At 30.5% G+C, this 114,438-nt stretch overlaps 14 protein-coding genes across 23 annotated transcripts; 5 read left to right on the top strand and 9 right to left on the bottom strand.

The window, feature by feature from the left end:
- Window positions 1–12,297: 12,297 nt before the first annotated feature.
- On the bottom strand, window positions 12,298–21,102 carry LOC126676883 (uncharacterized). The gene is made up of 13 exons (XM_050371204.2): window positions 20,834–21,102; window positions 20,574–20,732; window positions 20,221–20,472; window positions 20,018–20,137; window positions 19,267–19,347; window positions 18,375–18,470; window positions 17,629–17,724; window positions 17,206–17,259; window positions 16,914–17,117; window positions 15,224–15,349; window positions 14,885–14,950; window positions 13,752–14,051; window positions 12,298–13,094 (listed from the first exon to the last, which is right to left on the bottom strand). Exons 1-13 carry the CDS (start codon window positions 20,894–20,896, stop codon window positions 12,618–12,620), a joined length of 2,094 nt encoding a protein of 697 aa, XP_050227161.1. The 5' UTR covers window positions 20,897–21,102; the 3' UTR covers window positions 12,298–12,617.
- A 2,899-nt stretch (window positions 21,103–24,001) lies between these two features.
- Window positions 24,002–29,242, bottom strand: LOC126676884 (aldehyde dehydrogenase family 3 member F1-like). Its single transcript, XM_050371206.2, has 10 exons — window positions 28,950–29,242; window positions 28,801–28,869; window positions 27,381–27,477; window positions 26,792–26,998; window positions 26,581–26,705; window positions 26,128–26,232; window positions 25,860–26,032; window positions 25,249–25,339; window positions 25,011–25,160; window positions 24,002–24,343 (listed from the first exon to the last, which is right to left on the bottom strand). Exons 1-10 carry the CDS (start codon window positions 29,136–29,138, stop codon window positions 24,107–24,109), a joined length of 1,443 nt encoding a protein of 480 aa, XP_050227163.1. The 5' UTR covers window positions 29,139–29,242; the 3' UTR covers window positions 24,002–24,106.
- Window positions 29,243–33,866: 4,624 nt separating this feature from the next.
- On the bottom strand, window positions 33,867–36,745 carry LOC126676352 (agamous-like MADS-box protein TM6). Its single transcript, XM_050370537.2, has 7 exons — window positions 36,384–36,745; window positions 36,223–36,289; window positions 36,063–36,124; window positions 35,737–35,836; window positions 35,268–35,309; window positions 34,626–34,670; window positions 33,867–34,284 (listed from the first exon to the last, which is right to left on the bottom strand). Exons 1-7 carry the CDS (start codon window positions 36,569–36,571, stop codon window positions 34,111–34,113), a joined length of 678 nt encoding a protein of 225 aa, XP_050226494.1. The 5' UTR covers window positions 36,572–36,745; the 3' UTR covers window positions 33,867–34,110.
- Window positions 36,746–41,615: 4,870 nt separating this feature from the next.
- On the bottom strand, window positions 41,616–45,179 carry LOC126676204 (stress response protein NST1). The gene is made up of 7 exons (XM_050370358.2): window positions 44,992–45,179; window positions 44,568–44,893; window positions 44,435–44,487; window positions 44,281–44,318; window positions 43,262–43,706; window positions 42,812–43,108; window positions 41,616–42,157 (listed from the first exon to the last, which is right to left on the bottom strand). Exons 1-6 carry the CDS (start codon window positions 45,069–45,071, stop codon window positions 42,869–42,871), a joined length of 1,182 nt encoding a protein of 393 aa, XP_050226315.1. The 5' UTR covers window positions 45,072–45,179; the 3' UTR covers window positions 41,616–42,157; window positions 42,812–42,868.
- Window positions 45,180–45,636: 457 nt separating this feature from the next.
- On the top strand, window positions 45,637–49,675 carry LOC126678776 (uncharacterized). Its single transcript, XM_050373679.1, has 7 exons — window positions 45,637–45,973; window positions 46,110–47,687; window positions 47,790–47,844; window positions 48,175–48,323; window positions 48,519–48,605; window positions 49,087–49,215; window positions 49,368–49,675. The coding sequence occupies exons 1-7, from the start codon at window positions 45,899–45,901 to the stop codon at window positions 49,482–49,484; spliced, it is 2,190 nt and encodes a 729-aa protein (XP_050229636.1). The 5' UTR covers window positions 45,637–45,898; the 3' UTR covers window positions 49,485–49,675.
- A 3,750-nt stretch (window positions 49,676–53,425) lies between these two features.
- Window positions 53,426–54,874, top strand: LOC126679404 (receptor-like protein 35). Its single transcript, XM_050374423.2, has one exon. The coding sequence runs from the start codon at window positions 53,474–53,476 to the stop codon at window positions 54,776–54,778; it is 1,305 nt and encodes a 434-aa protein (XP_050230380.1). The 5' UTR covers window positions 53,426–53,473; the 3' UTR covers window positions 54,779–54,874.
- A 7,879-nt stretch (window positions 54,875–62,753) lies between these two features.
- Window positions 62,754–64,674, bottom strand: LOC126676922 (GDP-mannose 4,6 dehydratase 1-like). The gene has a single exon (XM_050371257.2). The coding sequence runs from the start codon at window positions 64,059–64,061 to the stop codon at window positions 62,946–62,948; it is 1,116 nt and encodes a 371-aa protein (XP_050227214.1). The 5' UTR covers window positions 64,062–64,674; the 3' UTR covers window positions 62,754–62,945.
- A 1,836-nt stretch (window positions 64,675–66,510) lies between these two features.
- On the bottom strand, window positions 66,511–69,947 carry LOC126676921 (GDP-mannose 4,6 dehydratase 1). Its single transcript, XM_050371255.2, has 3 exons — window positions 68,616–69,947; window positions 67,241–67,329; window positions 66,511–66,528 (listed from the first exon to the last, which is right to left on the bottom strand). The coding sequence occupies exon 1, from the start codon at window positions 69,769–69,771 to the stop codon at window positions 68,656–68,658; it is 1,116 nt and encodes a 371-aa protein (XP_050227212.1). The 5' UTR covers window positions 69,772–69,947; the 3' UTR covers window positions 66,511–66,528; window positions 67,241–67,329; window positions 68,616–68,655.
- A 2,039-nt stretch (window positions 69,948–71,986) lies between these two features.
- Window positions 71,987–76,899, bottom strand: LOC126676923 (uncharacterized). Of its 5 annotated transcripts, none has more exons than XM_050371258.2 (6): window positions 76,636–76,892; window positions 76,452–76,535; window positions 76,283–76,370; window positions 74,324–74,412; window positions 73,456–73,567; window positions 71,987–72,397 (listed from the first exon to the last, which is right to left on the bottom strand). In XM_050371258.2, exons 1-6 carry the CDS (start codon window positions 76,669–76,671, stop codon window positions 72,183–72,185), a joined length of 624 nt encoding a protein of 207 aa, XP_050227215.1. In that variant the 5' UTR covers window positions 76,672–76,892; the 3' UTR covers window positions 71,987–72,182. The 5 variants fall into 5 exon arrangements, with proteins under 5 accessions (XP_050227215.1, XP_050227216.1, XP_050227217.1 ...); XM_050371264.2 differs by having other exon boundaries at window positions 72,273–72,383; window positions 76,636–76,899; XM_050371259.2 differs by lacking the exon at window positions 76,636–76,892 and having other exon boundaries at window positions 76,448–76,531.
- Window positions 76,900–78,240: 1,341 nt separating this feature from the next.
- LOC126677521 (6,7-dimethyl-8-ribityllumazine synthase, chloroplastic) lies at window positions 78,241–81,305 on the bottom strand. Its single transcript, XM_050372184.2, has 8 exons — window positions 81,131–81,305; window positions 80,908–81,044; window positions 80,659–80,754; window positions 80,455–80,550; window positions 80,251–80,329; window positions 79,427–79,473; window positions 79,274–79,333; window positions 78,241–78,554 (listed from the first exon to the last, which is right to left on the bottom strand). The coding sequence occupies exons 1-8, from the start codon at window positions 81,270–81,272 to the stop codon at window positions 78,516–78,518; spliced, it is 696 nt and encodes a 231-aa protein (XP_050228141.1). The 5' UTR covers window positions 81,273–81,305; the 3' UTR covers window positions 78,241–78,515.
- Window positions 81,306–81,407: 102 nt separating this feature from the next.
- Window positions 81,408–86,330, top strand: LOC126677519 (uncharacterized). Of its 4 annotated transcripts, none has more exons than XM_050372182.2 (11): window positions 81,408–81,748; window positions 81,905–82,854; window positions 82,923–83,012; window positions 83,098–83,562; window positions 84,311–84,425; window positions 84,512–84,655; window positions 84,749–85,005; window positions 85,131–85,224; window positions 85,326–85,378; window positions 85,460–85,552; window positions 85,644–86,330. In XM_050372182.2, exons 1-10 carry the CDS (start codon window positions 81,502–81,504, stop codon window positions 85,535–85,537), a joined length of 2,493 nt encoding a protein of 830 aa, XP_050228139.1. In that variant the 5' UTR covers window positions 81,408–81,501; the 3' UTR covers window positions 85,538–85,552; window positions 85,644–86,330. The 4 variants fall into 4 exon arrangements, with proteins under 4 accessions (XP_050228139.1, XP_050228138.1, XP_050228137.1 ...); XM_050372181.2 differs by having other exon boundaries at window positions 84,512–84,676; window positions 85,650–86,330; XM_050372180.2 differs by having other exon boundaries at window positions 84,512–84,676.
- A 5,417-nt stretch (window positions 86,331–91,747) lies between these two features.
- On the top strand, window positions 91,748–92,651 carry LOC126677522 (histone H1). Its single transcript, XM_050372185.1, has 2 exons — window positions 91,748–91,952; window positions 92,029–92,651. Exons 1-2 carry the CDS (start codon window positions 91,788–91,790, stop codon window positions 92,467–92,469), a joined length of 606 nt encoding a protein of 201 aa, XP_050228142.1. The 5' UTR covers window positions 91,748–91,787; the 3' UTR covers window positions 92,470–92,651.
- A 1,687-nt stretch (window positions 92,652–94,338) lies between these two features.
- LOC126677864 (histone H3.3) lies at window positions 94,339–95,988 on the top strand. Its single transcript, XM_050372678.2, has 5 exons — window positions 94,339–94,446; window positions 94,615–94,701; window positions 95,254–95,330; window positions 95,419–95,509; window positions 95,603–95,988. The coding sequence occupies exons 2-5, from the start codon at window positions 94,630–94,632 to the stop codon at window positions 95,771–95,773; spliced, it is 411 nt and encodes a 136-aa protein (XP_050228635.1). The 5' UTR covers window positions 94,339–94,446; window positions 94,615–94,629; the 3' UTR covers window positions 95,774–95,988.
- Window positions 95,989–105,152: 9,164 nt separating this feature from the next.
- Window positions 105,153–109,587, bottom strand: LOC126676470 (NAC domain-containing protein 37-like). 3 transcript variants are annotated; one of them, XM_050370685.1, is made up of 4 exons: window positions 109,408–109,587; window positions 107,777–107,947; window positions 107,365–107,636; window positions 105,153–105,883 (listed from the first exon to the last, which is right to left on the bottom strand). In XM_050370685.1, exons 2-4 carry the CDS (start codon window positions 107,940–107,942, stop codon window positions 105,266–105,268), a joined length of 1,056 nt encoding a protein of 351 aa, XP_050226642.1. In that variant the 5' UTR covers window positions 107,943–107,947; window positions 109,408–109,587; the 3' UTR covers window positions 105,153–105,265. The 3 variants fall into 3 exon arrangements, with proteins under 3 accessions (XP_050226642.1, XP_050226641.1, XP_050226643.1); XM_050370684.2 differs by lacking the exon at window positions 109,408–109,587 and adding an exon at window positions 108,724–109,296; XM_050370686.2 differs by lacking the exon at window positions 109,408–109,587 and adding an exon at window positions 108,225–108,684.
- Between the last annotated feature and the right edge of the window lie 4,851 nt (window positions 109,588–114,438).

Below are 114,438 nucleotides of genomic sequence, written 5' to 3'. Positions count from 1 at the left end.
GTGTCGTATTATGTAAGCGTGTCGTGTTTAAAATTAATTGTATGATCTATTGTTTTCATTGATGATAAAAAAATTACTATGATAAAAAAAATAGAAAGAACAAGGAAATAAATAAGATGTCGGTTAGTAATCAAACAGAAAGAATTAAAAGAAAAGTAAAGAGTGACGCCAATAATTGTAGAGTGAGCATGTTTCGATGTGTCTGTCTCATATTCTCGAGCCGTGTGTTTGTTCTCATCATAATTCATTCATCAACTACCCTTCTACTCACTCTACACTCTATATAATAAGTCAAATTCAACTCACAATTCCTCATTGTTTTTTTTGAAAAAAAAAAAAAAAAGCTGTTTAGACAAATACAAAAATTAAAAAAATTATAGTTAAATTAGTTAAAATTAATTTATTTATATATTTTTTTATTTTTATCCTTTAATACTCCCTCCGTTTTAATAGAGTTGTCCACTTTGAAAAAAAAATTTGTCCCAAAATTCTTATCAACTTTCAAAAAGTAACTAAGTTTTACACTCAATTTTCCTTTATTATCCTTATTTAAAATCCACTAATGAGTGAATTGAAAGTAAATTGTAAGTGGGCTTAATATTAAATAAGAATATGACAAGAAAAGTAAGTAAAATTTTACAAAACCTATAAGCAATAATTACTTTTCTTAAACTGTGTGATAAAGATAAAGTGGACAACTCTATTGGGACGGAGGGAGTAATTTTTTAAATAAATAAATAATATATTAATAGCTAATTTTTATATTTGTGTATTTTGTATTGATATTGAAAATGGGTATTTATTCCATATTGGAATATGGAGCAATTAATTAAATTGAAGATAATAATGTATATTTATTAGGAGTAATTAATACTTTTAGTTTTAAAATTATAAACCAAAAATAGAAGGTGGCCTATAATTTGGGACGCCGAAAATAGAAAGATGATCTATCTTTGTGGAACGAAGGGAGTACTATTTAATTGAATGAAAACACAAATGTAATCTTTTTAATTAAAAATTAAATTCATCCATAAATTATGATAAACTAAAAATTAATTGAAAAAATTAATTAAATTTTATTTTAAAAAGGCAAAAAATTCACTTTAACCTTCAAAAGCAATAAAAAGAAATTAATAAAATTCTAAGGTCGAAATCTACTCAATTACTTCCTCCGGTCCATAATATTTCTTGCATTTGGCTTTGGCACAAGAATTAAGAAAACAATTAATATGTCTTAATTTGTAAACACTTTACTAAGTTAACCCTATATTGAAACTTGTTTATATTTATGACTACAATTTTCATTTGTTTATTGTATTCTTTCAATAAATTAATAGAGGGCAAACATGGAAAAATAGCAATTAATGCTCTCTTAATATTATAACATGATAAATATTATGGACCAAAATAATTTCTCAAATGCGACAAATATTATGAACCGGAGGGAGTACCACTTTAAAGCTGTCCAAAGTGGTTCACATCACACTGAAATTTTCATTCCGTTATTTTTTATATCTAATGATGAAATGACACATGAAAAATAGTTCAAAAATATTCTTAATGTTTAAAATATTTACTAATTTTATATTTATAATTTTTAACCATTTTTTTATATTTTATATCAATAATTAAGTAATATATAAAATTAAAATATTTATTAAAACAATCGAAACTCAATTAAACACTTCGAAACCTAATTAAACACTTCAAAATTCAACTAAACAAATCGAAATTCAATTAAATCAATCAACATTTAATTAAACCAATTGAAATTAAATTTATTTCTAATTAAATCAACTAAAATTAAAATTAAATATTTTTAAATCACCGCCGATTTTTTTCCCAAATCTATTCCTAAATTTAATTAAGAAAATCTATTTTTTGCATTAGAGAAGACGAACGAGAAGAATAAACCAAGACTCTCTGTTCTTCATTGGAGTGCTTGAGATTCTATTCATTAAAAAAAGTGCTTGAATTCGATCCAAAATGGCAATCGATTCTAGCTTTCATCTTTTTAGACCATTTTTTTAATGGAACCAACTATCTAAATTAGAAACATGTATGGATACTATCTTGAAAGTGATTCAAACAGTAGACTCATTTGATGAAATATGTGTATGATATTAAATTCCCTTTGGAAAGGGATTAATGGTTCATCAAACAAAAGGAAGCTAAAGAAAAGGATCACAAGGCTGTCAGCGTTTATTATAAATATTAGTAGGAGTAGAATATATAAGTGAGATTGTGACAGCTCTAAATACTTATGAGAGTGTTTAGTTTCAACCATAACCTAATAACTAAAACTAGTTAATTGATAGTTGAACCTTCACACTTATAAACTCATCTATATTTGTTTTCCTAACTAATGTGAGATTATCTTTTGACAGCGTTCTCCTATCTTGAGTCGGTGCCTAGATAAAAGATGGCCGGGCAGGGTGAAGTATTAATGCACTAGTGCCAACGAATGTGTGTAGAACTACTATGAGAGTACTATCAAAATGAAGAGCAACAACGTGCAAATGCTACTGCATGGTTATGAACTATTCAAGTTCACGGTTAATGAGAATATATCGGAAATCCTATCGCCTTCTTGCAATTGTTACAATTGCAAAGTCATACTCTCAACAGTGGCGTGGCTAGGAATTAAAAATAAAAAGAAAAAATATAATATTTTTTTATTTAATATATAAAAAGTAAAATATATTAAAATTAAGAGGGTCAATATATAATATTTTCTAAATAACTTGTACCTATTAAAATAAAGTTTACTTGAAAAATTGTAACTTTTGCCAAATTAAGGGGGAGAAATGACTCCATGTAGCTACGCCTCCGACTCTCAAGCTCAAGGTTAATGAGAATATATCGGAAAACCAAAAACCCTTATGGTTGTCTTTTTGCCAAAATTAAATGATTTAACAAAAAAAACTCAATTTAAATTTATAGAAACATTTTAAATTCACCCTAAATCATTTCTACTAATAAACTTCCTAAGGTTTTTAATTAATTTTTGGGTTTTTATAAGACTTCCAAATTTTCATTTTTTTCTTTAAAAACTTCAAATTCATCATGTCTTTATCTCGTTAAGCGCAGGAAGAAAATAATTTCCAACGAGTAAGCACTTCCTCTCAAACCTCGTCACATTGATCCTACCGCAAGCTAAGACTTCGAAACCTTTTTAAGCGTGCATTTGAAGTAATATATCATTTATGACTATTTCTTGTGGTGGATGGTTTGCCAATACATTGATCATAAATAATTAATACAAGGGTTAATTACATATAAAATCACCACCTTTACACGAATTTTTAAAAATAACACGACCTTTAAAACGTGTCAATTCAGGGCATCACCTTTCATTTCTTTTCAAAAACAACAGAGACACCTTTTTTGATAAAATTTTGCTGACTTGGACACCCGATGAGAGTGCCACGTGTCACGCCACGTCAGCAAAAATGCCATTAAAAATGTGCCCGTGTTATTTTTGAAAAGAAATGAAAGGTGGTGCCCTGAATTGCCACGTTTTAAAGGTCGTGTTATTTTTGCAATTTCGTGTAAAGGTGGTGATTTTATACGTAATTAACCCTTAATACAATGCAACGGTTGTGACACGCCATTTGTATAACTAATCAATAAGGTGTTTGCCACATTGGAAGTTTAATAATAATAAAAATAAACAATAATTAAAAAATATTTGTTGCAAATGCTTATATACTTATTGTAAAATAACGTGGTACAACCGTTGTATGAGATAACTACTCACTAATTATTTAACCAAAAAAAATTCATAAAATTATTTTAAGAGATATTAATTAAATTTTTAGCTTATTTAGTGAGATATAACAATTTTGAATGAGAAGTGGTGGTGGTAGTTGTCTTCTTAATCTATGAACTACTTTTTCTTAGTCTCTAAATATTTTTACTATCAAATGTTCAACCATGGTTGACAATTTGTTAAATTCCGATTTGATTAATTTTTTTTAGGGATAATATTAAAAAAAATTCACGAACTTTACATGTTTTTTTATTTTAATCACGCATTTTGAATTTTGTCATTTTCATACACGAACTATCACTTTTTCCCAAATTCATACACGGTGCTGAGGTGTCACGGCTCCATTGATATAATTTGCCGAGGGAGGTCATTTTACACCAATGAATGAGTGTCACCTCAGCACCGTGTATGAATTTGGGAAAAAGTTATTGTTCGTGCATGAAAATAATAAAATTTAAACTGCGTGATTAAAATAAAAAAATATGTAAAGTTCGTAAATGTCTTTAACATTAACCCTTTTTTTTTTATAATAATCCAACAATGTGAAAGCCAAAGTTAGATAAGCAAGACAGAGGTAACAATCCATCCCCCCTAGGATCTCATGTAATTTTCAACTTCCAAATTTGGGCAGGTTCACATTTAAAGCTCATATACTTATAAAGAAAAACAGGTGTCACATCTTAATTGGCCATTTTTAATTTAAAAAACTTTTGAAGATGCATGCAGAAGACTTAAATAATATTTGGTACAAGTCATTGTTTTGCATTCTAGAATTTTTAAGATTTAGAGAATAAAGAAAAGAGGAATTTTAAGATAGTGAAGTATGGTTTGAATTCCTTTAAGAAAGTCATTTTCATAGCAATAAATAAAAGGGCATGCAGCTGATGGCAACAACTCTAAAATATGCATCCAATATTTTGGTTGCCTCTCTTCTAAGCCAAACCCCTAATTATGGGCATCTAGGGTTCTTCAATTTATGCCTACTCCAATTAATTTATTTTCAAAAATTAATTTAATTTAGATGGAACTACACTATATATACCGTACTTTAGTAAAATGTTTTCAGAAATAATAAAGTAAATAATTTTTATAAAATACCCAAGATTGCTTGTAAAATTATCCTTTTTATATTTTCACCTTTTCTGATATATATTGACCCTAATTTTTTTAATGATATTAACCTTAAATTTTATTTTCAATCATGGTTTGCACTACAGTCCTGGAGTCAATGCCACAGCCATGGTCTAATCCGAGGAATCTTCAGTTCACCATGTTTTGCATCAAGATCGTAGTGAAAATGTATTTTTATAATAAAAAGTTTTTTTTTTAATTTTTAGTATACATAGTATTTTTGCCAACTATGAAATCAAATTGGTATTTTCAAAATTATTTTCATAAAATATGAATTATTTTCAAAAAGATAAAATAGATAATCAAACCTCATTCGAACAATTAGAACTTACTTTTTAGAGTAAATTACTCTGAAGATCCAATATATCATAATTTGCAGTTTAATAGCTTTTATTTGATAATCAAACGATTCGATAGCTCATTTTAAATTCCGTTAACAATTAGCGGTTTCTGTTAATTTCTTTAACAATTTCATATTCATTTTCAAGCGATTTGGATTCTCATTTTTAATTCCGTTAGAAATTCGGTATCCCATTTTCAACCGATTTGGTACCTCTTTTTCAATTTCGTTAACGATTTGGTACAAAAAGCTAAAAAAAAATTGTAATCGTTTGTATGTAATTAAAAATGAGATATCAAATTATTTAATTTTAAGGCTTAATTACTTAAAAACCACCCACCTTGTAACTTTTTTTCATTTATACCATGACCTAGGAAAATTTTCAATTGTACCCTATTTTTAATTTTTATGTTTCATATCTACCCTAATGAGTTGAATTGATCTATTTTCTTTTGAAAAAAAGTTTAAATTAATCCTTCATTTTTAACTTATATTCTAATAAAACGTTAATGTTAATCATTTATGTATCTTGTTTTTAATATTTTCATCTTCAAATTAATTAAATTATCAAAAAAATTACTCTTGTGGTACAAACGAAACATAAAAATAAAAAATAAGGTACAATTGAAAATTTTCCTAGATCGTGGTATAAATGAAAAAAAGTTACAAGGTGAGTGGTTTTTAAGTAATTAGGCCTAATTTTAAATAGAAATCATTTAAAGTATGAATTCTGATATATACTAGAGTTTATATATAGTAATTTTCTCTACTTTTTACTTTCTTTTTCCAAGTTCCACTGTTTTCGCACACAAAGGAGATCAGGCTATCAGCAGTGAGAAATTCTTAGGTAGACTCAGTCCACCACGTCATCCGTGGACTAAGCCTATCACATAACGACACGTCATTAAAATGATGGCAATTTTGTAATATTACTATTCAAATGTGTAAATAAGTAATAAACGAATTTACAAGATTGCCATTATTTTAATGATGTGTCATTATGTGATAGGCTTAGTTCACGGATGACGTGGTGGACTGAGTCTACCTAAGAATCTCTCATCAGCAGTATATTTTGTTTGATATGAAGATTCTTGTTTTGTGATAAAGGGTCGAAGCTTATATGCCTTCATGTCTTGGTCCAGCATCCCACGTTCAATTAAGGCTTTGGCTTTGGCTAACTAATTTGTTGTAAGGATAATTATAAATTGGGGCGATGACAAAAGTACCTAAAATTTTAAAAATATTTACAAAAGTACCAGTAAACTTTTTTTATTTACAAAAATACGACTGATTTAAAATTAATTACAAAAGTACCAAAAAATGAAAATTAATTACAAAAGTACGATTTGTATAATGTCGGTATAATTATGGTATAATTTTGGAATACTAAAACTATAAATCAGATAATTTAAAAATAATGTTTGGTTTATTATTGGTATAATTTCAGTATATTTTTGATATATCGATTATAAATTTTTATATATTTTTTCTAGTTGCTAACATGTATATTTTTTTTTATATGTACTTTTCACTATAGTTGGTAATAAACTAGAGAATTTGTATATTGTTGGTATAATTTTAGTACACTGTTAGGGTAATATTTAGTATGCGATGTGGTGTAATGTTGATATAATAATAAAATTTCAGTATATTTTGATGTGTACACTTTTGGTATACTGTTAGTATAATTTTGGTATATTATTAATTTAATTTTTAGTATACGATTTGATGTAATTTTGGTAAATTTCCATTTAATATTAATAAAATCTCAGTATGTATAATGTCGGTATAATTTTGGTATAATGTTGATATAATGTTAGTTTATTAGTATACTGACATTATACCCACAGTATACACCGTATGTTTGATATTATTTTTTATTTTTTTGTACTTTTGTAAATATTATTAATATTTTTGTAAATGAAAAAAGTCAACATGTAGTTTTGTAATTATTTTCATTTTTTTTGGTAAATGGTGTAATTTCCTCTTATAAATTTGCAGTTGAACTTGTTTGAAAATGATAATTTAATGTTTAAACAAATATTTATATTAATTTGGTATTTGAACCGGTTAAAACATAACAAATCAGTGTGTTTAGCTTGTCATTTTAGAAAAATGGTGACATAATGTTGGTCCAGAATGAATGCAATGTATGAAAAAAATACATTCATAAGGTCTAATATGATCGTAAACACATTAAACTCGAAATTCTAAGACAATAGGTTAGGTAGTTCATTACATTTATATTTTCCATATTTTATTTATATCTTTTTAATGTGAGATTTCCATCACATTTAGTATTATTAATCTTCCCCTTAAATGTAATATCCTATCACATTGAACCGCTTAACTTTCTTTGGAACTTGGTTCCAGCTCGTGGGTACCCTGGAATAGCTAATAATACTCTCCGAGTTTTATTTCCAGACTCAACTTGTTTTGTTCCACCTAGCCGAACCGGGCTCTAACACCAATTGTTGGTCCAGAAGAAGGGTAATGTATGGAAAAGTACATTAATGAGATCCGAAATAAAAATCATACAACTGCGGGCCGGACACCACATTAAACCCAAAACTCTAAAACAATGACTTAGGAAGTATTTTCACTTATAAACTCGAATTTTAAATTTAAATAATTATATACATGAGTACGGAATTGTTTAACATATGTATATGGGACATAATTGTTAAACAATTTATACTGTTTTAACATTATTTCATATACGCAAATGATCATTAGAATTTTTACTCAGAAAGCTGAAGTATTGTCTTCAAAAAATTGTATCTTTAGCAATCTTGCCTCTCTGATTATAAAGTTATGAATGAAAATCAAACTATTTGATACTTTTATATTATGTGGAAGTTGTATAGATTTTAACAGTGTTAAGATCAAATAATAAATTGTAAAATTGGAATTTATTTTGACAAAATAATTTAAAATTATCAATTTTTGTTGTGTTTATTAATTCTAATCAAACCTTTCAATTCTATTTGCTAGTCTGATAGAGCAGTTAAGTCTTTCTATGTTCAATAAATTAAACATTATTGTACTCATATGTGATGGTAATTAAATTGTAGCATGTTAAAGTAATATGTGGAAAAAAGGCTTTTTAGTACCGTTTATAACATTAAGGACCTATTTACAGTATATGGCGAACATAAAGATTTTTTTTGAATTTTTTTTCAAATGAATAAGAGTTAATTAATAAAATTGGATACGATTAAAATTTGAAAGTGGTGATTTGAGTAAAATTGATAATTTTAAAAAGTTAGAATATAATTAAAATAGACACAAAAGTGATATATTTTTGAGATAGCCCTATTAAAATTAGTACTTCAATAATTATTCCAACATGGATAGTTTGAATATGCAAGTTGGGTTTGAGAAGTGAAAATGATAAATTTATAAACCCAAAAGTGTAGTGTATATAATACATTAGGACCACCAATATTTTTAATCTTTAAAACCTAATTTTTTTTTACTTAATGCCCTATAATTGTCTAGTGTGGGGAAGCAAAATGTTGCATTATTTATGCATTAAGCTTGGTCATTAGTCAATGAAACGCGTCTGAAAAATAATGCCTAGCTCAAGTGAAACCCGTGATCATATATCTTGTTGGGGTGAAGCTGTTCCGTTACAAATTCTGTTTTTTCAATGGTTTTGTTCGATGACATTGTTAGAGTTAGGGCACCATTTGTATCAATAATTTTTAACATTTATAGATTTTAAATTAATTAAATATGAAATTTTTAAATTTATAATTTATCATTTGGATTGAAAATAAAATAAATACATTAATAAATATAATTTAAAATAGTAATATATTAAGGCATGCATCACTCATAAAAGCGATGAATTTTTACTTTTTTATTTAGAAAATAAAATTTTAGGCAAGCGATTCAAATGGTAATATATTAGTGAAACCATGAATTGATAGCCACACCGATCTAGTTACGGGTTTTTTATACACATCGTTGGAGAATTTTCATAACATATTTGAAAAGTTCTTGATATTTTACCATGTTTTTTGGAAAATCAAATTTCACATTGTCAATTGTCATTTCAACAAGCTAGTTACCACCCTGCAAAGCGAAAGGAAAAGTATTTGTAGTTGTATTAGAAATGACCCAGTTAAGTATTTTCTGACTAGTTATGGTCTTCTAATGCATCATTCCCCACTCTACTAACTAATCAAACCCCCAAATATTAATTAGGGCCATTGACTTAATTAATAACTTGGTGCCTAACTCACATTTTGTGTCTTTAGATTGAAAAGTATACTACTTTTCGTATAACTAATTCGTTTGCCATGAGGACTAAACTATGCATCATTTCCCAATAGAAAATTGGTTAACCTTCATCGCGCCATTGATAGTTACTAAAAATTAAAAAAAGATGAACGTCAAAGTATTTAAAAAAAATTAAGATAGAGTGAATTCAGTAATAGACATATGTTAGCATCTCGATTTTCCTTCTCTTTGTAGGGTTTATTCGGAGTAAAAGTGAGAGTGTTCTATTTCGACATAAAACTCACATGAAATGGTTAATTTACATCAATTTTATATGTTTTGAAGTTAGAATTTAAGAATAAAAATATTTTTCATCAGAAGTTTAAAAACATATCTACAACTTTTGCCTTTATTAAATATTAGGGATCGCAAATTTACCTAGGAAAGTCAGCAAAGATCCTAATGCTTTTATCGAGTTGTTGTTTGATATTAATTTTGAAGTCACCAAACGAGGTTATCTCTTAATCGGAAGCAACCTGTTTCATCACCAAAAATTAAAATTAAAATTAAGAAACGTAGAATATCAATTGTTTAAGATATACTGAGTAGCCATATATAGTTCGGTAGTATTGCGACATGAATAGTGGACTTATTCTAGAGTGGGTCAGTCTTTACTGATATCCATTTTAAAACCGGAATAAAGACCCTCAGTAATGTAATATACCAGAAGCTAAAATACCATTTGATAAGGTTAGGTAAATAAAGTGATCCTTAACATGACTACAATATACTTTTTTTTTTAAATATAATGTCTGGCAACACTAGTATTTCTAAGGCTTAATTCCCTAAAAAAACCCCACCTTGCACTTTTTCTTCGTTTATACCCTAACCTTGTAAAAACACCATTTGTACCCAATTTTGGGTTTTTATGTTTCATCTCTACCCAAAAGCATTAAATTGTACTTTTTTCATTTGGAAAAGAGTTTAAAACATACTTTTTTCTATTTTAAAATATACAAATAAATCCTTAAACTTAAAAAATAATCAAATACATCCAAATAATTAATTAATTTTTTTAATTTGATAAAATAATAAAAAATTAAAAAAAATTATTATTGTTTTTAATTTTTTTTGTCGGAAATATTTTTAAAAAAGTTGAAAGAATTAAAAAAAATTCGAAATATTTTTTAAAAAAACTAAAAAAAAATTATTATTATTTTTAATTTTTTTTGTCGGAAATATTTTTAAAAAAGTTGAAAAAATTAAAAAAAATTCGAAATATTTTTTAAAAAAACTAAAAAAAATTATTATTATTTTTAATTTTTTGAAAAAGATGGTATTTTTGTACTATTAATAACATTAATATCTAATTCGTATATAAGTTAAAAATGAAGGATTGTTTTAAACTTTTTTTCAAATGAAAAGAGTACAATTTAATGCTTTTGGGTAGAGATGAAACATAAAAACTCAAAATTGGGTACAAATGGTGTTTTTACAAGGTCAGGGTATAAACGAAAAAAAAATGCAAGGTGAGGGTTTTTTAAGAAATTAAGCCTATTTCTAATAATATAGATCTTTAATTTTTTCATGAAAGATTTTTTGTAAGAGGGGACTCATAAGCGGCCCCTCAAATGCTCGCCTTTCGGCGTCATTTGGTAGATCCCCTCAACTATCAGGTAAGTTTAAATTGGATTTTTTATCTGTTTTTTTGGCTAAATTTTGCAGGTGGCCTATATTGGTGAATTTGTTTTCTGAATGATTCTGATAGCTTTAATCATGCGTTTCTACAAAATCAAGGTGATATTTATATTATGTCATTATATGTCAATAATAAGTTGGTTTTCCTATAAATAATTTATCTACTTTTGTTGCTATCGTTCGTTTATCAAATTATGCAAATTTTGCTTTTTAATTTGTTAAACGAACGTGTATTTGGATGGCTCAATTAGTAGGCGCGAAGTCCACTTTATTTTTTGGTGTTTAAAAATGGTTCATCATCTTCATGAGGTGGTCATTCTTCTCATATTGTTATCTTTGGCAAAAAAAAAAACCAACATATTTAACTAAACTAAATCTAAGGGCACAACTGGTTTAAGTTTAGCAACTTGTCAATAGAATAACTGCTATAGTTGACCTAGATATTTATAAAAGACTCAAACCTGACCGAGTATGACTTAGCAGCTGATTGAATGTGGGAGACACCCATTTTTGGTTGAACAAAATAGAATAAAAAATTACAATATACATTTTTTTTTTGATGCAGAATTACTATATACATAAATAATAAAGAAATGTGCATGTTATATAATATATATGACATCAAGAATTGGTATTCGTACCATTAAAAATGGACCCAAAATGATAGGTTTTTGTTGTGATTATTAGCCAATTTGGGTCACTCACCTCTTCATCACGAGACCCTTTCTTTATTCTATTTAAATGGTCCTGCTTTTATCCCTTAGTACAAATTTAATTGGCTTAATGCACAGTTTTCTCAATAAAACAAGCACCAAGAAAATGTCGTATCTAGCAAGAATCCAGCACTGATTTTCTGTTAGCAGGGTTAAGATAAAAGAAAAATATCTTCTATCAAAAACTTGACTTGTCCCTTAGAAAGGAGTAAAACCGAAAATCAGACCATATCAAAATTGATCAAATCAGTTCACTTATTATAATTTTTTTCTAAAAAGAAATTCAATTTTTAATTTTGTAAGGCAAAAAATAACAAAATATTACATTATTATAATTTGATCATTCCTAATTCCAATATTTTTTATTTATCTTGAACATTATTAAGAAAGGGAATAATTACTATTGTGTTCCGATAAAATCAAACTAAATCAATTTTACCTGTAATTTTAGTTCAATTTCTATTTTCCACAAAACAAAAATCAGTCTGTTTCGACATTTCCACTACAGAACCAAAATGTAGAATGCATATGCTCTTCTATAACAACAGATGACATTTCCATCATAATCTAATGAAATATTTCTAACTCAGGCCCAGAGTCCTATACAGAGTAGTCCCGCAAATTTTACAGTAAGACACATGATCTGATCTGATCGTTACCTATCAAGGTGAGGTAATAAAATATTTCGTATGCAAGGTCTTGAAATCATCAACGCCTAATCTGCAACTTCTGTTTGTTACTGAGAACCGAAAGAAGCACGTGGTTTTCCCTTGACGGAATTCAAATGTTGGGTAACAAATATGACTCCCATCACTATTAGAAGGCAACCCACTAGTGTACTGAAAAAGAGAGCACCAGGTGTCCTCGTCTGTACAAAGCCGTACACCCCATTAGATGTCACAACAATAAGGTCAGTAAGCCCATCATTCGAGAAATCTTCGCATATCAGCGCATGAGTGGGCGGTGCAGGAAGATCAATTGAAGTTTGTATGCTTCCTCCGGGAGATATCACGACAGCCTCTTGATCTCCAGCTGCAAGAATCATATGTTGAATGTCATGCGAACGCAAAGAGAACGCCTTTAGCGTGGGGACCACCATGCCTCCTTCCATCATTCCTGACGGGGAAGGGAGGTTTGACCATGTCACGTCTGTCAAGAGTTGCCATTGCCAGATGGCATCATGGCCATGCAATCCAGGAGTGTATGATGTCACCTGCAAAAATAAAAAATCATTGAGTATTACTTACGCATAATAACAATTACATGTACTAGGCAGCTACAACTAAATACTATGTCCATAGTCCATACTATATAATAACAACTAATGAGAGTATTGCTTCTAGATCTTATTATGATCACGGATGTGCAACATGAGGATAGTTTATCCATGGTTCAATAGGCACATTTAAAGTCCCCAAACTAAATCGACAAACATATTCCACGAACGTTGACCCAAATGAAAAAGGAGAATCCATATAGTAACTCCAATTGACTTGGGATTGAAGCTTAATTTGAGTTTCAGAGAACCCATAATCACCCAATAGAGTGCCCATTTGGAGAACAAGTTCTTCACAGGGAATGATCAATCTGAAGACTTCATATTTTTTTCCTTCTGAAAAATGACTTTGTTCAGATGGTGTAATAAAAGGCAAAGTTAGTGCAGGAGTGTGCTCCCAGTGCAAACGAATGTGTTGGACCCATAAGTGTAGCCTACCTAATTGTTTCTAGTAGAATCATGGGTTTGCATCCTAACTGAAACCAGGCCATGAAAATGCACCAACTCATCAAAATAAATACATAGAGATAATGGATTAAAAAACTTTAACTTGATTACTTCTAACGTGCCTACAAGAAGAAGCTAAATGCGTACCTCCCCACGGTTTGTCAAGAAGACAACATCGCCATGACTCCCCTTGCGATGCTTATGTCCATCACTTCTTGGGACGAGAATAGGTGTTGCTACCTCCAAGGAAGATACATCAGAACTTCGGCCAAAATTTCTGGAGAATTCTCCATGTTGGAACAAGTTAAATGGAGAATGATGACATATGGAAGCATTGAAGAGTTGCTCTTTCACCGGTACACCAGAGGTTGCCACAGCCCAACAGGGTCGCAGCACTTCCATTGATCCACTAACAACAGTCTGCTCAGCTCCATTTCCTCCAACAGCCTGAGGAGAATGATTTATGATTCTATTCCAAGTTAACACCCATTTATAATACAAAGAGTGCCAAAGCATACACCATAAAGTACATTAGTTTATAATACTAATCCACAACTTTAAGCCATCAATCTGCACTGACATCGTTTAAAAAAATGGATGAAATAGGAAAACTCAAATATCTATTGTTTGACTATTGATGTCAAATTCAAGGAGAGGTTCTAGTTGGCATTCTCATACTTGTTACATTTATGAATCATAGAAAAACAACACCACTGCAGCACTAGGTCAAATAAGTAATTAGCAACAGAGATAACTATATAAACCACCCGAAAAGTGGAGAGGTGGCGATATTATCATTTTCAGTGGCACCTTATTTACTACCGATATAACAAATTTACTATTACTTAAATATAACAACGTACTGAAAAGTTGACTTTGATGAGTAGTTGATAATTATCATTATTTTTTTAAAATATATTGTATTTTCTACTCTCTTTTTTATATACTTTGAGTAGTTCATAACTTCTACTTGATGACTAATATCCCTTAAATTGCACAAATAAAGACTATGCTTAAAGTACAATTAATTGTTTTCTTCTAAATAATTCAAACACTTTTAGGCTTAGGCTCAGGCATAAATAGTTTTTAGAAAATATGTTCATGGAAATCTTTTGCGGAATTATTAAGTACAAGAAAAGCAGATGGCAAAATTTCAATCAAAACAACCATATGGACTCATAAATAACATGTGAAATACTAGTTCCAACACCCACTGATCTGGCCTCAATACTAAATTGACATAAGCATCAAATTAGAGAGACAAGAAAACAAGCACGCACCTGGACATGATCTAGGACTCCGTCCCCATTAATATCAGCATGAAGGCCACCTTCTTGGAGATGAAGCTAATAAGATAAATGTGTTCGGATTGGAAAAGTTAGAAACAAAACAAAATTAATGATACTATGTGACAGATAGATCAAGGGCGCCCTGATAGACATGTATGCATATGTGCAAGGCGGGAACATACCAAATAGATAAAATGAAATTTAAGATGAAAAAGAAAAGGATGGCTAGTGAGTCTTGATCTATGAGTGATCAGGCATTACCACATTAGGACTGAGACAGCTTGGATTATTTTTCAAACTGTACTGTAATGTAACGGGCTCAATATTTACCTTACAAACAGTACGACCAGAGGCCAAATGAACAGCTTCTATTCCTTCTTTTTGATGAGCCACGACTACGTTAGGAATCCACCAAAGCTGAGTGTAGTTTGTTATAGTAGGAATATATGGCAATGGCTGCATCAGCAAATAGTATGATATTTGTTAGAAAATTGTCTTAGAACAGCAACTTTTTGTGATCTATTTATGCAAGTACGGAATGCGAAATCATAAGGCAACATAAGGCAAAAGTAAACAAGCCAGTATTGTTTATAAACATCTAATGCGCTTTTCTTTTCCCTAACAAGTAATGTATAGAATGATAACACATGTAAATAAACAGGCTTTCCTAGGGTTTATGACTAGCAGGTATATAATTTGCAGTTTAACAAGAGTTGATGTATTCTCAATTTACAATCATGTTTCTAAAGACTGGAAACGTACCAGAAAAGGTTAATTTTATTTGTTAAGTAAACTTGTAGATGCTTAAAAAGTTTAAAGCATCCAAAGTACAGTGAAATTGTGTTCGAAGGTAAATGAGACTGTAACCAATGTGAAAATACTTAATTATGAAAGGATACACAGGAAAGAAGCAAGAATAAAAATTTCATCTGCTTTGTCCCATTTCTTAGATTATTTGAACTACCAAAACAAGGTTATCACATTCGGGCCCACATCGATTGGCTTAATCAAATGGTTATAGATCAGACGTTCAAACCAAGTGCAAATCCAATATAACATTACATATTACATACATATATATATATATATATATGGAGAGAGAGAGAGAGATAAAAACCAAAATATCTAGAATTGATATTTATTTTACTTACAATCATATAAATGAGTTAAAAGATACTTAAATGGAATAGGTTATACTATATGTTTGAAACAAAATAGATTTTCTAGTGAAAAATTGTATAAATACTAAACAATTAATCTGCCTTCAGATACAACAATTTCCAAAAATAAGAAAATAATATTTGATAAGAACAAAGTTTATTCTTATTGAATAAGTTTCCATGTCAAAAAAAGAATATGGTAACATAACCTGATATTATTAATTTGTTTTAGAAAAAAAAAAGTCAACAATCATGTAATTGTAAGGCATAACTCAAATGATTGGCACACATTGCAAAAGTCTAAATTGCAACCTTGATTCTTGCCAAGCACAGAAGAGGAAATTAAGTTTTTATTTTTTACTAATTACTATCAGCAAATCATCCACCCAGATAAATCGCGAACCAGTTCAGAATTCACCGGTTACCCACCCAATTCATCTGACTTAGGATGAGTTTGATAAAAGAAGGGTGCACGTACAAATCCAGACCGACACTGGTCCAGTTGCCATCTAAAACCCGGTCTATAGCAATCAGTAACCTTGTTGCAAAATTTTACATAAGTGAGGACAAAGTTCAGTTATAGCATTTTATTCTGCAGCTCGTGATTTTACTTTGACAAGAAAAACAGCTTAGATAATTTGCCAGATATACAAGTAAAAAAAACAGAGCAGATAGAGAAGTGAAATGAGAAAAGAAAGTTGCAACATAAGAGTACAATAAGACTATGCTCCTCATTAATACAATAATTCCTAAATCATTTCCAAGAATAGGTCCAAATTCAAATGGATTCTTGGACATGATACTGCATAATGTTCAAGATAATCCATTACATACAGACAATGATCAACAGTAAATCTCACCTTCTTAGCTTTCGCAGAGCCAGCATAATTAGCAGCTTTTCCGATGATCTTTGAAATTTTTTTTGTCGAGTCCTTACCTGGAGGATGATTTTCCTCAGGCTTGTTAAAAGGATAATTTATTGTCTTTCCCCCAACTTTTTTCAAAGTTTTCCTTTTATGGCGCCTGAAGTGTGCCAACTTCAACCGAGTATCTTCTCTCCTATCCTGATATGAAATATATACACAATTTGAACCATATAAACCACACCGCAGAACAAATGCATGATGAAGAAAGCACATTTAATATACTCACCCAGTGATGTGGCATAACTCCTAAGATTGATTCCCGAAATTCCCTGCATTCAAACTAATGTCCAATATGCCTCAATATATGTACTATTAATAAAGATAAACAGAAAAAATAAGGGAAGCAACAGTTGCATTCTGAATAACAAAATGATGCAAAAGTAGACAAAAACCTCCTTTCAGACTATATCATTTTAGCGAACTATCTGATTGGGGCTTCACTTATATTGATAAAAGCAAATTAGAACAGGTTCAACTTGAAACTATGACACCAATTGATGGATGCAAGTAATAATCAAATTTCTGAAGACTCATCAGCTACATTTTTTCAGGACACTAAACTATATAAGTGTAACTTTTTTAATAAATAAGGAATTATGGATTATAGTAGTACTGAGTAATTAGTTTCAAAATGGATTCGATAAACTACCTCTCCAGGATGGCGGGTATTTAGAGCATGCGCATCAAGCTTGTAGTTATGTTGTGGAATTAGTTGGGACGCATCTGAAGGTTGTGCTTCAATATTCTAAATCACAAAGAAAACAATTGATAATTGTCAAAAAGGAGAGGACACTCAGTACAACAACAATACCAATGATATTTATATGGTGCTAGCATGATGATAATGTGACTGCCTAGCTATGCTATAAATTTGAGTTCGAACTCATTGATGATTTTTCCTGCATATGACTATAACCTAAAATGTTAATTCAAATCATAAACCATTAGCCCTAGGCATAAAATCATGTACAAGTACTCGGATAACTGAATTTAATTTATAGTTATGTTTAAGATGCACGTGAATCTTCAACAAGCCTTATTTTTCAAAACAATCTTCAATAAATGTTCATGTTAAATGTTAGTTCGTAAACTATAAGTGGAATTTGTAAACTATAAATGGAACAAAGAGCATTTTAATGCATAATTACGTTTGTATAGCAGATGCATATGCATTGAACAGTGCAACAATTATGAAATTTAATGTCTTTGAAAATTTAGATGCCAAATGCCAAGAGTGTTTTCAGAAGAAAATAAAAAATGAGAATTTTTAACCAGCATGAGACTCCCATTAAACAAAGCAATTTGATACTCCAAAACTAGAAAAAATGGCACACCTGATGAGATGATGCAACAAATAACTAAACAATAAGTTACTAAAATTGACATAGAGGTCACCTCATTCTTTCTGCTCCATCTGAGGACACCAGTTCGACCAGCAAAAGCATAAAAGGCAAAATGTCGTAAATTCACAGTTGCAGAGTTCTCTGATGCCTGTAAAGGAAATGAAGGAAAAAAAGGAATTTTCAAGAGTGCCACCATAAATAATGAGTTGTGAATGGAGCTGAGAGATAGAAGATTAAGTATCTTAACAAAGAAAGAAAATCACAATTATCAATTAGCATATTCCAAGAAGCAGTAGTGCATTGCGCTTTAAATCTAAGAGAAAGAGAAAAACCTTTCGTCATATATGACAGGCATAAAATAAAAGCTTACATATGCTAAAAAAACTTACATAAAGAATTACTACATTATTCATGCAATAGCATCAATTAGAAAGAAAAAATGTACATTATAACAATAGAAGGTAGGAGAACCATTTTATTCTTGGGCAAACATCTTCAAGTTTCTTTTGGAGATATTATCCAATTCAAAATGAGAGGACCAGTCTAGATTGATATAACCCGCAATCCCTCAGTATATAGTTATTTATGCAAGAAGAACTAGACAAGTTCATAGCATATAGACTGACTACATTAAACTGAAGATCATGATTTGAATTTTGAGTTTAGTTTGCAACTAAACTGGCTCATCCATGTGGGGACTAAAAGACATGCCTCTACCAATTCATTCTTCAACAAAAATTGAAAGCTTAAGCCTTGAAATCACCATACTAACTAGAAATTATAATACAATGTGTCATCAAATATCATATATAAGGATATTGTCAATATGCAAGTCTAAATAAATGCTAGTATGCTTAGTAATAGTCACCAAAAATCTAGATAGCAAAATTTGTAAACCATCACAAAGTATAACATTGTAGTATCACATATTAGACAATCCATACCTCCTTCTCACTAGCACTTCTTCTGTGCTGCTCAGCATTTTTCTCAGCTATTCCAATTTCTTCAAATGGATCTAAGTTTATCTGAAAAAAATAATCAAACAGAGACAAGTATGTTAAATTAAAGTTAATAATCAATTCATTTTGTTATATCCTTTCCATGAGAACAGCACAATGGTAAAATAGAGAGGGAGTTTGTCTCAATTACAAGAGTTATGAACCCACAAACTACAAAGGAAAATTATCGTTTGATTGCAAGGGATGCATCAGATAATGCACAGAAACTTGAAAACTAAAAGTCTGAAACACCTATAAGTTTAAGACACATGAACAGACTCGGGGAACATGGCAAAGAAAATTACCAAGTAAGCTATACAACCAACCAATTTTCCAATCACACATCAACATAAAGGTACAAGAAGTAAAACCACAGAAAAAAATACTTTCAGGATATGCTTCTTGAGCACCGACTTCCCAGACCCAACATTCTTTATTACTCCAGAATCTGAAATATATATATTCAAACTAGTATAGCAACTCGGCAATCATGCTCATAATTTATACCAGATAGTGGCGTTCATAGTAATCTTTGAGAATGCATGCAGTAATTGCCTACGTTAAAAGTTCAATGCTTCAAAAAGTAGACCCCTTTATCCCATACCAACTATTAAATCCTAATCTACTAGAAAACAAAGTAAGAAGTTGACTGATCATAGAACATACTGCAGTGATATTTTTTTTAGAAAAAACATACATGTGGCTGAACTTCCATCCTCCCACTGACAAGAACAAGTCCAGTATCACCATGCCGCACTGTGTAATTACTTATTGATATTGCAATCTCCCTGTGGTGAGCATTGTGTGGAAAATCCTCCTATACAACAACAAACAAAAACTTAATAAACTAACATCATAGTAAACACAAACACAACCAATAAACACAATAAAGTAGAAAACCTGAAGATTAGCTTCCCACAACTTTTTAAGATTATGATCGAAGCACATCACAGACCAACCGGAAGTAACCACAACCAACACCTGCTTGAGCGGTTGACCTTGCTTATATGTTCTATCGATAGCACCAGTAGCCATAGCCACTGCGCGCCTACCAGAAGCAACACGAATTTTATCAGGCAATAAGGAAACCTCAGCCAGCACTCTAGCTTCACTAAACCCTTCATCTACTCTCCTAGAATGAGGCTCCAATACCTATCACATAGGTCCACAATTACAGAAACAAAATTACACCCACAGATTGTCATTTCATACTGCCACAAAAAAAAACCCGAAAAATTGGAGAAATTAGGGACCTGAATTTTGGCATCATGAGTTGCAACGAGCACTTCTTTCTTCCCGTCGCCGTTAAGATCAGCCACAATCGGCGGCGGAAGACGATCGGCTTCGTATTTAATTGGATATTCATCAGATAAATGAAACCACGACTCTCTAAATGAGAAATCACCCTCATGCTATACAAACACACCAATTCACACATGACAATGAGTTAGATTGAAAAAAAGGGGGTTTAGGGTTTTTGTGAGATTTAATAATAATTAAACTTTATGATTACCTGAAGAGAGAAGAAGATAGCGAAAGCAGAGAGCATGAGAATAGCTAAATCGCGTTTCCTCATTATGGGTTTTGGGTGAAATTCTCAGTGGATCACTCCGATCAGCATTCACAATTCAATTCCGGTCAGTAAAACACAGAACAGAGCTTGTTTTTAATTTCCACTCTATTTTATTTGTAAACATTACTCTATAATCCCTGAGGTTTACTCGAAAAATCTTGAGTCCTAAAATGAACAAATCATTCGATTCCTGCCCAATCAAATCTCCTTTAACTAAAATATTTGTTTTGAATTATCTATACTATATATAAAAGCACGGATGGAGGGGACAGACAAATTTACTAAATAACCCTTCTACTTGATTAGTTAATTTAAGGTTTTATAGTCATTAACCATTATCTCTTTATAATTATAGTTTTATTAGGACAATAAGAGTTATCTCTTGCAATTATAGTTTTATTATGTTTTACAATCATTTATCAACTTTACTACTTCTAATAAACTACCACCTACTATTTAGAATGCCATTTAACGTAGATTATTGTCAATGAAGTATTTTATTATTGGATAATTTCTGTATTGTAATAATAATGTCCAATACGCTACTTTACCAGGTCATAAACATGTCACTTTGAGCTTATTACACTAATTGAATCTTTCATAAAATTGCACTATCTAATTTTATATGCAACTCTAGATTGTATTTGTAGATAATAGCAAAAATTCAATTAAATTAAATTATTGCACTGATTAATGAAAGGACACTAATATATATAAGTATTTAGAAATTATATTATAAAAATTAAAATTAAATTGTTGATAAGCGATATAATAACAGAACATCAAAATAACAAAAAAAAATATATCTATCTATACTATATATAAAAGCACGGATGGGGGGGACAGACAAATTTACTGAATAATCCTTTTCAGTTTACTATTAAATAAAGGTTTTATAGTCATTAACTAATTAGTTATTTAATTAATCACTATTGTGATTAAAGTCATAATTAGAATAGGTAGCTAAATTATCTCCAATTAAATCTTTAGTATGTAAAAAATAACTAAATTATCTCCAAATTAGTAGGAATACCTATCTTTTAGTTTGATTGAACTACAAAATTAAAATACTGTATTTGGTCAATATATTATTATTTAAATTTCTATCTTATTATTTTTAAAGATATTATTAATAAAATTAATAATTATTTAATTATGGTTATTATAAAAATAAAAGAAGATTAAATTCAGTGTGAAAAAAAAATTAATAACCGAATATATTATATTTACTTTTACAAATTTTTTAACTAATTTAATATTAATTATAAATAAAAAATTGATATAATTATAATAAATTTACTAATATGTTCATTGAGGAGTTACGTTACGAGCCACATGCATAGCACGTAATGCGAAACTAGTATTATATAAAAGCCTTATTAAAAAATGCATACGTATTAAATATTTTGTAATATGTCTTAAAAGACTTAAGTAGCAATTTGCCCCTTTAACTTTTAAGCAATGAACGATTAACACATAAATTAATTTTGTTGGCAAATCAATACAAGAACTTGGTGATTATGGGCAATTAGTCCATTTTAACAAATTAACTTACAAGTTTAGATGGCAAATTGTCAATTTAAATTAACTTACAAATTAAAGGGTAAATTGTTAAAATGGGATAAATTGTCTATAATCACCAAGTTCGTGTACTGATTTGCCCACCAAGTTAATTTATGTGTTGATTGCACATTGCTTATAAGTTTAGGGGGCATATTGCCACTTAACTCTGTCTTAAAAGCACCTACTTTTTTCCCTTTTCAATTATATTTTTACCTTGTAAAACCGTCAATTTTGTCAAAATCTCCAGTTTTCACTTTCAGGTGTTTTTCATTTTATAAATTGAAATCTTTTTTATTCGGAAATTTAAAAAAAAAAAGACTTACTAATAGTTTATTTGAACTCTTTTCCATTCGAAAAATTCAAAATAAATGACTTATTTAAATTTTTTTTGAATGTAAAAAAGGTTAATTTAGTAATTGTGGCACAATTGAAAGTGAAAGGTGGACAAAATTGGCGATCTCATAAATTTGTGATATAATTAAAAATGGGCTAATAGGTGGGTGTTTTTTTAAGATACTTTGCCTAAAATTGAGATAGAAAAAATAAAATAAAGTGTAGTATTTTTACATAATTGACCCTGGAAGTATCCAAATTATCAGTTTATAGCATTTTGACCAAATTTTTAATTTGCTTCATTTTGGTTATTGAATAGAGGTTTTCCTGACAAAATGATGATATTGTCTTGTATTTTTCTAAAAACGTGCTACTTATATATAATTTCAACTCGACGGGAAGTTTTTAGGCCAAAAATAAAATTTGGCCGCCACGTGTATAATTTGTTAGAAAACCACTGATTGAAATAAAATTAAAATTTAATAATAAAATTAAAAAGAAATTAAAATTTATTAATTAAATTGAAACGAATCAAAATATGGTCATTGAAATGCAAATTTGTGATTATTTGGGCACTCCAAAACCTGTGTAATTTTCTCTCCCTCGTTAAACTGTAGTTAATTTTCCACATCTTTTATAGATGTTGCATTCCAATATTGTGAACATATTTAATTAGAAAGTGATGTAAGGAATGCCTTATTGTAGAGGTAATTTGAATTGTCATTTGATCGAATATATATACATTGTCAATTTTTAAATTCTTTTTAAGTTTTTGTGTGCATGAAAATGACTTTTGAGGTAAATGTTTAATTCTCTCACCTTCGACGTACGATTCCTTAATTGATGCATTACATGTAAATATCATTGGTACTCCGATATTAATTTTGTTGTCACGAACACATGAGTGTTACCAAGTCATATACCACGCAATAGCGTGGAATCACTAATAGGTGTTTTGTTTATCAATTTTAAATTAGAAGTTATTCGTATTGTACCAATTTTAATTATTTTTTAGCTCTATATCAGCAAATTTAGAGTTTATTCTTGGCTTTATTAGTGGTTTGATGACTAAAAAAAATGACTAAAATGACTTGTTTATTACCTTTTAAAAAGTTCAAAATACTAATTTAAAAGAAATAAGGATTCAAAAACTAAAATCAAATATTTATAAAAAGTTCAGACACTAATTAATACTATAATTCTTCTCATAACTTACATGTAACTGCTTATTTCGTGTATTAATGCTTCGTTTAAAGTATAATTGTTACATAATTTCATGAAGTACGTAGCTTAATTACATGATCCATACACATTTGCCTACTTCTTAAGTCCAAGCAGAAGTAATATCAGCTTAAAATAATCAAATCTGTAAGCTGTTCTAATGAACTCAACCTTGAAATCAGTCCATGGAGGATACCTTGGCTCAATCTCAATTAAGAAGCTCCTTTGCAAAACCGCCTTTTCGTGGCTGAAAGTATCAAACGAATATTTTCCGTGATACCTTCCGAATCCACTATTACCGACACCCCCGAATGGCAAATCATCACAAACAAACTGAAAAAAGGAGTGTTGGAAACAAAATTGAATAAGTAAACTGTAATGTACTCTTCTTTTTATTGTTCGATTAATGTGGAAAGTTATACGTTATACATCAACAGAAAGAGTGAAATGGAAAATGTTAAAATAGAAAATAATAAAGTATATTTTTTTTACAAAAATCAAATATAATGTTTTTACATAAGAGTAACCAAATTTTAAATTTTTTATTTCGGTGATTAAACATTTATTTTCCAACAAAAGGGGATGATTAAATGATTTCCGCGGATATATTACTTATGTGGACTATGGAATAATAAGTATCTTCGGAACTTCCCAATTTTGGAACATTTTAAAATAAATTATATAGTTCGATTTGATAACCTTAAGCTAAATAAAATATTAAGAAAATTCCATCTTCGTGGTCCATATAAGCAGAAGAATTCATTTAGTTTTTCATTATTGGGAGAATAGATGTTTAGCTACTGAAATGAAAAATTTGAATTTCAGTTCACTATAAGTTGATTTTAAAAAAGACTTAATCCCATAAATAGGTTATAAATAGAAATCTATGAAGTTTCATAAGTGTTTCTGAATATTGAAAAGACACTGCCAAACATAGAACTCGATAATTTTTCGTGCAAAATAGGCAGAAAGTATACGAAAGAAAGAATTAGTGTATTACTTGAATCATGGTATCGTTGAAGACGAGACCTCCTGATGATGTTTGCGTTACAAGTTGTTGCTTGAATGATTCATCCTTTGTGAATGCGTAAATAACCAGAGGTTTCGGTTTCGAGTTGATGATTTCGATGCTTTCTTGAATGTTTTTCACCTTCACAATATAAAAACTAGTTAGTTTTATGAATATCTCGAGTACTTCATCCTGAAATAAGAGAAAGAAAAATCAGAGTGATTCATACTGTGATTACTGGAAGCAAAGGACCAAAGATTTCCTCTGTCATAATTTCTGAATCAAGTGGGGGATTTAACAAGATTGTTGGTTCAATGGACCTGCAATATATTTCTTACGATTAAGCTCGTTTGGTTCCAAATTTGAATATCATCTCTTGAAAAATGATTGGTTACGGAATATGCATAATCATTCATTTGATATAACTCTACGTTGTACGGAAATTTATCGCATTCTATGATTCATACTTTCAAAAATACTTTATAAATTCTGAAACTTTATATTTAGGGTTAAATGCAAATTGAACCATGAACTTTAGCATATTTTGCAATTCCAACTTGAACTTTAAAATTTGATAAAATCAGTTATCAACTGTCATTTTTTTAGTAAACCGGAACACCGAGCTATTTTTCGTTGAAAAATGTTGATGCAGACACCAGAATATATACAGCGTTTTGGAGGCCACATCATCAAATTTTAAAATCTACGTTATAAATGCAATACAAGCAAAAACTTTTTTTGCAACTAACCCTTATATTTATAACATATACTTCTTTTTGTAAAACATGGCGTTTTGTTGTTTCCGTGCAACATAGAGTATTATGTATTGAGAAAACTTACATGCTTTCTTCATCTATAGAACCACCATGAACAATAGAAGCTTCAACAAGAGGATCTTTAAGAAGATTGCAGAGCCTGTCGAAGTTTCTTTTGTTAACAATTTTGCTAATGCTTGTTGACTCCTTAGGATTTTCACCATAAAATTTCTTGACAATCCTTTTCAATGAGTCTATCTGAAAGATGACAGCAATTTATACTCAATTAATTAGAGACTGAAACAAGCAAATATTTATGTGGAATAAATGGTGCAAGAAGATGTAAATCTTACCAGATAAGCAGAAGATTTCTCATCTACAAGCAAATAATCTACACTAATACATGCCTGTCCACAGCAAGGTCCCCATTTTCCTCCTACAATTCTTTTGGCTACTACCTTTTGAACCCAATTTGTAGCCATTAGAAAGGAAAAATGATCATTTATAAGTATAGAGTCTTAGATACTAAATATGATGTAAAAAATTTAAATAAATACGATATTTATCTTTACTGGTGAACAAAAAACTGCTCATTTGATGCATTCTAAAAAAGTTCAAACATTTATATACAAGAAATAAAAGTTTTGACATCAAAATAGCATATATTCATAAAAGTTAAATGTAATTTTATTCTTCAAAAATTGGTTTCGCCCTTTTCCGTTTATGTGTTTTTTTTTTCAGGATTCCATCTTCGTGCTATATAACTCAAAGCCTTTAGCAATTTTACTATAGTAAATCGAAGTAACCTTCATATCGGAGGAAACGGAATCACCATCGATAATAGTAGGACTTTTTCCGCCCAACTCGAGCACAACAGGAGTTAAATGCTTTGCAGCTGCAGTCATTACTATGCGTCCGACATGTTGACTTCCTGAAAAACATGATTTTCTTGAGAAACAAACAAGAATACCGAATATATATTAGATATGTAATTGAAAATGTCGATGATAATGATACCGGTAAAGAATATTTTGTCCCATTTCTGCTGCAGAATTTTTTCAGAAACATCAATGCCGCCCTCTATGACTTTAACAGCTTCGGAATCCAAGTATTTAGGGATGGTTTGAGCAAGAAATGAAGAACACTTTGGTGAAAGTTCTGCAGCTTTCAGGATCACACAGTTTCCTGCAGATATTGCTCCTATTAATGGGTCTAAACCCAATGCTGCAACCAACAACATCATTTTATTAGTATTGAATCTACATTGATTAAATATTTTTATGGTTACTCAGCTTACCGACATATAATTAATTGCACTTCAATAATCATTCATTTTTCAAATAACGGAAGGTTTATCCGATCAATTTAGAATTTATTTTACCTATGTGGCAATCTATCGGTTAAGTGATACTATGACAACAAATCATCGGCCACATAAGTAAAAGTTCGGATAAATTGATCGGATAATTTCTTAATTTTTTTTAAAATGATAGTATAAATTAAATATTGACAACTGTTTTATAAAAATAGTACAGTATTAAAAATAACCGTAAAAATATTTAACCCCGTCTACAAACAATGATTTAAAGGAATTGGGTGGACTCACAGAAGGGGAAATTCCAAGAACCGAAAACGAGGACTACACCGAATGGTTCAGGGATCACTTGCGCACTTGCAGGGAATAAGAGCAGAGGCACGTGGCCCTGTACAAAATTCAATTTTAATTTATATCATCATCTTTTAAAATGCCAATGTGGGCCTAGCTTGAATGGCTAAGGCACCTCTAAGTGCATCAAGAGGTTGTGGGTTCGAACCACGCCTCGGTAACTAACAACTAACAAATGAGACTCGAAAGAGTCGATTCCCACCTTTGATAAAAAAAAATCATCTTTTAAAATATCTAATTTAATTATATTTATCATTATATATACATAATTTTTTAACGATTAAATTCGAAATATTTATTTTATTTTATTTTATTTTATATCTAATAAATAAATAAAATATATACTAAAAAGCTATACATTAAATGTAATCTATAATATTTAATGTACTTTTTTATTACTTATAATCTTTAAATATAATATGTAACATTTAGTTATAATCTTTTTTACTTTAGTATTAAATGGTGTTATGTAATTAATAATTATTAATTTAATATTATTTGAGCAATGTCAAAATATATTATTAGAGAATGTGATTATTAAAAAACTATAAATATAACTGTAAAGTAATAAATAGTCAAATATACTAATTGGTGTAATGAGTTGGAGTAAAATTACTCAACAAACTCCATTTTACTGTAATTTAAAATCATTTTAATGTTGAGGGTCGAAAATGCCCTTAAATAATTGCCTGATTTTGCATTATAGTGAAAAAAGCTAATTTGTTATTTTGAATTTTTGTAAATTTATTCAAAAAATTTGAAAAATTTATCCCCTATTTATAACTTTGTTGAAATTTTATTCAATTTAATTGCTTCAAATTTCAGTTGAATTTCTATACAAACTCTTTACTTTTATTTTTTAGAGTTGTAAAATTTAATTCCTAATTCAAAAAAAAAATCAAAAATAACATCAAAATCGGATTCTAAATTTTCTAAATTTTGATGGTTGAAACAAATAAGAAAATTTTGAAGCCAAAAATAAACATAGTAAATGTGACGAATATGTATGTGAACGATTGACACAATTAAATAATTGAAAAGGAATGGATAGAATTGCAACGGAATCGTCAAAATAGGATAGATTTGTAAATTTTAAATTTTTTAAATAAATTTGTAAAAAAAACAAAAAGAATTGGCATAATTAGATCTTTCTTATTTCAATAGTTTTATAGTATTAGTTTAAAGTTTAGGTGTCAATGTAATTTTAGTATATTTTAATTATGTCCCAATAATTTTACATATGATTTAGCCATTCTAAAACTAGTTCTTGTTGATCTCATTTTCTGGGTTTTTCTTTTCTTCCATCATCCTATCCATCACACCTCTAATAAAAAAAATTAACAAAAAGACATTTATTTACCTTTTTAGGAGCCACCCATTTGTCTATACAGCTCAAAGCATATTTAGCAGATTTGGACACAACCCCAATCTACAGCACATAATTACAAATTACATCGTTTAAGTTTCAAAATGTGCAAATTAATCCATCAAAAAATATTATAAACTAACCTCATCGCGGTACGATTCGGCAGGATGCTTCCCCAAATCTTGATAAAGAACATCAAACATTGCTGCTTCATTTTCAGTAATGAGATTAATCAAAGCTTTAAGCTGTGATTTTCTCCATGCAATACTTTTTGTTTTTCCACTTCGAAACGTTTCTCTAACTTCCCTCAAATTTTCTTCTACTTTTTCCATTTTTTCTTCCTTTTAGCTTTAAAATTATGGCACTTGTACTGCTTTAAATATTGAAGTTATAAGTTAGTTTCTAAAAATAAATAATTTAGTTTTAAATGAGCTTAGCCTCTTTTGTAACCCTACACACAATTAAAATTGGTAGGTGATGATCATTAAATGCAATCACATTCAAGAGTCTGATATTGTTAGTAAGTTACATAATGCATTTTGCATTAATTCAAACTTTCTCAACTAATTTCATGTCTGTTTCAATTGTTTTCTTAATTTCTCAATCTTTTTCGCCATCTTTCAAGTGATTATAGTTTTGTTGTTTTTGTAATAAAGTGATTAGTTATTATTTTCAAAAAGAAAAAAAAATAGTTATTCAACATATTACTAACAGAAATTCTTAAGTTATTATTTTCAAAAAGAAAAAAAATAGTTATTCAACATGTTACTAACAGAAATTCTTACTTAGACTAGGAATCCGACCAATCAAATATTAAAAATGAAAAATTATACTCCTTAAAATTTATTGTTTTGTTTTAGATAATAGTAAAATTTATTGTTTTGTTTTAGATAATAAATTATGTGTTCAGTAAAATAATTACTCTTTGTTTTTTTAGGCACCGTTTGGATTAGAGGCTTTTAAAATCAATGGTATTTTGCTACATACATGGATTTTAAATGGGTTAATTGCATAAAAAGTCATGACCTTTACACGAATTTTTATTTTAATCATGACTTTTAAAAATTGTCATATAAAATCAAAACCTTTCATTTTTTTTAAATCTAACATCAAATCAATTTTTTGGTGTATTTTTGATGACGTAGCCACCATAATCCGGCAGATTTGAAAAAAAATGAAAGCTAAAATTCACCAGAAAAATAGTCAGTGATAGATTTAAAAAAAATGAAAGGTCATGGTTTTATATGTCAATTTTTAAAAGTCGTGATTAAAATAAAAATTTGTGTAAAGGTCTTTTTTATGAAATTAACTCATTTTAAATCAACGGAATGTAGAATATATGGATTTATAGATTCTATCGTTTAGAATATATGTAAAATCTATGGATTTATAGGGATATATATAATAATATTTTGTTCACACAATCCATCATTCATAAAAAAAAATGGATTTTAACTGTTCATAGATTCTATCGTTCAGAATATATGTAAAATCTATGGATTTATAGGGATATATATAAAATAATTAAATGTTCACACAATCCATCATTCATGAAAAAAATGGATTTTAACTGTTCCACCTCCTAGGTAGGAAATTAAATGAGGGATTCTAGAGTATGAAGGAATTTGGAAATCCATGGATTGCCATGTCATATTTTCCATATCAAACAATGGATTTCAGTGAAATTCATGGATTGTAAATCCATGGATTTTTTCTTTCTTTCAAAATTCCTTAATCCAGACGGATTTATAGTCTTTTTTTTATGTCTTTGGTTCTTTAAAGTTAATAAATTAGTCACCATTCTATAATTGCCCAAGCTTGCTTAAGTAAAGTCTTTTTTTTCATTTGCTGAAGTTGTTTCTGTCGTTGTTGATTTAGCTGTTCTTATACTGATGGTGTTGCTGTTTCAGTTTTGTTGCTGCTGTTGCTGCAGTTTTGGTGTTTATGTTGTTGCAGTTTTGTTGTTGGGTTTGCTTCAGTTTTGGTGTTTTTCTCTTCCAAAAAGGATTACAAACTACTTAGGAGAGAAGCTAAGTAATTAAAGGAATAGCAGCAGAACGACGACGAAATTTGCTACATTTTTGATGTTGCTGCAATTGAAGTTTTGAAGTTGCTGCGTGCTGCATTTTAATGTTGTTGTGTATTGTAGTTTTGATGTCGCCGCGTGCTGTAGTTTTGTCGCTACTACTGCTACAGTTTTAGGTTTTTATTTATTTCTGTTGTTTTTGTATTTGAATTCTCTTTTTTCATTTAATATTATTGTTGGTAGTGAGAAAAATGATGCATATGCTAAGAAAGTGTCAACCTAGTTGAGATGCTTGGGTGCGTTTTCTGATTTCTCGACTTTAAATTTTACTTAAAAAAAAGTATGACTTTGAATGTCCAATTTTTAAAAAACTTGAATAACCAAATAAATGTAAGGACTAAGATGTATAGGTTTTCACTTTTCAAAGTTGCAATTCAACTTATCCTCAAAACAAGAGGGTTGCAATTTACATTTTGTCAAATATTTTTGATACGTGTATCAATTTGTTGTTACTTCTGTATTATCAAAATTACAATGAAAGAATAATGAATTTTCGCACTCTTGCAATCCCATCGTGACATGTGAGCAACTTTTGCCGGATTTTTAGACGGTATATTAATTTGAAAAAAATTAGTAGTTGTTATATGAAAATGATGATTTTTAAATGGAAGATAAAAAAAGACCAAATGATAAGAAAAAGTCAAACCTTTCATGAAAATTTCACAAAATGCCAAATTTTTCAATTGTATTCAATTTGTCCTGAAACGCATGATTTCGTTTCAATTTTGTCCAATTATACAATTTTACTCATGTGGTGTCTACGTGGCGCTTATGTGGCACATGCCCCATCAACGCCACATAAGTAAAATTGTGTAGTTGGACAAAATTGAAACGAAATCATGTGTTTTAAGATAAATTGGATAAAATTAGAAGATTTAAACTTTTGTGGAACTTTTATGCAAGTTTGGCCTTTTTTAGTCATTTGGCCATAAAAAAACGTATAAAATGGGAGAATTTTTATAACATTATCCCTTTATTTAAAATAATTATTGGGTACAACCGTTCCGCCATATCATTCGTGAAACAAAAATTATGCGCTAGCCATGTGGAAAAATTAATGATAAAAAAATAAGTGAAAATTAAAAGATTTCCTATCGCAAATTTTCATTATCTTGTTATAAAAATGTCGTGGCGCAATGGGGATAAACACTCATTTATTTAATATTGTCACGTTTATTACAATGGCGAATTCATGCCCATTACTCCATTAATTGTCGCACCACCCGTAACTACCTCGTCTTTTGTGGGAGGTCATCTTTGCCTACTCTACTCATGTCAGCAGTACTAACGACAGTTCATCAAGCAGCCACCGTCGATTTAAAGCATTTGAGTTCATACGCCACATTCTCACTCCAGTATTGCCCTGCCCTCGATTTAAAGTTTGGAGTCCTATATCATAAGCACGTTCTCAATTTGATATTTGGAGTTTTGACTAGTACTTTAAAATTAAATGGATGGCTGAACTAGCAAGGCATTGCTTCAATTCAACCATCGGTTTAACCGGTTAGATCGATAAATCATACATAAAAAGTAAATTTTAAACATAGTTTATAGTTTAGTAATTTGTTGAATCGCGGGTTCAATTGTCGATTAATTTCAAATCAACCGGTTCAATCATGTTAATATGGTGGGGTTGAATTTCAATTTCTAGGATCAATTAAATACTGCAGCTGATTAATTTTGGGTTCAATCGGATTGGCCGTGTCAACACATGGTAAACGATGAACACCATAACTTGCATTAATCGCCCACCTACTAATTGGAGTTGTTGGACGTTCTTGTCTCCATAGATGTTCAACTTGCATAATTTTTGTTTTCAGTTTGTGCCCACATGAATTAAAATTATGATAAGGATAACTACAAATTTGGTGTTCTAACTTTATCAAAAATGACAATTTAGTGTTTGAATAGAAATTTATATTAATAACAAACAAGTGTTTTTATAACTTCATATTTAGATTGCAGGAAACAAATATGATAAACTTAAAATAAAAGGTGATTTTACCCCCCTTAATTTTATGCAAATTACCTAAAAAATACAAACTTACAATATTTTGATAAAAAGTTAAATATTTATTTAACTTTATATTCTATGTTGAGACGATAAAGACCATTTTGTCCATATAAATACGTCGTTATATTGAATTAATTTAAAATAATAATTATTGATCTTTAACTTAAACATAACAATATGAAAACAAAAGTAATGATAGAGGCAGCAGAAGAGATTATGGATGGATGGAGATGGGTGATGAAATATAGGACGCGTATCTATTAATAACTATAATTACATTTAAATTTAATTTATTAATTATATTATTTTTATTTAAAATAATTAAATTATTATTATTAATTAATGTTGATTTAAATAGTATTTTAATCTAATTAATTACAATGCAAATTGTTAAAAGTTTTGGTAAAAATCATGTAAGTTTGCTTTTTTGATATTTGATGTTAAGTTAAGGAGTAGAATGATCCTTTAACCAATAAACTGCAAATTTCACGCCATCATTTTTAAAAGGGACAATGTTGAAAACATTTATTTGTAATATTATAGTAGGTTTAACACCAAATTGATATAAAAGAATATAATGCAAACACTAAATTATCATTTTCGAACAAGTTCATACATCAAATTTATAATTATCTGTTATGATAAAATAAGCACAAAATAATAATAATTGCAAGTCGTAATTATATTAATAAAAATATACCCCTTATTTTATATCTTTTATTCAAGCATCCCAAAATACTTAAACCAATTAAAGAATTTATTTTAGATTTTCTAATTTGATAAAAAAAATGTGAATTTAAATTATAGATATATGAATTATTATATAGAAACATTAAAATTTGAAAATAAATAAATATCATTTTTATGTGGTTATGTCTAATTTTCAACTTAGTCAATAATTTAACTAATGATCGTTTTCAATGTAAGTCTAAAATAATTATGCTATTTAGCCATAATAAATAAATGCAATTATTCTTCACTTTGATAGTCAAATATCACTTACCATCTGGATGTTTTTTTTTTAAATAATAAGCATGAAAGCAAATTTATAATTTGTGCAGGCCAAGCATAAGTCATATGTAGAGTACTAGAACTAAGTAGAATGGTACGTCTTATTACATTAGAGAACACAGTTTTATGTAGGCATCTCGATTAGATAATTAGACAGATGTTTAAGGTAGAAGATCAAATGTTGTAATTCGGGTTAAGCGAGGTGCAGCCCGTGGGATCCAAATCCTGCGGCGTGATGAATGGTAGGAGGCGGAGGGTGGAGGCGGAAAGCGTAAAGGTTGGATGCTCCATTTGCAAGTGCAATTGCAGATTCATAGTCTCCCTCATTGTCTACTAAGCCATAATGTGGATCGTCACATTTTGCTTCCTTCATTTTCAAATAAGGAAAAAAAAATTAGTTATGTTGCAGCCTTGCTATACATGTTTTTAAGGGGTACTTGAAAAATACAACACACTTTAAACACCATGTTTTAAAATTGTCAAATTAGCTCCACATTTTTTTTGGCAATTTCTGGCATTTTATATAGAATGAGAGAACTACTTTTTGGACAAAAGTTGTCGACAAAATAAAAGATGGGCTGTTTTGATAATTTTTAAATATGATATTTGAAGATTTTAAAAGGTAAAAGGTGGTTTTTTTTATTTACAAATAACTCTTTTATTAATGTTCTTGTGCATTAACAATAATTTAAAGGAATAGGTTCTTACAAATTCTAGCATGAGGTCTCCATGCCTTTCTTCCAAATTTCTTACCTGAAATCACAACAACAACAATAATAATAGTCCCTGAAATTTTCAAATTTCGGAGTTTTTATAATAAAAATAATACTATTAATGAACACATATATAAGTTAGGAAGTTAATTGATAATAAAAGGTACAAAAAAATTCTTATAGTTTTCACAAAAGTACAAATCAGTCTTTTTATTTTTTTTGGGTATAATTAAACTCTCATTGTTTTCAAATAGAACAAATAATCTCTTTCATCCAGTATCATTAAAAACACTCGTTAATGGCTGACATGTCTCTTATAATCATATAGGATAAAAGTTTTAAAATAATTTTAATGTTGAAAATATTTACCAAAAATTTGAGGGGGTAAGTGTCCCAAAAATAAATTAAAAAGGTTTATTTATTCGATTTTAAAACAACAAGGATTTAATTGTTCAATTTTAAAAACATAAGGGTTTAATTGTGCCCAAAAAAATAAAAGGATTGATATGTACTTTTGAGAAAAAGTCGAGGATTTTTTTTGTATCTTGTGCCTTAAATTAAAAGTTAAATATTTTTGAATAATAATAATAAAAAAAGCAGGTATTTTACTATTTTAGATATCAACTTGATCACTTACCTTTTTTCTATAGGTTTCGGTCTGTGTTTTGATCACATGGTACTGAAAACAAAATGAAAATTGAAATTGTTAACTGATTAATTAGTTTAAAGCATTCATAATCCATAAATAATCATATGTGGGATCTTTACTTTAATTATTATTTTGAATTGCACAACTTTAATTAATTGAAGTCTTACACAAAGGAAGATTTCTAGAATGACTTAAAAGAACCAACACTGAATAAATGAGTTGTAAGTATAAGCGATTTACGGCAATTTGCTAGATTGTGGGTTTATTTTCCCGCACAAACACTCTCCAGTCTCCATCCCAAATTATTAAAATATAATAAAAACTGGCGTTTTAAATTAAGTATCTTATTTTTAATTTCTTGTATTATAATTAAATATAAACGCATTAGAACTTTTTAAAAAAATCAGATAACACGACTGATGGCGATGAATATAATAAAGTAATTAAAAAATCTAACCTTCCTTTCACGTATAATCTCCAAGGCAGAAGTCATTTTTTGCTCAAGACTACGCAGATCATCAATCCCAACTTCATTCAAATCCTCGCCCATCCTTTGCCTTTCAACACACATCACAAATTGTTAATTAATTCAAACTTGTAAATATTAACATATTAAAAAAATAGTAAGTAAATATTTATTAACCTGTAAATATTTTGAAAATTGGTAAATATTGAAAAAATAAAAAAATAGTAAGTAAACAAAGAAAAAAAAAACTTATAATTAATTTATATATTTACAAGTTATTCATCAAAAAAAATTTACAAGTTAATAAATTAAACTACCTGATGTCTCTTCTCAGTTTATTGTTTATATCTCTCAGCTTCCTCAAATGATCTTGCATTCTCTGCACACCTCATAATCAACTCATAATACTAACATTAATAACAATAATTAATTAGATCAAACAATAATTAGTTAAAATAAAAAAGATAAAAAAAAAACCTCATAATGAGTAATCCACAGATCTATCCCAGAAGTCTTCTGGTACTGATCAAATATCTTCTTCGTCCTGCATCTCATCAACAAAAACAAAACTATATTATAAAATTTATTCTCCTCATCATAATATATCTAAAAAATCTAGGGTTTAGTATGAACTTTACGTTGTTGCAGGGCTAATGTACTCATGAAATTTGCCAGTGTTAGAGAACATAATCAGAGAAACTTTAGCATCACAAAGAACAGTGAGTTCTTGAGCTTTCTTGAAAATTCCATTTCTTCTCTTGGAATAAGTAACCTGCCTGTTTGTAGGGTTTTCTATCCTCTTGATTTCAATTTTTCCTCGGCCCATTTCTTGATTTTGTGGATGATTTTGATTGCAAGAAGAATCTGTTAGACAAAATGATGAGATCTGTGAGAGTTCTTATGATCAGTAGTGTAATAGTTTTGAGTTAAAGAGATGAAAAAAGAGAAGTTTCTATATCGGGACTTGAAGAGGAAAAGTGAGTTGTTGTTTAACTAAGAATAGTTGCTAAATTTTGTGTGTCAAAGAAGTTCGTGAGTGGGGGTATAAAATTGTTGAGATCACTAAACTTTAGTCTAGTTACAGTTTGTGTTTTAAACTTATTTTTTCTGTTTTTACTAAACTTTAATTGTTTGTATCGTAATGAAAATATTCAAAAAAAAGTTGCTGACATGGCCGCTTGAGGTTGAATATTCAGAGAGTTTTTGCTACGTTGATAATCTCGTCAAATGACACATCATTGGAAGTTTGGAAGTGATATTATATTTTGATAAAGTTTTAGAACGAATAATCAAATTTATTGTTGTGTGAAATTAAAAAAAACTTAATAAAGCTTTAATTCTGAAACATTGAAAAAAATCTGAAATAATTAATTGATAGTATTAGATATTAAAAATTAAATACTAATAAAATTCTAACAAATTAATTGACAATGCCGCATTGTACTAATTTATAATAATTTTAGTTACATTTTTATTTACTTAATTTTTTAAATATTTATTTAATTATTTTAAAAAATTAATATAAAATAATATGATTTTTAATCAAAGATCACCAAATATTACATTTTTCTTTAGAATTAGTAATGATTTTTAAATGATGTGACGTTTGACTGTATTGATGATGTGGCAAAGATTCTTTCAATATTCTAGCTCGGGCAGCCATATAAATTAATCGGAATTTTCATTTTGAAATAAAAAATTAATATTTAGCTACCAAAAAATGAAACAAAAGTTTAGTAGTTAAATTGTAATTAAACAAAAGTTTAGTAGTTAAATTGTAATTAAACAAAAGTTTAGTGACCTAATAAATTTAGTACCAAAATAGAGATGCATTAAGTTATAGTGGTAACGTGTCATGTTGGGAACTGCATTGAGTATGACAAGATATTAGAACTATTTAAATGTATGATAGAGAATTAATTCTTCTCCTTAAACCTATTTTTAGTTAGAATGTTTAGGTTTGAGAATGGATAATGTAGTAAACTTGTTAGAGAATAAGTATATGATAATGAGTTTAATGTTCTATGTTAACACTAGAATTTCTTTAATTGGATAAAGTTTAAGATTACTATGTATAGTCAAAAACTAATGATAAGCAAGAATCTAATTAGTGCAAAATTTGAATTGGAATGCTATTGTTCTTTTTGTTTTTGTCTCTATTTTGTTCAATAAGTATATAACATTGTTAAATGAGCCAAAGATAATACAAAAGTAAATATTTGAGCCCTTAAATTTTTTATTTTAGCCCCTCCTTAACTCAAAATCAATGGAATGGAGTCTAATTCCTTAAAACCTATTTTTTATACAAACAATTTTTTAAATTTAAATTGTTACGTCTTTTATCAATTATGATTAAATTTTTTAATTATATTAAATTTAAAAAGTTTTTTTTATAATTATGTCCAAAAGCTTTAAATTTTATTTTTAGAAATTCAAACTTTTACTTATTTTTTCGTATAACTCATTTTAAAAGTTAGATTATCTATGTCTATACTATATATAAAAGCACGGATGGGAGGGGGGGGACAGGTAAATTTACTGAATAATCCTTTTCAGTTTACTACTAAATAAAGGTTTTATAGTCATTAACTAATTAGTGATTTAATTCATCACTATTGTAATTAAAGTCCTAATTAGAATAGGTAGCTAAATTATCTCCCAATTTAGTATGTAAGAAATAACTAAATTGTCTCCAAATTAGTAGGAATACCTATCTTTTAGTTTGATTGAACTACAAAATTAAAATACTGTATTTGGTCAATATAATATTATTTAAATTTCTATCTTACTTTTATAAAAATTCTTAATCAATTTATATCTACTTTTATAAAAATTCTTAACTAATTTGATATTAATTATAAAAAAATTGATATAATTATAAAAAAATTATTAATATGTTCATTGACGAGTTACGTTACGAGTCACGTGCAGAGCACGTAATGCGAAACTAGTATTCTAAAATATGGTTGTAATTGATAAAGAATGCAGAAATTCAAAAATGAAATTCAAAATTTTAAGCACAGCTGTAAAAAAACCTTTTAAATTGGACATTACAGTAAAAATTAAAAAACATTTTAGTAACTTTTTAAAAAACATAAAATTTTAGATTTAAAAAATAACTAGACCTTTTTATATACTTTTTTTTTCATTTATATCAATTACCGCCATTTGTTTCACCACTAAAATAGTTCCAGTATAAATGAAGAGCGCATGCCATTGGAGGTGTAAATGAACCAAGTCGAGCCGGGTTTTGAAGTGTTCATGTCCAGCTCGTTTAGCGAATAAGGTATTCATATTCATGTTCGGTTCATGTTCGTTCGAGTTTTGAATAGGGAGTTCATGTTCGATTCACACTTTATAGTGTTCATGTTCGGCTTGTGTTCGTTCGTTTAGCTGTTAAATGAACAAGCTCGTGAACAAGCTCGATAAGTATCAAGCGAGCTCATTCGCGAGCCCGTTTATTTAACAGTTAAAACATATAAAATTTGCGAGTACAAAACTATGCTAGTATACATTGCATCAAAATTGTTATATTGTTAAACCTATGTATATAATTTTAGTATCATATACAATATTTATATAAATTAATTTGGATATGAGTCAGTTCCCGAACACCTAATCGAGTTTCCAATCGAGCTTGTTCACAAACTCTAATTAGAGCTCTTTCACTAACTTGTTCACAAGCTTATTCACGAACCACTAATCGATCTGTTCGTGAACCTAAATAAGCCGAACAACAATATTTTCATGTTTGGCTTTTTTAAATTAATGAACATAAAACCAAGACCGAGTTTGGTTTGTTTAAATTAAGAACGAATATGAACCAAGCTTTTATCGAGCTGAACACCTAGTTACTCATGAGCAACTCCGTTCATTTATGCCCATGAAGCCACCAAAATGTAGAATCGAAGGTTTAAATCTTCGAATTTGAGTTTAGAGGACTAAAAAATAAAATAAAAAGAAATGAAAAGCTCAAATATGCATGTTTTGAAGGTGATATACAACAAAACTTAGCCATATTCTAAACTCTTGCATGGTGGGAGGTGGTTTTTAGCCTATTTTTGACTAAAAATCACCTCCTCGCCTCAAAATTCTTTTATTCTTATAAGAAATAAATGGGGTTTACATTATATTTTTAGTTTTAGTATTGTTTTTCAACTAATTTTTTTAATTTATCTACCCTATACGGATTTTGTTATTTTTAAAATAAAAAAAATTGGCAAGATATTTTGAGTTGTACATCGCTTGATGGTATTGTTAGATTCCATCTTAAAACCAATTGGTGTTAAGTGGAGGTGCCCAACCAATATTTAAACACATGTCCATTCACACACACAATCAATGTGGGATTCCCACTTCAACACTCCCCCTCACGCGTAGCGTGTCCGGGCCGAGTAACCAATCCCCCCTCACGCATCTTACGTGGGCCGGGCCAAATTCAAATTGTGTGAATGGACAAGGCTCCGATACCATGTTAGATTCCATCTTAAAACCAATTGGTGTTAAGTGGAGGTGCCCAACCAATATTTAAACACATGTCCATTCACACACACAATCAATGTGGGATTCCCACTTCAACAGGTATAACAACATGGATAATAAGAAAGAATAATTCAGCTCTCTCATAAATAAAACGGTAGATCATCTTAATAAGAATTGTAGCTATATAGAATTAGCATATATTTCAAACTCTGCCTCTATATAGTTTTACTAATCATATTCAGTAAAATTACTCTTTAACTCACGTTCAATAATCATAGCAAATGATATATCACATATGTTAAATTTTTTCTTGACATCATTTTCACACAATATCAACAATTTTAAAAATTTGAAATTAAATCAGAATAACTATCATTTATGGCGTGAATTTAGCTTTTGCTGAAAGCCAAGATTTGGTTGGTCATTCTATTGGAGAAACATTAGAACCAACTTCAGAAACAACAAATTCAATTTTGAAATTAAAATCATAACAAATATGTATTTTCTGTCACAAGAAATTCATTTTTTTTATTTGCTCTCGAGTTATTTTGTTTTTATTATTGTTGTTGGATCACCAGATTGGCTAGCGTGACAGAAAATACATATTTTTTGTCAAACAAAACATATAGTTAAGAAAAACTATATTAACTCTTTAAAAAAAAAACTATATTAACTATAGTAGAGCATCCCCATTGCAATGTAAAATTAACATCTCAATGTTTAAATTTAACATTTATGATGAAAAACACATCTCCATTGTAATGCTATATTCTATGCTAATATTAGAATATGTTAAATTTTGTGCCAAATTTGATACTAAATTATCTATTAAAAATGTGTATTTTAATATAATCATTTAAATAATAAATTAAAGACAAATTAATAATTAATAATTTAAGTCTAATGCATATAAAATCAAAATCAATTAAAATTTTAAAATTTATCATTTAATAAATCATTTTACATTGGAGAATAAATTTTAAAAATGTGTTATATTTAGTATTTTGCTATTTTTATACTAAAAATACCATACAATAGAGATGCTAAGGCCCACAAATAGCCTTACTTATTGTTTTGGATTATATATCGATCCATGTCCGAACTTGCCTTGGATTATATATTGATCCATATCCGAACTTGCCTATTATGAAAGTTAGGACATAACTCACTTCGCCTTCTAATGAAAATTAAGACATGAATTTTGTATATGAATTAAAATAAAAAAGGACAAACTTTGTACAAAATAATTTTTTTTATTTTTTTTATTTAATAAACTAAATCACTCCAATAAAAAAATTTCTTTTAGTTCAATTTATATCTTACGGATTAGATTTTTCTTGTTTTTAAATCTAAAAATATTTTAGGAAAAGTTTATCCTCAAACTTAAATTGATCGATAAAATTAAGAGGTTATACTGTAAAAATTCATAAACTATACCCGTTTTCTCAATTTAATCACGAACTTTAAAACGTCCCAATTGTATGCATGGAGTTCTACTCTTTTTTTTTCAATTCGATACACGATGTCTTAATATGATGATGTGCCTTAAAAATGACATTCACCTAGAATGAGTGACATGTCAACATATGCATCGAATTAAGAAAAATAAAAATTTATACATACAATTGAGACAATTAAAGTTCGTGATGAAATTAAAAAAACATATACAGTTTATGAATTTAACATTACCCCTAAAATTAATAATGAAATGCAATTCATTACTTCATTATCCACATATAAACTTAGCATGATAGGAATTCTGCAAAAGTGCTATGTACCTCAAAACTAACTCAAATATCATACATACTCGGCACAGAATAATCTGTATCATTCTTCAATTTCTTTGTCCCCGATAGTTAATGAACTCTGTCCTCAATTTGAATATGTGCACATGATAGATCAAAAAGTTTCAGACCGACCTTTGTTTTGCCTGCAATTTTTACGAGAAAATAGTTACATCAACTTATTATTTGCTAACATTTGACAAACAATAAAAATGAGATTATGAGAAGTGATGCAAACGTCTGCGAAATTGAGCTATTAAATCAATTGATGGATAATCTACACTTAGCTAAGTATTAAAAACTAAAAACTAATGAAATGGAATGCAAAATGTGTAGACAAAAAAAAAATTACTTCAATAAGTCATTCTAAATTAATACCTACTCAGCATAACTATAAACATATAGGAGTAGATAGAAAATTAAGCTGGTGCTGTAAGACAGACTGCAACTAGTGGCTACAGTCACCTCTTCATTTCTGCCTGCTGCATCCAATAGTCTTCGATTGTAATGTTTTCGTATTAATCTTTTCTAAATCTGATTTACTCTAGCAGCCTTTGAAATGTATCAAATTTTTTTTTTTGAAACGGTCATCAATTGCATATATGCTAAATTCTCAAGTTTGGAGAACTCACAAATGAGCATTTATCAAACCAACATATTTTACTTATCTACACAGGGAGATTGTATTACACCAAGCTTAACACATGATTAGCTCTGGAAAAAGTAACTATGGCAGAGTCCATAATTTCATCCATTTCAACTGCATAGGGGATGATATTGACATAGCAAGTAATTCATACCTTTTCCTCGATGATTGCAACGTTTACTGCTGGCATGCACATAATGTAACTTATGGCTTAAACCATTGACCTCCCCACAAAAACATTATCACTAGAAGGTTCTGCCAAAACTTTCCTTCCAACAGATTCTAATCTTCTGTTTTTGGCAGCTTCAATCTGATCTGCAAATGAGACTTCCCTTTGAACTTTTTCTTTCTTCATAAGCTCAGCATCCAATTTCTTCCAAGCTGGATTGTGGGATATCAATGCTTCTTGTTGAGTAGTTGCATGATTTTTCATGGACTTCTTTAGGCGAATCTAAACAAAATATATTTTGTCATTCATATAATAAACGAATTGGCAATGCATCAAGGAAGGACTTCTGCATCAAAACATGCTATAAATACAGATAAAAATCTGCTGAACCATTGAAACTTATGGGGAATATCTTCGCGTTATCGTTTTAGCTACCTTTGTTAACCTTTGTCCAAGAGACAGCTCTTGGATAACCGACCCATCTTCTGAACTTTCCTTTAATTTTTTGCTCGACTTTCTCTTTGCTGCTAATCTAGCCTTTGCTTTCTCTTCCCGTTCTTTTCTCTTTTCAGCGAGCCTAGCCATTTTTTCTTCTTTTGCTTTGGTTGCTCTCTCAGCCTTTCTCTTAGCATTTATCCCCGCTAGTTCCTTTTGCATTGCCTTGTCCATTTCTGTCTGGAGCTCTTGTAGAGTTATGTCTTCTTTTATCGCTTCATAACTATCCCAATCTAGCTCTTGTTGACCGATACCTCCTTTCCTAGCTGCTTCTGCGACACTTCTAGTCCAAGACAGAAAGAATTTCTCTCTTAGCCTTTTCCATTTCAAACGCTTGTCCCAAAGTTGTCTAAGTGCAAAGCCTATTTTTCTCTTGATCTCATCACTGCAATTGAGCAGATTTTGATTAATAATTTTCAAGCCCAAGTAACCTGCTTGACGCATATTATCAATGTACAACTCCAAGATCCATTCTAAAGACCTAAGAACATCGTGACTTGTTCTAAGTTTTGAAATGTTTAGCTCCATTGGCAAAAGAAAATTATTGTCGACTTCAAGACCAGTTCAAATAATAATTACAAGGACAAAATCAGAGTTCAAGACAGCAGTCGGATAAAATGATCTACTAAAAATTGTAATCTGTTGGAGTTATACTCAAACAAGCCATTGTCTACCTATCAACTTCCATTCATGCAATTGAAGCAGTCTTTTAAGGATACACAATTTTCCCTCTTCAAAAGCAGTTGTATCAAGCATCCATATTGTTATCCCTTTAACATTTTAGTATATGCTTACAAGAAATTAGTCATAATATACTAGCTTATAAATACGCATCGTTGAAAGTTGAACGGAAACAATGTGCACTCACATCATATTACCAGTTTGCCTCTAAATATGTTAACAGATATCTATCAGGTAATATAACTTCGAAGATAGTGACTCAATCAAATGAATATTACCTGTGAGAACGAGGATGTTCCGCCATTTTCTTTCTAATCTGAATGCAAAAAGGTTTTAGGGAAGTAAATAAAGAAGTTAAAAGGCAGAACGCAAAACAACACAATGCAGATCTCTCATCATTACTAAAACATATCAGTGCTTACATGACTTCACCTGAGGGTCTCTCAATGCCTCTAATGTTCTCTGCCTGATAAGCACACGAGTCTCTATACGAACAAAATATACACAATTAATCAGCAATAACAGTATAAAAAAGTTACATGGATTAGTTAATCAATTAATTTACCTGGAGAATGTGATTTGCCCTTATTCCATGGCACTTTTCCCTTATTACCATGTGCTTTTCTTCTTCTTCTTCTTCTTCGCCTTTGCGGAGGATTGTCATTATCATTATCGTTCAATGTTTCAACAACAGAATCCACCGAATCCTGATGACACTGTGGTAACCGAAAATACGGTTGTTGTCGTTTAATTTGAAGTCTTGGTCGAAAAGAGCCCAAAATTGGCAATTGACAATGAAAACGACAATTCGAATTTGTACATTGTAAAACATAATTAAGAGTGGGCAATAACACAGTGTTGTTGTTTGATGGATATGCAGCAGAAAATCTCCTGATAAATCATAAAATAAACTTTAATCATATCATGAATCTGTTAATAACATTATTAATTCACGAAAAACATCATAATTCAAAGAAATGTCAGCTCACCAGAATGTTGAGTGAGGAAAGTCTTTGAAACAATTTTGTAAGAGAAGTGAACAAATTGCAGGATACGCCATCGTTTTCATTTGAATACTACTAATAATTGCAATAATATATCCAGGAAGGATAAGGAAAGGAAATGGAGGGAGATTAGAAGTGAGGAGGAGTTCAATGTTAGAACCGGCTCTGTTGGGGGTGGGTTTGTAAACAAAAAATAACTAGTGTAAATTTTACATTTATATTATATAATTCACATTTTAATTTTAATAATTTTTTAATTTTTGATTCTGTTAATAATTTAATTTTTTTATTCACTTTTTATTTTAATCAACCGAGTTAAATAATTTAATATAAAAGAATAAATTTTGAAATACTTAAAAGAAAATCAAACATATGAATTTTAAAAAATTGAGATGTATTTACAATAAAAAAATAAAAAAGATTTTTTTTTATTTTATATAAGTGTTTTTGAAAAATTGAGAATGTATTTGAAATAAAATTTTAATTTTTTTATATAAATGTTAGAGGTATATTTGTATATTTCTTTTAACAGAAAACTAAAGAATAATGTAAATATCTATAAAAAAAAGGCAAAAATAAAATAAAAATAACAATAAAAACTGAATTTTCTTGTAAGAAAGAATAATTACAGAATCAGTACAAAGATTCTCAAAAAAAGAACAATCTGAGCAAAAGAAGATAAGAGAAGTAATTAACCATATTTACATGGTCATTTACAATCATAAGAAAGATTGTGATTGGCGAAAACAAATGAATTTCCGACAACCAGACACTCAATTTGCAATGCATTTTCATTTTTTATAAACTAATCTAATTATCACTTTCACAAACTTCAAATCCCATGCCAATTCCATAGATTTCAAATTCTCAAATTTTCTTGATCAAATTGGAAATGGCAGCTTTTGCTGCTTCAGTTGCCCCTCAATGGATCCCTGAAGATGATCTCTTATTAAAGAACGCTATTGAGGTAACTCTAAACTAACCCTTTTCTTAATTCTTGGTAATTTTTAAAGAACAATTTTACTTTCTCAATTCCCATTTTTAAGCTGTTTAAGAAACCCTAATTTTCTGTAATTCTGATACTATTTTGTTTGTTAATGAAGGGAGGTGCTTCTTTAGAAGCACTGGCTAAAGGAGCAGTAAGGTTCTCAAGAAAGTTTACACTGACAGAATTGCGGGATAGATGGTATGCTCTTCTTTATGATCCTGTTATTTCTAAAGAAGCTTCCACCAAAATGTTTGAACTTGAACTCTCTGATACTAATACTAATAGTAAAGTGAGTTCTGCTGATGTTTCTGCTAAAAGAAAGGTTGATAGTGTTAGGAGATTGTATTACGTGATGCGAAAAAAGAGTAGGAGTCATGCCGGAAGTTTTATCGGTCAATTGGGTTCTAGTTGTCGAGATAGTGTGGGGTTTGGTGATCATGATCGAACCCATTTTGGATTTGTTGGGGAAAAATGTTGTGGTGAAGTTAATGTTGGGGTTCCTTCTTTTGAACATGATAGCTTGGGAGGAATTGTTTCGGATAATGTTGTAGATGGAATAGTTGATTATCAGAGATGTGGTTCGTTGCCGGAAAGTAGTAATTTGTTTCCTGCGGAAGAGGAACTTTTGTGTCCGTTGGCTATGTGGGAAATGGTTGGGGACATTTCGGTATCTGCATTGCCGATTGGTGTAAGCAAGGAAGATAAAGGTCAGGAACAAGAAGTGATGCACTGTAATGATGTGGGATTGGATAGTAATGAAAGAATGCATGCTATTAATCCAGAGGCATTATTGCAGGACAAACATGATCTTGATGTACTTCATAATTCAACTGCAATCTCAGAATGTGATTATGCAGATATTTCGGAGTTGCTTCTAGTAGCTGCAGATACGGAGGAGGCAATAGATAAATCTTGTAATGATGGCATTTTGGCGACTTCTCCTAATGATTGTCATGGCACTTCACCAAATGTTAAAGATTCACATGCCTTAGTTTCAAATAAAAGCCTTGAAACCCCGGCCAGTCCATGTCCATTGGTGGCTATGGCAGAGGGTTTAGTCTCTGGTGATGTTGAGCAGCATGTTGACTTTAATTCAGAAATTAGTTTAGCATCATTTACACCAGCAGCGAATATAGATAATTGTGATGTAGAAATGGAATGTATTTTAAATACCGAGGATGCTGAGATTCCATGCAATGACGATGTCCTCTTACGTAAAGAATTTACTTCTGCTATTGGAAGAACCTCAAAGATAAGTGGTTGTCTGTCCTCATCAGGCACTAATCTGAAGGTTCACAAACACGAGCAAAGCTTGGGGAAGAAAGAAGAAAATCCTGCACAATCTATTATTATTTCCCAAACGAAGGAACTGGCAATGTTGCCAGTAACCATCCCAGGTCACCAATCAGTTGGCTGTGGAGCCAAATGCCAATCTCCTGAAGATGTTGCCTTCAGACTGGCTAGCAATGGTCATAGAGACTCAAATCAATGCAGAACAGCTCAGGCCTCTCTAGGTGTTGCCAAGGTTGGGATGTCATTACATGCTGGTAATGCCACTGACTTGCCATTATATGGACAAGCATGTTCCCCTAAACAAATAACATCAATACCCGAAGAAGACCCCTCAATGTCAAGTGACGAGGAATCGGAGAGTGATGATGGTGTGCCATCGTATTCTGAAATTGAGGCCATGGTAAACCTGACAAAATCTGTTCAATAGAAACCAGTCTACATTTTTCTGATTGATTTTATTCTGAGCCATTTCTGTGTGTAACTTATTGTTTTTTCATTTTAGATACTTCAAATGGACCTATGCCCAGATGATACAGATTATTATAATTATAGAGAAGGTAATTCTATCAATGTGTCTCCTTCAGAACATTTTCCATCATATATTCGATCTAATCTCATAACTATGTGTTGGAAATCATGGTGCTCTAACCTCTAAGCCATAAATTTAGTTATTGCATACGCTGTTACTTATTTGCGGATTTATGCAAACCTGCCCTTTTAATAATGTTAATCATGTACCTGTGGTTACCCTAGAGCCAATTAAGTAATTAAAATTGAAATATTAAGGTTCTTATTGAATCTTCATTCTCGCCAAAAAGTCGAAATAAGATCATTCTTGTCTTAGAATAAGTGTTTTTGATCATTTCTTTGGTTTATCTAATTTGTAGTCTCAAGGTATCAAAATGAGGATACTAGAAGGACAATTATAAGGCTGGAACAGTGTGCTCAATCATCCATGCAAAGAAGCATTGCATCACGAGGTGCACTTGCTGTATTTTATGGGCACCGTATAAAGCATTATATAAGGGAAACTGAGGTATATCAAACTAATGTCCAGTAGTTGTATTTTCGTCAATTTTATTTATTGGGCTTACTGTATTTGCAAGTTCTTTTTATTGATATTGTGCTTATTGGCTGAGGTTGATCTCTCCGTTTGTGTTGACTGTTGATTATAAGTCGTCATATTAGGTTGCCTTCTTCCTTGTATGTGACGGCCTCCGCTACTTTACAGGTCATACTCGGCAGAGCGACGGATGATATGGAAGTTGATATTGACTTAGGAAGAGAAGGGCCTGCCAATAAAATATCAAGACGGCAGGTGGGACTCTCTGAGTATTTCATGATGCTATTTTTATTTAGTTTGCCATGCAGATTTCCTATTGTTTAAATGAAATCATCTCTATGAATTATGAACAAAGACTTTAGGTGTTACACTTTCTGATACTTGTTTTAGTCCATGATTTATCCACTATAAAACTGAAGTGAGCATAAGGAATTAGATAATTAGAAGAAAGAAAAAAAGATTTTGAAAGGAATGGAGAAGCAGAAAGGAGAAAGAACAAGTTAGAGAATTTAGTATGAGGAATAAGTTAGATATGTTGGCATTCTTGAGTCAACCCATGGTGCTTGTTGCTTTACCTCAAATCAGCAATTCTGCAGTTTGGAGCAAACTGTTATATGTAGATGTTACTATAGAAGCTGATACTAAGCTGTCATTATATACTTTTTTTAGCTTTTTGGCATCCTATTGTGTCTCTAAATGATATGGAAGTATGACCGGTGCTCACTCCTTTTGTTAGGCGCTCATAAAGCTGGAAGCAGATGGTTCCTTCTTGTTGAGAAATCTTGGTAAGGTTCCAGTATATCTGAATGGCCAAGAAATTGTCACCCGACAGAGTTCATTTCTTGGTTCGAGTAGTTTGATTGAGGTATATCAGCTTCCTGGTTAATTTCCTGTTTAATAATTAGCTTTAAACTGTTCTGGAATTTTTCTGCCTTTTAAAATTTCACTATCATTGCATTCATACGAATTTGCTCAACTTTTACGAGACAACCTAATAATACTAGCTTGAATCCGCAGATTGGAGAAATGGCATTCATGTTTGAAATCAATAGCAAATGTGTGACACAATATCTGGCAAATGCCATGAAAAACCGGCAAGGTATGAAATTTGAATGGAAAGAAGGGGATCCGTGAACTGGTTCCGTATTGCTTGAGATGGAAGCACATACATTGTACATATATGTACAGCAGAAAATTATGCATCTTAGGTAGTAAATATGTTTATTGAACACAGATCTTTGTATATTATGAATAAAATTGATTTATCAGCTGATGCAGATATTAAGAGAAAAGGTAATATTGAGGAAAGTGATGATTAATCTGTAGTTGTATCTAATCATAATTGTGAAAGTTTTTTTTACTTATCACAATTGGAGTCTTACGTTTCGTCATTTCATTCCAATTTCTGGAAATATTTCTAAAACTCGGAAATTTTATATTTATAAGCGATTTTTAGAATAAAATAATATTGTTTTGTTGTTTTCCATTTCAGCATTTCTTTTAAGCGTTTCCATTTCCGTATCAGCTTGGAATGAACCATGGTATGTACCTATAATGTGCATGCACAACTAGGAAGTATAAGTGTGGGAAATTGCAGTTTCTTTTCACCATGATTATTGTGCAGAAATCTATTTCAAGATGGATGATGACAATCATGCTGGATTTATAACACTGAGATTTGCGAGGTAATGAAAATTTATTGCGAGGTAATGAAAATTTACCTAGAAGTGTACTTATTTGCCCTATGCAATTGACTGGATAGTATATCTGGCTGCTTGCTTATATCTAAATACTTTAGGTCAAGTGATCCTAAAAGTTTAAATGTTTTGCAAAAATTACCATCATGTTTAATGTAGGGTAATTTGCATATAACAAACAACTCAACTTTTCGGGTTTGTATTGATTTAAACACAACTTTAAAATGTGGCAGAAAAAAGTTCAATCTTTTATTTTTTTGGTATTTTCTAGCACCAAGGCATATTTTCATTCACTAAATGATGTTGTTTCGGTGGTTTTTAATGATTGAAACGACATCGGGTAATAACTCTGTAATGTAAATGTCAAATAATAAAGGTTAGACTTTTTTGTACCAAAAATAAAATTAGGTTTTTTTTATTAAATTTTAAATGTTGTGTTTAGATCGCTATAAAATATAAACACAAAAAAATTGAGATTTTATATGCAAATAATTCTTTAAAATATATTTGCTATAATATGAATCACGTTAGTATTTTGTTTCAAAAATGTCCAGATTTGAAAAGGCGCGTGTTTCTGGTAATGTGGTTCACCATTTGAAGTATATATATTCATTATATTTTTAATTATATTATTTTATTTAAAAATGTTCAGATCTTAAAGTGTGTCTCTGCTGATATGGCCAGCCATCCACGAAAAAAATAAAAATGAGCAGTAAGTTTTTGGATTCTTTTTTCTAAAATAATTTACACCCCTGAATCTAATCGTTAAATTTAAAAAAGGAAAATAACAATAATTTTTTAATTTGTTATTTCATAATTAAAAAAGTTATACAAATTTATAATTATCATTAAATTGATTTTAATCAACCTTGTAAATTGTTTTTATTAATAAATTTTTAACTAAAATTGAAATGCAGTTGCCAACTAAAGCTGACCATTTTACAACCACCATCCTTTTAAGATGGGGACCAGATACCCACCAACTTTGCATCATATGCTGGCTTTTGATTCCGATACCCAATAACTAACTGCATGAGTAATATTCGCAAGCTTTCTCATTATGATATTAATTCACAATAACAATTCAATTCATTGTATGTCCAAATTATATCACACATCTCTCTATATCTTCTGTTAAGATCGTAAATATGACGTTCTCAAGTTCAAAATCAATTTGAAGGAATCTTAATCTTTATAAAAATTAAAAGCAAATTACAGTGACACCTCTCATATTTGACATAATTTACACTTTAATCTCTCTTATTTGAGAATCAAACGATATAGCCCCACTTTTATTTTTGTCAACCATAGTCCTTCCATCCATTTTGGGTGTTAGTCAACGAAACTATATAATCCCTCACTTTTGTTTTTCTCAACGATTTCATCCTTCACTTTTGTTTTTGTCAACGATTTCGTCCCTCAGATTTGAAAATCAATTTACTCCTAAATCCTTTAATTTCGTTGACTAACATCAAAAATGGGCGGAGAAATTAAGCTGTTGACGGAAATAAAAGTGAGGGGCCATATAATTTAGTTTTTAAATAGGAGGGATTAAACGTGAATTATGTTAAATATAAGGGGTTTTATAGTAATTAAGTCAATAAGTTGAAAAAATAAAAGGCAAAATTTAGTGGATGGATCACATTAATCGGTTAAATCGGTAACTCATAAGATTCTTGCGATTGATTTGATTTTAAAAACAGTGTGTGTGTCTATCCTCACGTAAAAGTGATCCCCAATATGTTTCTGATTTTGAGCATACAAATATGACAGACAGCCCGTGAAGCCACTCAACCCAAACGCTACAAAACACATCGCTCGCCCCAAAGTTGCTAAACATAACTATTCCAGCAACAAACAAATTGGGAAAAAAATAGACGGATGGTCCTTCCAATTTTTTATTTCTCCATCAAATTAAATGTATTTATTTATAACTATTTCTCTTTTTAGAGTTTTAAGATAATTTTGATTATTATCTTTTGGACTTTTAGGCCATGTTTGGTTCATGCAATAGGTGCGGAATGGAATAGCTATTCCGTAAAGAATGACAATTTTTTGCTTTGGTTCATAGAATAGGTATTCCAAAGAATTGCTATTTCATGATTTTGTGGAATAAACACTCCTTTCAAAAACTAAAAAATGACTATTTCATTCCTTATGAAATAACTATTCTATTCCATGCTATTCTATTCCATGAACCAAACATGGCCTTAGTTGTACTCATTTCTGATGAACGGCTCTATAGTCTATATCAATTTCAAAGGTTTCAAAAGCTGTAAGAGCATGTTAATAAAATCAAGTCTAATTTTATTTGGATGACCCATTTGATGGTCGGTAAAATTTTAGTCGATCATTGTATTTTTACAGTTCTCATCATCTCTTTTAGAATAGTTTATTTAATGTGTTTGAGAAATCGTTTATCTTTGTAATTTTTTATTATTATTAATTGAAGTTTTTAACCTTTGAAAAAAATATATATGTATATAATTTTTATAAAATGAACAAATAAAAAAACAGAATGAATATCTATTAGAATTAGTTGTAAAATATAGGCAGAAGGAGTACATACATCCCTCAATTTTTGATAAAATAAGGTATTTATATTCTTAAGTTTTAATGTAGTTCACTCTGATTTTTAAATTTACAAAAGTGGTACAAGTGAATTGTTTGTCTAACATAAAGGTAAGCATAGTTAGTCTGAAGAGCTTATTTTCACTGATTTTATAGTTTAAGATTGAATTGCACAAAATTTAAGTTTAAGAATATAATATACTTCCATTAAAATATAAGAGCATATAATATAATTATTAATTAATTTGATTGTTGAAATACAATTAGTTATTTATTATTTTAAATATATTGAATAATTTTAATTTTAAAAATAAATTTTTAGTCACTGATTTGATCGGTTATTGGACTAGCTTATTTGGCAACGAAATGTCTATTTTAAATATGATTTATGTATAAAAAAACGTATTGCCAAAATAATCTAAATATTTTTAAAATGTGATATTTAAGATACATATAAAATTAGAAGTTAATAAATCCTGATTAAAGTTAAAATTATTTTAAATATAATAAGAAATATGGTTTTAAAGTGAAAATATATATTTTCAATCATTTAAAGATAAAAACAAAAACTATTGTGTTGCATTAAAATAATAGAATCTATATAAAGTTCATAAAGGCTAAGCTGTGTCTCATTATAAACAGTAAACACCATATGGTTATAATTGACTTTTTCCCATTTATAAAGTTAAAGTGTTTAAATAGCTTACACGCTAAACGTTAGGGGCATAAGTTAATATTTCACCAAACTAATTAAACTCGTTTCTTTTTCTCTTGCACTACTCATCGTCTTCCTTATCTTCTTTTCCTATCTTCAAAATACAAATTGTTCTTCACTTCCTTACTCAAATCCTCCAAATGGGAACCCTAAAAAATTCGCCATATTTTCTGATTCTGTTTGTAGTTACGTCACTGACAAGCTTGTCATTGGTTAATGTAGAAGCAAAAACACATTGGCAAGACGTAGAAGTTCTTCAGCAGCTTAAAAACAAGGTCGAACCAAACTCAGTGAGTCCAGGTTCTTGCTTGAGTTCATGGGATTTCTCAGTTGATCCATGTGATAGTTTATTCAGTGAGAAATTCTCATGTGGGTTCAGGTGTGATCTCGTCGTTTCAGACATGACCCGAGTCACCGAACTCGCTCTTGATCAGCCTGGTTACACTGCTTCACTCGCTTCCATCAACTGGAACTTACCTTACCTACAAATTCTTGATCTTTCAAGTAATAACTTCTACGGTGATATCCCCGAGTCATTCTCAAACCTAACTCGTGTAACCCGACTCAGTCTGTCAAGAAACTGGTTTGCTGGTCAGATACCCTCATCGATTGGCTCACTGAGTAGCCTGGAAGAGCTTTTTCTCGATAACAACATACTTCAAGGCACAATCCCATCAAGTTTCAATGGTTTAATTAGTTTAAAAAGGCTCGAAATTCAATCCAACAAGCTTTACGGTGAGTTTCCCGAGTTGAGTTCTTTAAAGAATCTCTACTTTTTAGATGCTAGTGATAATGCCATATCAGGAACACTCTCACCATCCTCATTCCCACCATCTTTAATTCAAATCTCCATTAGAAACAACTCTCTACAAGGAACCATACCAGAAAATCTCAAAAATTTAGGGTTTCTTCAAGTTTTAGATCTAACCCACAATAAACTAACCGGGGCTGTTCCTTCATTTCTCTTCACACACCCCTCACTTCAACAGCTGACTCTCTCGTTCAATTCCTTCACGTCCGTACAATCTCCATGGCCGTTTTTTTCATTAGCTTCGACGAACACTATCCAAAGCGAGTTAATTGCTATGGATTTGAGTAACAACCAAATTCAAGGCTTTTTACCGGCATTTCTTGCATTAATGCCGAAGCTGTCTGCTTTATCACTGGAAAACAATAAATTTACGGGAATGATACCGACCCAGTTTGCCATTAAAGCGGCTCTTGGGTCGTCAGGATTGGTGTTGCCGTTTGAGAGATTGTTGTTGGGTGGTAATTATTTGTTTGGGGCTATTCCAGTGGCATTAATGGAGCTTAAAGCAGGGTCTGTTGACGTTAGGTTGAATGATAATTGCTTGTTTAGATGTCCTACCAGTTTGTTTTTCTGTCAAGGTGGTGACCAAAAATCTTTAGGGGAGTGTAAGAGCTTTAGCCCTTTTATTCCTTAATTTAGATAAAAAAGACAAATGACTTCATGTGATTATGTATTATTATTAGTGTATTTTTTGTTTGTTAATAATCATGAGTATGTGTTTTCCCTTTTACTCCTAGTACTATGATTTTCTAAAGAATTTCTTAAACCCTATGTACCCTCAATCCTAAATGTTATTCAAACAATAATTATTCACTCCGTTTTTAAATAGTAATTGTCGCTTTTTACTTTTCTTAATTTATAATATATTATTTCAAAATATTAAAAAAATATTTATGCTATTTTTTCATATATATCCATATTAAATCATGGGTTATTATAACTATTTATTGTCATCTTTTCTGTTTTTTATTTAAACACAATCTAAAAAACATATCATCATATATACCAAGTTTTCATTTTGTAGCATATATAGACTAAATATCTTACGCGGCGTTGTTTTGGCCATTCACACGGCCAAAATCGACTTCATTGTTATAGAAATAACATATACCAATGGGAGTTGGTCCAAGTGGTAAGCGGCTTGGTATCGCTTAAGCAAGGTCTCGGGTTCGAGTCCTTGTGAATACAAAAAATTTCCACTGGCAGACTCACCCACCATGTCAGGTGCGCGATGCGGGTCGGATCCGGATTAGTCAGGGCGTAGCCTTGGAAACCGGATGGGCTTACCAAAAAAAAAAAAACATATAACACACAAATAATGTAATAGAATGAAAAAATTGAAAACGTTGGATGCGAGGTGAGAAATTTTCAGATTATGCTTAAATATTAGAAAAAAGCCAAAAATGGGGATATATAGTAACAATAATTTTTCTGGAAAAATCTTACCTAAATCTGGTACATGAATTTTTCATGAACCTATCAAATCACATTCTAAATAATGAAAAGAGAGAAAAATGTATAAAAAAAATTTGTTTGATTTTTTAATTCATTAAAAGAAAATATAAAAATACAAATATAAAATTATAATTATAAATATCAACAAATTTAAAAAAGAAAATCAATTCAGTGAAACTATTATAAATTTAAATATATTTAATTTGTATGGAAATGCTAAAACCACAACTAGTATTTTAAAATAAAAGGAGTGTAAATTATTTTTTAATTCAAAGGCTGTCTAAATATTTTGTTTTTATGAAATCAACTGTCTAAATATTTAGTTAGTAATTTTGGGGCAAAAGGCTCACATTAGCCCTCAAGGTCAAACCAAAAAAATTTATAAGACCCTAAGGTGGAAGCGGGCTCACTTTAGTCCCAGAGGTTGTCTAAAATGGTTCATATTGAACCGGACGCTGACTCCGTCAGTTTTTTTTCGGTTATGGCATATATGAAAAAAGCTCAAAAACATCCTTAATATTTAAAATACTTACTATTTTTATATTTATAATTTTTTTTGACCATTTTCACCCTCTTTTATATTTAAATATCAATAATTAACTAATATTTAAAATTAAAATGTTCATTAAAATAATCAAAACTCCATTAAACACTTTAAAGCCTAATTAAACAAATTGAAATTCAATTAAACAAATCAAAATTCAATGAACCAATCGAAATTCAATTAAACATCATAATACAAAATTAATTTAAAAATTTAATTAAATTAGAACTTAAAACTTAATTTTTATTCCAAATATAATAATAAAAAAAAATAGTTCTGCTACCGCCGCTTTTTTTTCGGACACTAATAAAGAAGCACCTAGGAGGAGACGAGGTGCTGGTCTCCTCCATCAATGGAGGAGACGACCAGCTCGTCTCCCCCATTAATGGGGGAGACCAGCAGATCTGGTCTCCCCTGTTAATGGGGGAGACGAGCTTCTGGTCTCCCCCATTAACAGGGGAGACCAGATCTGCTGGTCTTCCTCATTAATGGGGGAGACGAAGATGTGCTGCTGGTCTCCACTGTTCAGCATATCTGATCTCCTCCATTACGGGGGGAGACGAGTTGGTCGTCTCCTCCATTGATGGAGGAGATGAGGTGCTCCTTTGTTGGTGTTCGGCCGGAGCGGATGTGGAAGAAGACGGCGGTAGGCGGCAGTGAAATTTTTTTTATTTTTTATTCTAGAATAAAAATTAAGTTTCAAGATAAATTGAATTCTATTTTAAGTTAATTTTTAAAAAATTATTTGATTTAAATTATGTTAATTATAATTTTTCAGTCAATTTTAATTAGAGTTTAGGATTTTGTACTATGGCGTTTAATTGGATTTCATACTATAGTGTTTAATTGAATTTTGTTTGATTTCATTGAATTTTGATTTGTATAATTGAATTTTGATTTTTTAATTAGATTTCGAAGTGTTTAATAGAGTTTCGGTTATTTTAATAAACATTTTAATATTAGTTAATTATTGATATTTAAATGTAAAAGAGGGTGAAAGTAGTTAAAAAATTATAAATATAAAAATAGTAAGTATTTTAAATATTAAGGATGTTTTTGAGCTTTTTTCATATGTGCCATAACAGAAAAAAACTGACGGAGTCAGCGTCTGGTTCAATATGAACCATTTTGAACAACCTCTGGGACTAAAGTGAGCCCGCTTTCACCTTAGGGTTATATAAATTCTTTTGGTTTGACTTTAGGGGCTAATGTGAGCCTTTTGCCTAATTTTGGAGATAATATGTGGAGTAATGATGAGGAGAATGGGTGGTTTTGTGACAGAAGTCAGAAGTAATCCAAAGACTAGATTTTTTGTCTATGCTCTGACCCAAACAATGTTGCTGTCCACGTGAATCTATGGGACGTGGGGTAGACGCGCATGAAGTTTCCCCTACGAGGTTCCACATGCTTTTCTGATATGGGACAGACACAACACAAGGTCCGCTTGGTGAACAAATAATCATTTCGCCCCCTTAATTTGACTCTCAAGGTCAGAATTTTAAATTTTTGATTATTTATAACAAAATCACCCGCAGTTTATATATCATAGGCCAAATGATGCTAAAAATCAAAGTTTTTCAACTTTTTAAAAATTAATCAATTTTTTGTTTAAAATTTATATGTTTATCTCAATTTAACTAATTTAAAAAAAATTATTAATTTTTTAAAATTAATTTATTGTGTTTATGTCGTAATTGAATATTTAAATAAAAAAAGAGTTGTCAATTAAAATATTATGTTGTTCAGATAAATTAATTTAAAAAAATTAACAAAAAGAATTTGAAAATTAGGTAAGTCTCAATAATAATAATAATAATGTTATAATCTAAAAAAATGTTATTTGATTTTTTTTATTAGCGATGAATTCTATTTAGTATAATGTGAGATATATACAGATAAATGACTCCTCGACACATATGAGTGAGCCAATGTATAGCAGAATGATGAGAGCTGTTGAAGCAGTTATCGATAAGAGCTTTTCTAGCCACCATATGGTTATCCAATCATGTTTACGGTTTACATATTTAAATCTAATTTATGAGAATTGGGAAAGTATATTAAGAGTATCTTCTAAAACTACTCCGGCATTTTTGTCGCCACTATAGGAGGAAGTAGCAACATTAATCAAACTCTGATGTCTCCTTTAAAGACAAGATCTATATAACCTGTTAGTATTACCTCCTCCATCGATGTTGAAACGCCAATATATCTATTTCAATTAGTACCACTATGCCCGAAAAGTGGCTAGCCCCAGCCAAGATAATGCAACATGCAGAATCACATACTACAAAGCCATTCACACCTATCCTAAATTTATCAATAACACCATCAAAATTAACTTTGTAAAATCCTATTGACGAGGGTAACCATAAAGATGGAGCAGCTTGTGCAGCCACTGAATTACTTGACATGACTTCTAAGATATGTCTTTTCTTTTAAGTGTAACAATCTTCGATGCCGATAAGTGAATTTGATTGAACACCACATCGTGTCATGCTTTCCAAATATTCCATAGCATAAAAACACAAAAAGCTAAGTCTTCAGTAGACTTATCCAACCATTGTAAATCCCTAATTAAAGCATTCCACCAATCAGCTAGCGAATTTTGGCCCAGTAATTATGATGGTGGCCAAAACTAGATTGAAACCTCACAAAATGAATGATAATTAGCCCCAAATGACGAGGGCCTGTGATCTTTAAGTAAAGGGGCACTAAAAGTGGACTGGATAGGCCTGAACCAGTGAGTTTGAGGAGAAATTTACTAATTTACCTAAAATATAAAAAAAATAGGACTATATACATCAACGCGTAAAAGTTATAACAATTACCTCACGCTTTTCTTGATTTTGTGTTATTACTCTACGTGTTCAAAAGTTAGTGATTCTACTCCAGTATATAAAACACATGACCTGACATTTCTTTCTTCTTTTGTCTCTTCCATGTTTCTTTCTTTTTTTTATTCTTCCTCTTTATCTTTCTATTTCTTTTATTTTTTTCTTTCTTTCTTCTATTTTTTTTCCAGTTTGTCTTCTCTTTCATTATTTTTCAAACAATATCATGTTCAACCTCCTAAATTAATTTTAAAAATTTACATTCAATCTTGAATTTATCGATTTTTTATCTCACAAATTAATCATTTTTTCTATGTCAGATCTGAATCTAAAAAGACAATAATAAAAAAAACATATCAAAAAATAGTTTTTCTCCAAACTACAACTAATTATAAAATAATTAGTTTAGTTTCAGATAAAAATCAACAAAAAAACGATCTGCAAAAAATATTTTTTTCATAACCTTATCATAATATTATAATAGCCTTATTATGCATAATTATTTTACCTATTTTATCATAATATTATCATTATCATAACTATATCATAATATTATTATAATTTTATCAACCTTATGATAATTTTTGCATAAACTTATATTATGCAGTTTATGCATAATTAGATTACAGTTTTATAATAGTATCATAATATTATCACTTTATCATATGATTATCACAGCTTCACCTTAGCATGTGATTATCAATGTATCATATTGCATTGTCATTTTATTATCATGTCATTATCAGTATCATATGCAGCAGATTAATATATGATAATGTGATGATACTGCTGGATAATATTAGACAAAATCACAGTATCACATTATCATATGATTATCACAGTATTACATTATCATATGCTTATCACAGTTTCACCTTATCATGTGATTATCTCATATTGCATTGTCATCTTATTATCATGTTATTATTTGTACCGTATGTAGCAGATTATTATATGATAATATTGTGATAACCTTATCATACTATTATAATAACGCTAGCATGATATTATCACAACGTTATCATAATATACTTTATTATAACAATATCATAAAATATTATCATGACGTACTTTATATATCATAATCTTATCATACTATTATCATAACCTTATCAAAATATACTTTATCATAACAGTATCATAAAATATTATCATAACATTATCATGACGTACTTTATCATAACTATATCTTAACCTTTTATCATAAACTTATCATACTATTATCATAACATTATCACAATTTACTTTATCATAACAATATCAAAAAAAATTATCATAACATTATCATGACGTATTTTAACATAACTATATCATAATCTTATCATATTATTATCATAACCGTATAATATTATGGTATCGATATGATAACGTTACGATACAGTTATGTTAACGTTAATGATACCGAAATGATAATCAAGCATTTTTCTTGACAGAAAATCGGTTTTCTCTGCAGTGTTATGATATTGATATGATAACGTCATAGTGATAACAATATGATAATCAGGCGCTGTTTTCTGCAGAAAATTGTTTTTCTGTAGAAAATCGTTTTTTTCATCATAAAATCGTTTTTAATGCAGATTTTCAGATCTTAAACTAAAAAAATTTAAGAAATTTTTTTAGATCTGAGAGTTAAAATAAATCGTAATAATCACCACGAGTTAAGAAAAAATCGCTAAAATGTGGAAGAACGGCAGAGTGAAGACGAAACGAAGGCGGGACGAAGGCGGAGCAACGGCGAAATAATGGCGGATCGTTGAAAGAAACGGCGGCGGCGTGATAAAGAAGAACAAATAAATGAAGAAGAAGAAGAAGAAGAAGGAGAAAAAGAAAAAATGGAGGAGAAGAAGAAGAAAGAGAAAGAGGTAGAGAGAGAAGAAAATTTGAGAAAAAAAGAGAAATACGCATGTGAGAGTAAAAATAAAATACTTAGAGTAAAAAAATAATAGAAAATAAATATTATTATAATAAAAAAAGGTTTTAGAGTAAAAAAATAAAAGTGTTAAATAGGTGAGGTATTTTTTCTATCTTTTCCTTGTTGAGGTATAATTTACTATTATTGTAGAAAATAGAGTGTTTTCCCTAATTTTCTCTTTATTCAATTCTGAAAGGAAAAATTAGAAAAATATTTAAATAAGAAAATATTTTCCAAAATTAACGTCAGTCATTATTCTTAACTTTATGGTTTCGAACAGTTTATAAAAATTTCAAACAGTTTTAAACAGTTTACAAAGGTTTCCAACAATTTTAAGAAATAGTTTCAAACAGTTTACAAAGATTTCCAACAATTTTAAGAAATAGTTTCAAACAGTTTACAAAGATTTCCAACAATTTTAAGAAACAGTTTTAAACGGTTTTAAACAGGTTCAAAAAAATTCTGAAACACAATTTTGTAGCTTTCTTTAAAATTTATATAATGGTTTCAAACAGTTTACAAAAATTTCAAACAGTTTAAAATGGTTTGAAAAGACAATTTTAAACAGTCTTTAAAAACAGTTTCAAATAGTCTATAAAGGTTTTAAACAATTTCAAAAACATTTTAAAACATACTTTAAAAGTACAATTTGCAACATTCATTTAAAATCAGTTTCAAACATTTTCAAAAGACAGTACAGTTTATAACGGTTTCAAACATATGAACAAATAGAAAGAGGAATAAAAAAATTTAGAATAAAAAGATAAGGTGGTGGTGATGGCGGAAAATTATGTTACTTCAAATTTTTTGAGACGAATACGATTGTGGTGTACATGAGAGGAGTAGAAAGACTAAGGCTTTAAAGTCTTACTAATTAAATTGGTATATTAATATAGAAGAATTAAATTAAAATAAGGACTCCCTACATAATTATCAAATAAACACCCTATTTTATAGCCAACAAAATATATTCATCTCAATTGACATTGACTTGAGATTTGATAGTATTATATATGATTATTAAGGAAAAACATTGTATTCTACGACAATTAAAATACTCATATAAATTAACACTGTTCTTTTACTATTTAGATAAATTCATCAAACTATTAACATTAAAGAGATTATGACAATAATATTATAAAGTTTGAAAAACGGAAACCCTAAAACACCCATTAGATTGTTTTTAATTAAAATTAGACTCTATTTTTAACAATTAAATACATAGTAATTTAATGTTCTAACTGTAATAGTATTTTAGATTAGCTAAATCTAATATTAAATGGACCATTACATTGTACGATTATATAAATTAATAGCTAAAATAGTAGAAGAACAATAGAGAAAAACAACATTAACACCAATTTTTACTTATCTGATCCATAATTTCATATACCATGAGGACCATGGTTACATTATATCTAATTATTTATATGGTTATACTCTTTTTACAGGGTTAATAAAAACAGTTATCACGTTAGATAAAGAAAAAATAGATAAGATTGATTACTATTAACTTAATATTAATTGAGTATAAAATATATTATTTTTAATAAATTTAATAAAAATATAAATTATGAATAAATATTATTAACGTCTATTAATTTTAAAAATTAATAAATTGAATGAATATAGCTATTTATAATAAAAATTCTAATTAATTTAATATTAGTTATAAATAAAATGTATTTATATAATTACAATAAATTTAACTAACATATAAATTAACGAGTGACATTACGAGCCACGCGCATAGCACGTAATGCGAAACTAGTAAGAATAAAAGAAGAAAATACAACCATAACATTTCCCAACAGCATAATGAATTGAAAATATAAGAAATAAAAACAAATGGAAATCAGAAAACTTTACTGAATTACATGACTTTTATTCCAAATAAACCACATAAAGGAAATACACTTGAAATTTAAGTCAGAAAATGAAACGCACTTGAAATTTAAATCAGAAAATGAAACAACAAAGATAAATTATAGAAAACCTGTATGAAACCCGTATGAAACTGGGATAAATCATAATCAATTCATTTCAATCAAGGTTGTTACTGAGCATCCATGAAACCAGCATCAACAAGAACCTTCTCCCTCTTAGCTATCTCAACATCTTCATCAACCATCATTTTAACCAACTGCTCAAACCCAACTTTAGGTTTCCACCCAAGAACTTTCCTAGCCTTACTCGAATCGCCTTTCAAATTATCAACCTCAGCCGGTCTAAAATACCTCTTATCAATCACCACATGGTCCTTCCACTTCAATCCAACATACCCAAACGCCACCTCAAGAAACTCCTCTACAGTATGAGATTCCTCTGTCGCCACCACATAATCATCAGCTTTCTCTTGCTGTAGCATCATCCACATTGCCTCCACATAATCCCCGGCAAAACCCCAGTCCCGCGAAGCACTCAAATTACCTAAGAACAACTTACTTTGAAGCCCAATTTTAATCCTCCCGACAGCTCTGGTTATCTTCCTCGTTACAAAGTTCTCCCCTCGTCGCGGTGACTCATGGTTAAACAGTATCCCGTTACATGCGTACAGCCCGTACGCCTCCCTGTAGTTCACAGTGTACCAATGGCCAGCGCATTTGGAGGCAGCATATGGAGATCTGGGATGAAATGGAGTACCCTCTGCCTGCGGTGGCGGAGTAGATCCAAACATTTCCGATGATCCTGCCTGGTAATACCGAATTTGCTTTCGCCCAGTAGCATCGATATGAGATCTAACAGCTTCGAGTAACCGCAGAGTGCCAGTGGCAACCACGTCAGCAGTGTAATCGGGAATCTCGAAGGACACCGCCATGTGGGATTGAGCAGCAAGATTGTAGACTTCATCAGGGGCAATAATGTCCAGCCATCTACGAAGTGAAGAAGCGTCGGTTAGATCAGCATAATGAAGCTTCATTCTGGCCTTGTGAGTATTGTGTGGATCAACGTAGATATGGTTTATTCTCTGAGTGTTGAAGTTTGATGATCTACGGATCAAGCCGTGAACCTCATAGCCTTTGTTGAGGAGGAATTCAGTCAGGTATGAACCGTCTTGACCGGTTATGCCAGTGATCAGTGCAATTCTGCGGGGTTCGGTGTCAACATTGACACTGGTGGTAGTGGAAACAGATCCGTATCCGGGAGTGGAGGTGGTGTTGTCGGATGCCATTGAGAATTGTTTTGTCGGAATTGCGGAGGAGATATGGGAATTTGAGGTTTTGTTTGGAATTAGATGAATTTTTAAGATTAAGGATTGGAGTGTAAATGAGAAAGACGAGGTTTAATTGAGAGATGAAGGAGGCTTTTATAAGGGTCGGAAAGGTCTGTATGATCAATGTTGAGAAAAAAGGAAACTCAGTGTATGACTTATGGTTCTGCCATTGGGGAAGGCAAGAGGCTTTGTTTGATTAATCAATGATATGGTGGGCATTTTCTTATGGTTCCTTCGTTTTAAAATAAAGTAATATCACATTTAATCAAATTATGGAACGAAGCAATATCACATTTCATTGCATTTTTCATGCTATCATGTGTGCAAAAACTTCAATATGAAATAAAGGGTTAGATAACGTAATGTGCAAGAAAAAGGGTTAAAGTCAGACTTTGTTGGTTTCCGTTTGCAAAGCAGGTTTATTTTGGGTCTAGCTCCAGTCCAAGGGGTGATTTTTGAGTCAAAATATACAGCAATATCACATTTCCATGCATTTCTCATCCTATCATATGAATAGAAACTTCAGTATCAAATAAAGGGTTAGATGACTTTACTTATAAGAAGGGTTAAGCTCAGTCTTTCTTGGCTTTGTTTGATAGCAGGTTTCTTTTTGTATATAGCAGCAACGATGAGTTTGATTCGGCTATGGCATATGTAAATGGCTCAACTGACATTCGGAGAGATTCTGGTCCCTCTGTGGAAAAATTCTCTTACAGAGGGTATCGAAGTTGCTAATAACCTCAGTCAACCTCCCTTTCAGCTCACCAATCTGTACCAGCAATGCATGAACTGCATGTTTTTCCAAAGTGAATGCAGTCAGGGACTTGATAGAAGAAGGGCAAAAACATGACAGGATGACATTTGGATCGAATATTTTTGGAATCCTTAAATTTTGCAAAATTTAAGAATTTTAAGAACATATATCTATCTATATTATATATAAAAGCACGGATGGGGGGGGACAGACACTTTTACGTTATTACCCTTAATATTAACTTACAAACTATTTCCTAATGCAATTAAAACTCCAACTTTAATAAGATATTAATCTGTAAATTAATTATCCAAATCTAACTCATTATATTTCCTAATCCAATTAAAACTCTAATTTTAATAATAATTTAATTATTATTAGCATAATGAACTAATCCAACTAATAAAATATTCATTAATGTAATCAAAACTATATCTGTAGTGTTGTTAGTATAATTAATTAATACAAAATATGAAATTCATTAAATGAAGTTCAATTAGAATTTAATTAGGATAAAGATTTTGAAGAGATTGATAAATTGGACTCTTTTTTGATAGATCAAGTTTATTAAAGATGGATTTACAGTTGTATTATATGCTTAAATGACATACAGGGCCAAATTTTGTTGTTGAATACGAGTGTTGACATGACATTTTAAATGAGTTTATTTTGTATTAAACATTTTTTTTTAATAACGGACATGGAGCATTAATTTTGATTATAGTAAAATACTATACAATATGATTAAGAAGGGTTTTGCTACATATACTCCCGGACAGAAAAAAATTCAATTATTATATTTATTTAACTATTTTTAAAGTTAAAAGTCTGAATCTCAAATAAGCTAATATTTAATTAATTAAATTTGAGTATTCTAAAATTGTTAAATATTAAATATTAAAACTTATTTCATAATTGAATTGAATGTTTATTATTTTATATACATTAATTAATTAAATAAATTTTTATAACTCAATCAAAATTTCAACTAATTCAGGATTAATCACAGATAACACATTGCTGTTAATATTTAATTAGTATAATAAATTTAATCGAACTTACAAGAGATTTTCTAATCTTTCAAAAACTCCAACTAATTTGCTATTATTTATAAAATATATTGGTATAATTATAATATATTTTGAGTAAATATTGTTGATGTCAATCACTTATAAAAATTAATATTATATTTCTTCATAAAAAAAATTATAACTAATTTAATATTAATTATAAATAAAATACATTGAGATAATTAATGAATTTAATTAATAACATAAATTAACGAATCATATCATGCGCCACGTGCGTAGCACGTAATTCAAAACTAGTTATTATAAAAAGAACAGAAGTACACCGACTGTTTGGCATTTAGATCGAATATAAATTAAAAAATTATGAGGATAATTTTAAAATAATAAAATATTATAACCATCCACCACCCATAATTTTAAAATTTAGAAGAAAAAATAATAATTTTAACCTAATTTATGACGATGATACCAGTTACCTTCTGATAAATGTTGTGAAGTAGTCTTCATTGCCGTCACTGAAAAATTAAATCGTTGAATCAGTTTGGTAGCAAGAGCATCTGCGACTTCTATCTTATTTTCAATCTCTTCCTGCAATCATTTTCACCAAGGTATAGTGTAAGCAACCAGTTCCTTGGTTTTCCTAGCATAATAACAAAAGATTTCAGACAGTACAATAATAATAAAATCACTACAAGGATTTCAAAACACAGACTTTTCCAATTTTTGTGTGCTAAGAGCAAAACGCGAATACTGTTGCAATCAGTGAATAGTCTCTTCCTTCCAATATATCCTACACCTGTTATTGTACTAAACCCATTAAGCTACTGGTAGAGGAGAAACATAAAAACAAGTTAGGGTGGTTAAATAGCTTCTCATACTTGTTAATGGTATTATCTTGATCTACAAGAGAATCAGACTAATGAAGCATGTGTGTTGTTGAACTAACACATTATTCTATTTGCGATTAGATTTAATAAGCAGCTTAACATTGCACATTTTATACAGTTTGCATTAATATAACATCTCATTACTAATCTGAGTTATTCATCCTGACAACCTGCATATAAGAATATGCAAAGTTTCTCCTAAAATGTGTTCAAATGTGATCCTGGTTCATATCCGGTTCTGTGAGGATCTTAGACTAGATTAAAATTCAATGAGTATGCCTCTAAGGCAAGTATTTCCGAGCATCAGAATCTAACATGTATATTTTCAAAATTTTATTTAAATGAAAAATAATTAAATTTGAATTTCCCCGCCCAACCCAAATGTCCAAATATCATCAAAAATCATAACTATGGCTAATATAATACTCCTCCTGAGATCATAGCATACATATCCACCTGGCATACCTGTTGATTGCCAATCTGTTGGGCCTTCTGTTCCTGCCATTCACGATACATTGAGAATAGCTCCAGTAGTACTTTAGGACTCACGGTAGCTACATTGAAGGAAACTTAGAATTAAAAAGACCTCAAAGGGGAAATGAATAAACCAAATTAGAGGCAGAACTAGGACCTCAAAATGAATGAACCAAATTAATAGCCATCAAGCAAGTTTCTAAGTAAGTAAAATGAACCAAATTAATAGCCATCAAGCAAGTTTCTAAGTAAGTAATTTCACACAAGTGTTTTAAGAAATTAAAAGAAAATAAACAAAACGGCTGGTGGTTTCACGTTCAAATTTATCGGTCTCTAATCCCGATGTTCTTGCACCTCAATACTGAGTGTCTCATAAAGAAGTCAGCAGATGGAAAGATATTCTCTACAGAATAGCAAACAGCAAATCCTGTTAAAATCTAGTTTTTCCCTGGATGCCATACATGGACTAAAGTTCTTGGTTTCTCTCTTCCAAACAAAGACATAACAAATCTTATCCAATTGCATTCAATACAAGAAATATATTCAGCCATTTATGGAGGCACCTTCTCTTTTATCATTCAACCATAGGTCACAGTTTTGTTTTCTAATATTAAGGAAAACATCAAAAGAATGTTTGTGCCACTAAATCCAATTTTTTTGCTTTGGAAAAATCATAATTCCTTATTTTCCTTTTAAATAAAATGAAGATGTTAATTCTACCAAAGGTGCTCATGTAAGAATGTCATATTTTGACCTTACTCTAGGTCCTGATTTCTTTATTTCTCTTCCTTTTGAACAAAATGAAGATATTAATCCTACCAAAGCCACTCATCCGGGAATGTCACCTTTCGACATTACTCTAGCAATTCAAGAATGTATTCAACTCTTTTCACAGAACTTGATTGAAATCACTTGGTCAGAAAGCAGCAGTTCATTTCAATAAAAAGACATAACAATGCAGAAGAAACAAAAAGAGATTTGTCATCGGTATCCAACCCATAAGGAACTTAAGGAATCCATTCCTTTCAAATTCCTCACTTAGGAACTAAAATACATTACAAATAGATACCAATGAAAAATATTGGGAATCAATTTTGTAAGAGGAACTGGAAAAGAAACAAAGGAAATGTGCTAATTTTAGCAGTAAATTCTCAGAACTTGAAATCCATTAACATTCCATCTTTAAAGAGGTATTAGCCGCTAAATATGGCATAAAGAAGTTTGTATTTCATCTTATTGGGAATCAGAAAACTACACTGAAATTACATGAATTTTTTTCCAAATAAAGCACATAAAGGGAATACACTCGAAATATAAATCAGATAATGAAACAACAGAGATAAATTAATAAAAACATGTATGAAACCTGTATGAAAGTGGGCTATATCATAATCAATTCATATAAATCAAGGTTGTTGTTGAGCATCCATGAAGCCAGCATCAACAAGAACCTTCTCCCTCTTAGCTATCTCAACATCTTCATCAACCATCATTTTAACCAGCTGCTCAAACCCAACCTTAGGTTTCCAACCCAGAACTTTCCTAGCCTTACTCGAATCGCCTTTCAAATTATCAACCTCAGCCGGTCTGAAATACCGCTTATCAATCACCACATGGTCCTTCCACTTCAATCCAACATACCCAAACGCCACCTCTAAAAACTCCTCCACAGTATGAGATTCCTCAGTGGCCACCACATAATCATCAGCCTTCTCTTGCTGTAGCATCATCCACATTGCCTCCACGTAATCCCCCGCGAAACCCCAGTCCCGCGAGGCACTCAAATTCCCTAAGAACAATTTACTTTGAAGCCCAGTTTTGATCCTCCCGACAGCCCTTGTGATCTTCCTCGTCACAAAATTCTCTCCTCGTCGCGGCGACTCGTGGTTGAACAGTATCCCGTTACAAGCGTACAGCCCGTATGCTTCCCTGTAGTTGACTGTATACCAATGTGCAGCGCATTTGGAGGCTGCATACGGAGATCTGGGATGAAATGGAGTGTCCTCCGCCTGCGGTGGCGGAGTAGATCCAAACATCTCCGACGATCCCGCCTGGTAATACCGAATTTGCTTCCGCCCAGTGGCGTCAATATGAGATCTAACAGCTTCGAGTAACCGCAGAGTACCGGTGGCGACCACGTCGGCAGTGTAATCAGGAATCTCAAAGGACACCGCCACGTGGGATTGAGCTGCCAGATTGTAGACTTCGTCAGGGGCAATAATGTCGAGCCATCTTCGGAGTGAGGAGGCGTCGGTGAGATCAGCGTAGTGAAGCTTCATTCTGGCCTTGTGGGCATTGTGTGGGTCGATATAGATATGGTTTATTCGCTGAGTGTTGAAGTTTGATGATCTGCGGATCAGCCCGTGAACCTCGTAGCCTTTGTTGAGGAGGAATTCGGTCAGGTATGAACCGTCCTGACCGGTTATGCCAGTGATCAGTGCTATTTTGCGGGGTTCGGTGTCGCCATTGACACTGGTTGGGGTGGAAATGGATCCGGATCCGGGTGTGGTGTCGGTTGCCATTGGAAATGGGTTTGTCGGAATTTGAGATTTTGTAAGGAGTTAGATTGGAGTGTAAATGAGAAAGACGCGGTATAATTGAGAGATGAAGGAAGCTTTTATAAGAGTGGGAAAGGTCATTATGGTCATTGTTGAGAAAAAGGGAAACTCATTGTATGACTGATGATTCTGCCATTGGTATGGTTACTTCCTTTTAAAATAAAGTGATTTAAGTAATTTATTTTGTAAGAGCTTAGATCGTATTGGTTCATATTTTAAATAAAATCGAGTTCTGACTTATGTTTATTTAAAACTTAAAAGGATCTAACATGAACATAATGATGTTTGACTTGTTCACGTTCACAAACAGTTTATGTATTTGCTCTTTTGATTGTTTTAAACCGACTCGTATATGAACTCGATTAAAAGTACATGAAGTGGGTGTTTGGTTCAGCTTTTCGGTGGAGATTTTAGCTTTTACTTTTCAAAAAGCTCTATAAAAGTGTTTGGTGAGATTTTCTTAAAAGCTTTTTGGAGTTTTTTGAACCTCCAACAGCTGCTGTTTGAAAAACTCCATTTTGGAGCTTTTTGCCAACAGCTGATAGATGTTTCAACATTTTTAATTATTTTGACAAAATTACCCCCATTATAATATACCCTTTTTTAATATATAAAATTATTTAAATTATTTTTAAATACTCTAATCATTTATAAATTATATAAAATTATTTTATTTATATTAAAACAACTATAATTTAATAGTTTTTTAAATAAATCATAAATTTATCAAAAAAAAATCTAAATAAATTTAAGCTAAATATTGGCTTTTTATATAAAAATAATTATTAATATTTTTATTAAATATTATATAAAATAATATATTTATAGTTTAATAATTAAAAACAAAAATTATGCAATTTACAGTCATTTTATTTATAAACAGCAACAGCTAATCAAATCTCACCAAACACGTATGGTCTATCAGCTATCAGCTACCAGCCAACAGCCAACAGCTATCAGCAACAGCTACCAGCTATCAGCTATAAGAAACAGCTGAACCAAACAGGCCCGAAGTGATTCATATAGAAACTCGATAAAAAATTCACAAACTAACTCGTTTTTGGAGCTTGATAAAGAGTTTGTGAACTAATTCGTACATAAATTCGACTATAGATTCGCAAACTGTCTTATATTTAAATATAAATATAATTTATCAATTTGTAATTCAGTATACTATTCAAATAATTATATTTGTATTTTATTTATTTTGAAATATGTTCATAATAAACTTATTTGATTCTATTAACTACTAAATTTTGGTAGCACTGAAATGTTATTTTAATTTTTTCTTTACCGATGTTTGGGTTGGTTTGATTTGTCTTCAGAATTTATGATATTCATGTGTTGAATAATCATTATTTGAATTTATGTTTTGTACTTTAATATTTATTTCTTTTGAATAGTACTATGTGTTTAAACATTTATTGTTAGTTATTGTTTTGTTAACTTGTTCAGTTCGTGTTCATTTGCATTGTATAGGTCTAGTTCGTGTTTAATTCATATTCGTCAATTTAACTACTAAATAAATGCACACGTGTTAAACACAAATCGAACATGAACACTATAAAATTTTAAAAAGCTGGATATTGACACTTCTTTTAAAGCCAGAACGAAAAGAGCCGAATATGAATACATCGCTCATATCACAAGATGCAGATGGATGCCTCAAAATTTGGTTCAATTCGATTCTATTTATTTACATCTCTAATTTTAGTAATCAAACCGGTGAATGCAAAATCGATTGGTTTGGTCCATTTTCAAAAAATTAAAACAATGATTCAACTTTTTGTTGAAACAGCAAAATTATATAATCTATAAAATCATTAAATCAATTAAATCGTAAAATTTATTCTTTCTTACTAAAATAGATATAAAGTTATTTTTGTTATGAGTAATTATTTAAAAACGAAACTGAATAACTTATTTTTTCAACCCAATTCGAGTTTTCGGGTTGGTTTAATTTTTGCACACCCTTAAGTGTTAGATCTGAACTCATGTAGTGGCAGCACAACTAGTTGCTTGAACCCATGAGCCAATAAAATAATGAAACTAGCACAGTAATTTAATCAGATTATGGAACGAAGCAATATCACATTTCATTGCATTTTCATGCTATCATGTGTGCGAAAACTTCAATATGAAATAAAGGGTTAGATAACGTAATGTGCAAGAAAAAGGGTTAAAGTCAGACTTTCTTGGTTTTCGTTTGAAAGCAGGTTTATTTTTGGATCTAGCTCCAATCTAGGGGGTGATCTTTGAGTCAAATTATACAAAAATATCACATTTCCTTGCATCTCATCCTATCATATGAGTAGAAACTTCCCTATCAAATAAAGGGTTAGATGACGTTACGTACAGTACAAGGAGGGTTAAGCTCAGTCTTTCTTGGTTTCGTTTGATAGCAGGTTTCTTTTTGTATCTAGCAGCAACGATGAGTCTGAGTCTGCTATGGCATTTCTAAATGGCTCAACAGACGATCGGAGAGATTCTGGTCCCTCTGTGGAAATTCTCTTACAGAGGGTGTCGAAATTGCTAATAACCTCAGTCAACCTCCCTTTCAGCTCACCAATCTGTACCTGCAATGCATGAACTGCCGTGTTTTTCCAAAGTGAATACTTGACAGAAGAAGGACAAAAACATAACAGGATGACATTTGGATCGAATATTTTGGGATTCTTTGAATTTTGCAAAATTTAAGGATTTTAAGAAAATATATTATTATTAAAAAAAGTACATAGATTGTATGGCATTTAGATTGAATATAAAATAAAAAAATTACGAGGATAACTTTAAAATAATATAATATTATAAGGATAATTTTTAAATAATAATATATTATAACTATTCATCACCCATTAGAAAAAGGCCAAATTATTTTTTAAATCCAAACCTTGCATGTTTTATCAATTAGTACGATCTAACCTTTTTAGTTTTTTACAAGTATGTCTAATTTGAGAGGTTTCTTTTTTGCAATTATATCCAAAGCTTAAAATGCATCTTTTAAATCCAAACCTTTGCGTCCTTTATCAATTGCGACCAAATTTTCATAATAACCTTTTTTAGAAGTTAGACAATCTTTAAATTCTTTGGTTGTAATTGACAACGAATGTAAAGATTTGGTTAAAAAAAATAAAACTCAAAGTTTTGAACACAATTACAAAAAAACCTTTCAAATTGGATATAATTGTAAAAATTAAAGGTTTGATTGTAATCGATAAAGGCCTTAAAAAAATAGGCAGATTTAAAGTTTCACATTAAGTGGGATTTTAAAATCTTAAAAAAAAAATTGTAATGAATAATGGATTTTTTAAATTCCATGAATTCTCATAATTTTTCAATTTTAGCTAACCATTTATTTTGTTTCAAGCTATAGATTTTACATAACACCTCATCTGAAATCCATCAATGATCCAAATGGTGCCTTATATTTTTTTGGAAGCTGACACTAAACTCATGTCTAATTATTTATTAGAAGGTCAGGTACAAAACTATTACTTTTCTTCTGAATTTTAAAAATTCACTTTCTCCCGACTTTTAGATTGAAAGTACTGAAGTTTTAAAATTTAAAAGGAAAATAATAATTTTGACCTAATCTTTGATGATGATAGTAATTTTTCGAGATTCACTGCCAGACGACTGACAAGTTACCTTCTGATAAATGTTGTGAAGTAGTCTTCATTGCAGTCACTGAAAAATTAAATCGTTGAAGCAGTTTGGTAGCCAGAGCATCTGCGACTTCTATCTTATTTTCAATATCTTCCTGCAATCATTTTCACCAAGGTATAGTGTAAGCAACCAGTTCCTTGGTTTTCCTAGCATAATAACAAAAGATTTCAGACAGTACAATAATAATAAAATCACTACAAGGATTTCAAAACACAGACTTTTCCAATTTTTGTGTGCTAAGAGCAAAACGAGAATACTGTTGCAATTAGCGAATAGTCTCTTCCTTCCAATATATCCTACACCTGTTATTGTACTAAACCCATTAAGCTACTGGTAGAGGAGAAACATAAAAACAAGTTAGGGTGGTTAAATAGCTTCTCATACTTGTTACTGGTATTATCTTGATCTACAAGAGAATCAGACTAATGAAGCATGTGTGTTGTTGAACTAACACATTATTCTATTTGCGATTAGATTTGATAAGCAGCTTAACATTGCACATTTTATCCAGTTTGCATTAATATAACATCTCATTACTAATCTGATTTATTCATCCTGACAACCTGCATATAAGAATATGCAAAGTTTCTCCGAAAATGTGTTCAAAAGTGATCTTGGTTCATATCCGATTCTGTGAGAATCTTAGACTAGAGTAAAATTCAATGTGTATACCCCTAAGGAAACGCTAGCATCAGAATCTAAAGTGTATATTTTCAAAAATTCATTTAATTGAGAAAAGATTAAATTTGAATTTCTCTGTCCAGCCCAAATGTCCAAATATCATCAAAAATTATAACTATGGCTAATATAATACACCTGAGGTCATAGCATACAAATCCCCCTGGCATACCTGTTTCTTGCCAATCTGTTGGGCCTTCTGTTCCTGCCATTCACGATACATTGAGAATAGCTCCAGTAGTACTTTTGGACTCACAGTAGCTACATTGATCATCAAAAATAAAGAGAAGGAAATTTAGAATTAAAAAGACCTTAAAGGGGCAATGAATAAACCAAATTAGAGGCAGAACTAGGACCTCAAAATGAATGAACCAAATCAACAGCCCATCAAGCAAGTTTCTAAGTAATTTCACGCAGTGTTTTAAGAAATTAGAAGAAAATAAATAAAATGGATGGTGATTTCATGTTCAAATTTATAGATCTCTAATCCCGATGTTCTTGCACCTCAATACTGAGCGTCTCATAAAGAATACTTTAGGGCAGCAGATGGAAAGATATTCTCTACAGAATAGCAAACAGCAAATCCTGTCAAAATCTAGTTTTTCCCTGGATTCCATACATGGACTAAAGTTCCTGCTTCCTCTCTTCAAAACAAAACATAGCCCTAGGCATTGACACCTTTTGGAGCTTGCAAATCTTATGCAATGGCATTCATTCAGTACAAGAAATAAATTCAGCCATATATGGAGGTACCTTCTCTTTTTATCGTTCAACCATAGGTCACAGCTTTGTTTTCTAATATTAAGGAAAACATCAAAGGAATGTCTGTGCTACTAAATCCAACTTTTTTGTATCCAAATGCTCTTACCGCTTTGGAAAAATCATAATTCTTCATTTTTCTTTTAAACAAAATGAAGATATTGATTCTACCAAACCCGCTCATCCAAGAATGTCACCTTTTGACCTTACTCTAGGTCCTGATTTCTTTATTTCTCTTCTTTTTGAACAAAATGAAGACATTAATCCTACCAAAGCCACTCATCCGGGAATGTCACCTTCTGACATTAGTCTAGCAATTCAAGAATGTACTCAACTCCTTTCACAGAACTTAATTGAATCCACTTGGTCAACTATGGATCTTATTGACATGAACAACATATTGCCTCTGAGTTAATGAAATTCCCAGACAAAGACATCTTTGAAAAACAAGTTCATCGATATTGGCAACTACTTGAGAGATTTTATTCCAAAAGGCGCTTAAGGAGTCCATTCCCTTCAATCCTCACTTAGAAACTAAAACATATTACAAATAGATACCAATGAAATATACTGGGAATCAATTTTGTAAGAGGAATTAGAAAAGAAACAAAGGAAATGTGCTTATTCTAGCGGAAAATTCTCAGAACTTGAGGTTCATTACCTTTCCATCTTTAAAGAGGTATTAGCCGCCATACATGGGATAAAGAAGTTTTAATTTCATCTTATCAGTCATAAGCTCAAAGTTCTTATGGACTGTTCCTTTTCTCCAGAATGCATTCAAAGGAAAAAATCGTTCCCAACAGTCAGCTACTCTGATGGAGTGAATGGTTCAATAAGTATGATTTTATGTTAGAGCAAATCAAAGGAAACAAAAAGCTTAATCCAGATTTTCTTAACCATCCTCTTCAATAGATGGCACAGATCATAGCGATGGTTAATGCATACAAATTTATCATGACGATAGAAGATTATCACTTGACTTGACCACCTCCTAGGGTTTCTAATAGCATGTCACTCAGCAGCCTTGAAACATTTGCAAAAAGTAGAATGTTCTATTATCAGTTAGAATATATCAGAAATTGTTGTTCTAGGTAAACCTATGAACTTGAAATTCATCCTAATAATTCATTGTCTAGAGTTTTCACTCTTATCTTATGGTACTTAACCCTCAAGAAGATAATTTCATCTGGCCGGGCTTCACTCATCTTTGTTATGTAGCCTATGTAATTAGACCTCTCAACTTTGCCGCTATATCAAGCTGGTTTTAATTTGAAGGAAAGCAATAAAATTCAAATTCAGCAATAAAACTGCCAATTTAAACCCTATAATTCAAATTCAGCAAAAAGAAAAAGAAACTCGAACTCCGACTTACTGTGAGTTGATGAAGATGAGGGCTTTCTCACTAAAATATCAGTCAAGCTGCTGTCTTGCTCCGGAATTGAAGTTAAAATTGGCCTGGACTACAATTACAGGTAAAACAAATGGAGTTAAAATGAGTTCAAAAGTGATAAAAGAAAAGGCAAGAAATGAGACATACATACAATTTGAAGTGAAGTAAGCTTGTCCAATATAGGATCAACACTTTGTGATCGCTCAGATACAGTAGTGATCTCATCACCAAATCCCTAAAAAGCAAATAAATTAAAAAATTGGGTGTTTAAACAAGTGAGTGAAAAGAAATGGATTGACAAGAAAATGAAATTATAATCATTCAGTTTAATTCACCTGAGAACCGGAGAGTGTAGATTCTGAAGCACCCATAGAATCTTCTACTTCCTCTTCTGCAATTTGTACGCTTCTTCTTCTTCTCTGCGCAGCTGCTTTTGCTGTGTCTTCCCAAATCTTGTGAACACTGATGAATTCTCTCGCCAATGCAGCTAAAAGGTGTTGCTTTTACGGACTTAATTACATAAACTAGACAACATTAAACAGCCTGAAAAGGAAGAGTCTAAACATAATTCTTTTTAAAAATAGTTTTCATTTTTTGTTTGTTTCCAAATTCTTTTCTTTTAATTTGGAAAATTAGAACCTCAAAAAACAAATTATATTTGGTTCATGTACCCTTTTTTTTTTATCTTGAAAGATATAAACCTATATTCAAAAGACCTAATCACTCAAAAACCCCTCACCTTTAAACTTTTTTTCAATTTTATCCCGACGTTGAAAATTTGTCAATTTTACCCACTTTTGAATTTTCCGTTTTCAATTGTACCCCAATATTTTAATTTTTGTTAATTTTTTTACTTAAATGATGAAATCATTCAATTAATTAAGTCTAAACATGAAATTAAATTCTTTTTTATTCAAAAAAATACAAATAAGTCCTTTATTTTTAAAAACTAACTAAAAACCATAATCAAATTAACACTAATTTAAATTCTTAATTAATTTAACTAAATTTAAATAAATTTTAAAAATATACAATCAATATATGCGAGACATGGAGAATGTTTTAAACAAATTTCCAAATGCAAAAGACGTTAATTTAATTTTTCAGGGTACAATTGAAACACAAAAATGCAAAATAGGGTAAAATTGACAAATTTTCAACGTCAGGGTATGATTGAAAAGGGGCTAAAAGGTCGGGGTTTTTTAAGACATTAGGCCTATTCAAAATATCATTCCTTTCCACCCGTATATTTATATTTTCAATATTTTGTTAAATAAAATATTATGTTATTGAGTTTTATGGTGTTTTTAGTGTGATTTAAAATATTTTAATGTTTTATTGTGTTGATGTATTTTTAGATTCGATCAAGATCTTATAGTATTCTAGACAGTCACATTTTTTATTTTTGATGAATCCAATTTTATGATTTTTTACTTATCTTGTGATGGTTCAAGCTTGTTTGTTGCTGAAGTTGGTTTCTGTAATTTTTATGATGATTCAAGTTTTATTATTGCATATTTTTTTGAAAAATCAAAATTTATATTAGTTTCAAGTAGTTATTTAATCCATCTTGAAGAACGTAAGATCTGCGATTATGACATTTATAATGTAGCATATATTTCTTTTTCTTTGTCATGACATTTATGATTGTAATTGTTTTTATCAAACTATTAAATTTATGTTGAATGTTAATACAAAGATTATTTTGTCAATTTCACACGAGTTGTGGGTTTTTTTGCGCATTTTATTGAAAATGAAGTTTTTGATCTTGGGTGACAAATTGAATGGACTTCATTCTTTTTAAATTTAATACCAAACTTTACAAATTGATATTTTAGGATCACTATAAAACTTCTACACAACAAATTTCAATTTTTATCTTTTCAAAAGGCTCACAAATCTGAGTATTAAATATTTAAATTTATCTCAAGGGAGCGAAGTTAAAATACGAAATTACAGCGCAAAATTCTTATTTCATGTGTGGAAGCAGTAGCTTATTGAGTACAGGCCGGAGCTGAGCTGATTAGAGTACATAACTAATAATCATATGATATGATTCACAACATCAAACATGTTCTCTTCCTTTGTCTAGGTAGTCTCAATCCAATTTTAAAACAACTAGCCGGAGATCAATTTGATGTTCCATCTAACAAAGGAAAAGAAGACATTTCAAGACAAAGGGACTGATTCAGATTTCTTTGTCACAGCAGGATCACTACTTCAAATGGTGCTCAAAAAGGGATGCCATCTCAATCTGCAAATTATAACATCAAGTGAACAAGATCAAATTTTCTAGTCTTCAATTACTTGCCAGCTCATCATATAAAGAAATCGCATCAGAGAAATAGTTATATAGACTCTGTCCGCCAACTCATCCGTGGACAATCCATGATATTTCACCATATTATTAAAATAATGTCGATAATATAATTTAGTTAATTAAATTTTCTACACATAAAATAATATGGTGGATGTCATTGGCTCTATCCATGGATAACGTGGTGGACAAAGTCTATGTAAGTATTTCTCCATCGCTAAGACTAGAAACTTCAATAGACATAAAACAGAGTAATAAGTGGAGAGTGATTCCAAACTAAACTGCAATTTTTACATGATGATAAGTATTATCCGGGGCTAGTTTTCAAAATGGCTACAAGCATGCATGGAAGTGCCTAAAGACGTGATACACAGATCAGATGTATAAGTGGAATAGACTTGACTGAACAACCGGGTAGTGTATCTTAATCATGATACTCAAAAACATATTATTGTCTGACAAAAGAAACTAGCACAATACTTTTCCTAATGACTACGCCTCATGACAATCTATTAAAGTGAGAAAAAAATAGTTCAAACTTCAAAGTAGTAGCAGCAAACCCACAAAGTGCAAAGATTAAGATTCTGAAAATCAAAGATGAACACAGGAATTTCCTAGATTTAATAATCAAATAACATCTTTCAAATATAACTTACAGCTGTCAGAGCAGCCTCAGCGCCCTTGTTCCCAGCCTTTCCCCCAGCTCGATTTAAAGCCTGTATTTATAGTGGCGTGTAAGATTCTCAGATGATTCAGATCCTTGTAGTTATTTTTATGCAACTGTTTAAATGTGTTAACCATAAGTTTACCTGGTCCATGTCATCACATGTTAGAACGCCAAATATGCATGGAACTCCTACAACATCACCAAGAAACAGCATCAATTTTAACTACGATGCCATGAAATTCAAGGTAATATTATTGAAGTAATTTTTCAAACCGTAGACAAAGACAATGAAAATGCATTTTTAGATTTAAAATAGGGACTCTATGCATCTTCCATCACTGGTAATTTTAATTTTCTAGTCTAGTTACCACACAGAAATTCAGGCCATGGTTGTTTTGAGTTTAAATCAATTCAAAGCATGAGGTATTTCTGCACTTTTAACATTATTAAATTCTAGGTGTTCTGTGTTGGTGACCAAAAAATCATGTCGGGTTATTTTTGTCATTTTTTTAACCTTTCAAACTGAAAAGGGAAAGGTCTGTTTGAACCGTTTTTTCCAATCCATCACTGTTCAACAGTATGTTGAGATGATATATTTCTGCTTTGGTCAGATGGGAGGCGTGCAAATTGCATTTCATGTTTCACTATATATGCAAAAAAAAAAGATGATTAACCAAGGAAACAAACAACAATAAACTAAAATATCGCTGAAATTTAAGCTTGAGAGATTCTATAATAGTCATAATGTAGGTGCGTACTGCTATAATTTTGTTTTTTTACAAAGTATATATTAATATTACTTTCTTTTTTTTATCACCATTGGATGAGTTACAATTGCTTTTATTCAATGATCAAATAGACAAAGTACACTAAAACAAAGTAACTATAGTAGAATTCCCTAAAATGTAATGCCAGTATAACAAGAAATAATCAAACTAAAAAATAGCATAAATAAACAATGCCCACCTGAATTAAGACCAGCAGATAGTACTCCAGATGCTGCGGAATTGGCAACTGCATCATAGTGGGATGTATCACCCCTTATCTACTAACAAGAAAAGAAATTGACAATTTCGGGTCAGCCAGCTGCTTGAACTTACTAAGAGCTAACTTAAGCGTCACATGTACTTTTCAATTTTAAATTGAACTTATAAGGAGGTACGTAATTACCACAGCTCCAATACATAAAATTGCATGGTAATTTCGTGATTTCCCTAGTCTCTCTGCAACAGCACCAATTTCAAAGCAGCCAGGAACCCAGACAACCTGCAATAGAATAATCAAGAGAATTACCATGCCATATCATAACTTTCCGAGGAACAGTGCTTGGAACAAAACAAAAGATCTGAAAAATGTTTCTGAACAGTTGCATACATCAATATCTTCTTCTTTCACCGAATATCTCTGGAAAGTTTCCAAAGCTCCCTCCAAAAGCTTCTTCGTCACAAGTTCGTTAAAACGGGCTATAACCTAACACGCGATTTCAGTAAATGAGAGCTAATTGAAAAATATTAAGAACAAATCAGCTACTTGAACAAGTATAATTAAACTAAAAATTTCAGTAAAGCACAATTAAACCTATAGCTTAAAAAATACGAGCAAGTATTAGAAAATGAAACTTACGACAGCAAAGCGCAGGCCCTCCGTTTTGGTGAGAGATCCAATCAAATGCTTAACAGCTGCCGTTTCAGCAAACGACGAACGCTCTTTCCTCGTCTCAATTGCAAGTCCAGTAGTAGTACTAGTAGTAATACCAAATCCTGTACATTCCAAATTCAAAATAAAAATGAATTGATGTTTTCGTTTCATAATTTAGGTACAAAAATGATTACAACTGAAACAAAACCTGAAGATGAAGCAGAAGACGAGAAAGATAGATTCACCGGCCGTTGAGAAGGAAATCCATGGCGGACTACATTGTTAGAATGGTGAAGAAACTGAGTTGAAGATGACAGACGGAGACGCGAAGCAGAGACTGAAGAAGCCATTCCGTTGCCGTTTCAGCTACCATGGCGGCTATTCTACTAATTTATTTTGATTTTGGATTCTCGTTTTTCGGTTTCTAAACTCTAAACGACACCGTTTGCTCGTCAATATATAATTCTTTTTTGATTCAAGAAACTCATAACGACGCCGTTTGTCTATGTCAATCAAATTCGAAGCCATCGCTTCAGTATAGAACGTCAGGCTGCGATTGTTATCCGAGAAAGTCAAAAAATGAGAACCAGAAATGCAGACGCTGCAAAAACACCTGTAACCCCTAAAAAGACGATGCCGGCTAGAAAACCCGCCGCCAAATCCACTCCTTCTACGACGGTTTCAGAGTCCACTACTCCTAAAACCATCTCCGCAAAACGCAGCGTTTCTGCCAAAGCTAAGCAAGCTAAAATCATCAACAACGATGCCACCACTCTCTCAACTATTGCCCCCGCTTCTGATTCAAAACCTGAACAACCTACTACAGGTGCGTATGTATATTAATTCGATTCGAATGATTTTTGTTAGGTTTTTTATTAGTGAAAAATTCGATCATTGCATATTTGTTGCCGCCAGTAATACGCACTTTAATTGAATTGGATGAATTGTGATCTTTTTTATTTGGTTTGTTATCGGATTGTAGTTGATGAAACTTTAGTAACACCAGAAGGGAAAATTGGGCCGAAAAAGAGAACTATAGTGAGGAAAGTAGTCAAGAAAGTAGTAAAGAAAGCCGCGGCAAAGGCTAAAACTCCGATTGGTGTAGATGATGTTGCTAGTGCGCAGACGCCGAAGGTGGAGGAAGAAACTGTTAAGGATAAGGATGAAGAAAGTATGAAGGAGAAAGGTGAATGTGTGATTGAGGTGGCTGAAGAATCTGTTAAGGAAGAAGAAATAGCTAGTGGAGTAGGAGAACTTGTTGTTGTTGAGAATGTCGAAGAGTCTGCCGAGAAGGGAAAAGAGAATACGGAAAGGGCAGTAGAAACTTTAGGAGGAGATACTAAAGAGGAGGAAGAAAATGTGATGGCTGTGGATGTGCATTCTAATGACATTATAGAGGACTCCAAGGATCAAGAACCGAGCATTGTAGATGAAGGAGAGGAAGTCAATGAAGAGACCATAGAGGTTGAGATTAAGGAGGATGCAAAAATTGAGGCTATTGAGACTGGAGCGAGTAAAGATAAGTTACAAGGAGAAGATAATCAACCTGTGCAGGATGAGTATGGTGGTGATGAGGGATATGAGGAGTATGCTGATCGAGTTGATCTTGAAGATCATGGGGATGATGATTTTGTAGAAGAAGATCCAGAGGAATTTATTGAAGAAACTGGGGCATTGGAAGAGGAACAGAAGGAACTAACAGCTGCTGTTAAGGAGCGCAAAAGTAAGAAAGAATATGAGATATTTGTTGGTGGCTTGGATAGGGAAGCTACAGAGGAAGATGTGAGAAAGGTCTTTGAGACGATTGGTGAAGTTGTTGAAGTTAGAGTGCATAGGAATCTTTTAACAAATAAAAGCAAGGGATATGCATTTGTGAAGTTTGCAAACAAGGAGCATGTAAAGTGTGCTTTGTCAGAAATGAAAAATCCTGTGGTATGAATCTCTATAAACTTTTGATTACAAGTATTTAAGTTATGTTTTAAAATCTATCATGTCTGTAGATTTGTGGAAAGAGGTGTGGTACTGCACCAAGTGAGGACAATGATACTTTGTTTTTGGGTAATATATGCAATACATGGACAAAGGAAGCAGTAAGTATCTCATAAATATGGTGGATGGTTAGTTGGTTCCATCCTGCATTTGTTCACCAATATCTAATAAAATTCTTGTTGACAGATTAGACAAAAGTTGAAGGATTATAGTGTTGAAGGTGTTGAGAACATCACTCTTGTTGCAGACGTTCAACATGAAGGCAGGAGTCGTGGTTTTGCATTTCTTGAGTTCTCTTGCCATGCTGATGCCATGCATGCGTACAAGAGGCTTCAAAAGCCTGATGTTGTATTTGGTCATCCAGAGAGAACCGCCAAAGTAGCATTTGCAGAACCCATACGTGAGCCTGATCCAGAAGTAATGGCCAACGTGAAGACCGTATTTCTTGATGGGCTTCCTCCTCATTGGGATGAAGATCGTGTGAGGCAGCACTTGCATGGTTACGGGGAGATTGTCCGAATTGTCCTGGCTCGAAATATGTCAACTGCTAAGAGAAAGGATTTTGGATTTGTTGATTTCTTATCCCATGAAGTCGCTATTTCTTGTATTGACAGAATAAACAACACAGAATTTTTTGATGGGAGCATAAAGGTTGTTGCTTTTCTTGATTTTGATCCTTAAGATTCTTTTTGGTGTCTCATGTGTTTGAAGATTTTGTTTCTTTTTTTCTTTTCATGTGTTCATTTTTTTTACTTTGTGCTATTTTTTTTCCCGCATTTTCTCTATGTTATGTTCATCATGAAATTTTTTTGGCATGCGTTCTGTGTCTTTGTTAAAATTTTGGCTGTTTGTTTCTCTTGGTGACTTTGCTCGTATTTCTTTTTAAAATAGTCTTTGATAAAGCATGCTTGGGCAACTGAATGTAAAGTGTTGAAAGCCCCTTTGCTGTCTCTAGTGTTTCTATATTTTCTATCCATTTTTCTTGTGTTCTCTTCTGTACATTGCAACTATTCATCTTTGAATATTTCCTCTATTCTCTTCATCTTGGGAAAAGATAGTTGTTCAGGAAGAATTCTTTTTTTCACTAGTGAATATTCTTCTCCGTTAGTGGTATTGGTGATTTTGCATTCTTTTCAATTAAAGATAGTCTATGAGAAAGCATGCTTCCCAGCTGAATGCATGGTGTTGAATCAAATCATCTAAGTGCATCTTCATTTTCAATATAGACATTAATATTGACATATCATGGTTTATCAACATCAGTTATCTACAAATCCATTCAAATATATTCTGTGGTATGCACAGTTAGATGAATGGTGTTTTAACAATTTTGAATCTAGTGTCTAAACTAGAAAGTAGCATTTGAAAATGACCTCTAAACGTTGTTGCATTATGGCAGACAAGAGTGAAAGCAAGGCTGTCAAATCCGATGCCTAAAACTCAGGCTGTTAAGGGTGGAATGTGTGGTGGTTTTCTGATAGATAGGGCTGGCGGTGGAAGCTCTTCAAGATTTGGTAATCCTTTTTGATTTTAAGGATTTGCAATATTTTCTCACTACCCTTAAGTTCCTTCCTTTAACTTATTATTCTTTGATAAACAGGAGGAAGAAATTTTGGCCGTGGTGGACATCACAACTGGGGAAATTTCCAGCGCGGTAGAGGTTTTTACCAACAGGGACGTGGTCAATCTAGTAGAACGGGCCCCAATGGGCATGATTTTAATAACAGATATATGGCATCACAGGGTAGGCCATTCAATGGGCAAGGTATCTCTATCCATGCTTTCACTTATTCATGCGGGTGCTATTGGAAATCTAATATTTGGCACTCAAATTTAGGAGGAAGAAGGGGCTCTTTCAGAGGCGGTTATCATCCTGATGGCAGAGGTTTTGGTGGTAATGGTCCATCAAGAACAAATTTCAATAGACCTTGGTATGATGCCCCTGAAAGAGGGCACGCAGACCATGCTTCCTCTAGGAGGCAGCCATTTCCTCAAGAAGAAGCCTTTGATAGACCCTATTATGAAAGGCATTTTGATGATCCTTATCTCAATGATGGTAGTGCACATGGGATGAAGCGGCCATTTTACATGACTGTATGTTGGATTTTTTCCGCTTTTCATTTGGGCTCCTAATATGTATGCCACACCAAGCTTTTCATCTATTTCTTCTTTGGTGCCTCTGTTTGTATTGAACACTTAACATTTTCTCTTGCTTCCAGGATTATGAAGCTGATTATGCAGAACCTAGTAGGCACAGGCCCCGATTAGATTATACTGATCCGGTAGTTCCATTTCGTGGGACACAGTACCGAGGTAGGAATATTTGTACCCAATCTTTTGTTTTATGGCATGGTTGTCTCGAGTCTCATAACGGTTTCTGATGTTTTTCTCATCGTTTTGGGATTATCTCTCAGATATGTATGGACCAGGCAATGATCCTTATTCTCAAGGTTATTATGGGCCTGATGTAAGTAATCAATCTTTCATCACATTTCATTTGAAGTTTTTGGCAGTTCTATGAAATTTATTTATTTTGGTTGCACTGCAGTATGGTCCATATCCACCATACAGGGGCGAGGCACCATACAGGGGCGAGGGTCCCTATAGAGGCGGTTACCACTATTAGGTCCATGAACACTTGGTAATGTCAATCTATTTGCTCTTAAATTCTCCTATTCGAATAAGCAAGATTGTGGACTAATATTTTTCCGCTTCAAACTTTCATTGACCAGGAACAGCTGGATGCATTCTATTGGTTACGGGCAAATGGCTTCTTGTTGAAAAATTTAGTTGAAGCCACCTTCTTTTGTTTTCATGGTGTCTTCTTTCTGTTTTTGCTCTCAATTTTCTCCCTCCCACCCCCACCCCCCTCTCTCTCTCCTCCTATGACATGGTGAAGTGTCTAGTTTAGGTCATGTCTCACAGGACATAGACTAAGTATTATGCTCCCTTTTTGTTGGAGACTTGATTCGACATTTATCTTTTTGATCTAGAAGGGAACTGCTTGAGGATTTGCTGGATGGATTATGCAAAACTGCATGTTTTTTGGTTCCTTACAAGTTGTAATCATCATGGACAATTATGCTTGAGATCCTTAATTTTTAAGCTGAATTGGTGACTTCAGTTTATGGAAGGACATTTTAAAGCAAGGGGTTTTACTGTGAAAAGTGCAGAAGTTAAAATATAAGGATGCTGAAGAAATCCATGCGGAGATTCCCTTGAATTTTTGTGACAAATGAACACTTTTAGAGATTGTATGCCTAAGATGTAGGAACTGTAAAATCTAAGACCTACTATCATATCCTGAGTATGCTGTGATGGTATAGAATCTGAATAAAAATTGAAGGTTGCTTGAGTTACAAGGGAGCATTTGATGTTGATTTTGATACCATATTTATGAATTTTCACTTATATTGTTACTTGGAATCTCGTTACATAGATTTATTTTGGCTGCTCATTTAATTGAACATTTTGGCATCTACTGCGAAAGCTCTTAGAGAGGTGTATCAGCCACTAGTGAATTTGAGTCTTGACTCTTGAGATCATAATTACTGTTTTATAATCATTGCATTTGAGGAGCGTGAATAATTAATAGGGTTCACTGCTTAGTTAGGCTAATTAGGATTATATGTTTTGATCAAGATTGTTATGGTAGGCTTTGAAACAGGAATTTTATGCTAGGAGACGGGACTTTATGGTGACAGACATGTCTTGTTTTGTGAATGGTTTTCAAATTGCAGACATGATAGTGGTGTGCCCGTAGGGATCATTGTTTTATAATGACCTATTGCAGCTAAGTGGCCGACGGTTAATGCAACATGGTTTTTTACTTTAAACAAATATTAAGCTATTTGTTTCTTTTCTTCGGTATCATGTTTTTCTGAATAATCGTCGCAAGGTGGTAGCGACATAGATGCATTTGGAAGTCAGTCAATGAGGAACAGTTACATGCTGTGGAAAGTCTACTACCTTATACTTGAAGTTTATTCAACTCGCCAAACTCTATGTTGAAACATACAATGTTTAGGGATCTAAAGAAGTTTGATAACCGAATAGAAATTGAATATCAAATTGGAAGGGACTGGTTACTTGAGCCCATCAATTGGATATTATCATTCACATTGGTGGGGCATAACTGAGTGAATATATTCTTAGTATAGCTTAATTCTTATTTTTGTGTTTTGTGCATACTTAATTTACTAGTGGACGATATTGGTATTAGTTGAGTTGGCATCCATCTATACTTTCTAAAACCTCAGGCTATAGATTAAGGCAAATTACTTGAATTTAAAATAGATTATTTGAAGCCATTCTTGTCGTGGGTGTCTTTACTCATGCAAAAGCGAACATTTACATAAAATTTTATGTGAAGGAATATTAATATTATTGATTGATTAGACTTACTTACCTTTGTTGTGCATTTAGGACGTACTGCTGGGTGTTAGTAGATTTTGTGAAGCATTGCTACTTGCCTTATATCATAGATCATGCTCTTATTCCTTATTCGCTTGGGGATACATGCTACTTGCGTTGTATCAAAGATCATGCTCCTGTTCCTTATTCGCTTGGGCATGCACGCTACTTGCGTTGTATCAAAGATCATGCTCTTTAATTATTTGCTTATGAAATATGAGTCTTTAGAGTGATAGTTGCAATATGAGACATGCCTTGTACTGATGAATATAAATGGCGGTAATTTTTTTATTTTTATTTTTGCTTTTACTAGAAATAGAGAAGACAGTTTGTATACTTGTAAGTGTTGAGAACGGGGTGGCATGCTTTGGATACATTAGAGCTTCTAGTTATCTGTAGCACTTGTAGTTGCTTAAGTTTTCTTTTGCAGACGGTGGCCATCCTTGCTTAGTGTGGCTGCTATATGAAAATCTACAAAGAATTTACTGGAATTGAAAAATAGACCTAAATCAACTGAAAGTGCCGAGCTCCCTAGCGCAATTAGTTGGCTTCTTTATTAATTTGGATGTTAATTTCTTGCTGGTTATTTGTTCTATTTTGCTATATTAAAAAATATATGATTTAGATGCTCATTGATTGTGTTTCTACTGCATCTATGATATGACTGCAAATATTTGATGATAGGTTTATGTTTCTAAAAAAATATTTTCTTGAAGCTTATGATGTAGGTTAAAGGATATATTATTTAATCTTTGGTGCTAATTATAACTCCTGCCTCACTCATTCTTCTACCTGTCTCACCTCTTCCCCGCCAATCTGTCTTTTGTTAATTTTCAAAGAGAGACAGGACTACTCGGTGAATCTTTAATCTGCACACTTGCTCTCCAGTCTTGCTCCTTTTAACTTTTTGCCACTTAAGCTGGTTGAAAAATATCAATAGTATTTATATTTTTCTTTCTACTGCATTGCTGTGAAACCATAAATCTCGCGGCCTAGATCCCCTGTTTCTCTATCTCACTGATTGCTGTCTTTGGTTTAACATCTTTACTATGCTAAGCTTTCTTGTCTGTTCCTATTTGATTTCAGTTGTCTTTGATACCATAGGGCTATCATTTGGTATAAATGTTAGATCATTATTTTATAAATTGTGTGATAGCAATTTCTTATGCTTTTTAAAGAATGAAGAACTCGATGTTTTTGAAATATCTCTAATGGGTTTACCATCACCATTCACCACTGTTGTCTCTGAAGCCTATTTGACATAGTCACTGTTTGTTAATGCCACCATTTGTACAGCTACTGTTGTTGGTATGACTAGCAACTGCTTTAATTAGCTCTAACACCTCCAGCATTGCGATTGCCACTTTGATTGTCAGCATCACCCATAGTCATTACAATCATTTTATCAAAATAACTACTGCTATTTCATATTTTGGTTTAAAAATACTGTTCCATTCTAAAATTTCTAACTAAAATAGATTGCACCATCCTGAAAGGGACCTTGGACTAGTTTATGCTAGTCTGGTGATGTTATTTTGTTTGTCAAGTGTAGCGGAAGTTGTTTACTATTCTATATGACTAGCTTGGCTCTGTTATCTTCCAAGAGCACGGTAATTGTCAAATTTGGTCCTTGGTGATTCTTGATGAACATAGACTAGTGATCACGGTGGTTGTCAAGATGGTATGTTATTTTGATGTAGTTGAGTTTGGTAGATTTGATATTTTGCCTTTAATTTTGGTATCTTTTAGTGGTCGTTTTACACTTTAAAGGCGGCTAATGTAGCTGTTGATTCTGTTGTTGATAGTGTTCAAACTGGGGCTGTTTCAACTCAAGACAGTGCCACTTTTCAAAATCAGGATGGGATTGTATGAGGTGATGTTGTTTTTATGCAGCCTTGATCTCATTGCCAGTCAACTTAGTGAACTTTTACTTACAGATAATTTGATTATGAGTGGAACCATGTTTGGTTTAATTTCAAAATTGCTTGTGGTTTTTCCATTTAAGATATAAGCATCTTCAGCTAAATCTTGATAAAGAACTTGTCGTCTGGTATATAACGCGTTTCAGGTTAGCTGTAGATTTTATTTTCCCTTATGCGTATTGTTATAGTTAAAAAGTAGTAGATATGATTTGTTTAGTTGGATTGTTTTTCATTAAAGTTAATTACATAACACTTAATTTTTAAAACTTTTTTTTTTGTCGGAATTTTGTGGAGAAATCGTAAATACAGAAAAGAAAAAGGAATTATAGTGGCAGTATCACTCTATAGCTACCTATTTTGTTGATAAGTTACTGTGTTTTGTTTTTGTCTAATTCGATGCTTCATTACAACATGCTGTATTTCTAGGTGTTTCAGTTTGGCACCAAGAAAAATAATGTTTTTTCTTTGTTAGTAATGTTAGTGCAATTGAGTATATTTCTAGTGGGTTCTTTAAAGATATCTGTATGGCTGATTCAATGTGTTATGTCTGGCTATGGACTTGGTACCAAATGCTGTTTCTATTACACTGGATGCATAAGTGCTCTTATAAAATTTTATTTATAGGTTTGTCTGATCAAACATTTTAGAGCTCTGCATACTGAATGCTCCTGCATAAGTTGTGTCCTTTTTTCTCTGTTAGTACCAAAATTTTGTCTCTTTTGCTGAGAATTAGTTGTTTATTTTTATTGATATTAGGTTCTTGGATTAAGTTTGAAGATCTTGGCCACTCTCTTTAAACATCGCAATTAAATACCATGCTCTTTCATGTATGTATGTCATTTTGGGCCTGTTTAGGATTTAGAGGTGAGCGTCAGCCGGTTTCACTTGCCCCAAATCATTTTTTTTGGTTTGATTTGTTTTTTTTCTGCTGGTAGTAAATTCACGTCGAACTTGTGGTAGGATAGCAAGCATGCTTTTGTTGTATTGAGCTGGTTTGAGTTTGAAGTGTGAATCTTGTATTTTTGGTCAAAATATTGAAATAAAGATATATGGAAATCGAGGTGCTTTGAGTCGAAATATTGATGTTTGAATCTTGATACAGTGATTTTGTTTTATTTATTCGTTTTGACTACCCATTAGTTGACATTCTGTTCTCTACTCGGAAGAATTTTCGAGCATGAAAAGGAATTTCCATAGTAGTTTACCTATGAAAATATAGCAGCGCATGAATATTTTCATGGCATGATTAGTGAATTTTAAACTAGGAGTGAAGCCTAAGGACAAAAATAGGTAGACTCTATATGTATAATTTGTATTGTTTTGGATTTTGATTTGTGTTAGGTAAATATATTGATACTATGAATATAGGAACATAACAGTGGCAGAAAGGAAACATAGTGGCATCACGGTGTCGGATGGTGATCATTATGAGATGGTGTCCGCAAGAGTGGTAGGAAAATTTGTACATCGGATGCATTACCGTCAGCAGTGTGTAATTTTAAGGATGTTTGTTAACAAAACGTAGTCGAGTGGGTAACGTTCCGCATATTTCAATAATTGAAGGAGTCGTAGTATATGTAATTAGATCAGATATCTCGAAAATATATGAGGTTGTAATGTAAAGTAACATTTTTCATATCCAACATTTTTCTTAGTGTTATTTTTGGTGTTCTTTTGGGTTTTTCGATATTGCTAATATCGAAAAATAAAGTAAAAATAAATCGGTTCAATTTTGGTTTATTTTTAGTTTATTTTTGTGTTTTTTAATCCAATATTTTTGTAAATATTTCTTTCTCAATATCTCAGGAAATTATTTTCACGTGTCATTATTTTGTAAATACTTTTTTCCGGGTAATTTAAAAAAAAAATCCATAAGAAAACTTAATTTTAATTAATTTAGTTGCTTTTTAGTATATTTTTTACATAAACAGTCGTTGTCAGTCTAATATTGACAGGCTAGTTTTATACTTCTATTGCAAGTATAAAAACAGCCTTCTCCTACATTAACCCACTAGTCGTCACCCATAGAATTCCAACCTTCTAAAATTAAAAAACAAAAATGGAGAAAACAAAGCAGCACAGTTTTTATTCAAAACCCTGAATGCATACCCAAATTTCAACCATTTTACCTCATTTTAAACACATCAGAATCTGCACTTTCTCCTCTTCAATCTGAACCAAAGTTGAATACTAAAAACTCAAATATACCCAGAAAAAATTACCCCCAAATTAACCCAAAAAACACATTCTCCAAATCCAAACCTTTAATGAAATACCAATATAAGTCGGTCATGCTGGAGATCCTATCCAAACAATCACACATCTCTGCCTTTCATTCACTCACTAATGTTCTGATTCCACTCCACGTGTACGTTTTAGATCAATCTTATACACGTTAGCAATCTTGATTACCTCAAAATTAACCAATCACTGAATTCTCTTATTTCCGACATAGATTCTTTTCTTACTATAAATAGAACCTTACCCTTATCAAATGACCTCATAATAGTAATTAGTAAATTATTGATCAGTGATCACACTATGTCAACTGATAAAGAAACAGAAGCTGCCGCTGCTGATGCCTGCGTTGAACAACCACCGTCTACGGCGGAGGAGGCAAAGCCAGCTAAAGAGAAGAAAACAAGGGCTCCTAAAGAAAAGAAACCTAAACAACCCAAGACTGCTGCTCATCCTCCATATTTTCAGGTAAAATCTTGATTAACTTTCTTGATTAATCATCTTATATGAACTTAATTAGTTTCTAATTATCTTGAATACCCAGATGATCAAAGAAGCCATATTTGCTTTAGATGAAAAGAGCGGATCAAGCCCATATGCCATAGCTAAGTACATGGAAGAGAAGCACAAAGCAGTTCTACCTTCAAATTTCAAGAAAATTTTATCTCTGCAATTGAAAAACTCGGCCGCAAGAGGAAAACTAATCAAGATCAGAGCTTCTTATAAGTTATCTGATTCGAACAAGAAAGAAAAGGACACCAAGGTTTCAAAAGCTGCAACTAATAAGACACAGACGAAACCTAAAAAAACTGGTGCTGTTACTACAAGAAAGACGAGATCATTGAATAAAGTTGAGGCTCCGAAGAAAGGTGGGGGTTCTAAAAAGGCGAAGAAGACGGGTTCTGCTAAACCTAAACAGCCTAAATCGATCAAGTCCCCTGCTGCTAAAAGAACCAAGAAAGTTGCTGTTGCTAATGCTGCTTAAAAACTAAGATTAGTGTGTAAATTAGTGTCTTTAAATTACGATGATGACTGTAATTAGCATAATAATGGTGGGCGTGTTTCTCTGTAAATTAATCAAGTGTTTTACTTTTTATATAAGTTGGGTCTTTTTGTAATCTATGCAGGTTGGTGAGTTTTTGAAATAAGAACTCAAGTTTTGGCTAATGATTTTTTCTTGGTTTCTTTTTTATCTGGAAGAAAATATCTCTGAATTTTGAGTAATACTAATTGAATTTAGGGCTAGTGTTTTATGGAAGGATTAGATTGGGGCAGGGAAGGTTATGGGGCATTAATCAAGGACCTCTAATTTTAAGCCATGTGGAATGGCAAGAATAGGTTTTTTTTTTCTTCCAAAAGATAACATGATCAAAGTATAATTTAAAAAATCATATCACAATATTAAAACTATATGATCTTTCAAGTATTAATCTATCAATAATTTAATAAATAACAAAAAAAAACAAATACAACAATAAAGAAAACCAGCAAAAATAGTAATCCAAAATAAGAAGAAACAAACCGTTGATCCCGCTAAAATTGCCATCTTGGGCCGCAAATGATAGCAACAAAGTTCCGTTGCGTGCGGGGTCTTGAGTATGACCCATTTTCAATTAGACCTTGAAACCGCTAGATCCGTTGAAGTTGAGTATTTCCAATCATCTTTGTTCATAAAATTTTTATGAGATTAGATAGAAAAACCTACAAAATTTTAGATTCATAAGATTTAAGAAGACAAACCACAAAATGAATATAAACTTAAAAAAAATTCTTTCAAAAAAAGGATAAACTCCATATCGGAGAGGAATAAAAACATAGAGATTTATTCAATAAAGAGGAAAACGATATATTATCTATTTATTTATGGGCGGAAATGAGGTGATTTTCGATCGAAACCGGAAAATCACCTTTTCCAACCTTTTAAAGGATGAATATGAAGAAAACTTTTTAGAGAGAAAGGAGAGGAAAATTTTAGAGAGAACTCACTAGCATTTTGGAACCAATTGAAACAATCAAATTCGAATGGCAAGAATAGGTGACTCATTTGGATGATTATAAGAATTTCTCAGAATAATGTCATTTTGCTAGAGAAATCTGTGAATGTTGTGCAATTGATTGTGATCTTATATGTAGATACTAAACTTTTAACAAAAAATATTTTTATGCTATTAAATTTTGATTCATGGTAATTCATTTTTTGAGCTCATAAAATTTGTGTAAATAACTTTTTTAATAGAAACCAGACATAGTTATCCTAACAAGCTAAGTTTCACTTATTTTTAAATTTAAGAAATGAGTAGCACCAATTAAAACTTAAAGATATAGTAATTGTATTCTTTTTCATGAAAGTTAGGTGTATTTGTAACTTTTTTTTTTTTTTTTTGAAAAGGTGTAACTTTTATTTAAAACGTATCTACACACTACACGGTATATCTTTTAAAATTTTAATAGAAATTAAAAATACTTTAGACATAGCGAGTAATTTGAAATATAATGAATAATAGATAATTTGACAAATAATTTTTTAATTGCTAACAATATTTTTAAAATTAACTATAGTTATGGATGATTTAACCGATGTAATTTATCTTGAAAAACTGCTAAGTATAAATTTATAAACTTTGAAAAAAAAAGGAGGATATGAACGAGCATAACGAGAAAATTTAACCATCAGTCTACGATTTATGGTCCAAAAATGTTGACATGGACGCCACAAAAAAAGGAAAAAAAGATACATTACAGTTTCAAATTGTTTACACTGTTGCTTATATTTCTATAGTACCTGAAAAGGTGAGAAATATGTTAAACCAAACGGTGTCGTTTTAGCCTATCAGTAAATTCCATTTCCGACTTATAAAAGCCAGCAACTATCCCACGATATATCCCACGATATCCCATCCATAGTGGCCACATTTTCGAAATTCGAAATAGTAAAAAGAAAAGAAACGTTTCTTTCTCCTAGGTAAGTTCCATTCCCGCAGAAACCTAGATCCATCGTCTTTTTCTTTTCAAAAAGATAAAAGATCGATCGTACTTCTCTGTTATTCTCCGATTCGATCTTCTACATTTACCCTAACAACTGTGTTTCAATTTTTTTTTTTTTTTTAATTTGTAAGTTTGTAATTTGCAGGTAATTTGAAAAACAATGGCTCGTACCAAACAAACCGCTCGCAAATCCACCGGCGGCAAGGCTCCTCGCAAGCAACTCGCTACTAAGGTCCTCTCTCTCGTTTCCTTTACGTATTTATTTTTTGTTTTGGTTTGTTCTTCAAGTTTGTATGCCGTTATCCTGTAATTATTTTTGCGTGTTTTTCCTTCTTGTGTGAAAATATTTAATTATTTTCGTTTTCACTAACGAAATGGAGTCATTTATGTGTTGTAATTAATTTTCAGAACATTTTTGATTTAGGGTACTAGACAAACACATAACCCAGTTATGCGTTTTGAATTTGTATTATAAGTTGTTAAACCTAATTTAGGCTGAATTGACTGCTATTTTGATTTGCCTACACTAGCAATGTTTTTTTAAGTGGATTTTCCTGTTCTATTTGCTCTGTACTGGCTTATGATGAAGCATATTTGAGTTGATGGTGGTGTTATGTATTCTTGGTTTTTGTTCGAATAGCTGGATGAATGAACTTCGTTTGATCTTTTTATGTTATGTGCTAAATTAGGATGAAAAGAAATTATATCTTTGGCATCTTTGGCTCTATCAGAATGTTGTTAGTTGTCAATTTTCTCATATTTGGTTCTTTTCTTGAAATTTCAGGCTGCAAGGAAGTCTGCACCCACGACTGGTGGAGTCAAGAAGCCTCATCGTTACCGCCCTGGTACTGTGGCTCTTCGGTAGGTTTTCTTTCTCATGACCCTTTAAATAGTTATATATTCTGGTCATAATAAGTTGATAATTGTGAGATTCATGTCTTTTCAACAGTGAGATTCGTAAGTATCAGAAAAGTACTGAACTTTTGATCCGTAAGCTGCCTTTTCAACGTCTTGTTCGTGAAATTGCACAAGATTTCAAGGTAATAATTTGTATGCAAAATTACTGTTTTCTTTTGTTTAATTCAATTATCTTTCTCATATATGGCAATTAGTTACATTTGGTTTGTGTTTAGACGGATTTGAGGTTTCAGAGCCATGCAGTTCTTGCTCTTCAGGAGGCAGCAGAGGCATATCTTGTAGGTTTATTTGAGGACACTAATCTCTGTGCCATCCATGCTAAGAGGGTCACCATTATGCCCAAGGACATCCAACTTGCTAGGCGTATTCGTGGTGAAAGGGCCTAAACTTTAATTCCTGTATGTTTGTTTAGGTCACTGCTCATATCCTCCTACGTTTTGCTATCTACTGTTCTATTCCTATCTATAGTGACACAAACTGGTAGTGTACTACTTAACTGAATATCGGTAGTATCTGTACTTCACTCGTGTAAGATGACATATGTGAATTAACTCTTTATCTACCTTGTTTAGAGACATATATGGTATTATTATGTCGTTCAGTTGTGTCTTCTCATCATTACATATTTGCCATCTGCATCAATATTTTGGACATGATCTCTTATCTTGGTCTTATGTTGATTATTTCCGGGTTCTTCTGAGTTCTTGGCTTTTGGGTTCTGATATTGCATAGATTTGGTGTTAGTGAGTTGTTGCATTTTATTGTAACAATTTGGTATTAGGATTGGTTCGGTGCATCTATTGTTGATTCGAATGAGAATCTGTTGATACTTTAAGGGAACCTTTTAACTATTTCAGTTTGGCCATGACATTGAAATGAATTGGTGTGCTTTCTGGCTTTTTGCTATGCCTGTAATGAAATTAGTGCGTGGTTCGTAATCTTAATGTTCATTGCTTAATTTATCTTCTTCAATGTAAAAACTGAATGAAATTGAAGTGTGAGGAGGTAGCCTATTGGGGGCTGGGATTCATTTTGTTCATGGTATTCGTCATAATATTTAGGCCTCTGCAACTCCATGTGTCTTGTTCATATAATCTGTTATTTATATTTTATTTAATGTGATTTGTGAATGAATTTGTATAATATCAAATATTAATCAATCTTTTTGAAGTTGAAAAAAGAGGTTTTTTTTTAAACATAAATAAATGCATTTTATTATTAGTGCTGTGATCATATTTATTCTTTTTTTCGGCCTTCATCATATGTAGTCCATTGCAACTTTCATGTTATTGGGCCAAGTCCATAGTTTTCTATTCATGCTTGTAGATCGCAGGACTGCTTTGTTAGTCTTTTTTTAGGCCAATGCATAGCAAAGCAGGCTTTTTTTAAACTGAGTTTTGTAACGACCTGACACAAGCCTAGTCTTCAAATTTTTTATATTTTTGAGTTTAGAATTTAGAATTAAATTTATAGACACGACATATATGTTATTTCTTAGTTATTTAATGCTACATATAGTAATTCATAATGAAGATTGCAAAATAAAAATGAAATTAGAAACTAAATTTTTACACTCTAGAATTGAAAATTTGGTCATGTTCTATATATATATATTCAAGTTTTTATAGACTTTGACTTCATTGTAGATAAAATGTGAATTATTTTGTGCCAACTATTGTAGAGAAAAATCTCAGGTCATATCATATTTTTATGAAATAACTTATTAACTACAAGAGGCAATTGAAAATCTTGTTTAATTGGAGAGCTGAATTTAACCAAATCGATTAGATTCAGTTTGACTAATCTCATATTCAATTTAATTGATAAATTTAAAATTTAAAATAATTTTGGTTTATTTTGATGTTTGGTTAAATAAAACTCTGGCTAAACTTTGAACTGAACTAATATTGTATACTTAATTATGGAACCTCAAAATGCAGCAGATCCTAAGAGAGAGGAGAGATTGATTTTTTTTTTTTTTGAAAACAGCAGACAATTTTATTCCAACAAATCCGAAGCAATAACAAATGAAAGGAATTCAGAATAATTCGAGAACCATTCCTGATGACCTGAAATAGACCTAACATTTTGCGCAAAAACAATGCGCAAAGACATTAAAACTTGGCTAAATGTTGTACTTTAGCCAAGTTTTTATGTCTTTTTTTAAAACAAAACTTAAGTATTTTGATGTTACCGTTTGAGTCGCATTTTCACTTAGCTTGAGTCGATATTTTTTTTATTAATCTAACTTTTTGGTTATGCGAGTTAAATCCATCGAAAATTGAGTTATATAGGCGGGACTATTATAAGAAAAATGCTTTATATTCACTGATTTGTACCATCTTCGTTTTTCCTTCTTACGTGTTAAATTTTTATTTGTTCAATTGTTTTCTAAAAATATACAGCTCAAATAAAAAAATTAATCTCTCCTCTCGTTTTTTTTGTCACATCAGACTATACAATAAGATTAGTTAAAAAAAGATGGATTAAATAACATTATTTTAGTTATAATTGGGAACAGAACAAACTTTATTGATATACATAAAACACGAGTTAGTTATTTTAAAAACATTTTAAATTATTAATAAAAATTATAATTGAAGCCAAAAAGAAAATAGAACAATAGGAGAACTGTGGCAAACAGATGGGATTTTTTTAATTAAAGTAATTATAGTCAGTCGGCTCCTCTCCATGCGCAAAGTCTGCAAAGGTGCTTCCCTCACAACATCATATTCATTACATATCGGAACTAAGAAATAATTTCCCAATGAAATTGGACGAATTTGGTATTTAAATACTAATTTTCCAAGTTCTTTTATGTCACTTTTTATCATCATCATAACAAATTATTTTATCTTATTATATCTAGTAGTTTTTACTATACATAAACATAATATATCTTATATACTGAAAATAAATAAAATATGTAGCATTTTTTTATTTTTAAAGTATTTACTGTTGGAAATATGCACGAGCACATATTTAAAAAGGCAAAATAACTTTTCAATTCAGAATTTTAACTGTTTTATCAAATACATTTCTAAAAAAAATATGGACAATTTTATTTATTAGTTTACACACTGAAATAATTATATACAGACTCTAATTCATTTGAAGTTTAAGTTTTTTTTAGATGAACCAATTAAGTAGATCTATGTAAACAATCCACGTCAGACCAAACACGCTCTGAATATATTTGTTTTAATAAACAAAATTGACAAATCAAGTTGTATAAATGTCTTTATAGGAATAGGTAAAATGGTCAAAGTTATAAATAAAATAATAATTTACTATTTAAATACTTAGAGCCAAGGGAAAAATTAATGGATTGGTGGACGACAACCTCTTTTAGCCGCTAATTACCGATTATTTCCGACTGTCTTTATATCCTCTCCATATGCTTTTTTAATATTTCACTTATCGAGCAATCAAACGTTTTTTTTGATTAATTAATTTTTTCTAATTCCATCACAATTGAAGCCATACTGTAAATATATATACAAAAAAATTTCCCATTAAATAAGTTCTTCATTCTATCTTGAATTTGATAGATCATAAGATTTGTAGTTTCCACTTTTTATGCATGAAGAACTCCAAATAAAAAAGAGATGGAATGTTTTGTAGGTGTCTTGTGCGTGCCATAATGTGTATCATTGTTCTCTGGAAATGGAAGCTTTGCTATAGTCAACCATTCTACTAATTGCTATCCAAATAATATATTTATAAATTCTAAAAAAAAAAATGATATTTATAGGCCATGTGGAGTGCATTGATTGGCCCCTAAGCTTTGTTTATACATTCACACACACCCCGACCAGGCTTTTAGAGTGCACAATAAAACCAAAAAGTTATATGAGCAAACACTTTCTTTTTGAGCTAATAAGTATTAGCATATTTGTAAATATATGCAAATTTAAATTAAAATAGAAATTTAATTTTAGAGTTATTTGGTTGAATTTGATTGGTTCCAACATCCACATCTTGCTGATTAGGACGTTTCCACCTGGCATGGTCAACAAATTAAAAGCATTTTCACTCATATTTTGACGCAAGTCTTATGCCACGTTTGGTTTAAAAGTTGACGAGATTGAAAATTGATCAAACAGTTGAAAATTCAAATGAAACTTTTTGTTACATATGATGTGCATTCTATAACAATTTGTAATGTAATTAGATAAAGGGATAAGAGATCGTTCAAGTTTTATTTAATTAGAAATTTTGAATTGAGTTTAAATATATAGACACATCAGGAAATTGATAGAGCGATTTTTATATATATGTGATTATGTTCGATTTAGATTTAAAGAAATTAACGTCAAATATAATTATCAGGTACTAACTGACTTTCAAAAAAAAAACTTGAGCTTACTTAAATTTAACATAATAGATACTTATTTAAGGCTTAATTATTTAATTATTGAAAAGTAATTCATCTTTTTGACTTTTTTCGTTTATAGCTTAAAATCATCAATTTTTAAGTTCAATTGCAGCCATTTGTTAAATTAGAGTGGAAAAAAATTAAAATTATGTGTTAGCAATTGTTGATGGTAAAAAGTTAAAATGAAACAATATTGACAACTTCAATCAGAACGATACACGGAAAAAAATCCACAAATGAAATTTCGAGGGTGAAAAAATCCGGAAAATTCAAGTGTCAAGAATTTATGAGAACCATTTACATATCAAGAAATCCAATAAATATAAAAAAAAAACAGTGAAATTTATTAAAACAAAATTAGGATAAAATAGAAAAAAATGAAACGATGAATATTTTCAGTCAAAGGGCAAAATCACTGTTTCACTACCATCAAAATAAAGCTTTTTGAGTATAAAGTTAGAGAGGATTCTTATTAGGCTTATCCCCTTAGAAACCCCTCACCTTTCACCTTCAATTCGTTTGCACCCTCACATTGCAAAACCACCAAATATACTCAAATTACGACCTTTCACTTTCAATTGCACCTTCAAACATTAAATTGAGCTCTTTTCACTTGAAAAAATAGGTTTATTTTTGTTTTAAATAAAATATTAAGTCCTATTTTAAAATATATGCTAAAATTTAAAGTATTGATTTGAACATTTGTCAAGTAAAAAGAGGTCAATTTAATACTTGAGGGTGCAATTGAAAGTGAAAGGTCGTAATTTGGGTATATTTGGTGGTTTTACAACGTGAGGGTGCAAACGAATTGGGGGTAAAAGGTGGGGGGATTTTAAGGGGATAAGCCTTCTTATTATAAAGAGGTTTTTTTAATATATTATTGCATAATGTCTAAAGAGTGTAGAATTTGTTTTGAAATTTAATTTATCTTTTCTATTAATTAAGAAAAAAAATAAAAGAAGTGATGAGTACTTATATGGCTTAATATATAGTTTGACCCCTAAATTTGTACTTTTTTACCCATCTAACCCTTAAACTTAACGTCTCACCTTTCAAACTTTTGAATTTGTTAAATAATTTGATTTGACCCCTGAACTTGATAAATACGTAACATTGAACATTAAATCCCTCTGTGTCCATTTGGCACTTGAAACATTCGATTTGTCTCTTTAAACTTTTAATGTGGGATTTACTCTTTTTGAAATAACACTTAAAAACTAAAAATACGCAACAAAAAGTTCAAAGGTCAGACAATATATTCAGCCAGTACTATTGTGTCGTTGCAAGTAAAATTGTATAGGTTTGAAGATAATGAAATGACTTATTTGATGTTGGTTAGAAGGTCTATTTAGGGTTTGATTAATAATCACACCTCAGAATTAACACTTGGACAAAACAAATTATAGGACATTGAATCATTAGCAAAGACTAAAGTGAGATAATCATTCTTCATAAAAAGAAATTTAATTAGTTGCTGAAATTGCACATTCCTATTGGTCAACAAATGTTATGGAAGGTAAGAAAGGGGCATCACTGAAATATATATATATAAAAGTTGAAAATGAGTTTTTTACTTTGACTGTACATTTTTATCATTTGACATTGATGCACCAGCATGTCCTACCTGTGGAGGGGATCCCCATTTTAGATTTGTTTTTTCATTTAAGGACACCTATACCTTTCTATATTAATTGATTTCAAATCCATAGAAGCTTCTTGCAAATTGCTTAGCTTATGCAAATATATTTATAAGTTATAAGTTAATTGTATGTATTTGTTACTAATTCTTTTTTGAAGTCAATTAAATCATAGAAAAATGGTACTACCTCCGTTCTTTTTTAGTTGTCCATTTAGCCAATATTGCACATACCAAGATAGTGCTTCTTTTGTCTTAATTTATAAAGAAAAATACTAATATAGCCCTATTAGTTAATAAATGCCTTTTAAATTAAAACATAGGGTCATTTATTAGGGATGGGTAAATTTGGAAGATAAGTAGCTAATATCACATGAAATTACTAAATGGACAACTATTTGTAGACAAATAAAATTGGCTAAATGGACAACTAAAAAAGAACGGAGGGAGTAATTAACATTTTATAGTAAAGATGGTTTCAACTATCTATTGTCTACTTTCTAATAACTGAGTTATCCAAAAATTGAAGTTGTTAAGTAAGATTTCAATAATAATATTACCATAAACATAACATGCACGCGGATATCATTTAATTAATCAAATGAAGGTTGTTAAAGATCGAATTTTTGACGTTTTGGTCATATATATTATAAATACCATATCAAATAGCTAATTATTCATTTAAACTGTTAAATGAATTTAAAAATAATATCATCTTTAGCAACTATGTGTTTAGTATCTCAACAACCTTTGTTGACACTTTTCTTTTACTACAATAAAAATGGCTGTTCAAATATGACACTCTTAAATTAAAATGAGTGATATAGGAGTAATTCTAAAAAGCCAAACATTTAAAAGTTATAAAAAATTAATCTCTAATGTATTTATTAACACATGAATTAAACTTTTGAGATCTTCTAGTCGACTAAAGGTCAAAGAAAGATTTTTGAACGCTCCCATTTTAAAATCAACTAGAAATATATAAGTACTAATTGGAAGTAAAGAAAATATTAGAAAGAATAATAGATATGAACACAAATATAATGGACCCATATTAAAAAGTTGATAAATTTGTGTCTACATATTATTTATGACTATATGAATGAACTAGACAAAAAAGAGTGAAATATTTTGAGAGATTCATATAAGATCCCATCTAAATTAATAATTTCTGATAAGACTAATGTATGCTGTTGTGTAGTCCACATGTTTCTGTAAAAAAGCTACGTTAAACATGTAGTAGCCGATTCATTTTATTTTTTTAATTCTAGTTTATTGAAACATTAATTAATTCAAGTTTAATTTATGTTTGATATAATCTCAAGAGTTTATTAGTAATGTGTGGCACTAAGAGGACATGTGAAGCTAAGAAAACCCTAACAGAGAGAGAGAGAGACAAGGCATGCTCAACAGGATAACGCATGCCAGACAACCCATGGGCCCACCCAAGCCCACATCTTCATATGTTCCCATGCCTCCCTATGATCAATTTTATTCAACAATTGAAAGAAGAAAAACCTCACTATTTATGTTCCTAAATTTTGCTCTTATTTTCATGTGTGGTAAATATGTATTTTTAGCAATACATTAACTTCAAATTCATATTATTTTACTTATTCAACCCTGAATCTAGTGGTGGAATATATAATATGTATATTATTCCAAAATCTATAGCCAAAAACTTAAGAATTTAATCTAAGTTTCTAAATCCAACCAACTAAAATTTCAAACAAATAGCTAAGCAAGAGTATTTTTTTAAATGCAATGAGCACCACTATTAATATAAATCAGAAGCAATTATATTTATAAGATATTTAGAAAAGTGAGAAAATGACTCCATATGACCTGACATGAAACCTTCCATCCCTTGAATCGATAGAGAGGGAGGGCAAAGTTTTTTTTTTAATGTTGTCAAAGAATTGAATAATCAAAATAAATGGCGAGTACCTAATCAAATTAATCGGGTCATGTAGGAACAAGGTTTAAGTCTACCGGTCTGTTAGAATGCCTTAGCCGCATACATTACTGCACTTCCACTTGACACCTATCGTAATGATCAACGGCTGGTCTCGCTGTGACCTTCTTTTAAATTTTCAAAACTCTGTCATTCCACTCATTATGCGCAAGAACATGCGATGTCTGATTCGCAGATCGTCTTGCGAAAACAAAAACTAAATTAAAAATTGCTCCGCTAATTCCGCACAATCATCATCCAAAATATATAACTCAACGCTATAATAGTTTCTAATATCAAGCACCACATCTAATGAAACTGATTCTATGATCATGTTAGACCAGTCTTTCACCCAATTCAAAGCTTCATGAAAATTGATACACTCCACAACTCTTGAAAGAAAACAACCCCTTGCTTGGATAACAGAACCTTTACAATCCCGAACAACACAACTAGTGCCAATCAAATTCTTGAAACAAGCAGCATTAACATTTACTTTAAGCAAATTACTCTTCGACTTTTCCCACTTAATCAGCCATTCACTACTGCTCATATGGCAAACTGATTCAACAATCATGAATTGAATTAACCTCGATTCTGGCCTAAATAACGCGTCAACTCTGAGAATTCAGGAACCGGGTCAAAAGGAGAAACCTTTGTTGTGTTTTTCACACAACTAATTGTGAACCAGCAACTCTTAGGATTGACGCCATTGAATCCCTTTTCGCCGACTAAGGCGCCACACTATTCTTGTTACACCAAAATTTCTAGCACACCACGACTAAGGCACCACACTGTTCCTAACCTTACGTATTTTTGCACTTTATAGCCTGAAAAAGATGATAAAATTATCAGAAAATGAATTGAGGCTACAAAATGTAAAAATGGGAAATGTTAGGATTTGTTTTGTAATATTTTTTGATCATTAGGATTAAAACACTTAAAATTGCAACGTTAGAAATTGTTTTTTCCATTGCCCTAAATTTTACGGTTACCGAACTATAACTTTGTAACAAAATAGATACTTAATTATATAAAAAGTAACAAAACAGTTACCGACTTCTATCTTAGTGTATATCATTTCATTAAAAAATTATACTTCAATAACTGTGCTTTGAATTGACATCAGGTCATGAGGTATGAACATAAAATCGTAAAAATATTTTTACATAAAACAATATTATACTTTTTTAAAAAAATAAAATGTTAATTTTTTCGGTATGAATGAAGTGCAAAATGCCGTTACAACTTTTTAAAGGAAGCATAATTAGAAGAAAGGCTTAAGTGAACTAAGTCCAACACGTAATATTATAACCATCAATCAAATATAACATGTGGCATAATTATATATATTTAAAACTACCAATTAATGAAAGTCTCATTAACCAATAATCAGTTAAGACTCCCTCATTTCATAAATATGTAAATTTTTTTTAAATGTCTAAAAATTTAACATGTCTAAATTAATATAATTTGCATAGATTCTATATATTCGCTAGAATAAGTTTAACGTTATATTAAGAATATGAAAAAATATATAGCACTAATTATATATCTTAATTCATACGTAAATCATATGCATTAAAATTTTCTATTTTTTGAGATGGAGTGATATATTTTGTTTAAAATTGATGTGATTTTTATTAATCTAAAGTTATAAACAGTGATTATGTGATGGTTAGGTTGATTTATTTAAAAATTTCTCCACAATCAGGTGATAAAATCTATATAACTAAGAGATGCTATACATATTAATTTTCTCATATAGTCATTTTATGTGGAAGAGAACTAGAGAAGTTTCCACTCATGCACAACCATTTATATTTTTTTACAAGAGTATATTAATATTTTATATCTCAAACATTATAGATAGTAGTACAAATAATTAAGTAAAAACTTTTTTTCTCTCCTCATTTTTCAAATATGCAAATTCCAATATCACAGTCAGAACTTGTACTTAAAAATCCACTAAACTTGTTTGCTTCTTCAATACCATCTCTATCAACTGCACTCTGCAATAACAACAATTCCATATCTGGATCATTTTCTTCCACACCAAACTCTGAAACTTGATCATGACTCAGTTGAGACGCAACAAACTTATCTAGGGCTCTCCAATCAGTTACTTTCTTGCTGTTCAAGTTATTGTTGCTGCTGCTGCATCCTCGAGCTTGATCGTCTTCTTCGTTGTTATTATTATTATTGTTGTTGTTATTGTTTGATACCAAAGATACTGAGCTTGGCCTCTTTGTTAATGGAAGTGAAGGACTCTCCAACTGAGGAAGCTGTACAAAGCTATCATCGGCATGCATAAAACCTAAGGCGTCTGCTTCTATTTCTTGCTTACACAAGAAATTTTGTGCCAAGAAATTCTGATGAGATTGTCTTGATATATAATCAATTGGATCCAAAACTGAACTAACAACACTTGGTTCATCATAGAAATAACTTGAATCCCACGCTTCAATGCTCTTGTTTTGGCCAGTACTTCGCTTCTTGAATGCCCTGCAAACCACCCATCCTTCTTCCTGCAAATAATTAAATTTCCCAAGAGTTTATTAGTTATAACTTATAATATAGTAATTATCTATGTATTAAGAATGGAAAATTTGTTTAATTTGTTGTCTCTTTGTGTGTTAATATTGTAGACCAATTTGCTTTATAAAAGAAGTAGACAAACTCAAAGTTTTTTTTCACTGTAGAAAAGTGGGATATCTTTTTCATTTTGCATGTAATTTTCTGTTGGCCTTTTTTAGTTTCTCTTTTTGTTTGGTTAACGAATGAAAAGGAGTTACTTTAGTGAGATGCATGCAGTCAAAGTTAAAGTTAATTGTTGAAATAAAAGAATGGAATTTGGAATATTTCTTTTGACAAAATGATCAAAAGAGTGGGATAGGAAGAGATGAGAGACTACAAATTTATGTATAAGTGGTTCAAATTGACTAATCAGTTTTTGTTTTGACTTAGAGATGTGTAGTGGAACTCACTTTACAAACGGTATATTAGAGATAGTAGAATTTAAATCAGAGTGTCACCGATAAAAATACTAAAAATAAGATATAGATTTTTGATAAATTGATTATTTGATATAATATTTAAAAAATTACGATCAAATGCACAAGATAAAGTGGACATGTATATATTAATGTCCCAAATAGTAAAATTTGTATTTATTAATGTTCCAAGTAGTAAATTTGTGAAAAATATTTTTAATGTTTTACACTACAGAAACAAAAAAAAATAGAGAATTTTGAAACTAAATATGTAGGTAGTGAGTCAATGCATGGAAAGAAATATGTACGTGTAGAGTTGCTTTGTTGCATCATAATTTGAAATGAATATACAATAAATTTTGTGTTAGGTTTTATGCCATGAAAGAAATAGTGAAGGAGAGGTAATAATGTTGTCCCTTAGTGACAAAAGAAACTAGATATAGATGTATATATCAAGAAAGAAAGAGAATAAGAAGGCAGACGGGAGGCATATGCTACTTTTAGAACTTCTCATACAACAACTGATAGCAATGGATTCCTAACAAAGAAAACAAAGTTCCTCATGTTTATGTCAAAATTTCTAACATTTTGATATAACTTTTTGTGTCAATAGTTTTAAGAGTTAAATATTTTTACAGCTATCGAGTTATACTATTTTTATGGAACAATTATTAATAATATTCAATTTATTAATTTGGTAGTCTAATATTTATTTTTGCAAATAACGAGAGGTTACTCGACCAATTCAAATTAAGTTTTATCTATTTAGCGGATAGATTGTCACGGTGTGACCGAGAGATTGCTAAATAAGCAAAAATTGACTATAATTTATAGAGTAACCTTCCGTAGTTTGAAAAATAAATATTGAATTATCAAACATGACAAATTGAATGAAGGTAATTGCTCTGTAAAAATAATAAAATTGGATTATTGTAAAAATATTTAACTTTGTAGTTTTGGTAAATGAAAAAAGAATGCGATTAGTAAAAGAAAATAAAGGTAAAGATGGTTCTTGCCTGCGGAGGACCATTTTCGTCGGATTCGAGTCTGTATTCATGCATGATCCAATCAGATTTTTGTCCATTAGGAGCTCTTCCTTTGTAGAAAACTAGTGTTTTTCTCATGCCAATGAGTTTTGATTTGTCATAAACTGCTTTATCTCGTCCGGTGGCTTTCCAAAACCCGGCCATTGTTGCTCTGTTCGTCCTCGTTCCGGTCGGATACTTCTTATCTTTATGGCTAAAGAAATACCATTCACTCTGCTCTTCGTATCCGATCCGGCATCTCTCTGTTCATACATAATTAAGCTTGATGAAATAGTACTGATGCACTGTTTGTTAAGTATAAAATTTTAAAACCCTAATATGACTGATCTATGCAAAACCCTAACCGACAAAATCAAGAAAAAAGATAAAAGGGTGTATATACCTTGTAGATCCCATGGTTCAATCCTGTAAAGATCGATATCTCTAATAACATCAAGATCAATCTTTTGAGATGCAATTTTTTTTCTTAGATAATACCCAACAAGCTCCTCATCCGTTGGATGAAACCTAAATCCAGGTGGGACACACGATTCCATTGACTCCATCATAACACCTGCATCAAATTCACCACCATACCCACCACCATTACCATATATATATCACTAACTAATAGTACACTATATCTTAATTATAAGCTCTTTATTGAATCATAACACAAATGTGAATGAATATAAAGAAAACCCTTGAAGGGAATTTTAAAAAAAGTAACTAAAATTGTTTTTTCTTTTTAAATAATGTCAAAAGAAATAATGGAGTACCCTCCAAACAAAAAGGTGACAAGTGTTATCAATATTAATCATCAAACACATTTGGTGGTGAGAAACACTCACTCTATTTTTCTAACAAAGGAAATTAAGCGCGTGCATTATAGAAAAAATAAATCATGAAAGTTTGAGATAAAAAAAAAAACCAACAAGAAATTGGAGCTTAGCCCTCTATAATATGCAACTCTCAAGAAACGGACAACTAGAGGTTTGTGCTAATGATGTTGTCTTGTGCTGGTGAAATGGTAGAAATGATGCATCAAGAACGGGGTTTCCATTATGAAGCTATAGAAATATATAAAATATAGTATTAAAACTTTATGGTATAATTAAACTATATTATCTAACACAACTAACATCTTACATCTACCCCAGAGTTCAAAAATGTACTATATAATAAAACAAAAATAACTTTTTGGAAATTGAGAGAATTAAGGTGTAGAAATAGATTAGTTGATTAATAGTGAGTATTTTAGAAAAGATGACGTTATCACAAAAAATAGCACGCGTTTCGATTGGATCAAAAAGACTGCAAAGAGAATTGAGAGAAAGAAAAAACAAGCACTCTTAAGGTTGTTGCAGACTCTGTGTCTCACTGTTGAAATGGATTCTGACCAACTTGTCTGTTTGTCGAGAATTTTCATGGCAAGAAACTGGTCCTAGAGGGAAGTTTAGAAGAAATTTGCGGACCCAGAAAAGAAAATCAAGAATGTTTTGTGTTGGGGACTTTTTATCCTACCGTTTATATCAAGAAATGAGTGTTTTTTGTGACCTAAAAAAATACAGTCAAGATTAATCGGGTGAGATTTTCTTGTCAAGGTGGTGATTTTCTTGAATGTGTACATAATGGTGATGAATTTGAGGGCTTACCTATAATTAATGGTAGCAAGATAAATTAACAGTCTAACGATCTTTCACCAAATTCTTAATCATCTTTCAAATGTGTGTTCATATTGTTTTGACCCTTGACAAATGTGTGTAAATTAGAGAGAAAGAGATAGATAAAGAGAGGTGATCAACTTAAAAATAACACACTTCTGATAAAACCCTATTCATATACATGAATGTGCACCTTAAATCTCATTAAATAAATTAAATGTGAGATCAGTAGACAGGCAAAACCGTCCTCTGAACTTACAGAATTAATCGGTAAATGAAGAAGAAGAAGAAGAAGAAGAGATTAGTTGAGGCACAATCATAATAAAGAAAGTTTTTACATGCAAAGTGCAGAGCAGTGAAGGTAGATTACCTGAGAAATTAGGGTTGGTGTTGTAGTGTAGATGTATAGTAATAAATAAGAGTGAATTTAGAGAGAAATAAATTAGAAAAGACGGGGAAGAAGGAGAGAAGAAAAACTAGGGTAAGAAGAAGAAGAAAAGAGAGAATATAAAAGAAGGAAAGGATGGACCGCAGAAGTGCGCATGGCTTCATGGTTGTCCCCAGTCACTCCCCCTATCATTTCTTCTCAAATTTTCCCTTTCTCCTTCTTCATTTATACATTCAAATAGAATAGGAGGAATTTTTCAATTTACCCAGTTTTTATACTACTAATAAATTAAATCTTATACAAAATTTTATTGCAAAATAGATCCTGATCATATTAAAAATAAATATCAAATTAAACTCTCTGCCTCTATCATTGATGTCCAACGATAAAAAAAATTAACAATTTACATCCTAAATTTATAAATATAATTTTATCATAATCACGGAGAATTGATAAAGTTAAAAATAAATTTTAAGATTGTTGATATAATTTATAATTCTAGTTCCATATAAACAAGCATCATTTCACATTTGCTTATATTGCTACTATTTGTTTTACTGATATGAGAGAGAAATTTGAGCTAATATGCGACTTATTACTTTTGTATTATTGGGACGGTGGTGATTGAAAAATAACTACTATTGTATTTTGTTATATTTTAAGAAGTAAAGTTCATAAGCTTATTTGTCAATTGTACAAATTTAGACACCACTATTGTAATTTTTTTTTTTAATTATGAACCAAAGTTGTTTTTATACAAATAGTTGTTTTTGAAAATATGGTAAAAAAATAGAGTTATTATACTTTTAAATAAAATAAATTGAATTAATTTTTAAAAGTAGTTAAAATATTAACTATTTAATTTCTTTATTATAAATTTAAGGCGTAAATGGGCGATTTTTTTTAATCATCTAAAGAATTAGTTAGAAAAAGAGTTTAATTTTTAAAAAAAAAAATTGGAAGATTAGAATTCGTTTCATAATAAAAAGAAAAATAGATTAAATTTGGAATATTAAGTAGTCTACGCTACTAAATTTACATGTTATTATAAAAGTACTTTTTTATTTTATTATAAAAAAAGTCACTCATCTTTGAACTTTACAATGGGAAGTCACCCATATAAATGCTCAGTTTTTACATTAAAATGCAGCGTTTTTATTTATATAGCATATGTCATAATTACAAAAAGGGATATAATTAAGTATTCTTTTTAAAACAAATAATATAACTTAGTATCTTATTTGTAATTCACAATAAAATTCAATATCTTTTTATAATAACATTCAACTGAACTGGATAAAATGACCTTATCTCGTTATAACAAAAGGTATAAATTGGTATTATTTTTATAATAAAATAAAAAAAAACAGTATCTTTTTCATAATAATAGATAAATCAGTGACCCGAGTTGTTCAATATCAGTAAAATTTGTTAATGATATGACAACTGTATTTTTATAACAGCTTTTCCAAATGGAATTTATGAGCCTCTTCAAAAATATTTTTAACGATTTATAATATAAAATAAATATAAAGACAAGCATATTAAAAATATTAAAATAAAATAAATAATTTAATCATATTGTTTGATTTTTATAAAATTATACTTTATTTTTTTACTATATTTATAAAACATACATAACTTTTGTCTGACTTTGTTTTTTTTATATAATGTTATTTTATATTTCTATTTATTGGCTAAACGCTGAATATATCTAGTTTTATATATTTGGCTAATAAAGTTTATAAAAAATACACATTTAATATTTATTTGATAATGGGATAGAAATAAAAGTGTATTATATTACCCAAGAAGCTTAAAGAAGGATACAGTTTGAGAAGCATGAAGATTTAGCTAGAAGGGCATTTCTTATATATTTCCTCCATCCCAAAATAATATTCCACTTTCTTCTTTTCACACAGTTTAAAAAACACAATTAATACTCTAAATGTTCACAAATTTATCTTCATTTTTTCTATCATACCCTTATTAAATATTATGACTATAGGCTAATAGTAATAAATGATACTATATTTTAAATAAGGACAATATAAAAAATAAACACTTTAAATTACGATTTACAAAGAAAGTGGATAATTATTTTAGAAAAATAAAATAAAAAAAGTGAACTAATCCTCTTAGATATTTGGTAAATGTAATTGTAAAATAATCACACACAACGAAATAGAATTTTCGGAAAAAAATCTCTTTTGCAACATAGCCATATGTGGCAATTCTTTTAAAAGTTAGTATATAGCTGAATAACAAAGGGGTAATCGATTCTGAAAGTTATTGAATTTTCGAGTTTTTTATTTCAGTCACTAATTTTTTTTTAATCACTGAACTATTAATTTTTTTTTGTTTGGTATTTTCGACCAAAAATGCTTAGATGGCCACCAGAATTAAATTTTTTTGTTTGAAATTTTCAAAATATGCATAATTTGACCTAAAAACTCATTTTTAAAATTAAATTATGTATATGTGATAAATTTTCAAAGTAAAATTAGTAAAATCCGATTGTTATATGTCAATTTTCGGCTGCCGTCTAACTATTTTTGGCCGGAAATACTAAAATAAAAAAAAAATGAAAGTTTATAATCGGAAAAAAATAATTTAGTGACTGAAATGAAAAAAATGAAAAATTCAATGATAGTCAGAATCAATTATTCAAAACAAGGATGAAGACTCTTGACTCAGCAAGATTCTTTGATTTTGAAAAAATTTCGGAGTAAATACTATCCGACGGGAAAATAACAGTTTTTTGTTCAAAATAATTTTTGTTGATTTTTCTTTTCAAGCATAGGATTTTATCAAAAATAAATAAAAAGTTCAAATGACCTAAAACAACTCAAAAGAACTGATGTGATCTTTTTAAATAATTTTTTATACCTCCTGCCTAGAAAAAATTTACATCATTAGAGTTTGAATTTTTTAAATTTCTTTTATTTTAACCTTTGAACTTCCTTTTTATGTTTTAGTATTTAATTTTTTAAAATGTTTTAGAGTTTTTAGTTATTTTTCAATCACAGAACTATTCAGTGATTTTGTAAATTTGTTGATAAAGTTTGTATTTCAATTTCATATATATAAATATATCATTGTACTATTGTCATTATCTTTTTTTTATCAAATCGACACATAAATTTAATACAAATGAGATTTATTTTATTTTTTGAAGACATCGGTGGTAAAAAAAAAGGTCAAAAACACTTGTCAATTGATGCTCAATAAAGTTGGAATAGCAAAAGAAAAAAAAATCCAGCTACAAAAATAAATAAATGTAAAAAAGTTCTTATTGATGTAATTATGCATTAACAATGTTGATAATTATAAACTGCTAAATATCATTAATTAATGCATTAAGAATAGTATTATTTAACAGTTTATAATCATGCATTAATAATATTAATAAAAATATTTATAGATTTTAATTAGGAGAATTAGATAAGTAAGAGAAATATAATACAAAAAATATAAAAAAATGCTGTGATAAAATAAATAAGGTATAATAATCACTTTGCTTTTTCGTTTTCAAACTTTCTGACTCACCTGCCATGCTGTCATAACATGCTATCTTCTTCCACGTGTTGCCGCCAAACACGCTTTCGACCGCCAAACACGCTTTACGTAGAAGACAGACAATCTAAAAGACAAAAAATACACCAAAACGTCATACAGGTACAATTTTCATTGAAATTCTTTTAAATCCATAGATCTTACCACTAAGTTTATACTCCATGTCCTAATAGAATTGTTCACCTTATCTTTATCATAAAATTTAAAAAAAAATTAATATTTAAAAAATTTAAAAAAAAATTATTTTTTTATCATATCCCTATTAAATAAAAAATTAATTTGTAATTTACTTTTATTAGTGGATTTTAAATAAAGATAATATAAAAAAATTAAGTATAAAAATTAGTTACTTTTTGAAAATGGACAAAAAATTTGGGACAAAAAAATTTCTTAAAGTGGACAACTCTATTGTGACGAAGGGAGTAGATTTTAGGACTCTAAAATTTTAAATTTTTATTTTTCTGAATTTTTATTTATTATAATTTAAGTGTTTGCATTAAGCATAATATTTAATAAATTTGTGAGGATATGTTTGAAATAATTAAAATTTAAAATAGTTCACCATTGTTTAAAAATAATGAATTTCACCTATAAGATGCAAATTTAAATGATGAATTTTAGATGAGGGAAGATTTCAAAAATCCATGAACAACAAATTTTATTTAAACTTATAAATTGTTTAAAATCCATAAATTTGAGTCGATCGGGATTCTTTAACCTAAATAATGTCATATGGAGTCTATTTTAAGACTGCTTTCACTTTGGACTAACTATAAATTTAAAAATGAAATTTTATTGACCGTATCATATTGTTAGATTATTTTTTAGGCTGCACGACATTTCAATTGGTTCATTTATAAAAAATTATCTCATATCTTAAATTGAAAGAAATAGATCAATTATATTAGTTTATTTACATAATTTATAAAATTTATTAAATATTAATTTATGGTGGAAAGCATTAAACAATACTTAAAATGTAGACTCGTAATTTAATTCAATATAAAATCATAGTATTTGAAGTAATTACTATAAAATGATAGGATTCAAATTTAATTTATGAATATCACATTGAGAGAGATGTCGGATTGCAAATGTTGACAAATAAGGAAAAACAATGAGTTATTGGGATATAAGCATGGTGTACATGTCTAAATAGCTAAATTTGGCAACACTTCGTCCATTAGTAATCGTTTTATTTTTGAGATTTTCCTTTTTGATATACATACATTTCGTTTTATGCACTAATTAGATACATGTTTTATATATTTTACTCTACTCGATCAAAGTTTTATTTTAGACTTGTTATAATCAACATCCAATATTTACCACTATAATATAGATTTCCTTTTTCATTATAAGAGAATAAAATATTTCGAATATAAACATTATCAATTATTTAAGAAGTAATAGTTTTATCATTAAATTACATTAATA

The sequence above is a fragment of the Mercurialis annua genome, linkage group LG4 (assembly GCF_937616625.2).
Source record: "Mercurialis annua linkage group LG4, ddMerAnnu1.2, whole genome shotgun sequence".
Lineage (NCBI taxonomy): Eukaryota > Viridiplantae > Streptophyta > Magnoliopsida > Malpighiales > Euphorbiaceae > Mercurialis > Mercurialis annua.
This window is presented reverse-complemented; position numbering and strand designations above follow the sequence as displayed.

What these genes read in the sequence shown, in the direction of transcription:
- LOC126677522 (XM_050372185.1), top strand. Translation starts at nt 91,788, where the DNA reads ATGTCAACTGATAAAGAAACAGAAGCTGCCGCTGCTGATGCCTGCGTT. An exon ending in CTCATCCTCCATATTTTCAG is followed by an intron (nt 91,953 to 92,028) that starts GTAAAATCTTGA and finishes TTGAATACCCAG; the next exon opens with ATGATCAAAGAAGCCATATT.
- LOC126677864 (XM_050372678.2), top strand. Translation starts at nt 94,630, where the DNA reads ATGGCTCGTACCAAACAAACCGCTCGCAAATCCACCGGCGGCAAGGCT. An exon ending in GCAAGCAACTCGCTACTAAG is followed by an intron (nt 94,702 to 95,253) that starts GTCCTCTCTCTC and finishes TTGAAATTTCAG; the next exon opens with GCTGCAAGGAAGTCTGCACC. An exon ending in CCTGGTACTGTGGCTCTTCG is followed by an intron (nt 95,331 to 95,418) that starts GTAGGTTTTCTT and finishes TCTTTTCAACAG; the next exon opens with TGAGATTCGTAAGTATCAGA.
- LOC126677519 (XM_050372181.2), top strand. Translation starts at nt 81,502, where the DNA reads ATGAGAACCAGAAATGCAGACGCTGCAAAAACACCTGTAACCCCTAAA. An exon ending in TGGAAGCTCTTCAAGATTTG is followed by an intron (nt 84,426 to 84,511) that starts GTAATCCTTTTT and finishes TTTGATAAACAG; the next exon opens with GAGGAAGAAATTTTGGCCGT. An exon ending in AGCGGCCATTTTACATGACT is followed by an intron (nt 85,006 to 85,130) that starts GTATGTTGGATT and finishes TCTTGCTTCCAG; the next exon opens with GATTATGAAGCTGATTATGC.
- LOC126676923 (XM_050371258.2), bottom strand. Translation starts at nt 76,671, where the DNA reads ATGGGTGCTTCAGAATCTACACTCTCCGGTTCTCAG. An exon ending in CTCATCTTCATCAACTCACA is followed by an intron (nt 74,413 to 76,282) that starts GTAAGTCGGAGT and finishes TGATCAATGTAG; the next exon opens with CTACTGTGAGTCCAAAAGTA. An exon ending in TTCACAACATTTATCAGAAG is followed by an intron (nt 72,398 to 73,455) that starts GTAACTTGTCAG and finishes AAAACACGGCAG; the next exon opens with TTCATGCATTGCAGGTACAG.
- LOC126677521 (XM_050372184.2), bottom strand. Translation starts at nt 81,272, where the DNA reads ATGGCTTCTTCAGTCTCTGCTTCGCGTCTCCGTCTGTCATCTTCAACT. An exon ending in AGGGCCTGCGCTTTGCTGTC is followed by an intron (nt 80,755 to 80,907) that starts GTAAGTTTCATT and finishes ATCGCGTGTTAG; the next exon opens with GTTATAGCCCGTTTTAACGA. An exon ending in CATGTGATGACATGGACCAG is followed by an intron (nt 79,334 to 79,426) that starts GTAAACTTATGG and finishes CTATAAATACAG; the next exon opens with GCTTTAAATCGAGCTGGGGG.
- LOC126676883 (XM_050371204.2), bottom strand. Translation starts at nt 20,896, where the DNA reads ATGAGGAAACGCGATTTAGCTATTCTCATGCTCTCTGCTTTCGCTATC. An exon ending in TGTGGGAAGCTAATCTTCAG is followed by an intron (nt 20,138 to 20,220) that starts GTTTTCTACTTT and finishes GTTGTTGTATAG; the next exon opens with GAGGATTTTCCACACAATGC. An exon ending in ATACCCGCCATCCTGGAGAG is followed by an intron (nt 17,260 to 17,628) that starts GTAGTTTATCGA and finishes ATTGGACATTAG; the next exon opens with TTTGAATGCAGGGAATTTCG.
- LOC126678776 (XM_050373679.1), top strand. Translation starts at nt 45,899, where the DNA reads ATGGCAGCTTTTGCTGCTTCAGTTGCCCCTCAATGGATCCCTGAAGAT. An exon ending in ATAAAATATCAAGACGGCAG is followed by an intron (nt 48,606 to 49,086) that starts GTGGGACTCTCT and finishes TCCTTTTGTTAG; the next exon opens with GCGCTCATAAAGCTGGAAGC. An exon ending in GTTCGAGTAGTTTGATTGAG is followed by an intron (nt 49,216 to 49,367) that starts GTATATCAGCTT and finishes TTGAATCCGCAG; the next exon opens with ATTGGAGAAATGGCATTCAT.
- LOC126676470 (XM_050370684.2), bottom strand. Translation starts at nt 108,802, where the DNA reads ATGAAAATTCTCGACAAACAGACAAGTTGGTCAGAATCCATTTCAACA. An exon ending in TGAACCATGGGATCTACAAG is followed by an intron (nt 107,637 to 107,776) that starts GTATATACACCC and finishes ATGTATGAACAG; the next exon opens with AGAGATGCCGGATCGGATAC. An exon ending in ACGAAAATGGTCCTCCGCAG is followed by an intron (nt 105,884 to 107,364) that starts GCAAGAACCATC and finishes AATTATTTGCAG; the next exon opens with GAAGAAGGATGGGTGGTTTG.
- LOC126676922 (XM_050371257.2), bottom strand. Translation starts at nt 64,061, where the DNA reads ATGGCATCCGACAACACCACCTCCACTCCCGGATACGGATCTGTTTCC.
- LOC126676204 (XM_050370358.2), bottom strand. Translation starts at nt 45,071, where the DNA reads ATGAAAACGATGGCGTATCCTGCAATTTGTTCACTTCTCTTACAAAAT. An exon ending in GGGCAAATCACATTCTCCAG is followed by an intron (nt 44,488 to 44,567) that starts GTAAATTAATTG and finishes TTGTTCGTATAG; the next exon opens with AGACTCGTGTGCTTATCAGG. An exon ending in AGGCATTGAGAGACCCTCAG is followed by an intron (nt 44,319 to 44,434) that starts GTGAAGTCATGT and finishes TTTTGCATTCAG; the next exon opens with ATTAGAAAGAAAATGGCGGA.
- LOC126676884 (XM_050371206.2), bottom strand. Translation starts at nt 29,138, where the DNA reads ATGGAAAAAGTAGAAGAAAATTTGAGGGAAGTTAGAGAAACGTTTCGA. An exon ending in TTCTTGGAATTTCCCCTTCT is followed by an intron (nt 26,999 to 27,380) that starts GTGAGTCCACCC and finishes TGTTGGTTGCAG; the next exon opens with CATTGGGTTTAGACCCATTA. An exon ending in TCTATAGATGAAGAAAGCAT is followed by an intron (nt 25,340 to 25,859) that starts GTAAGTTTTCTC and finishes AATATATTGCAG; the next exon opens with GTCCATTGAACCAACAATCT.
- LOC126676352 (XM_050370537.2), bottom strand. Translation starts at nt 36,571, where the DNA reads ATGGGCCGAGGAAAAATTGAAATCAAGAGGATAGAAAACCCTACAAAC. An exon ending in TACATTAGCCCTGCAACAAC is followed by an intron (nt 36,290 to 36,383) that starts GTAAAGTTCATA and finishes GATGAGATGCAG; the next exon opens with GACGAAGAAGATATTTGATC. An exon ending in AGATTATACGTGAAAGGAAG is followed by an intron (nt 35,310 to 35,736) that starts GTTAGATTTTTT and finishes TTTTGTTTTCAG; the next exon opens with TACCATGTGATCAAAACACA.
- LOC126679404 (XM_050374423.2), top strand. Translation starts at nt 53,474, where the DNA reads ATGGGAACCCTAAAAAATTCGCCATATTTTCTGATTCTGTTTGTAGTT.
- LOC126676921 (XM_050371255.2), bottom strand. Translation starts at nt 69,771, where the DNA reads ATGGCAACCGACACCACACCCGGATCCGGATCCATTTCCACCCCAACC.